Source organism: Tachysurus vachellii, chromosome 5 (genome assembly GCF_030014155.1).
Source record: "Tachysurus vachellii isolate PV-2020 chromosome 5, HZAU_Pvac_v1, whole genome shotgun sequence".
Classification (NCBI taxonomy): Eukaryota; Metazoa; Chordata; class Actinopteri; order Siluriformes; family Bagridae; genus Tachysurus; species Tachysurus vachellii.
Window position 1 is genome coordinate 8,679,759 of NC_083464.1, and position 126,738 is coordinate 8,806,496.

The window sequence follows — 126,738 nt, forward strand, 5'->3', positions numbered from 1 at the left end:
TCCTCATCCGGTGGAGAAGACATGCATGGTAGGTTGATTAGCAACTCTGGAAAATTGTCCGTAGTGTGTGATTGCGTGAGTGAATGAGAGTGTGTGTGTGTGCCCTGCGATGGGTTGGCACTCCGTCCAGGGTGTATCCTGCCTTGATGCCCGATGACGCCTGAGATAGGCACAGGCTCCCCGTGACCCGAGATAGTTCGGATAAGCGGTAGAAAATGAATGAATGAAAGAATGATGATGCATGTGTATCATGGACAATCTGACAGATTGTATCAGTATACAAGTTGAACTGATTAGGCTTATGTGGGTTTTATATGTAACAATCATGTAAGAATTCGAATACTTGATCAAACTGAAAGACAATCACTTTCAGCTTGCAAATTTTTAGACAAGCTAGGCAAACAGACTGTTGGATTTATTAAACTAGTTTCTTATATAACAGGAGCTTTGCAAGCAGAAACAAAGGTGAGGTTAGAAAGTAACCTAAATAAAAAATTCTACATTCTACATTTCTTCTTCTACTACTATTACTACTGCTAATACTAATCCTAATAATAATAGTAAGAACAATTCATAATCCTGACAGTGTCAACCCATTCGTACTATGGACATGGAATTATTTTAGAGATGCCAAACAACCTACAGCACATGTCTTTGGACTGGGAATGAAACCAGAGTACCCAGAAGAAACCCCTGAAGCCTGGTTGTTACAATTCTTAATGTCGCGGCTCTTATATTTCTGTGGCCTTCAAACATCTCCACCACAGAAGCCAAGTCCAAGCAACCACCAGCACGAGCACAACATCAGTCATCAGATTTTTAATTATGTGCACGTGTTTCTTATTTTGTGTTTGTTACTTGCTCTTTGTAAGCACATTGTTTTCAGATCCTCTTTCCATTTCTGTGATCCATTATGTTACTAAGCTGTATTGTATTCACTGTGGCTTTCCATTTCCAGTTTGCCTCTGATTGCCCTGTTTGCTCCTGTTTGTCCTTGGCCTGTTTGTCTTGTGTTTTTGCCTGCTGTTTTAGATTACTGTTTGTAATCTCTTTTATGTTTACCTGTTCCAATACGTTTTATTATTTTTTTTTATCCCTAATTTTATGACAGATTTTGTTTTGTTTTGTGTGTGTGAGACTGTCTCCGCATTTTTACTAGTGCACACTTTTGTGACTGTTGATTTTTTTTTGCACGCCCTGTGACTTTTCTTTGTTAATAAAAACACCCTGCATTTGCATCCACGCCTTTGAGTCTCAGCACTTCGTGACTACAGGGAAAACATGCAAACTCTGTGCACAAAGGGAATCAAATTCTTAATCCTAGAGCTAACTGCTAATCCACTCTGTCCCCTATAATTCAATAAGTTTAAATAATTGCATCAACATTTTGGTCAAAAATTTTTTTTATATATGCCTTTTAGCCGAAATTAAACATTTTATCCCCATGCTACCTTAAAAATGCTTCAGTTCATACACAAACATAACTAGGTGGAGAAGCCACTAACTTATTTTTCTATAAATTGGCATTTAGCACAATACAAGATTACTGAAACTCAGTATTGCAGTCATTAGTAAAACCCAGCTACTTTTTATAAGCTAACCTGAGGCACGTCTTGGCAATTCTGCAAAATTCATTTTCCTTAGAAAAAAGAGAATAATTATAAGGCTATTATGAGGCTCATTGCCATCCTTTCTGACACTTGGATTTAAATGAGGGCAGTAATGCCTGGAGCCATGCTGCTTTAAGTGTTTTCCCCACTGAGGTCACGTTCATTATGCTAAAGTTCGACCGCAACAGCTTGGGCTTGACAAAACACTGAAACATCTTCCTCTCTCACTTTGTTGTTGAAAGTGCCTCTGTTTTGTGACCAACCTAACAAAAAACCTTTTGTGTATACTCACTTGTCGCCTTGGTTTCTGGCGTTACACCATCATAAAAGGCAACTTGTGAAGCTCTTTGTCTCCTGAGAAATATCATGTGTACCCCAGGTGTTGGAGGAGCTGTTTTCTGATCTAAATGGGTTTGTGGATGAGAGACACAGAATGGCAACGCTGCACTGCCACAAGGGTTGAGATGTAGGGTTGCCTTAAGATCTTTATGGCATGTTTATGTGTGAGACGTGTATTTCTCTGTCCTTCTGAGTCGTAGATCCTCTTATTAACCCTGACCTCTCTCTTTCTCTCTCTCTCTCTCTCTCTCTCTCTCTCTCTCTCTCTCTCTCTCTCTCTCTCTCTCTCTGTCTCTCTCTCTCCCCTTTCTCTCTCTTTCACTCAAAACCCCTCTGGCGTCTTTCTCACTTGGGTCTCTACCCAATTCTAGGTTGAACCTAGGTTGACAAATATATAAAATAAAACATAACCCAGTGTCCAGTACAGTCCATTAATTGGCACTATTTTGAGTGATTTTGGGTTTAGCTCAGGAAAAATGTTCATCTCAAGGTCAGAACAGAAGAAGAGCAATAATTCACCATGTACTTGTGCTGCATTAGATGCTGGATTATTGTATGCTGCCAAGTCAAAGCCTGATAAGTCTGTCATTTACTCCCACTCACGGAAAAGCAATGCAATTACATTTTCTGCACATTTTCTTTTTAATATACTCTCTCACCAAACTGATTATATGTGTCGACTTTGTAGATTTGTGGATTTAATGGGCTCAGTAGCAAAAGGAACATGATTGCAGGCTGGGGGTCAATGAAAAACAACTTGCCCCATAATTTCGTTTTAACTATTTGGCAGAAATTGGCTTTTGCAATGAGGCAGAATACTGATGGTGTTCGCTTTTAATGTTCACAGTAATGGTGTAAAAACTAAAAGAAATGCTGATATCTAATGAGAAAGTGCAATTACTAAAGTGTGAGATAGATAGATAGATAGATAGATAGATAGATAGATAGATAGATAGATAGATAGATAGATAGATAGATAGAGTTGTGAGTCAATATACAGATGCTATGCTATTCATTAATTTTATTTTGATTTTTTGATTTTTTTATAGTTAACTTCAGTGTTTTATTATTGTCAAATTAATGTAAATGCATTTTGATGCCTGTAGAAACGTGTTGCTTCTATACTTGGGTGAAATTCATTTACATGAATTTGCTTTATCCTAAGCAGAGTGGTGATGGATCTGTATTACAGACCTTAAGCTACCAGATAACCCAAATGCCTATTCTACATTTTTGATGTAACCCACCTTCTTAAACAAACAAGCTACAGTGCCAAATTTTATAAATCCATCCATAAATCTATCAATCTATCCTATACAGATTATCATACACAGGGTTGCAAGGAAGTCTATCCCAGGAGACAATTGAAACAAGATATGGGACATATTGGAGAGAGTACCAACCCATCACGAGTCACAATTGCACACACACTCATTGACATACTACGGACAATATAGAGATATCAGTCAGCCTACAATGCATGTCTTTGGACTGGAAGAGGAAACCAGAATACCCAAAGAAAACCTGGAAGCACTGTTAGAACATGTAATCTCTGCACACACAGGGTGGATGCAGGCACCAAAGCCCTCCCAGGATTTTATACATTTTTAATTATGTGCATCACTTTGGTCAACACAACACATTTAATTGTGCTTCTTTTTTTTTTCTTACTCACTCAGTCAGTCATTCCAATAATAATTAATGGGGTGCTGCTCCAATGTCTCCAACAACCTTCTGCTGAAAAAGAAAAAAGCTTAGCCAATATCCAGCAAGTCATAAATCTACATTTATAAGAGCATGTGAGGCATTATTAATTACCACATATGTACTATGTGCACTAGACCATGTCCAGGCACATTCTGCTTAGCAATCACTGAACAGCCATAAAATAAACAGTGAAAATGGGATCTTGTTAAGGAAAGACTACAAGTTCTCTGACTTTATACAACAACAGAAACCCATAGTGAATTGAGGAAGATAAATCCAACAATAATTAGGACTTATTTTTCATACTGTCCCCGAGTGATTGTTTAGACAAGCACTCGGGAATAAACAAATGTTGCTATAATTAACAAGTTCTGTAATACTAGTTATTCTTTTCTAGTTCTTCTTTAGGCTGGGTTGAGGTTTTTTTATTTATGTTGGCTTGAGTTAAGATGTCTGTGTTAAAGAATATACAGTAAAACAAAGAAATCTATCTGTCTAGCCAAAATAGTTCTTTATTTGGTCATCTTTAGTAACCATTTTGCTGGGTCACTGTGGTGGTGCGAGGTCAAACTGGGTGTGAGGTTGGAATCCACTCTGGATGAGTCCATCACAAGGCACCATGCATACACATATTCATAAAAAGTGGCATTTTAATGCAGCAAATTTACCTACTGGTGTGTTTTGGGTGGACGGATGTAGAAGGAAACCAGAGAACCCTGAGGAAACCTATATGGACACAGGGAGAACATGCGAAGCTTCACAATAACCTGAGCTCAGGACCCTGGAGCTGTAAGGAAGCAAAACTATCATACAACCATAAATCCTTTTTTTTTTTTTTTTTTTTTATGAAAGTGTTCTTAGCTTAAAAAAGACAGCATTGTACACTAGACACTGGTGACAACACAGCATTTGATTGGAGATGTGCTTTAAATGGAGGCAGTAAATCTAGAGTAAATATTGCTCAAGTGGTTAAGCTGCCGGGTTGTTGATTGGAAGATTGGGGTTCAAAGCCCACCATTGTTAAGCTGCTGCTGTTGGGCCCCTAAGCAAGGCCCTTACCCCTTCATTGCTCCTGATGTGCTGTATCAAGGCTGGCCCTATGCTTTGACCCCAACTTTTAAAGTTAGGATATGTGAAGAAAGAAATTCACTGTAATGTAAATGTAACAAAAATAACAGCTACTATTCTATATATGCCATATCCTACCCTAGTTGCCCCATATGTACATTCCTATAGAGTTTCTTCTTTCAGAAAATCGCAATGTGTTGAGAACGTCTCTGAGTTTGAGAGGATGTGTGAATATTTGTTTGCTGCATGTGTGGCATTTTGTGGACTCCTAGGAGGATTCTTCTTGCTCTGGTGAACTTTTGAACCATCCCTGAGAGGGGAAAAGGGTAAATGCAAACCTCACAACACACACAGAAACACACACATACACAATAGGGCTGTTTGTTAAGAGCACTTAAAGCTCACATTTGCATGTAACTGCCATTCAGGTGTGCTATGTCTCTTTTTAAGCTCTCACTTTAAAGCAAATAGTGTTGAGTGAAAATGTATTCCCATTTGAAATCCTGTGCTAGGAAGTAAAATTAAACTATACATCTGGGTCTACAAAAAGGATCCCAATAAACCTGTGGCAGCCCACATATTTTAAATCTAGCTCTTCAATGATGTCAAATGAATCACTAATTAGAGAGCATTCGTTGCCATTGATTCTATTGTTGTGCACATTATAACGTGTTTGATTATCGCCTTAGCCTTGGTTATCACGCATAGTTGCTACACAGTGGTCTTTTGGGTGTTAGTGGGGAATGTACCTCCTGATTTTAGATGCTGCCCTGAGGTCAATATCTTTGATGAAACCCCAGGGTCAACAACCAGTGTAATAAAAAGAGGCCTTACCATAGAAAGCTAAAAAACTTCACAGAAAGGACATAATTTATCTCACATAAATCAAAAAATCTCTTAGAAGAAGGTGAATGGGTCAAACTCAGTGGCGATGACCATAGCATAATGACATCATAAATGCTCAGAGATTTTTGGTGACCAGTTTTAGTTGTTGTCTTTTGGGCTTCTTCAAAGATGTTGGCCTGAGAGCTGCATCAAAGATCTGCTGTAGATATACAATGGGCCGTTTCTAATAAGCTTCACTTTTTTATTGACACAAATAGCTCAAAAATAACTGAAAGTAATATATGGTAAGACTTTATTTGTATAATCCAATGTAGAAAATACAGGCAGTTAAAAAAAAACCCAAAGATTTTTATTTTTAGAATAAAAAAAAAATCATCATTTAGTCTGTCAACTAATTTTAAACACTGACCGGTTCATGTTGATGTTTAGTAGATAGGTTATGCTTACTCTATAAATTATCAGCTTCTTTAACTTAATTTGGATGTTCCAGGTTATTTTATTGAAGTTCCTGAGCTGTATACGTACTATATATTCAAGTATTAAGTCATCCATTCACAAATTCAGTTTCTATAGAATTTTTGATGTATTTAATATTTAAAGTTAAAAAAAGTTGTTGAGAATCTTCTAGATGTTTGCTTCATGATGGTCTATAGGTTTCTATATGGTTTGAAGTGTATCTTTGGCCACGTTCACACTGGAGGTAAAAGTGGCCCAAATCCTATTTTTTTGGGGTCAAGTGACCAGGTCAGACTTCTTCAGGAGTAGTGTGAACACTCAAATCTGGCCCAGATCTGATTTTTTTCAAACCAGATCTGGGCCACTTCCATATGTGGTCCTGAATCAGACCCAAATCTGATTTTTTCCAATGTGGCCGCAGTGTGAACAGCCAAGGCGGATTTGATGCGACTTTTACGTCAATCTACATCGACATTCGTTACAATTATGCACCATCGAAAACTTTTTTTTTTTTCCTTTTTGCGCCGGCGAAAACGTGACACAAACGTGACTGGTAACGTGTGTGTTAAGAGTGTTATATAAAGTGGTTACGTGAACCAGCTCATAATGCTTGCATTGAATACATCACATTATAGCATTACATGATATGTTTGCTTGCACCAGATGATACAATACTTCCTCCGTAACCTCGCCAACTTTTTAGCGCAACGGCCTGCTGCGTGTGACGTCATTGTTATTGTTCGTTTGCGCATGCGGGTCAGTTCGAAACAGCAAACAGTTCACACTGGTATCTGATATAGGCCACATTTTAAAAGGTAATGTGAACAGCCAAACAAAAAAATCAGATCTGAGCAAAATATCCGAATTGAGCATTAAGACTTGCAGTGTGAACGCGGCTTTAGTTAACCTTAATTTAAGGCCAACAAAGTATCCTTATACAATGGGCTTCTTTTATACTCATACCCAGATGTAGTGAAAAAAAAGTAAACAGTAAACAGTGTGTTCAGTCATAAAGTGGCATAGTGGAAGAATTAACATAATATGGAAGGTGTTTTTATTATCCTTGATGAACGTAAAGGAAGATGCTCTGGCCGAGACTTTGGGTTATTAACCGAACAATATGTTAATTCTGCAGTATGGTTTCTTTGTTATAGTTTTTTCCCCACATTTTTATTTACGTCAGTAAAAGTCTAAGCCACATACTATTTTATGCTATATATGGTTCCATATACACTCTATGTATGCGTCCTGTAGACACTATACATTCATTTAATACTTTGTGTCAGCATCACCAGATCATGTATACGAATAGTATTTAGAAGAAGAAAAAACTAATGTTAAATTTTAAGCAATTGATACATCAATATATTGCTAATTTCTACCAGGTTATAACTAATATTTTTTGTTTGCAATGAAATGCCATTCAATGGGTAGATTAATTAAACAGTAATCTTTGGTTGGTGTTCAGATTAAAATGTTTATTTGACTTGAAAGATCTTTTCAAGAGAAGGTTATTGCAAAAAAAGTCTTTTAAATACAACATTTTTCAGCAATGGAAAAATTGCAATTTCATTTTGGATTACTGCATAGATTAGAAATCCATTCTTATCCGTAAAGGGCCGGTGTAGGTGAAGGTTTTAAATCAATCCATACAGTATTCACACCTGATTCTATTGATTCAACTGTTTAATAAGTTGATCTTTGCTTTCAATTAACGATCAGGTGTCACTTCTGCTTGGTTGTAATGAAAACCTGCATCCACAATGGCCATTTCTGGATAAGATTGGACACTGCTAGCATAGACGTTACGTAGAAATGTGATTTGAATTGGGTTGTTGTTTTTTGTTGTTGGTTGTGTTCATTGTTCTCTGTGTGTTGCTCTCTGTGTGTCCTCGGGTTGGGTTTCCTCTGGGTTCTTCAGTTTCCTCCTGCCTCCTGAAAACATGCTGTTACGGTGAATCATATCTTTGGATAGGCTCTGAATCTACCATGACCCAGAGGGTGTGCCTGATGATAGGTAGTGTATACATTTCCAGTAAGATTTATAAAAAAAATAAATAAAAAAAAACATTGTTATGGATATGCTTCCAACATCGCAGGAAGGCCCTTCTCAGTATATTTGTTTTTGTGCTTAATGAAGCCTTCTTTAAGGTTGCTAAATTTGAGATAATGCGATTAGATGTGAGTGGTCGCGTGTGGACATAAACGCTGAGATAAGCATATTTTTTGTTGAGGTTTGGCTTTGTTTTATTACTGCAGTCTAAGAGTAGACATATTACAAATGCAATTTATCCCCCAAAAAAAAAAAAAAATAAATAAACAAATAAATAAATAAATAAATAAATAAATAAATAAATAAAGGAATAAAGGAATAAAGGAATAAAGGAAAAAGGAAAGATTGACCTTAGAAAATTGATAATTTCTACCTGTCCTTATTACATATACTATCCATGAGCTATTTTATTGTTTTCCAAAAAGATCAACTACCCAAAGGATGCATTTTTTTAAGCAAGAAAATGATTATTCTGCATTAAGAGAGTACAAGAGAGAGTAAAGCTGATGCCTTGCTGAAGATAAGTTATATCTATAAATGTTCAAGATTAAAAGGAAAATTGGAAAGAAAAGAACATGGGGTGAGCGTTTCCTTCTAATGGCATTGCCATGGAGACTGTAATTATTGTGCTACATTTTCACAGATGTGTGGATGGCTTGAATAAGTGTAGTGACGCTATGGAAGCACGTCAGCGAATATTTAAGCCCTCGGCGCCAGTAAACATGCGCCTGCCATGTAGCGAGCATCCCGCTGAGCACTGTCTCCCTCTCTGTGTTGCCTTGGAAACCAGGAAGGAACAGAATGCCCCTGAATGTGTGCCAGAGCAGCTGATAGGCCACACTACCTACCAGTGAGTCATGTGACCTTGCATATTAGAGCATGCATACTACACATATAGTGACACATATGTGGGATGTTGTATACCCTGAGGACTTGTTGTTTCAGCTCACAGTTAGCAGGTAGGTGTTGAAATAAAGGAGTTCGTTTTCTCAGTAATAAGGCCTACAAGAATTGGATTCAGTCTGAAGTAGTAGTTTACAAGAGCCATGAGTCATTATTTGTGTCCAGGGATGCATTTAGAGCCCCAGTGAAAAGTGCTGATATAGGCACACAAGCTTAAAAAAAAAAAAAAAACATTTACTCTATGTCCAAAACTAGACTGTACTCACTAGGTAGTGCACTAATTAGGGAATCATTGTTTAAATCAAATCTGAAAGCATAGTATAAACCATCCGTGTCAATTCTAAAATCCCACAATGCATTGCAGTAGTATCCAAAACACATAGACTAGAAGAACAAGATCATCCATAATGTACTACGAGCCCTGGGAGAGTTATTGTAGTCTTAATCCTCAGCCCGGTTAGTGCTTTAGGATGTGTGATACTGTATGTGAGGGTTAAATCGTGTCAGGATATGCTGTTAGTGGAAAATAATCAACACTGATTACACAAACCCAGTGCAAAGCAAAGTTAATGTTATCTCCTAAAAGTTGATGGTTTTCCTATAACATCAAATCAAACCAGAATTCTTGTAATCCTCTTACAGCACAGCAGTCTGCTGGTGCTAACATCTTTATTCATACAATGCTAACATCTTATTTATTTTATTTGATTTTATTGATTTATCGCTTTTATTCATTTATAGCAACATTCGGTCCTTTAATGAACTATTTAACAATTATAAACAGTTGTTCCGCCCTGCGATGGGTTGGCACTCCGTCCAGGGTGTATCCTGCCATTGATGCCCAATGACGCCTGAGACGCACTGGCTCCCCGTGACCCGAGGTAGTTCGGATAAGCGGTAGAAGATGAATGAATGAATGAAAACAGTTGTTCCTTCACAAGGATTTTTTTCTTTTCTCTTTTATAGGTTGAGACAGAAAAAATGCAGCTTATCATGATTGTTTTCATCCTAAAGACTTTATCATGCCAAATAACTAACTGTTTCAAAGTGCTGATACTGGAGATGATTTCCATAAATGCTAAATAAAAGTCTCTTCACACAAAATGTCACCATATCAACAATTACACACATTATTTAATCTACCTATGTGGTGCGACCATCATACATGTTTCTGTGTATAGTAAGTTGTTACTTAACCACATATCTATTATGTATTATTCACACACAAACCTGTGATTTGCCTTGCAGCATAAAGTCCTGTCTGAATTAATTAATGAGCGCTTTCTGACCAGAGAAACCCACAGAGCAGTATTATATACTTAAGCAAAGTTGAACTGTTTTGAATGTTTTGTAAACTTTTCATTTGGACAGCAGTTGAGCCACGGATTCAACCTTTATTCATTTAAAAGCATCTTTCATATTGAAACCCATAACAGTTATTAAAATGACGTCGTATGCACAACATGTCTGCGTCGAGCAGCATATAATCAGCCACTTTGTTTGAGCTGTTATTACTTCCGAGCAGACGCTGAAGCAGCATCCAGTTTACTAATGCTGAATGTCGTACGAGAGACACTCCTTTCCACTAAAGGCATATTCGTCCTGTCAGACGCTGCTATTGTGCCAGAGAATGCTGAAGTCTGGCTTTCTTTAATTGACAGGTTGAAAGCTGCTCCTGCCCTTGTGTCCTTAATCACTCCACCGTCACTAATTAGCCATTTCTCCTCACTGCCAATTAAGCGTGTCTAAAGGGAGCAAGCAGATAAATCATCTGGTACGGACCCCACGTGTCTTCTGCATTTACAGAGTCTTTCACGGCCTGGGACCTGTTTCTGTCTTCGTTCTTTTCCACCAATTAAACACTGATCAAAGTATTTCTTCATCTGAAATGACAAGAACAGAGGAGTAAAAGCAAAATTGAGGTTTAATATAAACAATAAATAAATGTAGAAGAAGATAAATTAGTAAATTAGCTGGATTGATGTGGTCTTCAAAAGAAATTAACATGTCTATTAATGCAATATGTTCAAATTTTAATCGCATTTTAAGACAAATATTTGGGACTAGAAATCAGATATTGACCCAGAAATTTGACAGACAAAAAACACAAGTTTTATTATCATTTTCCAAAGTCATCACGACACAATTTTACTCAGCTCTCATGAAATAGAGTAGTTCCTAAATCTATATTTTGCTGCAGTAAAGCCAATTTATTCTAATGACCTACAATGAAAATAAAGTGATTAAAATCACTTAAACTTTAAAAAATGTCCTTTAAGCCACTCTATCATAAGTCTATGTGGGATAAACAATGTCAGGACAATTGCATGTGACTGTAACATGGTGTAATCAGTTCCTTAGAAAGCATCTAGAATTCAGTCCATACTTCTTCTTCTTCTTTTTCTTCTAAGCCCCCCAAAAAAAAAAAAAAAAAAATTGTTTTTTAATAATATAAAGAGGAACAAATGTCAAATGTTACAATTTCATCATTTTGTCACAAGCTTTAGGAGATTTCCAGAATGATATGACAAAAGGATGTACATAGAGTTCTTAAAGAAACACACTGGGCAAAAATATTCAGATATCATGTTGAAAAACTAAAAGTTATGGCATTTGGCCCACACCCTTATCCATAGTCACTTACATTTATACAGCTGAGCTATTGAAGGTTAGGGCCCTTGCTCGGGCCCAAGAGTGGCAGCTCTTTGGCCTTGGGATTCAAACTCACAACCTTCCAATCAACAGCTTAACCACAGAGCTACCACTTTCCCAATTTAGTGATTCAGGAGTCCCTAAAGTGAGACTTCTAAGGTGAATATTAGAAAAAAAACAGATATTAAGATTCCAGAAGGAAGCTAGTTAGCCACTGTTATGGGGATAACTTTTTTATTGCAGTGCATGATGGTTATTATGGTTGCAGGGCAGTGATTAGTTAACACCCTGTATATTATGTCTATAACACCCAACCTGTATATCTTATCCATAAGCATATTCATCTATATATTATCCTGTTCACACTGTAAATTCTGTACTCATACTGTAAATACTGTACATCTTGTCCTTGCTGCTTATTGCACTTCTGGTTAGACCCCAAACAGCATTTTATTGCCTTGTACTTGTACATGTGGAATGACAATAAAGTTGAATCCAATCTAATCTAATCTAATCTAATGACATGTTATGCTGTTATAGGAAAGTAATTAACAACAGGATGGTTATACAAAAACAATCTAGTTCAGGGGAGTAACAGCAGTCCTCATCATGTTCAGCCATATCACACCAACCCATTATGGATTATTTTCACATAACTGCATAGTCTTTTGTAAATTATTCCCCTTTATGTGTGACCTAGGAAAAACAGATCTGGCATCTTTAATTTTGACAGTTAAATTGTCCCTTGTTGAAGTATTACATAACATTTTACTACATTAACCAACTCATGAATGATTTGTTAGTGAGAGACATTTGAGAGATTCGTTCTGTACAAGAGATTTCCAGACCTGAATAGATTGAATAAGTGTGTTATTAAATAGCATGATAGCCTACACATAGACACAGTTGTATAGCTTCAATAGTAAAAAAAAAGCTGGCCTTCAATCCTTGCTGACATCTCAACCTTTGATTTGTTTAAAGAGTGAATAGTTCTGTACAGTAGATCAAACTCCAACACAAAGTTACGGACAGTTCTGGTAATACTGACACTTTTAACTGATGCATTGCTTAATTATTTGTGTAAACGCAAAATAACCGTTATGATGGACCTTACAGATATAGCTGTGTAAACGTTCAGTGTATATCTGTTGAACCAACATCCCACACTTTAACCACCAACATACACACACACACACACACACACACAGACACACACACGCACACACACACACAGTAATAAAAGCTCTTACATGTGCTTGTAGTACGTGAAGCACATCCTTAAACGTGAGCTGTCAATGTTCCCTCATGCTCTGTTTATCAGGATTAGATGAAAGCAACCTCTGGAGGACCTTTAAAATAATCCAGAGAGCTCTTTATGATTAGCTTTAATCAAGCAGACCAAAGGAAAAAAAAAACATAAAGAGTTCGCACTCCTTTAACTTCTGCTCTCCTCGAACTCTTTTTACACCACAGCTATTGTTAGCAGCACTCTTATCTTTTGGTAAAATGATATGATTGTGCGAATTCCTTGGACATTTTATGAGCTCTTTCATGTACACGCTTTCTTGATAGGCTTTCAAGATAGACGACCGCAAACATGATTCATCTTCTGTTGTGGCAGAATTTCCATCTTTGGCCAAAGTATGATCAGAATGATCAAAGAGACAAGTTTCTGCATACTCAAATAATAATGTCTTTAAGTGCCAGATGTGAGAAGAGGATTAATTTGCAATGTCAAAGGTTTTTTATTTGTTAGCATGAGATTTTGAGATTTGATGATAAAGCTAATACACACAAACACACACACATATATACAGTATATATGTATTTGTGTGTTTCTATTAAAACTATTAGGGTTGAGCATTATATCATGAGGCATCATTGATGGCATAATAAGAATGATGCTGAGAAAACTAAACGACATATTTAAAGGAAGCTTTTTAAGTGTTTCAATTCCATAATGTTCTGCTGGATTCATGCCCTGTTTCCTCTACATAACAAACAGTTAAACAAAAACTTTACTGCTGGTGTCAGTGGTTTAAGCTTTGAGCTACAGATCAGAAGGACCTGTGTTCAAATCCCAGAAATATAAAGCAGCTACAATTGCATTATTTTCAACTGTATCCTAACCCAATCGTATGTCACTTTGGATTTAAAGTATCAGAGAATTAATTGTAATGAAGAAAAAAATCATGGATGTGTTGTCTACCTTTTGCCAATGATTAAAAAGTATCTGCTTAATTATTTACACCCTAAAGTCATTGTGGAGTGAACAGCATGGCTTTCATTCTGTATCATCCTCCGGCATGACTGTTACAGACTGCATGGATGTACATTCTGTTCTAAAAGGAAATCAACCTTCTCTGGTTATATGAATGAAAAAAAAATTGACGTAAATGCCAAATTTCATTTATTTTTGAAAGACAAGGGATTTTAGCCCTGCCCCACCAAGGAGTTGTACATCTGAAAAACGCAAAAGATGATTAGCAAGGAAAACTGCTGTCTCTTTCTCTGAAATAAAACACAGGTCTCATCCATCACTTATTTTTCTCATTTTCAAGGAGACACAAAACGTCGCCTATCTTGCTGCGTCTATAATAAGAAGCAATGGCTTCTTTTATGAGGTAATGTTTAGCAGTGCAGCTTCACAGCATGCCAGACCAACACCACAGAACCTTCATGCTAGGTGCTGACAAACCTTAAGAATCTCTCGCCTGCTCTTTTATCTGTCCCTTTGGAAGATAATTACCGAGAGCCGAACCGGTAGGAGGCCAATCTGTGGGAAAGCTCAATCTGAAAGATGAAAAGAGAGTATATGTGTGCCTGAAAGAGAAAAGACGTGCAGAGTGAATTGTCTGAATTAATACTGCCTATAATAGCGTTCAAGTGGGTCTGTGTGTGTGTGTGTATCTGTTAGTTCATCTATAATGTATCAAGAGAGGTTCAGGCAAGATATCACTTCTCTGTCCTATTCCCTTTCTTGCTTTGTCTTTCTCTTTACTTCTCATACGTCTCTCTATCTTGCCTACACAATCCATCTACTGGGCCAACACACATCTGAGATGGATAGATAGTGTAAGAGGGGTGTGGACGAAGAAAAAGTACCAGACGTGGTGAGAGATGAAGAAAGCAAGGCTGCAGCTGTTCAAATATTGATCGCTCTCCTTTGTGCTGGGGCTGTGGCTCGCAGTCAGATGCCCAGGATCCCGTCAAGATGAGTGGAGGCCAAAAGGCCACTGAGCTCAGCTGCATAGAGCTGCTTCATCATGATGCACTATTTAAAGAGCCTGGCATACTCATATACACATGCACACACAAACAAAATTTACATACACAGTTTGTCCATTGAGAGGTAAAAGTCTAGTCAAATGAGGAGCCTGGGGCAGTAAGCGTCCTCGTTTTTCAGAATCCTTCATACAAGTTTAGTACACCTGTATAGCTTACATCTAATGTGTTGTGTTTTAATTAGCGGGAAGTTCCCTAATTTAGCTAGGCAGTATTTAGTTAGTATTTAGAAGCTAATGTTTTTTTAAGTAATTAAGAAATAGTTTTAACTCATTGATATTAAAGTTTCTGCAATGATTCTCTATACATATGTAGTGTTTTGGGGGGCACAGTGGCTTAGTGGTTAGCACCTCACACCTCCAGGGTTGGGGGTTCGATTCCCGCCTCTGCCTTGTGTGTGTGGAGTTTGCATGTTCTCCCCGTGCCTCGGGGGTTTCCTCCGGGTACTCCGGTTTCCCCCCCGGTCCAAAGACATGCATGGTAGGTTGATTGGCATCTCTGGAAAATTGTCCCTAGTGTGTGATTGCGTGAGTGAATGAGAGTGTGTGTGTGCCCTGCGATGGGTTGGCACTCCGTCCAGGGTGTATCCTGCCTTGATGCCCAATGACGCCTGAGATAGGCACAGGCTCCCCGTGACCCAAGGTAGTTCGGATAAGCGGTAGAAAATGAATGAATGAATGTAGTGTTTTCATGTAAATGTTGGTGATAAACATGGCATTACCCCTCATGTGGCTTATTGATACTGTATAATACCTGCTGCACCATGATTTAATCCTGTATATAGCGTATGCTAAAGTTATATTGTGTTGTGGGGTTTTTCCACAGAGTGATGTATAGTATAGTATAGTATAGTATAGTATAGTATAGCATAGTATAGCATAGTATAGCATAGTATAGTATAGCATAGCATAGCATAGTATAGTATAGCATAGTATAGTATAGTATAGCATAGTATAGTATAGTATAGTATAGTATAGTATAGTATAGTATAGTATAGCATAGTATAGTATAGTATAGTATAGCATAGCATAGCATAGTATAGTATAGTATAGTATAGTATAGTATAGCATAGTATAGCATAGTATAGCATAGTATAGTATAGCATAGCATAGCATAGCATAGCATAGTATAGCATAGCATAGCATAGTATAGTATAGTATAGCATAGTTGTTATTTTTTTTGTTCTCTTGGGTTTTTTTTTTTTTTGTTTCTTGTTACCTTTTGGAAATTTAAACTCCCTATATACATTATTACACTACTGTTATACTTAAATCATTAAATCCTCAATTTATTTATTGTATTGTGTTGATCAGGAGGTTATCCTGATCCTATTTTTTATAATCTTTACAACACAAATTGTGTATTATAGAGTGTGTAGTATAGTATGTCTAGGGTAGTATATTGTACTATAGTAAGTATATTTTAGTATAGTTTAGTATAATCTGTATAGTGTAGTTTAGTATAGTGGTTATTTTTTAAGTTATGGTCCTGCTCTTGTTTTTGTTGTTTCATGTTGGTAATATATACAGTACCTATTATTACAGTACTGTTAGACTTAAAAAAGACAAATCAACATACAAAAACCTCTAAATCTTGGGTTTATGTCTGTACTGATCAGGAGGTTATAGTATTGTATAGTTGTTATTTCTTAAGTTAAGGTCCTCCTCTTGTTTCTTGTTGGTTTTCAAATTAATGTAAGCAAATTTAAGCATTAATAATTAATAATTACTATATTATTACAGTACTGTTAGACAAAATCAACAGACAAAAACCTTTAAATCTTAGGTTTATGTCTGTATTGAGCAGGAGGTTATCCTGATCCTATTTAAACAATCTTTACAACAAACAACAAACACATTCACACAGAGAACAAATGTGTGCTGGTCATAATACAGAATCAGACATCTGCATATTATATTTATTTGTGCAAGAAAGCAGAAGGAAGAAGGCTCCTCATGTGCCTTACACAGGCGCCGTGTCTAATAGCTAACAAGCTTAAAATCCTTCAATGATGGACGGTAAAAGAACTGTTTCCTTTTAGTCCCATAAAAAAGTGAAAGATACAGCATAAAATCTGTATGAATAATTTCTGAGTCTAAACTGCTTGTTTTCCAGTCATAACATATATTTTTTTCCTGATCAGGTAATAACAATGTTCAAAATAGCTTCTAAACTTAGAGGCTTGCTTTGCTGAGTATGGCTGAAACACATCTAAGGATCTGACGCAAACTCTTAAGCTCAAATATTGAAAGGTAAAATTATTTGGCCATGTTTCTACCATCTCTAGACAATTCTGCAGCTATACAATGAATCTTAAATAGAATGTAATTCTCTTTTAATGATAATTTAATGATAATTGACAATTCGGTCAGATTTCAAAAGTGTCAGGTCTTTCTTTAAGATAAAGCTTATATATTAGAGCGAAGTGATGAAGCCTTAGCATCCTGGATTAAAATTAAATTCTGGCATTTTGAACAATGTAACACAAATGTTTTTGTGGCTATTGTGTATTATTCATGCTACACATCCTATCTACACACTACACGCACAAAGTCCGGTCCCACACCACAGCCGCAGGTGTGCATGCTTAATAACCCTTTTCCACATGCCTCAGCGGTATCCTTGATGACGGGTGGCAGTGAGCATTTGGCTTTGAATCACCCTGTCTGTGTCCTCCCCGGTCTGCCAGCGGCCCAGACGGCCCACAGAGGCTGTGAGTGGCACCAGGTCCCTCACCTCTGCACCCTGGACCTCCGCCTGACCATCTGCTGCCTCTGCTGCAGCTGCCAATCACTGAAGATGGAAAAAACTAGCGCTAGCCTTCACTTGGGACCTAAAGCACAAGTCATCCAGCTCAACAGCCATCTTTCCCACCTCTTCCTCATGACCTCTGCTACAATGACACTAATATGCTAATTGCTAAAGTGATTTCTTGGTCTACTGCATAGACTCTACACCTAGCATGCTAAAAAAAAATCGAGAGATGTCTTTGTGTATATTTTCTTTATTTCTAAAGTTGTGAGTTAATTCTGAAACAAAGGATATGAAAGTGTTGACTTGACTGATAACCATTTTTTAAGTCATTTAGAAAACCAATAGTACAAAGCATCAATTCTTTCTCCAAACAGACAGATAGCTTTTTAATGTGGTATTTTCTTGGTTTTACATTCCATTAGTCCCATCCACCGCTAATGGCTACGATCTTGGCTCGATTTTCCCTGAGATCACCAGTACTTCAAGGAGGTATGAAGCTTGGCTCTTTCAACTTACACAATTGCTCATCAGGGAGAGATGAAGTATGTGGAACATGGAATATGATGTTTCTCTAATTCGGTGAAGCTGTGACATCAATATGACACAAGTGCTAAAAAAGTCAATGGTCCATTTTCCAAAGCAACACAAGACAAACCTTTGTGCTAAATTAAGTTACTGACAAATGTCCATTTCTTACATGGGTCATGTTACACAAAACCCAGAGACTCAAATCAGGTGCATTATCCATGGCTTCTTGAAGTGTGGGTGGCCTTGACACAACAGGGGAATGTCATTTTTTACAGTCATGGCACTGTTTGATATGAAAACGACATGAAAAATATCTCATGATGATGCATGACCTCTCACAAACCAGAATTTCCGTCTGCTCCAATCCACAGATGTTCTCTCTCAGCCATCACTCACTTTTTTCTTGCTCTCTCTCTCTCTCTCTCTCTCTCTCTCTCTCTCTCTTTCTCTCAGAATAATCAAATCCCTGCTTGGCTAAACATTATGGAATGGATTTAACTACACAATGGCTACTAGCATTCTCAGGAAATCTGTAATGAATCAGCTGCATTTAGAAATGTCTCAGAACAAGCATATCAACTTGTATAATCTTCTAGCCCTAGTCCAAGTTAGCAAACTAAAAAACATGGCCTAAAAAAGAATATTTAAGCATTGGTTTGACTGAGGCCGCTGTAGGAGGATAGGCTTAGGACAATTGTGTATCCAATCAAATCTCTTTTGGTAGAGTATGTACTGTTATTTATCCACACACACTGGACAAATGTTATCCTTAAACTCTTTGTTCTTTTATTCGCAATGAAAACCTCTGTTGCTACGCACTCAGTTTGTCATGGATGCTCTTTATTTTTCTGCCGTTCTAAACATTTACAGTGCAGTTCTTCATCGGCAGAGATAACAAGAGGAAACATAAGCAGTAAGATAAATGTCACAACACTTCCTATTCTCTTCTCGGTGCACAGATAAGGCTGGCCACAGATGAAAGCGTCGGCTGAAATAAAACAGAGGCAACCGCATTTGTTCTGATCACGATAGCATCTCTGTAGCACATACAGCTGAGATACAGTGGATGGATAGAGTTGCGTTCACATGAATGTAAATTCCAATGCAGAGCTTCACACTTCAAAAGCGTAAGTGTAAGAGCAAATAATAGCACTGTGTTTGTGTTGTAAAAAGCTTGGCTGCATTTGGATCAGTCTGCTTCCAGGATCAAATTGGCATATGTTTTCTTTCTCTGGAACAAAGCAGACTGATCTAATAAAACTTAGTTATTAATGTTTTCAAGCAGTAAACAGTTTAAACAAGCTTTAAGACATTATGCATATTATGTATCACAATGCGTAAAGAATACAATTGTGCTGTTATAGGAAAATAATCAATGAATGTCAGGGACTGACATGATGCCGAGTTACTGTTCAGTTCAATTGCATTCAATTTGTATAACACTTTTAACAAACTTTGTACATTTTGCCAGTTTAAAATAGAACAGCTATAAACTTTAATTCCCACACCAACCACTGTTTGTATCTCAATGGAAAGGTCATAAGACAAAATAAAAGACACAAAACACTTGTCATGTTCCAGAAAAGCTGGAACGTTCCCTTACTTGAAGATTTTCTTGGAGATTTTCCCTTACTTGGAGACTCCTTTAATCCGTAAAAAGTTAAATAGTCGTATTCTTACCAAACGCTTCATCATATCATCGTTTCTACATCTTTCTTTGTTATATAAAGCTTTCAATTGTCTATGAGTAGTATAAATATTATGTGACACAAACGTTCTTGTGCAGGTTAGAAACAATAATGTCTTCAAATGAGCACTTTAATATGAACTATTACTATATTAATAGTCTCAATTAGAGATGACATTACTGTAAAAGCTGCTCAATAAATCAACAACGTCTGAACAAACAGAATGGAGACTTCAACAGTTATGTGCTATAAATACAGTTAATTTCCTGTACTGATATTTTGGAAGACCTAGAGTCTGTCTTTGATGTTCAGTGATTTGAAATCTGTCCACAGTTTAGAAGATGTGGCAGATGAAACAAAGCTTTGTGATCGATTTCACCAGCAGTTCTTGGAAGGTGCTGGAAAACGCCAAGAGTGTTCTTACAGCAGGAAACAATCTGTGGTGATTTATTGCTCTTTTAATATTGGCTTTCAGCCCTATTGCACTGCAATACTAAGAGCTAAACAGTGTTGGATAACAGTTCCCCCACATTCCTTTCCTTAAAAAGGGGAAGAAAAAAAATCGAAAGTGATTTTTGAAGCATATTCTTGAGGAGCTTGACTCCTACAGTACATCCTGCAGAATTTATGTTAGAAAGGATCTAGAGTCTGGCTGCCAGATGGTTATCTTATCCAAAATGATTTGTGCCCCGTGCGAACTTATTAAGCATAGTGATGGTTTTTATAAAAATTAAAAAAAATGCTAGACATGGAGGGCCAAAAGTAAAAACAAATTAAAGATAACTGTGTTTGTTTAGGGAGCAATTATTTTAACCAAAGCGAGTGACATTCATAGTAAATTGCTGGAAAGGAATCTTGTAGATGTCTAGTATACACAGACTGCACTAATTAATGTTTGCCTTTTGAAGGAACAAATGTGATATAGTGCTCACCTCCCACCTGGAGCTTTTTGTCTCACTTAGAAGACGGTGTTGGTGACTAAAAGCTGAAGTGATATTTCATCACCATGACTTTTCTTTAAAGATAATAGCAGCTGTATAGACATTTGTTCAGCCAACATAGGAACGAATTATTATTATTATTATTATTAGTAGTAGTAGTAGTAGTAGTAGTAGTAGTAGTAGTAGTAGTAGTAGTAGTATTATTACACTTATTTTAGTTTACATTATTACCATCTAACATTTTTGAACAACTTTTGGAGCAAATTTCCACCAACAGATATTTTTAATAGTAATTTTGTATGAGCTTAACATTTTAGATTCTCCTCAATATTTAGCGCTTGTAAAACCATGTTCAGTAACTGTTTAAACATCTTTGTGTGTTTGATTTTTGGACTTGTGGTGCTCAAGAAAATAGACTACAATAGCACATCTACTCCTAATTTACAGTAAACTTGGCTTGCTTGAATGTGACTCCCAGCAACACACAAGATAATAAGATAACATCTATCTTCATAGTTACAGCAATATTCATAATAAACATTTGTAAATTAAAATTATGACCTCTATTCTGGGAATTTCAGCATCAACTCATCATGTCTTTTAAATGAATGAATGAATCAACGAGTGAATCAATGAATGAATGAATGCATCAATCAATCAATCAATCAATCAATCAATCAATCAATCAATCAATCAATCAATCAATCAATATGTGAACCAATCCATCTGTTTATCTATCTATCTGTATGCCTATATCTATAATCTACCATTTTTCTTGTGATGACTGATCAAATTATTCATCAAATTATTCATTCATTCATTCATCTTCTACCACTTATCCGAACTACCTCGGGTCACGGGGAGCCTGTGCCTATCTCAGGCGTCATCAGGCATCAAGGCAGGATTCATCAAATTAATCATCTTTTAAAAACAACACTTAAAGTAAAAAACTAAACTCACATGAGTCAAAGTTTCTGTAAACGGTACTTAAAATGCTTAAAGATGATCAATTGTTAAATGCAAATGCAAAGTCGTGGTCAATTTCATGACCAGATGAACTGCAACTGCATCACATTATGGGGAAATTATACCACATACCATGTATAGTTCTAAAAACTACTTTCCTGAACTGAACGCTTTCAAGAACTGAGGTTGAGGAGCATGGCAGGCACTTTGAAAGCCATTATCCATAAACACTGAATTGATTAGGCTTCTGTCCATGTTTTACGGCACCTAGCTATCCGAAAGTATGCTCAAGGGCTGATATTTGTACACCGTGTGAGCTCATCACACACAGCTAGCTAGCTTTTAGACATCTTTAAGCACATGAAGAAAGTCTAGACAAGATTCAAACTAAATTATAAGAAAAAACATTTCTTGTTGTTTGGATACAACATAAAGGGCCGATTTAGCAATTAATGGGTTTCTTCTTCCCTAAAAGTCTGTGGTAATGTTGGAACCATTAAAGCTTTTGTCTTATTGCTTAGCGATTTAAGAATTATTTGGTGTTGAGACTTACTTTAAATTGCATCATGTGGCTTAGTGGCTTAGTGGAAAAGTGGAACACATATAAAAAAGAAATTAAATGAAGATAGTTGGACTATAAAAAACAAGCTTTCAAATTGGTCCACAATAATACATGTCATGCAGTGAAATGCTTTTTACAACCGTTTTATAAAAACAGGGTAAAAAAAAAAAAAAAAAAAAAAAAAGCTTAAATTTAAAATAAAATGCAATAAAATAAAACAAAATAAAATTAGTTGGGGGGGGGGGGGCACGGTGGCTTAGTGGTTAGCACGTTCGCCTCACACCTCAAGGGTTGGGGGTTCGATTCCCGCCTCCGCCTTGTGTGTGGAGTTTGCATCTTTGGAAAATTGTCCATTGCTAATTGTCCAGTGTGTGATTGCGTGAGTGAATGAGAGTGTGTGTGTGCCCTGCAATGGGTTGGCACTCCGTCCAGGGTGTATCCTGCCTTGATGCCCAATGACACCTGAGATAGGCACAGGCTCCCCGTGACCCGAGGTAGTTCGGATAAGCGGTAGAAAATTAATGAATGAAATAAAATTAGTTGGAAAAAACAAAGGAAAATAAATAGACAATATATAAAAAATGTAATGTTTGAATACAATACAATGATTGATGATAAGAATATGGTGAAATGTTGATATGGTCATATGACAGTACATTTACATTAATCATGTGTTTGTTATTCTTCTGGATCTACCTCGTCAGGCCTGATGCTCAACCTCCGGTAGGAGTCTCGTCGCCTGGTGTGCACTCTGCTGTGGATTGATCCGCATGGATCAGTCATGCCTTCTTTGAACCAGTCAGCTGTAAGGTCAGGTCTTCATCAGTGAAAAATTGAACACTTTGGCAGGAAGAAATGAAAGTTGGGTCTGTGGTGAACTTGGAATTTGCACTGACCTGTTAGGTTCCTCAGGAGCTCTTGGTTGCTTAATTCCACTCAACTACAAATTGTTGTAGAAAGGACATTATTTACATTTACATTATTTCCTGTTAAGTGTCACCCAAATGAGGATGAGTTTCCCTTATGTACCTGGTTCCTCTCAACGTTTCTTCCTCATATCATCTCGTTTCCTTGTCACAGTCACCTCAGGCTTGCTCATTAGGGATAGATGTTAGCTATAAATTTGAGGAAATTAGAGGTAACTTTAAAAGTTGTATTCATTTGTCATTTAGCAGACACCCTTATACAGAGTGACTTACAACTTTTATTTCCATTTATACAACTGAGCAATTGAGGGCCTTTGTCAGGGCCTTGCTCAGGGGCCTGCAGTGGCAGCTTGGTGGACCTGGGATTCGAACTCATGAACTTCCGATCAGAAGCTTACACCTTAACCACCAGGCTACCACATCCCACATGTTCTATTTCTATGTTTCTGTAAAGCTGCTTTGAGAAGGTCAGTTATTAAAACTTGTCTTTACACCAATTACAAATCAAAGTTTGACATGAAACACCACATAGTTACGTAGTTGAAAAATGTGAAATATTGCCTTAAACGTCTGATTGCTAAAGATGAATTGTACACATCTTTTTTTTTGTCTATTTGTCATTATTTAGCTGCAGTGCCTTCTGATTGGTTTTCACAGACCACCACACATTTTCTAAACCGGACTAAATTTAGTCCGATACATTTTTTCTGGAACTCCGGTTATCAGCTGTGGTCTTGTTTTAAGTTAAATCTTCCCTTTAGGTGATCTCTAAAGTCTGTTTGATCCTAAGTAGGACATGATGTGTGTAGAACTCAAATGAACTGTGTATGTGAGAGTATGTGCTATTCATCATCCTCAGACAGGAGGCAGTTCAGATCCTCCCACTGGATGAGGCATTATCATCCATTCATCATCCTGCAATCCTTTAACAGTCGTGTGACAATCAGGCATGACTCAGGATGAACCGTGTGTCACTACGGTGTCTCACTCAACGAAACCGTGAGAAATCACTGTGAGCACTACAATCGTTGCTGTGGTAACTGAACCAAATCCTTGACTCCTACACCGGGTATGTGCATGTGTGCTGTGATTTGATAAATGAATCGAAAACTGTGACTTTATTTACATGCAGTATTTCACAGGGTTCTGTTGACTCTTATTTGGAAACACAAACTGTCTAGATTCATTAAAACCGCATTGGGACGTTAGCTGTAATTGTATAAATTAGATGTTGTGATTGTTGCTGCAGTATAAACAGTCAAGCTCGTTCACTGCATATTCAAATAATATTGACCTTGACTGTGTGATTTGCGGCTCATCCAATGTTTGCCTTACAGCGATGTGTGAAGTGTAAAAAGCTTAATTTGTTTGCATTGATGAGAACTGTATCTTGATATTATGTATGATAACTCCTGACCCTTTCTCACACCTTTCTTTATTTGTGCACTATGAACAGGTTTCATTACTACTGCTCAGTATGTAAATATGCCAGCTCTCTAGGTGGAGTGTAGGAGGCTGTCACCATCTTATTTTTGGAATCGGATATCATCATTCAAGATGTTTTTTTAAGGTTATTCGATGACGTATCCTGCGGCCTGCAACTTTCTCCTGAACGTTATGTCAGACTGATGCAAACAGCGTTCCTGAAGCACTCATGCTGATCGATTTCATCCAGTTGTGTTCCAGTTGCACTGTGTGGAAATGCAATCTAATTGTGTTTGGGTATCTAATATCATGCAAGTTAATGTAAGGCAGATTGAAATAGTGTATATTGTGTTTATAACTACTGGCTATGTTATTTAATTTTTAATATTGTTGGTTTTGGTTGGTATTTTGTTGTAAATTTTGGCTAAAATATTCATTCATCCGTCTCGCAATTTTCTTATCAATTCTTCTTCTTGTTAAGGGTTGTGTAGTGTCACATGTTTAGACCTTAAGACTAAATGTATTGCAGCTTTTATTGGTCGAGAACGCAGGAGAGGGCGTCTGACTTACATGTAAAACAACCAATCACAGTTTTGTTCAGCGTCATGTTTAGGGGAGTGAAAATATAAAGTTGATATCCCTACAAAAACAGATGTCACCAGGCATGAACTTCATATAATTTGGAAAAGACAGCATGTCACAGTGCTCAGTGTCATGTTAAACACGTCAGCTTCCTTCTTTCATGAGGGAAGTAGGGCATCATGACAGCTTTGTTTCTTGGCCAAACTTTAAAATGATTGATGCACATGTCTCCTGGAAAACCTGAACAATCCAACCAATCAGATGTCTGAATTGTTTCCAAGTTTGTCTTTCATATGGATCTGATATTCAGGTAACAGTTATAAACAGGTTTAACAGAATAAACCTTTAATGGGATGCCAGTGCATATACAGTACATTCACACCTAGGAACAATGTAAAGTCACCAATGTACTTACCTACAGAGAACACTGCACAAGCATTAAACTGTACTCAGGATGGAATGGGTCCCTGGAGCTATAAGGTGATAATGCTAACTGCTGCACTTTTATCACCAAATCAACTACAGTCCTCTAAAAGCCTAGAGTTCAGAGTCTAATTTATTTGAAATACAGATTTTAAATCATTTTTATTCAAGTGCTGGAAAGATAACAAGGTCCTAACGTACAGTCTATGACAGCAGACTGTAGTTACTCTATTTTCTAGTACATATAAAATGACTGACAAGGTTGTTTACAACTGCAGTGACAGTACTGGAGTACTAAAGCTGAATGGCTCAGTGGTACAACATATCCCACAATGCTGAGCTGTCTGGGTGGAGTTTTGTATTGTTCTTCTCATGTGCAGGTTGGACTCCCGCCTTTGTAAAACATGCCTTTATGTGTACTAGTAACAATAAATGTATGTGAGAGTGTGTTTGTGTGTGTGTGTGTGTGAGTGTGTGAAATGCACTAGGCAGAATTATTCCTAATACCTCATACTCTGTGTTCTCCACATCCCTGACCAGCATAAAACAGTTCTGGCAGATGATTGAATGAAAGACATCCAGGCAATAGTCTTTGTTTCAAATAGAATTTGGTCCCATGTGTCTTCCTGTCAACTTTGCAATTAAAACACTGATATGAGGATTAAAATAATGCCATAAAAATGTGATAATATTGTGACGTCCAGACTGAATCATCCGAGTTCATCCTCCTCTCTTTAGAGGATGGCCTTATGATTCCTGATTCACTGACTTGCTGAAGATGCAGCTCCTCTGAAATCAGCCTTCTTTGATTCGCCTCCACGTCTGAATAGCAAACAGGGGAAAAAAAAGGGGAGAGGAGTCTTTTTCGTTCTCTTTGTTTTTGCTGTGTTCTCTCTCTGCATTTTAAGATCCAGGCACAGCATTTTCCATGCCTGATCACAATGAACCCTAAACAGATAAAGTGCCTTCACTTTTGCTAGAATTGTGTAGCACATTATGTGCTGTTACATACAATTATCTCATTTGTATATCTCATTTGTGTGCGGGCAAGTGTGAGCATGTGTGTGTGTGTGTATTGCTGTAACTATGGAGGAACACAGAACAGCTCTACATGGCTGTTGAACTGAATTGTCCCTCATAATTCTCATGCAAAAGTGAACGACTGCTCGTCGGTCGAGAGCCACATTATGACAGTGCTTAACAAAACTCACATTAATACCTGCCGGAGATGGCTAATTAGCCCCAGCGAGGAGAGCTGTTTGATGTAAAGAGATATGAAATAAATGTTTCGTTTATATGGAATATTATTGCACCATAGGAAGCATCTAACCAAACATGTCACAATGATGAGCCTCCAAGCCTCTGTACAGAGTCCAGGAACTCTCAGGATTGAATTACAGATGAAGAGATGTGCAAATAGGAAGTGACTGCTTGGCTCGGCTTTAAGAAACACGCTAAACAAAGTGCAGCTCAAAAACTTTTCAAGCACTTTGTTCAACATTCTGTGCCAAAAAAACATCAGATAACACACAATACTCATACAGATCCTTATCAGTCTGAGAGAGTTTACTGGATTTCAGATGAATTAAATTTGAACGCTTCAACTAGCAAACCCAACCTTTTTCCCCCCAAAAGAAACATTACTAGTTCTGCAAACACACTGACTTTCACATGCACATTTTCATCAATCTGAATAATTTCATTCCAGTTGCTGCTTTTAAATGAACTGTTTAAATATGGCCTAAAACGTAGCAACCTGAGTTGAATCTGTATTTGCTTTTCTCTTAATCCAAAGCAAATTTATGCACATGCAAAAGGAAGCATTTCCTGCTGATGTTGCCATAGCAACAAGAAGCTTGTTGAGAGTGTTAGAGCAGGTGTCCTTAAACTTTTGTGGTCTTTACTATAAAATAAATTACAATGACCCTCTCGGTACATGTTTATTATATGAACATCATTTAAAATATTATTATGTATTATTTTACATTATGTAAAAAAAAATAGATTCTGAAGAAGCCGCACTCATTAATAGCCTGAGAGTTAGCTGTCTAGTGAGCTTACAATGATTTGTTTATTCCGGTGAAATTGGTTTCCGCTCTTATTTGTCATTTTTATCTGGTAAGCTTTTAGAAAGTTTTATAATGAAAATGTTTTGCAAAGTGAGATGATGATGATGAGGATGTAACTCTAGTGCTGTAACTCTACTGTTTCAGTGAGACTGTTGCTAGAAGGGGATTTTTATGAGGAAACAGTGAAAAATCCTTGTGCGGTTATATTAACTGTGCATTTGTGAATCAAACGTGTGGATCAGAACTAAGTGTTGTATATAAGAGAACCAATACATGTTGAGACATGTTGTAATTGGGGGTGTTAATTGAGTGATAACGGCATCCAACTTTCCTGTTGTTTATTATTTTCCTAGAACAGCATGCACCATTATGTTTTATTCCCTATTTAATGATTCTAATTAAAACAAGAAAGCATCACATTGTTAGATGGAATGCATCTTATGACGTGTAAGTTTTATAAAATATATCAAAAACATTTGTTTCCTCACAGGACCGGTTCATGGTCAAATACCCATTTTTCTATTATATAAAAAAGATTAAATGGTTTAAATGATGATTATTCTCTTTAAGGGATCAGTGTAGGTTCAGTGTAGACACATTTCACTCACACACACACACACACACACACACACACACACATTATATAACAATTTGAGTGAAATGAATCTAGACTACAATTACACTAATTTATTAAAAAGAATAAACAGCATTTAAACCATCTGCAGAACATAAGAAATATAGTACAAAAAGTTTAAAAAGATACAAATATTAATATTATACAAAAGTTCAAGATTAATATTAGACTTATATTTAAATGTGATTTATCCCCAATGAACAAGTCTGAGGTGACTGTGGTGAAGGAAGACTCCCTTAGATGGAAGAGGAAGAAACCTTGAGAGGAACCAGACTCAAAAGTGAACCTCAAAAGTGATCCTCATTTGGGTGACACTGGAGGGTGTGATTATAACCTGTTATAAACACCAGAGAGTGTTATTATGAATAATGTCCTTTCCACAGTCAGATACAGTCCGGAAATAGTGTATTGATTGTGAGGTTGTTGTCCTCAAAGAACACACACACACACATATATATATATATATATATATATATATATATATATATATATATATATATATATATATATATATATATAGTTTTACAAGTATATATGTATTTTTTCAATGTATTAGTAGTCTGATTAATTAATTGATTATTAGGCTGCATGTAAACATACCACTACTTTGTTAAGTATCCAGGACTAAAATCACATTCATGTATCTCAGTTGTGTACCAACACACTGTAGATATATTTTTTTCAAAATTTATGAATTTAGTTTAAAATCTTTTGCTAGTTTTCTCAATCCAAGATATTCACAGAAATCCAAGAGGAGTTGCTCAGTTTATAATTAGCCTGAACTTTTTATGAGATGGTCCTGGCACAGCTTAAAGAGGCCAGACACCATGGGAAGGGCAGGAAGCTCTGAGCAGAGGAACAGGAGACCACTGAGGCTAATCACTATGAGGAGCTGCAGACTCTGTGCTTGTGGCTGTTTACGGCTGATAACTGTGCAGCGTGAAACACTTCGGGGCATCGTTGAACATCCTTAACATCCCTCTTCACCGCATTGATTTTCATAAGTGCACAACACTGATCACTCAGATCACACCTCTTGTGATTGAAGAGGAAAAAAGAGAAAATGATGGAAAACTGCAAAAGAGATAATGATCAATTGCCTTCAGGCAAAAAAGCTATATTTTGAAAACATTACTATTAATGACAGCCATTTACATCATATATATATAAATTCGTCATTTTTGTCATGTTTTATTTTCACATTTACCCCAAGTATGTTTTATCTTGTAAATTACATTTTAAAGACAATTGATGCTTCCTGAAGTCAGATTTTTTTCAATGGTAGAACCTCAACATGTCTTCTATGCTAACTATTCAATCCAATATAATTTGTGTAGCTCTAAATGTTTAACAATGGACTTGGAGATTTCTCGCCGACAGAGACCACACGAGTGGATGACACGAGAGAGAAACCTTGAAAGGAACGATTCAAAAAGGAACCACATCCTAACAATTATGCACTTAATGGTTGTTATTAACGCATGAACTCATAAGATTCAAGTCGTAGTTAAGATTAGCTCTTCATTAGTGTTAAGTGCATGCTTTATAATGAAGCATTAATGTTTAATTGTGAATGATCATATTACCGTCTTGTGAAGTTGTGACACAATTTTCATTTTCTGTGATTTATGTTACTATCAAATAGTTTATCATAGCTAATACTGCTCACTCAGTGTGAAGTAAAAAATAATTTAACTAAAATTCAGATGCATTTAAATGCCACTTTTTTCAATAATTAAAGTTATTGCCGTTATAATATTGCCGTATAGAATGCGTTAGCAGTATGTGTCATTTTTTTTGCTTTTGTAAATAAAGGGTTATCTGCTCCATGTCTTGGAAGCGCAAACAGCTATAGTTCTGTCCGGTTTGTAGCAGCGTGTTAGTAGCAGAGCTTCTACAGGTTTGCAGCAGCGTGTTTCATATTCTCAGCAGATTACAGCACTGAGTGGAGACAGGTGTATTCTTTTAGTGTGTGCGGGTGTGTGCAGGTGTGTGTGCTCAATTGCTCACAGTTCAACCATGACAAAGAGAGATGCAGTCTATGTGAGGTTTGTGAGGATCTGAAGGAAATGTTTTTAAAAAGAATCCAAGAAGAACAAAAAAATTAAATCCCATTTAGTCTCATTTTAAACCCAATGTGGGTTTTTCTGCAGACAGTGAGGCAAAAAACAACAACCACTTTCTGATCATCATTGCCCACGTTAATCTGTCAAAAGACTGTCTTTCCCCAAGAGCAGGAGAGAGATGATTCCAAAACAAATGAGGCCCCAACTGAAGATACAAGTACATTTGCATGGAAGACAGTTAGAGATTAAGAATTTTAATAATCTGCAGAAGCGAACGACAATTCATGACTAATACCACAACAGAAAATTCTGGACCCCTGGGGTGAAGAATGATTATCTTCATCACAGCACACACAGTCACAAAGAGAAAGAGAGACAGAAAGAGGGAATAGAAGAAAAAAGAAGGAGTCTAGGATTGGGAGTGTTTAAACTTGCATAAAAATGTATACTTAATTTTGATAGAGTGAGAAAACGGAGAACAAATCATAAAGATATTTTGCGAGCAGGAACTAAGATAAAAGGCAGTCAAGAATGAAGTCAGTGTTCGCATGAAGCATAATTGAGAGAGAGAGAGAGAGAGAGAGAGAGAGAGAGAGAGAGAGAGACGAGGGAGGAGACTGAGTTATATACAGTAATCAAGCGTGCATTTCTCACCACAAGACATTTCCTGCAGGATTCAGCAGATGTGTCCCATTCAAAATTGTACATCACATTACACACGCAAATGTTATGCTTCCACAAGATTCATGATGGTCGTTTTTCTCTCTCTCTCTCTCTCTCTCTCTCTCTCTCTCTCTCTCTCTCTCTCTCTCTCTATCTCTCACTCTTTTCCCTCTCTCCCGCTCTCCTCCTCTCTCCATATTTCAAGCATGCTTAGCTTTGAGAAGTGACTGAGTGTTAAATATGTAGTGCTGCACTCTAGAGCATCGCCACTTAACACTTTTTACTGTCCAGAAGTGAAGAAGAAGAAGAAGAGAATTAAGAAGAGTGCGTGGGAAGATGAGAGATCAGTTGTTTGTAGTCTGTGAGAAATTTTATTCAACATACCTGAACGTTCACTCTGTATAATGTACACCAGAGTTTACTTTGATATTCATTCATTCATTCATCTTCTACCGCTTATCCGAACTACCTCGGGTCATGATATTCATATTACACTGAAATATTAGTAATGTGCTTAGAGATCCCGGTGCTAATTTGTTAGTCGGTGCTATATTGTGAAGAATGTAGCAATGCGTTGATGTCACAGTTCTATGTCAATCACAACGGTGTATATCATGAGAAATGACTCAAACCTAAGTGATAAAGGTGAGAAGAAGAAGCCTTTATTTTGTCACATATACATTACAGCATAGTGAAATTCTTTCATCACATATCCCAACTTTGGAGGCTGGGGTCAGAGCATTGCATCAGCCATGATACAGCAGCGCTGGAGCACAAAGGGTTAAGGGCCTTGATCAGGGGCCCAACAGTGGTAGCTTGGCAGTGCTGTGGCTTGAACCCTGAACCTCTAATCCACAACCCAGAGCCTTAACCGCTTAAGCCACCATTGCCCTGAGGGTTCAGCATTATCTCCTAAAAACCTAAAAACAACTCTCATTATTATCACAACACAATATCATATTAATGAGAAATCAATCTTAGAACCAGTTAAGATGTTGGTGCAAATGTTGTACTCAGTTTCCCAGAATGCAACACAGGTATACACTGAGACACCAGAGACTCGTCTCAGCTAGTCAGCGATCCGCAAGAAGACAACGTGATCAAGCATTAGCATGAAAGTTGCAACAGTTGGAAACTGCTGTTTTCAAGCAGATTGTACACATGTTAAGGAGAGAGCTAAAGCCCACCTGCTGCATCATTCTCTTTAGGTAGAGATGAGGCAAGGGTTAAATATTGCTGTCACCAACATCAGCAGGCATTGTGGGTAATGTTAAAGATGTCTTGAGCAACACATTGAACAGTTGAACAGTGTAATAAACCTTGGATATCACTGAAGATGATATCACTGAAGAGGATGAAGACATCTTACCTATAAAGATTAATACACTTTAATCGTCATTAAGCGTGGATTGTTTCATTAATACCAGCATGAATGCAAAATGACATGAGAATAAGAAAGAAGGAATGACCAGAAAAAAAGAGGTGGAGAAACTACATGGACAGTAAAGTAAAAGAGTTTGATCTGAGAACAGAAGGGATGCAATGGAATGTGAGTGAGGAAAGAAATGTGTAATAGAGAGAGCACTGGTGGAGGAAACCAAGTGGAAAATGCATGGACTTCAAACAGCATCATGGCTGTGTGTGTGTGTGTGCGTGTGTGTGTGTGTGTGTGTGTGTGTCATTTCCATGCCTGTTTCGCACATAAACAAAACGCGACCGTGACTGCGAGGAGTATATGAAGTGCCGTCTCGCTACAGATCATTAGAGCATAATGGTGCTGCAGTAGAAGCTCGAGCTCTCCTGCACACTGCTGATAGATGGTTGTTGCTGCATGCACTACATTACAACACCATTGTTTATGTATGTGTGTGTGTTTGTGCGTGTGTGTGTATCAGTGAAAACAATGGGAAACAAATTGACCCAATCATGAAGTTGCTGGCGGCATGTCATTTGTGTTGCAAGAGCTCATGGGAATGCTTGAAGTGATGAGTGCCCGCTCTCTCATCCTTCTCTCTCTCTCTCTCTCTCTCTCTCTCTCTCTCTCTCTCTCTCTCTCTCTCTCTCTTTCTCTCACACACACACGCACCCACGCACGCACTGCATGAGGGCACTGATTCATCACTCTCTCTGGCAGCGGGGGGTTCTTGCAATGCCAGCAGTGTTGCTCAGAAGGTTCCAGTTCTGTGAAATGGAGGTCAAGACATAGGAGCAGACTCTCAGGAAGGAGCAATCATACAGGAAGAGCTGCATATAGGCTACCATTAGACAGATCAATGCCTTATATTTTACAGGGCACTCAAACCACTGACATTTTCTATAGTTCACTATAACTGGACATTATAGATCACAGTGTACGATTTCCCACCCTTACATTCATGCTGGGTTTGATTAAAGGATTACTCCAGTTTTTTTTTTTAGTTGTTTTTTTTTCTTTTTTTTTTTTTTATGATCGCTCTCTGTTGCACATGAACTGTATGTGTAATTACCAAGATAAGAATTGCACATTAAATTAAACATGTTTACTCATTTATTATAGAAATCTGAAGATTTTCTTCAGAAATCTGAAGTCACATGACCTTAACAAGCGAGTCATCTCTTCGAGCTTTTTACACACATCATGTTATATATAATACACCCGGTTACGTTTTGTACATATTTCACATATATCGGCTTTTCACATGTAATGTATGTAAGGTTTACACGTCATTTCTTCATTATGATGAATTTCTGAACATTTTGAACTTATTTTGGTTTTATTTTCACACGGATCCAATATGAGCGAAATAATGGGTCTGGTAGCAAAGGGAAAAAAGAAACAATCCTGTAATAAATGGAAAAAACTAGAATAGATTTTTTTGGGGGGAAGGAACTGAAATTATTCAGATATAAAGAAACTTGATTGTTCACATTTTAGTTATTTTTCCTGTACGTTTTAAAAACTTGCTCTAAAAAAATGCACGGTTATCAGTTAAAGTTTTGGAAAGCTGAAAAAAGTTTTAAACTTTAAAAAGTTTGCTAAAAGCACATTTTTTATTAAACTGTTGCATAATGTATTGACTGTTGAAATGAGTTTAAAGTAAACAGTATTTCTGATATCTTATCAGAAATACTTATATATATATCTCATATATCTTATATCTTCATATATAAGAACATCTTATATATATCTTCATATATAAGAAAATGTCAAAAGATCTCCTTCTTCTTAAAGGTTTTCTGTACCACTTATCCTACAGAGGGCCACAGAGTGCTCGGAGTCTATCGCCGGGGACAAGGCGTGGGACACCCTGTACCGGGAACAATCACATGCGCATTCATACACAGTACAGTTTTGAAATGCCATTCAGCCAACAAAGCATGTCTTTGTACTGGGGAGGAAACCAAAGTACCTGGAGAAAACCCCTGAAGCACAGGAAGAACATGAAGAACAAGTCCACCTACAGTACACAGAGCAGAGGTGGGAACCCAAATCAACAACCACAAACATACTAACCAATAAGCCACCGTGCCCCCTCACATGTAGGCTTAATTAACTGTTGACTTGAATCAGGTGTGTTAAATGAGGCAGAATAGTAAACCCTATCATACTGTGACCCTTCAACACTGACAACAAACACTATTATGATGTAAATGAAGTAAAACCTGTTTATTTAACTTTAGCAATAGCAATTGTCTTCCATAAACACTTCACATGTGATCCATCTCAGCCGGACACACTCTGAGGTCTATAAAGCATCTCGATTTTCTCACGCCGCCTGCCACTATAAAGCTCTGCATGCAGGGCCGCTCTATTAGTGACCTGAGGGGATTTCCCCAGTACTCACTTAACCATTAACCGGCGAGTGAGTGTGTGGTGTGGGATACGTCACGACATGTTTACGAGACCCTGATAGTGTCTGTATGTCTGCGGTCTGCTCACAGAAGCCAGGTTTGGCCTTTAAGTGCCTGCGTAGACAGATAAGAGCAGACCCACGGCACGAAGGCAGAGCGGGAATGACCAGTGTAAACAAACGCTAATCAGTCAGCATTGCTAATTCAGTCCTGGGCAGATAGTGGAACATTTATCGCACGCTGGATTTAAACACACAGCTCTGCCTGATTTGGCTTATCGAAGTTTAAAAGCAACTTTGATGAAGTTTCAGGCCAGCCTGAGATTTTATGTTAATAGCTCCGTGATTGCTCTGATTCCTGTGGATTTTGTCCACAAATAGTGTGCTCTATTTTTCAGCTGACTCTGAAGCATTTATGTGTATGTTTACACGTAAACCAGATGAATGTAAGAAGCAGTATGCAGCATTCATGCTACCAGGAATATTAGAGTCTTTTCCAAGTGTAAAAAGTAAACAACATCAGTTCTGCTTGCTCGTGTATTTAATCTCACTGGTCTTAAACTCAATATACATCCTCAAAACAGTTTCCCTCATCTTTCTGCTTTGAAAACATATTTGAACTTCAATCTCATTCTCTAGTCTTTTAAAATCTTGAACAATATGATGTAAAATAAATTCACAGTGTAATCGCAAATACTCCCAAATACAGAAGTGCTAGCAATCATTTTCACAACTTAACGCTGTATTTAACTAACTCTAATCGCACTTTAATCAGAATTCAGTGTATACGTAAAGGTTTTTGAGGTCTTTGTTACTTGATAGAATCTTAATTCTGATTGGTCTGATGTAGTTGTGATCACAAGTCAAATCCCAGGGTCTTATAAAAATCTTATAGGTCTTAACAGCTTATTCATAGAGACTTGCATGGCAGATGCTCTACATAATCAGAATAAACATATATGCACTTATTACAATGATATGCTGACATTTGTAGTAAGGAGATGTTTATTAAAAATTTATGAAAGGAATCTCCAGTATGGTGTAATTATCATTTACTATAATCAATATTTGGTAAATTGCTGTGATAAAAAAGAAATGTTTTGTGGTTGTAATAGTAACTCAACTCCATTTCTATAACTCCTGTCTCTGAGGATTTTCTCTTTCTGTACATTTCATCATGTTTTATTCTTTATTTGTTAACCAACAGTTAAAAGAAGCTGAAGTGAGTGACTTTTGAGAAGAAAAAAAAATTATGAGTTAAAAAGCAAGAACTTTTCCCAGAGAGATCTTATGAGATATTGTGTCCATTTTGCCTCTAGTGACCTTGGACTTTAATATATTTTATATATCTTTGTCCCAGTTTAAATATTTGAAAAGCAGATACCACAGTCCTCAATTTCCTAGAAGTTGATAGATAAATAAGGATTATATTTATTTGACTTGGTGCTTTTTCCTGCTAGAACAGACAGCACACAGTGGCGCTTTATTACAGTTCAAGGGAGAGCTTAATTTAAAATCTGTTTGCTGAACCAAAGTGATTATTCCACTGTGTTAATTAAATTGAATAAGATATCAGGTTATTATGTAGCTTTCACTGTACAGGGGAGAATCCAAATAAGAAAACAGTGTGTTGAAAGACAATAAAGTTACTCAAAGCTCTTATTAAACAAAGTCCAGCTGTTATATTGTCTACCAAATAACTGTCACATCTACACTTTATTTGTCTACGGTAAAGTTTTATTCTTTTTTACTATAGACCAGTCCGTGCCAACAAAGCTTTCCACATCTCCACCCCGGATCTTTCCTCTGTATCAGTGTCTTTCAGCAGATTCCACCTTATCAGACCCCCCCCACAGTGACTCAGACTAGATCAGATCCCTCAGCTCACAAGCATACTCAACACACAGAAGCACAACACACACTCACTCATTAAGCCGACAGGAACGAAGCCGTTTACAACGCAGACAGACAGGCAGACAGACAAGAATGTTCACAGACACTAACACTCATGAGATCATACACACTCACATTCCAGCTTTATCTGAGAAGATATTCCAATAACACTGTGTGTAATGATGAATGTAGTGTCTAGCAAAGCAAATCATTTGAAGTAACAGAGCAGCTTTGGGAGGTAAGCAAGTGTTAAATGTCCAGCTGTAGCAAATTTCCTACATATGGGATCTGCCAGTCGGGCTGAGACTTGTTTCTAACACTTCTGGGTGATTTTTTAACATGCATCAAAAAATATGTCAGCACAGGGTAAACTCAGTGTAAGCTGTTAAAAATCATGTCAGTTAGATGAAACTGAAAGGAAAGTCTAGCAAGACTATTTCTCACTCAATTAACAAATGCGTCTATATACCAATAAACAGCCACAGTTTTGTTTTACATCCAATTTTCATGTTTTGGAAATCAGTCCAAACTGTGAAGAATGAAGGAACGGTAATTAAGAAGAACGTGGGATTGAACAGTTGAACGTTCAGCGTCTCTGCTTTATTGTATTTCCAAACAAACCTTGGCCGACGTTATAGTTGGAACGATTGCCAGGAATGAAAACCTGACATTCATTTGAGGGTGAAAAAGAACTGACTGAAGAGTTGACTTGCTTTGTCTGGACATTCCTATGAAACAAAGAACAGCTGGTATCACACTGTATATTTCAGGAGACATTGTTTTGTATCCTTATAATTCCAGCCCTGCATGCTTTTCTAAATTTATTTGCATTCCATCTCTTCAAAAGATGGAAAAACATTTTCATCTTTACCAGACACATGTGCAAGCAAGGGTTCTTTTCAATATGGGTCAATATTTGTATGGTGGTATTTATTTCGGAAACACCTTAAGCTCTCCAAATTATAGTATCAGCACAACATTTTTTCATCTTATTCATTTATTTGTAGTTGAGATTAATAATAATCCAGGATATGATAATAAGGGGTTAAATCCAAACCGTGTAGCTTTCTGAAGGTTTGTTAAGATAGTCACTATGCACTTCTATGTTCCACTGAGCTCCCACTGTAGATTAAAGCAGCTCTACCTGTGCAGTTTAATATAGTTTCCTTTGAGAGCTAAATCTAGCTTCCTCTGTGCTCTGAGACATCCATTACTTCAATTATTCAAGCCTTACTAATCCAGTCAGACCGCCACTTTCAGCTCGAACTCGCTTCCCAGAAATACATATCTCAGAAATACTGACATGTCATAAACGTTCTGTTCGCAAATGACATGGTTTATAAAGGGCAAGAAGGCAAATTATCATTATGGTTCAAAAATGCTAAATAAGAAAATAATCTTACAGAACACTTCATTCATGTTATTAAAAGTTACAGACATTTTTGGAAAGAGAAATCAGTTCACGCGGAGGGCCTGCCATACAAGCCCCAGTGTTAATATAAACAATGCAGCCAGGACTATAGTTAGATTTACTGTTTACAAAAATTTAAGTTTAAAATTACTCAAGATATCTGACCAATCAGAATTGAACAGTGTTGTAGTCTATGTTACACAGCAAATCATCATTAGATTTGATTCTGACAAATAATTAAAATGAAAGGAAAAGGAAATCTGTCATTAAAAAAAAAAACACACTGTAAAAATGAATTGTTAAGCAAAAATGCAGTTAGACTTTTGAGATGTTCTTCACAGTAACAATATTTGTTTAGCCAAACTAAATTTGTTGTTCATGCAATGATGATTGTCTTATTTTGCTTTTTTATTTTACAATTGAGGATTAAGGGATTTGAACTCAAGATCCAGCACCATGACCACTCAGATCATGTCAGTGCAATTTACACTTTAAATCGCCTAAAGAACAAAAAACAGAAACAATAACCATCATAAATGTAAATTTAAAATAAATAAATAAATAAATAAATAAATAAAACAACCGTTTTTATCCGATATACCATATAATAAACAGTAAGCAAATTATAAGTGTTTTATCCAAAATTGCAATGAAATGTAAATGAACAATTTAAACGTACACGTAGAAAACACAAATAATTGTCTAAATTAACTTCAAATGTTTTTAAAACAAATCATAGACAAACAGGTTTAATCTAGACGACCCACTCTATAAACATTAAAAACAAAACAAAACCGTGGTGCTTTGTGTCTTGACAAATTCAAAACAAAATTTAAAATCTTTTTAATTTAAAACATTTAAACAACTGAAAACATTGGTTGAATACTAAACCAACAATGCTTTGTTTTTAAATGAAATGACATGCAAAGTGTATTCACAACCCAGATTTGATATTTAAACTGTACTTTTTTGTCTTTATTTGTGACACAACATTGTTTAACTTCTAACAGTTTGTTTTTAAGGAAAAGCACACTTTGGGTGTATCCAAACCCAAGCTCCATGAACACATTCTGATCGCTATTAAAAGTGTACTTGAGATATTCAGAACAGAAAAAGTTGAGTACACAGAGAAGGCCAAATAGGTGTGCCAGAGCAGTAGAGGGATCTGAAAGAAAAACATCTCCTCCATTACAACAGTAATGTTTGGGTGTTATCTTCAAAACATAGAGAATCCCCATTCACTGGTGCGCTTTTCATGGCTTGTGCAAAATATTTGCATGTGCAAAATATTTAAACATCAGTGTTACTGTTTCAACTTGAAAATGTTCATCCAGAAAACTCTGTAAAAGATGAATACCGTTATTCACAGTTCCTTGTATATGTGACTCAATAGGTACAGTAGTCTGGACAGCCTTTTTTTCACAGTGCAGCATAAAAAAAATAAATAAATAAAAATCCAAAATAAAAAGCAGCACTTGCTTCAACAGCTGATCTTGCAACTTTTTGATTTTAATCTAAAATATGACCTCATGCTGCTGATCCTGCTCCTGGTCCTCCTCTTCGTAGAATTCAGCTCTGCTATCCTGTCTAGTTGTTTTATTTCAATCCTGTCAGGCCACAGATAAGACACATCTAGTCTCTGGAAGCCTGACAGTAACAAAAGACGTCTGTCAGATGGCTCCTGGGCCAGGCATAGGCAGTGGCAGGCGAAAATGTTATGAAGATAAGGTGTCACAGCGAATGAACATGATGCTTGGACTGTCCTACCAGCTTCAAGCTTGGCAGCTTGTTTTCACTTGATCAGTGCCAAGAAATCCCTGAGCGAATTGTTTTCAGGAATTGTTTTTGGTAGGGGACAAATCCAAATGACATTTGGCTTCTTTTTTGGTCTCAGTACCATAGAAATCAAGCAATGTCTACCATCCAAATGTCATTTTTTGTAGGTTTGGTTGGAGAGACAGAGAGAGAGAGAGAGAGAGAGAGAGAGAGAGAGAGAGAGAGAGAGACAGAGAGACAGAGAGAGAGATTGCAATCCTCAGCGCCAAAGAAAGCTTGAAGTATAGAAGCTACATTTCTGTGTTATTTACAAAAAATTCTAACTATTATGATATTTCCATTTCCCAGAAACAATGGGAGTTTCAATAACTTCAGTTGTTAACGCCTATGGCAACTTTATACTCTCATAACATCACAGTTGGCAGCATCTTCTTTTTAACAGCAGACAAAAATTGGTCTGCAACAATTGGTCTGCAACACCAATTGTCTGTCTCCGGCCATATTTTACAATCCTTCTCAGTTCTACACAAATAACCTTGTATGAGCTCTGTGATGTTCCAGCACTTCTTTTCATGTTTTTGTAACTATTCAAAAAAAATAATGTGGAAAAATGTCTCCTTGTTCCAGTCTCACAAAACATGGAGCTTTTTCAGAAGGCAAATAAGTAAAATACAGTATGTGCTACTCTATGGAAGGTAAATAAAGGAATGAAAGGGGGGGAAACAGCTCTTCTCACCATGTTCAACACAGAAGACCAGGTTTCTGGAGATAAAGTTTCAGCTTGTGAGAGTGTGCGGTTGATGCTGTCTAGGTTTGCACCTCAATTCTGTTTAGCACCCATGAAATTGCAGTAGCTGCTAGAAATAAGGAGAAACTGACAGCTTTTTTTAAGCCTGGCCAGTTCTAAGCCCAGGTATAAGCCTAGGTGTGGTGAGAAATAAACAAAGAAATAAAATGCAAATAAAAAAATAATTAATTCAAATAAAGCTCCAACATACATTTGTCATTTGGCAGATGTCCTTATCCAGAGTGACTTATGTTTAACTCATTTATACAGCTGAGCAATGGAAGATTAGGGGCCTGGCTCAGGGGTGGCAGATTGGTGGCCCTGGGATTTGAACTCATGACCATGAACCACTTAGCTACCACTTCCCCAGAAACATTTTTAGCCTAGTCATTTTTGTAAAGATCCAGTTACTTTAATTTCTAGCTTTCAAAAGACAGGATAAGCAATATGGCCAATCTTTTTAAGCATTCTGTTTCATTGTTAATTTATTGTTAGTGAGTAAATAAAATTCTAAATCTATACTGTCTGTGACATCTCGGCCTTCCTGAGCTAAGGTCTCTATCCCAGAGATTAGAGACCAATTAGCTGACTTAAGCTAAATAATTGCCTCAAATGCATGTAATTGGATAAACAGAGACTCTGTTCCAAACAGTCTTGTTTATAGCTAACATTTAAAGTTTTTATTTTAAGTGCTTGGTTCCGTCTACCGAGATACGTCTGGACCATGGTCCACCAGCTGATGACCCCTGATATAAAGCATAAATCCAAAACATATTTTTTGTATTTCCTCTTCAAATTCATCATTGGTTTTCCCTAGCAGACATAGCTGCATCCATCTTTCTTATCCTCAGCTTATCAGGCATATGTGAGACATACATTATGATGCATTTTTTCTGCTACATGAAATGATAACACTGATGCCAATGTGTCACTATCAGGCACTGCATGATGCGTAATCGATAACAGCCACATTCACAAGGGTCAGTCTGTGGCCTGAGAGCTAATGACAAACCGGGAGACAGATTAAGTGTCTCTAACATCCGCACACGCCAAATCGGGAATGACGTACACAGCATCATCCAAATAAGATTTTCTTGCTTGCTGGCATTTAAGCAGTCTGTTTTGATGTGATGTGACATTGATCGTGAATGTGTTCTGTTCACAAGATGAATTTGGCTCAACCGTGAACAATCACTCAAACACAAAAACACACCAGCCTGATAAACCAGACAGAGACGTATTACTGTACAAGAGAATTACAGACAAGACAAATGGGGTCAACAGGGGTCAGCTACATCATTGTGTCAGTCAGCAGTCATGAGCTCTTATCCAGTGATGTTTCTCCAGCACTGCAATACACTTTTCTACACCTTTATTGTTTAGCTGATACCTCAGTAGCTTTTGCTTCACTACTATAAAGCTCTGAGACTCACAGAGACATCAAGATCATTTCCATTTTCCACATGGGTCTTGTTTGATACACACAGAGGACCTCCTCCTAATCTGCTCAGCCTCTGTCCTTCTAAATGAAGTGAACGTAGAAGCTAGAGAAAGGCCAATATTAAGAACTGTTATTTTTAAGTGGAAAAGCATCACAATTTGACCTTTACCCAGTTGTCTGTCCTCTCTAGACAATCCTCTAAGCTCTCTGTAATGGTCCAATACTGTCCACAAGGGAAGTCAAACGAGGCCATGGAATTGCACACAGTGGACGCAAGTACTTTAAGAACTCAACTCCTCTGACATTACACCATGCTAGCCTTAAAACAACAAGCACCTACACCACAGGCCTCAGAGATAATACCAGCATGTGTGAGGCAGCAGGCAGGAGGAGGGAGTACTCTCTCAGGACGTACCAGGGTGTTGGCTTCTCTGATAACCTGTGTGTGTGTGTGTGTGTGTGTGTATCCTCAATGAGCTCATGCAGTATTTGTCTTTATTTGTCTTGGTGAACGGTTTGATTTCTCAGAGGACCGCCCCCATACGCACTTATACCGAGCTGTTGTGGTATTTTTCCTTTTGACTCTTATTTTATTATTATTATTACTATTTACTGTTGTGGAACCTGGCAGCACTGAAATGTCCAGCTGAGGAAGAGCCATGTGTATCGTATGCTCTACCTCCTCCAAAATTCCTCCATCACATAATCCAAATATTTAATCAATGCTCTTTTTATTAGTAAAAAGTCTGAGGCATAGAGAGAGACGGATGCGGTTGTGGATTCATAGGTAACATAAATGTCGACTTAGATTAAAATTCATTCAATCACTCATTCTTGGTTCACGGCGTATCTGGAGCCAATCCAGGAGACACTTCAGTTCATCAGGATACAGACTGTAATCAAAAAAGCATTTAAAACCCAAAAATGCATCTAGTCTGTCTACTTTCTCTGTTGAGTTTCCTGTTGGTTCTACAGTAAAATACTCAATTTCAGTCTCTGTTGCTTTGCCCGTGTTGTAACGGCCACTGTATCAAAAGTTTTATTTTCCACGATACCATTTTTCCCACACAAATCATTTGAATGGCTTTAAATGCTTAACTCCACCGGATCAATTAATGGAGGTGATGAAACATTTACCAAGGAGGCATAAAAGATTTTTTTTCTGTTTAAAATATATTAAAATTTTCTTCACATATTTGATTCAGAGAACGTTATATATGAGTTGGTTTTGGATAAACAGACTTAAACGACCCTGAAACAAACTTAGATTAATTATTAGCAGAATACATGCTACCAGCTACCATGTTAATAATGAACAATGACAGGACTGTTATTACAACTTAAGGGTTTGGCTTCTGTTATTTAAAAGTAATAGGTTAGGTTTAGGTTTGGAAGGGTAGGATAAGGTGGAGTATTTCATTAAATGTGTAATTATTGTTTTTATGTAATTAATTGTAATTATTATTAATTAGTATGCATATGTGTTATTATTCTTATTTTTATTATTATTAATATTATTATTAATCTTATTATTAATCTTATTATTAATCATGTTATTATTATTATTATTATTATTATTATTATTATTATTATTATTATTATTATTATTATTATTATTGTTATTATATCAATTCAACAATTACATATACATGAGCACTTCTGAAAAATATCATGAACAGAGAACTATAAAAATAGTAATTTCTAAAACCTCTAAAATCTCTTGATCAAAATGAGGATAGATTTCTTAGAGATTGTGTGAGATTGTTTGTAAGAGTGTGTTTGGTCATGGAAATACCTTGTAATACAACAAAGGAAACCGTGACTTAACTACTGTACCCACCTTAACTACTGTTCTCTCGGTTACATGTAAATGACCCTACAACCCTAAAACATTAACCTACAGTGAAACCACAGTCATGAGACCCTGGTATATGGCTAGCTTTAACACAAAAGGAAGATATCTGATATCATTTTAAACCACTACACACACACATACACACGCACACACACACAAACACACAAACACACACACACACACACATAAAAAGATTGATACGTATGACCCCTTTCTGCCTTGCCCTCAGACAGGGTCAGAGTCTCGTCGTGCAGGAATTCCCTCTCACCATAATCTGTTCATCTTTACTAGCTTAGGGGTCACTTTTTCTACCTCTTGTGTTTGGATTAATGACAGAGGTGGTAAATTACTCCAGAACCCTCTTGCTTGCTGGACACTGGGCTTGAGGGAAGCAGAAGAAACACAACTGCCACCTGTTACAGTAATTATTAGCTAAACAATGCCTGAAGGAGGTGTTTGTGTGTGTGTGTGTGTGTGTGTGTGTGTGTGTGTGTGTGTGTGTGTGTGTGTGTGTGTGTGTGTGTGTGTTCGTGAGGTGTCAAATGCGGTATCCGGTTTCCTGCTCAGGTTTTTCAGCTTCCTCCTTGGAGTGCTTGGATTCCAGTCTCACTTCCTTTTACTACCAAGAAATGACTGCAGCAATGTTTCTCATTCCTCCTCACATGGTACAGATCAAAAAAACATGTCCTCTGGTTTGCTTACTAGCTGGATGTAGCCACTAGGGAAATTTTCAAAGGCTGGAGTTTAGAAAGTGAATTTTCTCAGCGAACAACAAAACATAAAAGGCATCCACGGTGGCAGATTAAGCAGACGCTTCTCTGCCACAGCAGCAATCTCAATTGACCTACATACCATTTCTCCCAGACATCCGCCTGCCTTTAGAGCTTCTTATTTCTGTTGTTTATAAATATTTCCTTACAACAGTCTCTCTGACCTGCATGTTAGAGATTTATAGAATAATCGATGAAACGGCTTAGAAATAGAAATATAATCAGCGACTGAATGGTGTGATGTGATCTGATGCAAAGCAGAGGAACTGTTACTGGCAGAAAAAATAAATAATTTACCACTAACCATGCATCTTGTAGTGATTTATATCTCTTTGTGCCTCACTGCACTTTCCCAGAGGTTACCATGTGCAGTGTATTAATGACCGACATCTTCTACATTTAACCATTGATAATTACAGTCAGTGTTGTGCCAAGCCGTGATCACTTAAGTTACAGTATCTATAAACAGGTGACCCTTCACCAGCTTCTCTTTTTTTCTCTCTCGTGAAGTACCAAAAATTCCACAGCTTGTCATGTTAACGACAAACTGGAAAGTCCAAAGTCAGAAAGACTCTTCCATAGCGGAAACTACTGACCTTTAAAGCGCTGACACTGGAGACTATATCCATAAATATTAAATAAACATCTCCATACAGGAAGCTTTCTTTGTTAAACAAATCGTTTTTCAAATCCATTTTTAGTGCATGTAGGCCAACCTTACGACTCTCTGTGAGTCAGTTGTTACTACAGTCATGATAAGTTATTAGAACAAGCATGTGAATGTGATTTCCTTTCCAGGCTGCGCTTCTATCCGAGCCGATGTTACAGGAAATTCATCAGCACCTTCTGACCAATCACATTTGAGAATTTTGACACATGTCACATGTCATAAACATGTTACAAAACAGTATTTTACTGTAAGTATTAATCACCGTACTTTACCTGTTGCTGACAGGGTCACTAAATTAAACCCCCATGATCTCATGGTTTCTTTTGTGTTGTTTTCTTTTTTTCATGAGGACACTGAGGATAATGACTAATTTGAAGTGAAAAGGTCAGGACTGTAGCAGTTTTATTTTGAATCCCATTTCTCCCTCTATCTCAGTCTTTCCCTCTCACAAATACACAAATACATATACACACATACTTCATCATTAATTCACAAGCCTGCATCAGCTGCACCCCCCTCTTCAGAGTCGGTCTCCATATCTCCTCAGGTTATGCATATTTATATATGCACAGGCTCCGCTTCAGCACATGTCATGGTGGTGAATGTTTCTCTTTCTAATGAACGTGTTGTCGTCTTTCTGTTTCTCTTCCTCCCTCGTTCTGCTAGCATATCTGCTAGAATAAGGGAAGCTCCTGAAAATTCACTGTTGTTTGCACACATGTCAAAATTGCAGTGGCAATATTCCAAACAATGATGCTAATAATGCTAAGCTAATTCCTTTCCGCGCTTTCATGGTTTTCCTTTCCAGAAATTATTTTTTTCTGTCTTGATCTGCTACAGTGTTCAGAGGAGTTCTTTAGAGAATAATTACAGACAGCTTCAAGAAGTGATAATGAAAATAATGAATGTTAAGTTTGATGAAAATGCAGGGTTTTGTTCAAAGAAATTGCATATATGGAGAAGTGGAGAAGTGTAAAAGCCAGTCAGAGCATGAAATGGAACCAAAGACTTCTTGATTTCCTTCCATTTTTAGTATAAATAAGGAAGTGAGATTCCAGTTTTCTCCTGATCGTGGTCATTTTTCGGCAACTTCTTCACCTGTCTTTTATTTTATTACTCTTTTAGTGCATTTAGTTTCATTCAAATTATTCTGTAGTCATGCTTGTTAAAATGGGAAGCATGGAAGGGAGCCAGGGACCCCACAAATTTTTATAAGATTTTATTACGCTGGTGGAAATCACAACCCACTATTATCAAAGTGATTAGACTTTATAGAGTTATAAAACTTTATAGTTAAATGTAAGTCTATAAATATAGTAACATGCCTCTAATGACATCAGCAGTTCAATGGTTCAGGAATAAAATGCTATATTTCTCCAATAAAATAACACTAAAAATAACACTAAACATATTTGAATAACAAACATAATATTTGAATATCTGTGAATAACCTGTGTTATTTTTTACAATTAAAGATACACAATGGTAAGATCCTATTCATGGTGTGTAATACAGGTGGGGGTTTTTTGGGCCTAACCATCATATTTATCATATTTATATCATTTGACCTCACCAGAAAGAAAGTAAAGACAACACAGGGAAATACTTTAAAAATGGACTTTTATTAGTAAACACCAGCATATTTTTGTCCATCTGTATCAAAGAGATCATAAATTACTTTTCATACACCCCTACAGTGGACTGTACTTTTCTTACCTGTTGATGCTGCCTCAAGATTCACTTAATTATAAAATATTCATTTATTAAATAGCTACATATTCATGAAAAAAAGATTTTGTGAATTAGCTAACTAACTTGCTAACTAACGGACTTGTCATTTAAATAAACATTTAAATGTTAAATGAATATATTTGATAAACTGATTGACTTTGTGCCAGGTAATTTGCGTTTAATTGTATACAGTGCTGCTTGAATATATTACCCTGGTAATTTACTAATATTAATTCATTAACTCCTTAAAATCCAAGAAATCACATTAGGGCCAGATTAGGTACCTCTATCCTTTTAGTTCCCTTACAGGTGCAGAACAGTATGAATTTAGATGAATTGCTAAGGGATAACAAATAAAATATTGCTCTGTTATAGGAAAACATTCGACAGTGTAGCAGTGTAAAGCAGTTTCTCATGATGTTGACACACAGATTTCCTCTTTTCCTCAATTCCCAGTATACCACAGTAATTAGCCAACAATTATAATGATCTATTAATTAAAGAATGACATGTCAGACATCCAAAATGGTATAGCAGCTGTAAACAGCTGTTCCATGATCATCCATTATTTTTTTTCTCTCTTTTGTTTTAAATTGCAAAAACTTGTAGATGTCATATTTCAGAGAAACTTCAAATCATGAACTCCTCCACACTGAGGACTTTCCATAGAAGGAAGAACTTTATAGCTTTATGCCTGATGTTTAGAAAATGTCAACGTCTTCCAAGAATGTTAGATTAAAAATCTTTAATTAAAAATCAGAGAAAACGTCTCTACCAAATGAGTAAGTTCCCATGTTTTAATGCGATTTTGCTACATTTAACATTTACAGCATTTTGAGCGACACTGGCATCCAGAGCAACTTACAAGTATACAATTAAGCAGTTAAGAGTTAAGGGCCTTGTTCAAGGGCCCAGCAGTGGAGGTCCTGGGATTTGAACTCTGTTTAGAAGTCCACTGTCTTAGGCATTGAGCTAACGCTTCCAACCTTATGTGGTGCGTCCACTAAACGAGTCACTTTGTAAGTTGCAACTGGTAGAATTATTAGAGTGAGAGCATTAATATTAACCTGTCATTTACATTATAGTCAACACTATTGTCAGAGCTGTTGTTATAGCCAAAATAATCAACAAATCAGGTTTGAGAATTCAACAGCTCTGTAGAATATGTGAATGTTAAGCTGTGAGTTTAAGAGGCTAGCATTTCTTGCCAGCTAGTTAGTGTGTAAACATTACAGCTGTGCCTATTGCCATATTGCTGCCAATAAAACGAGTACTTCCTTATACACTGTCATCAGAAAACATAATGAGAATGAGAACTGAATCCTCTGCCACCAGGCAGGGCTGAGGTTACTAAATCATGCCAGGATTTAAGAGGAGGAATTTAGATGGAGACTTTGTGTTTATTGGAACACACAAGCCAACCTTTAGATTTTTGCTTTTTCCATAGCACATGCCAGTCACATGGATTAGTTTTTTCATGATGTCATTTAAACCAAAATGTGCATGAATATTAGAAGTTTTTGATGTTAATTGCTATTTTATTAGCCATGATGGTTCACAGTCACAAAAATACATAAAACAGGTTTGTCATCTCAATTCAGCTTTGGCAGTGACATTAGCTCACAACTGGCATCCAGTACTCTCTCATTTAAAAGCTCTGAACATATGATGTTTACTCACTCACTGTGGACATCAGGACAATTTCAAAATATGCAACTATGCAAGGGTTTAAGAAATGTTTTCTGTAAGATTTGTATAAAATGTCTTAAATGCATTAACATTAACATGGCTTGCTTTTTCAGTGCTAACTTTGTGACATCAAAGTGAAATTAACAAAATGTGCAGGGCAGCTTTCAGGGGCAGCAACTGCTTTTGTTCATTCCAGAGGAATGTATTAAAGATTACTCAAGATATGCAGGAAGAAATCCTGTAAATGGGCTCTGCATTGTTGCTGCGCAATTGCCATGATTTCAGATATAGCTACTGTAGACCTTGTGAAATTACTCAGTCCCATTGTTCCAGGCTTCTATTCCTCTCAAGAGACATCACTTCACTTAAAGTCACTGATGGAAAAGCCTACACCAGACTCACTCTCTCTCTCTCTCTCTCTCTCTCTCTCTCTCTCTCTCTCTCTCTCTCTCTCATTCTCTCTCTCTCTCAGACACACACACATACTGTACACACACACACACACACACTTCCCATGCTATTTGTAAAATGAGTGTAATTACCCATAGCGATTGGTCATAAACGAATGTGTCCTTTTGTTCCTGAAACATTACATTACTGGGTTAAGATGGCAATTCTTAAATTGAAGTGCTCTTTCCAATCACATCATTGTATGTAGTGGGATTGGATTGTCATTTCTGTAAAGTCTGAGTTTTATCTCCATTGCTCTGTTATCACTCATGATTTATAGGGTCATGTTTTCACCCCTTTGAGTGCATTTTCATTCTCTAAAAGGTGCAACATCTGCCAAGCAACTGAAAACAGGCCTTTTAACAGAAAGCACAATAGAAGTAGATTAGATGGTCCAGATGAGTCGTTGTAATGAACGTACATTGACTGCTGACTGCTGACTAAAGCATACGTGTTTCCTTCATGCAGAAAAACAAAGGTCAGTGACCTGGGTTGAACAGCACCACATGGGAAAAGAGAACAGAAAACCCAGAGGTCAGGCACCTCCATGAATCATCAACCACAAACCACAACTATATATTTTTTTTTATTATTATTTTTTATTAATTTTCTTGTATTTTATTGACAGAATTTCATTTACTGAAGAAAACATTTCTCAGAATTTTTAGGAACATTTGGCATGAAATTGTATAATATTATACTACTTACAGATTATTATTAAAATATTTTCCCATTGGTACACACATGCTGGCATTTCAGCCCCTTCTGTAATTCTACATAGTAACCATCCAATATATAACTTAAATTATACTAATAAGCTGATAATTAAACATCATTATTATGCAATTAAGGGAGCAGTGCAAAAAAACATTGTATCACAACATGGAAGGAAATTTGCTTGGCTTGCACTCAACAGTAACCCTGTGGCAATGAGGGCATTTAAACGTACAAGCCTCTAGTCACTGAAACTCAAACGCTAAGTGGTTCAAACCCTCTTTTTAGTGTTTTTTTATTCGGGTCATGTTAAATTTAAATCACCATTGTGGCCTACAAGATATTTAGACCAAATCCCTCATGTATTGTGACATGTAGAGCAAATATTAAGCCAATATATTAATGACATTGTACTGTATGGCTTTTAATTTCACGCCAAGGAACAATTTAGATATTCTGCAAATTCAGCTATGTCCTATATGTAATTAGGTGGTGAATTTGGCTTATTCTGCTTTTGCCCATAGAAACAACTTTATTCTTGTCACTGTCAGGCAACCCTTATCTTTTTTACCTTTTACATGTTCTCTCATCTGGAAATGTGAATATTTACTTTTAAGAAATTGCATAACTGGACCTAATGACTGTTTAAATGTGTAGCTTTAAAATTACACACTATGTGCATAATATAATATCTAGGCAGATAAACATATCTTTTAAAGGTAAAAGATATACACACTAAAGGTATACACTTGAATGTACTACCAAAGAGGCAAGAACTGATACAGTTTAGTACTCTTTATGTCTGAGATTGCATCCCCTTGTCCATCCAAACAATGCATTAACAGTGTATCAATACAAAAAAAAAAAAAAAAAAAGCAATATGACAGACTTGAAAAAATAGCAATTGAAATCAGTGCAGGAAACATTACATCACCCCCCTCTCTACTCTCTACCTTACAGGCTAGAGCAGCGCGCGTTCCCGCGCTCGTGCCCGCGCTGGTGCTCCTACCGCTGAACTGCTGATAAACCCAGGCGCACTACTGCACCTCACTCCATGTCTTTCATATGGCATGTTTCCTTCATTTTACCTCCAACCTGTAATCTAAACATAATTCGAGTTTTTCACCGCGCTGAATCAGGTGCGTAAGATAGATGCAGGTTGGGCTAAACCATAGAGAACAATCACAGCACTGCAGGAGGAGGTTTGGAATGTCTCTGCACTGCACAATAGTAGCACACTGAGACATAATAGTACTGCACAATAAGCCATGGGTAATCAGTATGTCGAGCCTGTAGAAGTGTTTTTTGCATTGATATGCATTGTGGGGTCTACGGAGTCTTGGGCATTGCGGGGTGCAAGGAAAGCGCACAGTAAAGCTTACTATTCTTTAACTTTCCTTTCTCTGAGCCTCTAAGAGCTTAATCAAGTCTGCAGAGAGTGCGAGTGTAGGACTGATGGGATTTCCTTACTGCATGTGACTAAAGATCTTGTCTGAATCGATTTGTCAATCACAACTCATTGTTTGACCGTTGACAAATATTGGGCAGACAGTTGGCAAATACGTGTCTGAACGCTGAGTAGTCCTTAATTACACTCCTGCCCCTGGTCTGTCTGATCTACTCCATGACGATGTGGCAGCTGTCAGCCGGGGAGTTGGGTTTGTTGTTGGAAACGCGCCTGGTGCTCATCAGTGTGCATCTTCATGCAAATAAGGGTTAGAGGAAGACACCGTTTAGGCGTTTAGGTCAGCTTACCTGTGTGGACTACAACTGGCAACTCATGAAAATTCATTTCAACGTTTCCTTTTTTTTTTTTTTTTTTTTTGCATAGCACTTTTAGAATTCCACCGCTAGCTATAACGATTGGTTTCATTAGTTAGTTATTTTCTAACACATAAAAAATCACTGAGCGTATATGAGTTCTAGCCTTTGGCCAAATAATTTTTTCATCCAGAAGTTAGTGCATTTTAAAAATACTTCCTTACAACCCAATACATTCTGGCTAAATATGTCCAAGTATTAATGCGCAACCCAAACATTCCGGGGCTGCGTCCCAAACAGATTCATTCAGTACACGTCATTTCTACCAATGAAACTGTGTGTTTACTGGAAGTAATAAAACACGATGAGGCGTGGTGGTACAGAAAAATAATCAATACCAGGGTGGGACTAAAAGTTACCAATCCAACGTTGATCGTTTTAAAATAACAGCACACCCTGAAACAGCACTAACAATGGTGTATTCATTAAAGAATAATGTGCACATTTTCCCCACAAACAACCATTCCTTACCAGACTATTTATTACCATATACAATAATTCTGCTTGGACTTGTTCTAAGAAATTCCCTTTCTAAGATGATCAACAGAAACAACACTTAATGTAGTACACAGAGTCGAGTGCATTGCGACAGCTGGCTTTAAAATGGACTTGTATACAATTGCATTTTTCTGCCCTAAGTAGGTGAAAGCATTAATGTGCCACCATCTACTCCAGTCCTGCATCCCTCCAGAAACCTCCAGAATCTTCACACACCACAAAAACTGCACATCATGGCTAACAACATAACATTTACTTATAATCAGGAAACTGAAAATTGATTTCAATTTTAGAATTAAATTTTAAAGAATATTCAATTTTAAAGGTCAGAATATTATATACACATTATATTCAGACAACCTGCTATACAAACAGCTCTTGAGTATGTAGTAGCCTACTTGTAGAGAAACTAACATTGTAAATCTAACACTTGGCAAACGGAAACTACAGATCACAAAGCCATAACTTGTTAAACACTGTTTTAAATCCAGTCTATACATTTTGCTCCTAAATTGTGTTGTTTGCTTTTTGACAATTTAGCAAAACAAACCAAATTGGTGGCCTGTTTTACTGATTGAACAGGCTGCAAGTGCAGAATGCAAAAAGTGTTGAGCTTTTCAGACTTGTGTCATACACAGCTGCCATTTGAGATGGAGATCAGAAATGTAGTGTGTAGCAGAGGCTTGTAGAAGATAGAGCTCAAAACCAATCTATTTCTAACAGTGATGGCAGTTCCACAGTTTGTCTCAGTTGCATCATGACTATGTTATTGTTACTTCATGACATTTGTATTTTAAAGTTCTATCTGGGTGTTTTGAGATTTGGGACATCAAAGGTTTGACATTCTAGTTGCCAAACCCTGAAATACTGAAATTGACATTTACAGCTCAACAAGGCTTACATTTTAAGGTTACTTCACACTTACATTATTGCAATTCTGAGATATTTATAAAGTGCATGTTATGAACAATAGACAAACAGATAGAGATTTGTGAGTCTAGATATAAAAAAATATTGTTTGGAAATGCTTGTTAAATAATAATAATAATAATAATAATAATAATAATAATAATAATAATAATAATAATAATAATAAATAGTGTTTGGAGATGTTTGTTTAATAATAATAATATTACCAGGAGGCCAAAATATTCCCAGCAGTGGAGCTGTAGATAATTACATTTTTAACAAAACTGGGTGCAACACTAGTACAAAATATTTACAGCACATTGAGCACAACCTGGGTGCTATGTAATGTTCATAGAAAAAAGGTCAGTCTAGAACCTTTAATGGTTTTCAGGTTGTTCTTACAGGACTGTTCCTTATTGTTCCTAAGTGTTTCCCTATTTAAAAGGTGTCCAACATTTGAACCATGTTAGGAAGCTTACTAAACTATTTTTACCTGAACTACAGCAAAAGCATCTTGTGAACATGCTAACTTCATTTCCCTTAAGTATTCTACAATGTATAAGTATTTGAATGTGGTGAATATTTCATGTAGAACCAACTTTCCTGTGGATCAAGAATAATTCTATATAAACTGCTATAGTAAGTAGTTTTGGGGATTAGGTCACAGTTGTGTCCAAAACCCATAAGCAACTAGATTTTGTATTAAATAGAAGGCTGTGTGAACAGATTACGCCACCTCTGGTAATTATGATTATGGTCACCTGTGGTGGTTTAGGTTACTCGATTGGCACGTTATGAGTAGGATTAGGATATAGCCAGTGTCTCATCTCTCTCAGCCTATAACACTATGTTTGTGTGTTGGACTCAGTTACAGAGACATGAGAAGCTTATAAACACCGACTCCCAGTCGGACACAAATCTGCTGAATGTGGTGTTTACGGATTGTTGGTGAGGATGGGAGCGCTTCCCTGGGATTTGGCTACCACGATCACAGGAGCATACTTATGGGGTTTTTAAGGATAAAACAAAGGCAAGTTGTTATTGATTTATTGGCAATTAATAGCCTGTCGGTTAATACCGGGTAATTAGGAATGACAACGGTTTGGCGTGAGCGACTTGACTGTGAATGGACGCGTGCTCGTGTAGATCCACTGTTTCCTATTTGTAGTTAGTGCCCTAGCTCTTCTAGTGCTCTTCCTGCCAGCAGATTGCTGACACCACAACGACATAACAAGGCGGGATGCGTACTGTATGTATGTTGTTCGTCTCCTCTTTACACAGTTGTTATTTTAAGAGCATCCATCCAGAGGAGTCGGTGTATCTAGGGCTTTTGCGCTTTTCTATAAATATCATTGCCTCTTTGCGTAAATGCCAAATAGATCAATAGAAATGCGCACGACACAAAAAATACACGGACTTGTGGCTCGCATAGCCTACCTTAGAAAAGTTAAAATGGGAAAAATGATGTTGTTCACTCTTTCTATTTACATAGTAAAATGAAAACATGTACCTCGGTTTAACCTGGAACTACTGAGCAGATCTGACATGTAGAAGGATATTATGAGCCACCGAACAATTCCTGAAATGAATCTAATAATATAGGATTCCTAGCATTACTTTGTTATGAATGTGGTGAAATCTCTTTCCTATTCTATTCGTACTCCATACTGATGTGAAGCGAAGACGTTCAGAGTCTTATATAGTCCGTATACACACACACACACACACACACACACACACACAGAGAGAGAGAGAGAGAGAGAGAGAGAGAGAGAGAGAGAGAGAGAGAGAGATGGGAGGGGGTCCATAAGGGTGGGCTTTGCATATTTCTAATGAAACCAATGAGAATGCCCAGATCCGCGCAGCCGGGCGAGGGCAGAAGAAAAGCGACTGCAGTTTAGGAGGGGTGTGAGTGTGTTATTGTATGTGTGTGTCTTGTGTGCATATGTGTGTGTGTGTATCGCTCGGCTTTAAGACGCTGTCATGGCAGTGCAGTGTGCCAGATGTGTGTGTCACTAGCTCGCCTCTGGTCAGATAGTTAGGACTCGTTGTACAGCGCGGAGGCTCTCATATCGCCTGGTGGCTTTCGAACCGAAATCCACGGGCAGACCAACGTCGTCTGCGCACGCACCTTTCTCTTAACGGAGGATTACGCTCATCATTGGAGACAAGAGTGATCGCTGTGTGTTTGCTGTGCTTGTTGAACAGGCTCCGTGTCTCCCTGCTGAAGGAAATGGCGAGTCGGGAGAGGGAGAGAGGCGCGCGCCGGCTCCACAGCGCAGGAAACCGGAGCTGAACACACGCGCGCGGGCGCCCTGTAGCTTCTCGACCCGCTTCTCCAGCTGATTATTATTATTTTTTTAAATTCTGTTTCCTTCTATCAAAACGACGCTCCAGGGAGCGGATTTTACCACAGAGGATTCTTCTTACCTTCAAAAGTTGTTGTTGTTTTTTTTTTTTTTTTGTATTTTTTTATTTAAAAAATAACTAACCACAAGGACGCGAGGATGCATGTTGGATTAGCGCTGATCCTCTTAACGGGAATCTTTGTGAAAGCAAGAGCTCTCGAACCTGGTAAGTGACAGCCGATGATGTGTGTTTATTTATGTGCAGTGTTGGTTTAGGGAGGATTTGAAGGGATTAGACTATGAAAACTGCGGGATGTTTGTGGGATCTGGGCTGCTCACCTGTCCGATATACTGCCTAACTTTAAACATTACTATCCTAAAATACGATCATCTTAATCCATGTTTTTCCTTAAATAGCGCGCACAAATTCGACTATAATAAGATATTGCCTAAAATGTTGAACATTTAAATAGGCTGTTATCAGCTTTAAACCTCAAGATCAGCTTGAAATGGTCACTTTTAGGCATGATAATGTAATTCATCTCCAATTCAATGTGATTAGTGTATTTCTTTGAACAATAGACATCGTCACAAGGCAGCATTACAGCAGTTTTGCTTTAAAAAAAAAAAGACTCATGATCAGTTTTAAGCTGATCTTTAAACATGATCCCATTTAAGCGCGTGCTTTTCTCCTTCCCTGAACATTTACTTGCAGTATATATTTCTTTCTCCAAACAGACTCAGTATCTCAGACTCGGACTTTTCTTCTTGTGGTTGTTGCTGTTGTAAAAACTGGTGATAAGTCTTAGTAATAATCGCTTATTAGAAGCTTATTTAAACAGAAGCATATTCAAATAAACCAATTCCCCTCATTTGGGGGGATTATTTGATGTATTTCTGTCTTGACTGAAAAGTCCCAGATAATAGGCTGTAGGATCCTGCTAGTTCCTCTTCAGCTTGACAAAACTCCTGTTAGCTCATTTTATTCTGAAGTGGGAAAGAAAAGCTAAATAGACATTTAATATGCTTTTACGGGAAAGTTATTCAGACTAATAATAATAATAATAATAATAATAATAATAATAATAAAAAGAAGAAGAGGAAGAAGAATAAGAATTGTAATAATAATAATAATAATAATAATATTAATAATAATAATAGAGTTCTTTATATAATTTCAAGCATCTGTTGAATATCACTTTTTATTTTAAAAAAGAAGCTTAAAATGATTATAGTCTGATCAGATCATAGAGATATGTTAAGTTTGGGATGTAGGTATTTTGTCTGTGCGCTTCTTTACAATATCATGTGACTCAGTTTAGCAAATGTTTTTGAAAATCATCTTTGGCCTTTAAAGTGTTTTTCCTTCATCCAATCCAATAAAAAACGCCGGATTTAGAAGAAATAAATTGGATTAAATTGTTGTGTTAAACGTCAGCATGATCTGCGCCTCTTAAACTGAGGGCACAATTGTTAGAAAGACGCGTACCAAAAGTACTGCTTTATATGCGCTTTCTTTCTTTCTTTCTTTTCTTTCTTTCTTTTTTTCTGTCTTTCTTTCTTTCTTTCTTTCTTTCTTTCTTTCTTTCTTTCTTTCTTTCTTTCTTTTACTGTTGCATCCTTTGCATTAACTGCTGCAGCTGGTTTCATTTTTATATTTCTGTTATTCCCCAAGTATATTGTGCCGACTCCTTGCCTTGTGTTTAAGGTGCAGACCAATGTGGGGAAAACATTCGGATCACCAGTGCCAACTACCTGACCTCCCCGGGATACCCGGCCTCATACGTGCCGTCGCAGAGATGTGTGTGGGTGATCTCAGCTCCAGCACCGCACCAGCGCATCCTCATCAACTTCAACCCGCACTTCGACCTGGAGGACCGCGAGTGCAAGTAAGTATCTGTTTGTGTGTGTGAGAGCGCGCGCGCGTGTGTGTGTGTGTGTGTGTGTGTGTGAGAGAGAGAGAGAGAGAGAGAGAGAGAGGGAGAGAGCGAGAGATTGTGCAGTGAATGGGCGCCACCTAGCGGCAGGTCAAGCACACGGGTCCCCGGGTTGCTCTACACTCTAAAGCGTTTCCTGGCTTATTGATTTTGGCTGCTGTGTGTTCAGCAGATGAGTGGTTCATATTAGTTTTGGATGGATTTAATGTTGTCGATATGTGATGAAGTCTCGGATAAGTGCTTTTACTCTGCTCTTATACAAGTTCAATTATTATTTGCAGCTATGAAATGCTGTTTGTTTTGTTGAGCAATTTAGCAAAAAAAAAAAAAAAAAAAAAAAACATTGCATTATAAAACTATCTTTCAAACAACTGCAATTGCATCTTGATTAAGTGGTTGTGTGATTGGAGAGAACTATCATTAATGTGAGAGTTACAGTATAGTCCTCTGAGGCACACCACTCTGTCACTCTCTAAATCTCGCTTTCTCTCACTCTCTTCTTTGCTTCCTTTGTTTGCCCCGGAGGCTGGAGAGTGGCATTTGAGGGCTGTCACCATGTGCTTGTCTCTGTTGCGCCGTCCTCTCCACCCATATAGTCTTCCACCTTGAGCCTTTTGTGTCCACAGAAAACCTTGTATTAATGGCAACCCTTTTCAGGATCTTTACTTTTTTACAGCCCAAAATCTACAGAGATTTACAGCTTCTGATGACCCAGGGTTGTCTGCACAAAAGGGGATCGTTTCTTCTTTTGGGTCGGTTTTCCCTACCCAGAGATTTTAAATGGGACATGTGGTAAGGAGACAATGCAACCCTAAGCTGCCTAATGAAATTATCCAGGAATGAGTTTCCTCTGTTTAAATATGCTGAGTTAAAAAGCAGTGCTGGAGGCAGTAAGCGGAAAAATACATTCAGTCCTCAGTTTGGAAAAGATTTCAGACAGATGCCTCAAGCTTTTCCATGCAGTTTTCTATAAAGCATTACTGATATTCATGCTTGGTCAAATTTGCAACTTGTATACATTTTTGCCTAATAGTGTTGTGCGTTAATTTGTTTGTTGCTCCTACATTTGCATGTGGATGTTGTAGGTATTGTTATACATGGCCTTTCACCAAGCGGCCTGATTATATTTGGAGCAAAGCCAGTGTGGATTTTACTCATTTGATCAGTCACGGCTTGTAAACCGCAGTATTAATGCATATTCTGACAGCTAACTTGGAACGGCGTCTGTGAAATCTAATCAGCTCACAGCAGGTTCGCCAAGAAAATGTTTCCCTTTGTTTTGAAGAAGGTATGAACATCTTGACTATTCTATTACACCTTTTACCATTCTCAAACCATCTGTGGTCTTACATTTAATTTGCAATTCAAGGCCAAAGTTTCATCGGGTTACAGTTCCGCTTCACTCTCTCTCCTCTTAAGTAGAAAGTGAACAGTGAATTATCTACTATTCCCACTTATGAGAGCCACAGATGGAGACATATATTTTTTTTCACTAATATGATTTAGAGTATAGATGAGCATCTGCTTGGTGGGTCTGGTGTCTGCAGATTAGGGATTGTTTTCTTGACTTCTGCTTTCAGCTGAACACACATTAAGAGGCCTCGCATGACAGAAACCGATGATGTCCAAAATGGACTTCTTATCAGATGGAAGCTATAGAGTGAGCCACTGCGGTGATGTAATTAGGAACATATGGAACACACATGTTCCTCATGTTCCTGGACATGTTCATTATCAACAAGGCAAAGAAGAGATAGACAGACAGCGATACAAAAAAAGTCATTGATTGTCACACATGATGTGTGAAAGACAAAGTGTGTGAAAGAAAGAACGGGAGTGCAATCCATCAACAGATAGGCACTTAAGTGGTTTACAAAGGATGGGCCTTTCTTTTACCATGTTTGTATTTCTCGTCTTTTTTAAGGAGTTGTACACTTATGAAGTTTGAGGAGAAAGCTGACCCGTAAAGGCAAATATTTGAACTGTAGTCTTTTCTCAGCGGTGAGCTGCCTCCCACATGCCTGCCTGAGTGAGCAGGCTTCCTCTTAGTCACCTCCAGGAGGTTTACATGTATTCAGACCTGACGGTTTTAAGCATTTCTACTGCAGAAGTCATGTGCGTGCGACCCTCCACTCCAGAAGGACGTGGTTTGAATGCAAAGTGTTCACTCGAACGCCCACAGGAGACGTGAGACAGCTTTGCTGGTTCTGTCAGACCGGGACCTTCAGCATCAGGCTGAGAAATAGCTCTTGGCACACACAGCAGGTCTATTAAAGCTGGTCGAGTGTCTCTGAGGCTTGTCTCTTGGCACGCTGCATGCTTCTAGCTTGTTTTTGTGTATGTTGTGTCAAAAACAGCATTCTGCAGGTACGTGACACATCATGAATCACTGATGCATGCAGATTTGCTGACCAGATGCAAACTTGACACATTCTGTTGGCACTTTCAGGCATCTGCCTTTAAGAAATGATGCGACACAATTAGAGAGAGAGAGATGAATGAAAGAACGGGAGAAAATCCGGGAGGAAAAGTAACATGCACAGAGCTTGTCTGAGAACACTGGATTTTTGTAACTGGCAGTATAGTGCCCTGTGTGTGTGTGTGTGTGTGTGTGTGTGTGTGTGTGTGTGTGTGTGGGTGTGGGTGGGTGTTGGGAGGGGGCGAGTAATATTCGGAGAATGCATGTGTAAGAACAGCCCATTGTTGGAGAAGTCATTAAACGTCTTCTGGCCTCTTAGTGTTTCTGAAGTTCTTGAGCCCCCCTGTCGCTCAGCAGAAACCTAACGCCTCGAAGTGCAGTCTTTCCTCTGTAGCAGGACCTCGGCTTCTGCACTGTCCCGCTGGTTCAGCCCACAGAACAGCAAACACCCCGCTGGCAAAGCAAACACACTCCACTCGGCTCGCACACAACACACATCCTGCCACTTGGCTGATGGAGAGGAGTCTGGGATACGACACGGCTTTGATTTACAGAGCTCTGGATAATGTAGGGAGATGAATTTGAATGAAACATAGGCCACAGGTTGCTGTAGGCTAAAAACCTCCCACTGTGTATGTGGAAGAAAAGCATATATGGTTTTGTTTATGCATGTGTAGAAAAGCTTTCTTCTGGCCGCTAATTCTCCAAGGCCTGTAAGCTTGCTTTGAATCTGTATGACGTGACCGAGACACCACATCAGAATCGAGTCTCATATCTTTGCCTGACCTTAAACTCCTTCTTACCTTGAGCATGAAGAAATGGACTTTCTTTTTCAATTTACTTACTTGTTTGTGTGCCTTCTTCCACACATGCCAAACATCACTATGTCACATACATAAATCTGGGCAATAAATCTCAAATCAGTATCAACTCTTTTATTTTTATATCTTTCATTTTAATTTACAGTAACATGTTAATTAGATAAAGTCCTTTTCCTCATTATATTTAAAAAAAAAAAAAAGGGACCCCCTTTATATTAAGCATGTATAATATGTGTGTAGTTACAGAAAATCTATACATTATTACTAGTAAGGATATCTGCACTGTAACAGATGGATTAGAGGAGTAATGTAAAGTATGTATTTACTGTCAGTTACAGATTGTTTGTTCATCAGAATTTTGGAAATGAAACTACACAAATTACAAATCGTCAAAATAGACTAGATATTAGATATAAGATATATAAATGATTTACAATCACACTATCCAGTGTTACCCAGATGTGGAGACGTTCCCTTTTGGGTGATTTTGTTAGTTTTGTATATATTGTACAGTATATATAAATATATATTGTAAGGTTTTTAATCCAAATTCATTTAGTTATGGGTATAGTTTATAGTAAGCTAGACAGGAATGGAACCAACATCTGTTAGCAGAACCACAGCAGAACTAAATATCATGTTACGTAGCGGGTAAGCCATCATATTGCCCGCTCTCACACATATAGAAATAAGATGATCACAAACACAGTAACCCACCACAACCCCTTACCTTAACCTCTGCAAATATCTTTTTATCTAAAAAAAAATTCATGTATATGTCCAGTAGCAGCAAATGAAGACAAGTAAATACAGATGAAAAACTGTACTAAGTCACTCCTCAGTTTGTATGTTTCCACCCTGTCATACCTGAGAGATATTGTACAGTCTAATGTCTAGGGACAAAGGAGTTCCTCAGTCTTGAAGTGGAGCATGATAGAGACAGCACTGATTTGTTCTCAATTTTAGCTTGATGTTTTTGATCAGATCGCTAACCATAATCTACCGTCCGCATAGAGTATATATGCATACCGATTCATGTATTTAAATCTTTACATATTGTAGATAATCTTATACAGGCCAGAATTTGCTTTTGCAACTCCCTTACACGATTTTGAAAGACATCTGGACAGTGTGCTCGTTCATCAGCGGTTGTCATGGCGTTAGAAATAAAGAAGACAGGAATGCAGTGTGCCTCTTTCATCCTGCGCTGACTGAGCTTTTTAAAAACAGGGAATGCTCTGACCTCGAGCCCGGCAGAGGAGGACTGGGCTGACAGCGATTGTTCCTGATACTTATAGCTCCCGTTAACAAGTGTAAGCTGCGTAGAGTATCAGAGAAGCTTTTGGAAGCTTGGGGATCAAACGTATTGTATTGAGTATTGTGCTGCGCTTGTTCCAGAGCAGCTGGCAGGACGAAGAGAGCAGCTTTTGCCTTGTTTAAGAGAACTGAAACAGGTGGAAGGTTTGAATGCAGCCTCCTGAAGAAGTGCCACAGTTGTTTGTTCCGTTAACGGTGAGTGCACAGCGTGAAGCTGAAGTGTTGGCTGGCTAAATTCGATTGTACGGGAGGGGGTGAAGGAGATTATTAGGTGTTGGATGTTTGGCAAGGAACTCGCTTAGCTATGTCTTTTTCGCAAGTGGTCCCAAATCAGATTTATTAAGGCACACACACAGACACACACACACACACACACATGCACACAACACACAGCTGAACAGGGGAAATCCACAAAAAAAATTCCAGTTCTGTTTTAGAGTCATGTGAAGTGAATAGGCCAGTTTTTCCTCTCTTCCTTTTCCCCCTGCCCTCCTTTTCTCCTTACATCTCTCCTCTCCAAGTAGGACAAAGTCCTCTGGTTAATGAGAAGGATTAAAGTGCACTCTGTGCGTGTGTGTGTGTGTTTCTGGACCGGGGGTATCTAGCAGCGAAGTGGTTCACCTTGGCTGCGTGTCGGAAGGACAGGCTGATTGAAAAGTGCTCTCTGTCTGCGACATCTGCCGTCCTCCCTGCTGCTCTGTCAGGCTTGATTCATGTGCGCCTCTCTCTCTCCCTCTTGCCATTTCACTGCTCAGCGTGAGCGGATCTGAGAGCAGAAAAGAGGAAGGAGAGATGGAGGTGCAGATAAGAAAGAGTGAAAAGTGGTAGATGGAATATTTAAGGAAACCCTCCAAGCGGGAGGGGCTGTGAATGTATGGGGGGAATAATATAAGAAAAGCCACAGCAGCAGAAAGGAGTGATGGATATTTGCATGAATATTAGAAATAAAGCCAATATTTCTTGTGTTATCTTCTTATAATCTCATCTTATCGTATCGCATCTTATCTTATCTTACCTTCAAGAGAGAGAAAAAAAGACTGTTATTTTCTTAGAGTGCGATGGAGATTAAAACGAGTGTGATGAATTCGTGAGCATGAAAAAATAACAGCCGTTCATAAAATATGATGTGAATCCACTTTCCTTTCCCAGCTCTTTTAAAACTCATAAATCTTCTTCTTGAAGTTATTTAAAGAATGTCTGAGCTTTAAAGGAGAGTTTTGGCCGAGGCCGCTCAGTTCTCTAAGCTTTCCAACAAGAACAAGCCGGACATTTCCTGTCCCAGGCTTTAGCCAGTCAAACTGAGCGATTCCTGTTGCTTATATGATTTCCAGTCCCACACTGGCTCCACAAAAAAAAAAAGCATTACAAATTTGCATGATTAAAAACAACACTCTAATCCCTCGGCTCAATCTGGACCTTCCTTGTTCTTCCTGCTTTTGAGATAACAAGGGATATCGATGTTCAACCTGTAATTTAATTCCATGTCCTGTTTAAGGAGCAGAGCCTCTGAGCTCATCTTGATAGCGCGCAGCTTTATTAGCAACAGGTTCTTCCTTCTGCTGTCCATCTCTATGCACGGAAATATATTTAGCCTAAAATATATTTGACTAAAATATATTTAGTCAAATATTTAGCTGGTCTCTCGACAAGGATGACTCTAGCCGAAAAATGAATGAGGTGTAATTACAACGCATGACGTGTCGGGTCATTGAAGCTGGCCAAATAGATCCAGAACGCCCTGGTGTTTAAAACCACTCCACCCTTGCACTGGCTCAGAGGGGCTCTATGTGTGAGACATTAATTGATGTTGCCCTATTGGAGAGCCATCACGGCATGTTTAGTTTGCTGTCATGATCGCAAATGACACTTTTGGTTTGATTGATGAGGTCCAGGTTGGGTAAAACCCAGCAATATAGTGCTCCCAGCCTAGCCAAGACTGATATTTGACATGTTTTGGCATGAGTTAGGTTCACACTGGTTCTGGAGACAAATCCAAGTAGTGGGTGTGTGTTTGTAGTGGAGAGACTTTCACCTCCTTTTCTCTACATAAGTGTGTTTTCACCTATTCTCCACTCTGGGCTGTCTATCTTCGTTTCCCCTCCCACGTTCAGCCGCTGACTCTGACACTCGTTGACAGACAGTGATAGATGTTTCTGGGGTCCATCTGATTGAATCTCTATAGAGGTTCTTTGCTCAGCTTTTGTAGGCACTTAATTTGCTCTTTTCTCAATCTTTTCTTTCAGCACTGATTCCTTTTTTCGTGGCTGTGAGCAAAGTGTGAAAATGTAGCCACACTGAAGTCAGTCCCAGGTGGGATGCTAGTATTCCCTTATCTCAGCCCTTCTTGTCTTTTTTTCCACTTCCTTTCTCTTCCCTGGTAGATCTGCCAGTCCAGCCGAGAAGGCTATGCTCATTAGCATTCGCTAAGCCTCCAAGTTGGCAGAGCCTATGAGGATTTTCAAATACGGAGGTCAGTTTGCCCTCCAAACTTTGGCACCATCCTTGGCACCAGCACGTTGTTCAAATGGCACATATATATACACACACATTCACACGCTGAGCAGAACACACCAGTTGCAGCGGATAGGAGGCGGCTCTTGGCACCTGACTCACACAATACCATTAAAAGTCTGGATGAATTCCTCATTACAGATGAAAATGGAGAGGGAGAGAAGAATAACACAGAGAAAAGGAAAACGCCATCATTTGTGTTACTGGACACTGAAACAAACTTTGGGGAGTTTAGATGTTAAAATGCCTCTTTGTTCTCTCTTCCTCCCTTGGTGTGAAACATCCAAACACCTAAAGGAAAGGTTGTGAGTTTAGGTTTTAGGTTTTTTTAAAGGCTTTTTGGTTTTATACAATTGAGAGTGGGTTAGGGTTAGGGTTAAGGTTAGGTAGAGATTTATTTCATTACAGCCGGAATATTTTACCTCTGTGTGTGTGTGTGTGTGTGTGTGTGTATGTGTGCCTTCTGGTCATAATGTTTGGTATTGAAGCTCCCAAGTTGGCTAAACTTGAATAAATCTCAATTATAAATTTAATTAAAATATCATAAAAAAAAACCTACAAAAATAAATGAATCCAGACACTTGTGGCACTTTAACACGTGGGAAGGTTTTTTATTGTTTGTTACACAGTCCCCCTTAATTTGAGCCATGAATCTATTGCCCGTGTTTGTGTGTGTGTGTGTGTGTGTGTGTGTGTGTGTGTGTTTGTGCATATGTCTGTCACTAAGCCCAGGGCCTCGGATTAGGCCTGACACTATCCTGTGCTTGTGAGTTATGATGCTGACCCGGTCAAAGTCACAAAGTCAGTACGCTGCCCTGTCCACCCTCGCTGAATGAATGAACCCCCAGGAGGGGTGTGGATAGAGGGATGACGGAGGGGTCACGATGAAAGAAGAGACGTCCAAGTATACGTCTGTTAATTGAATAAGTGCCAGTGTGGTTTAAACCCTTACACCACCCTCTCTCTCTCTCTCTCTCTCTCCCTCCCTCCCTCCCACCCTCTCTCCCTCAGTCAACCATTCTGTATAGAGTAAAAGGAAGTGAAAGAGTGAGTGAATTAATGAGTGAAAGCAAACATGAAAAGGAACTGGATGCCAAAACAGAACACCCATAGCCTTAGGGCTATTCCTACTTTTTATTCATTAACCAAACACACATCATAGTGCACCCTCTTTCTCTTTCTCTCATGTTCTCTTTCGCTATCTTGCCCTTTCTTCCCACCCTGACTCTTACCTCTGGTTGACCTTCTCTGTTCCTCACTGTTATTATTTGCTCCACTGCTCAGACCTGAGTATGTAGGAATGTACAGTGAACAAATGGATGTTAGGATGTTGTTATTTACTTATTTCTTTATGGGACCTCCGTCCCTGGATGTTACACATGGCACACATGAACATCCATAGTTTTGACCTGAATTCTGTTGCTTTTTTTAGTCAGTGGGTCGTTTGTTTTATCTGAAAAAGCCTTTATCTGAGCCTCATGAATTTCGTTAGCATAATATTGCTATTTACAGTGCCTTTAAAAATATTAACCCCCCTCAAAGGATTCCACATATTGCAATGTTACAACATTTTAATAAAAAGGACTTAATTTTCATTGTATGTCATGAATCAAAACAAAAAAGCCAAGAATACTGAAGTAGGGCAAAAATACCAGTAGAGTTTGAAAATTATTTGAAAAGTCTTTGTGGGTGCATAAGTGTTGGCACTTGGTATGAAACCCCCAAATTTGTTCCAGTGGCACTAGAAGTCACATGATTAGAAGAATGGAGTCTAACTGTGTCTAATTAAAGGCCCCACAGTTAGTTAGAGAACATAACAAAACAAACATGAAGCTTCATGAAGACCTAGAAGCTAGTAAAAAATCTGGGGCAATGTTCTGGAAAATGATCAATCAGGCTTTGGGTCTAAACTTGAACATCCCTTGAAGCACAATTAAACCCATGATTAAAAATAGAAATGTTGAAGGGGGTGAATACTGCAAAGTATATTTTAATGCAACGCACAATAGATGTAGGACTTAATGATCCCAATTAACCAGGTAATTCTTGCCATTTTAGATTGGTTTCTTTCATGAATTCTTTAAATTAGTTCAACAACTATTTACACATTGTATTTATCTGTTCCTTAATGACAATTACTTTTCGAATAGGTTTCATATAAATAAGCAGCACAAGCTCACGGCAAGTCCAGATCAGATTGGTTGAAAGGTTCGATAGACTGAGCTCAGATATCGATTTAGTATCAAAAAGGTAAAAAAAAATCTGGTGGGATAGGTACATGCTTATAGTATTATAGGTCTCAGTGTATTTTAGATACTTGAAACATCATCTAATGAGCTGCTGGATGGTCAGGATGACCTGTCTGTCCTTTACTGACTCATTCTTTCTCTGCATCAGTCTCCCTCTGTGTATATGTCTCCACCGACATGCTTTGATAGCAGGTCCTGACCACACACAAGCTGGCTTGAGCAGGAGCAGTGTGTGTTCAGCCTGGGGCTGGGGACTGCTATGGAGAAGGTCCTACCACTGTATCATCTGCATTTCCTGTTCCTAATGGTTTTTACGTTAGTCTTTAATGCTATAACAACAGCATCGTTCAGAGCTCTGTGTTTGGCCTGGATGGTGGTATTGCTCTTCTATTAGGCGTCACGGTGGGCTAAATGGTGTGTGTCCTTACACGAATGGCCAGAGGAGTAACTGAAGCTATTTAAAGATGTATTTCCTTGTTTGTTTTTTTTTCTATACTCCTGTTGTACTAGAGCATATTGTTTTTTTATGAATATACAATGTCTATATAGTTTGTTGTCTAAATCATTTCAGAGCATTAAGTCATTTTGTAGTCATTTTAAATATGCCAGTATATAATATACAGTAAAGTGAAATGACGAACACTTTAACTTCCAGTCGACATCCACTCAGCTAACTGAGTAACAATGAAGTTATAGAGTTATAAATATTTCTAATGATGACTGTAATATATTTAGAAGAACATGTTGTGACATACAGTAATATATAGCGACCTCAATATCTCATCATATTATCCAGCCCTAGTGTGCTAAAAACCTGACACAGAATTCTCACAACTCTGTTTTAATGAAAAATGGTGTCATAACTAGAACAGTTCAACTCTAACTCTGGATATATTACCTTAATTATCCTTAAAAATACCAATCTTAATTCAATAATGTTGTATAAATGGGTGCTTTGGCATTATGGCAGTTTGTAACACAGAGTTATGCTGAGGTTGGATTACCCAGGTTAAGACTGTAGCTAATCTCGTCCCGTTTCTCATCATATCCTGCCTGTAAGTGACAGATTGATGTTTATCCTGTTCTGCTCACCATGTGTTAAAGAGGTAGATGTAGGGACTTCCTTGAGCTCTCACAGCTGTGTGTGGCCATCAGCAAAGTCGCTTGAATTGACGTGATAACTCGGCTCTGTGCACATTCAATAAAAATTTATTTTCTTTTAATTGTAAATGTGCAACCGTTTTTACCCTTCAGCAGGGCTCTAATGAATGGTTTAGGCTCTTTTTAAAGGCATAAAAGTGAGATTTAATGGCAAATGAGCATATTTTATGGTTCAATATTCCATCTGTGATTGTTAGAAAGCATTACAATGTAGAGTTTTGTATTACAGCAAAGAACACAGACTGGGTTGGAAATACATAACTTGACCTCAGAGTACAGTGCACAATCCCCTTTAATGATTTATTGTAATAAACCTCTGTATTTAATCGTAGATGTTATATGAGTACATTAGGACTGGTTGAACTCAAACTACCCTCTTTCAGTGACCACACTCATACAAGCTTTCACAAACAGAGAGCGCGTTGTGGCTCCGTCACATGACAGAACGAGTGAAACCCCTCCAGCAAATCTGTCTCTATTTATCTCTATATCTATCTGTCTCTTCTGCTTTGTCTTCTCAGTCATTGCTTAAGAAAAGGTCCTTCTGTGCAGTATTTAGATTCATAATTAGCTGTTAATACTTTAACTTCATTAATATGATTGTTGCAAATCTGAGAATCACTGCAAAGTGTAATTAGGTAGGTAATGAAAGCGGGCATGCTGAATCCATCAGTGCTAATCATAATTGCTGTTTATGAAAGCATGGGGTGCAGTGTGCTGTGCTGCGCCTGAAAAAAATCAACTCGGCTTTAAAAATACGTTTCGGGCTGGAAAAGCCATGGGGCCTCTGTGCAGCTGTGCCTTTTGACTGGGTGATATTAAAGTTACATGGCTGTGATAAGCATGGAACCACTTTAAGTATCTCCACCCCTCTTTAGCAAGCACACACTCTCTCCACCAGCCACTTTACGCTTTCCACTCGGTTTAGAAAATCGGAAAAGCGGTTAATCCGTCAGGCGATATATTCTTGCTCGTAGAGTGAAACATCAGAGGGCATTAAAATGCAGCTGGTCTGCATCAGGAGCTTAAATGAGCGAATGGCGTGCCACTGATTGCAGAGGACACCTTCGAACTTTTCAAACGCAGGTCGAGCCGGTCATCGGTGTGCCCTCTGCGATGGCAGATAGAGATGACTGAAGTTAATCACTCTGCCGTGCATCAGCCTGCCCAGCTGTGGTGAAGATGTCTCATCACTCCACTCCCTGTTCATCACAGTGACACAGTGACAGGCAGCTGTGAGGCCCTTATTGAGCTAAGCACAGCTCGGGTGTTTTAGAGCCTTTGGACAGATTGGTCAGAAGGTGTTGATTAATCTTCTATAAGATCACCTTTGACAGTCATTCTAATACCTTATTCTTGTTTCTATAGCAACATCGCATTTCTAGGGGCTTGTATGGATTAAGGTTTATGATTATTATACTTTAATCTGAGTAGCTGTCAGTAAGACAGGAAAAGCTTCAGAAATGAGTACGTTCTGGTTTGTCTATTACATGACTAGCTGCATTTTGTTTTAATTACTTCAGGAGAGAAATTAGAGAGGCTAGTAAAGGAACAGCTGTGTATTGTTAATAAGAATAGGAACGAATGACATAAAGGTCGTTAATAACTAAATCATATAAGGCTTTTGGTATAAGTGGAATAATACACTTCGGGACATGATGCTACAGGAAAATAAGCCGATTTAAGGTTATAACACCTTCGATTTTTAGCAAATTGTGATTTATTTACTACAGTGATCTGCATGCCTTTCCATCTACTGTCAGGAGGATCGCCATGTCCAATATATCAGACAACTCAAGATAAAATTAGACTTTTTTTACAAGTAGACATGAGGGTTTGATCAAGGACTTGTGCAGTAGCTGGACAGTGTGGATCTAAAGCAGACGTCTGCTCCCGGCCTTTCCAAAGGAAAAAATGGGGGGAAAAGCGAGGATATAATTGAAAGATCTTTTGCCAGCATTTCAAAGCTAACCCTTGACTTCTCAAGGTTTGTTCCAACTGGCAATTTTTTTCACATTATATCCAGTACAGCCAAGCCTCACAGTCCTTTGCTGTCTGTCAAGTATTGCTTCGTGACATTCTGAACTCATAATAGATGCTTAAGGCATAATGTTTAGCATAAGTGTACGCTTCTTGACAGCTCAACACCAGAGAGTTGGACTGAAAGATTGTTTCAATAAGGTCACATTACACCTGACCCCCATCAATGGAAATGGGTTAAGTGATCTGTAGCGTTGCGTAAGCCAGGAAATTGCCGTCGGTGTAATCATATTTCACGTCTTTGCTTGTATTATCGGGTTTGAATGGCAGTGTTGGGGCTGAGACGGTCTCTCCCTCGCCCCGGGTCTGTGTTATATTGTTAGCCTGTGGTTTATTGTGTCTTCCCAAGGCGAATGTGAGCCAAAGCTAATGTTCTCATTTAACACTTCTGGATTGCCTGCTCTTCAGACCAACCGTCTGGCTAATACATTGCAGGGCGCTGAAGCGAAGGTCATGGTGTATTAGATTCATCCCTTTTCTATTAATTTCCATGCCTATTTTCACAACTAGCATAGTCAAAGGAAGTGCCATAGCTTGGGGCAGAGGAGGTGGGCTTGTTGGGAGGATTGGTGGTTAGGGTTTTTCATGGGATTTAGGCTTGAACCCCCACGGAAATATTTTAAATGTTTATCAATGGATGGCTAACATGAAATAGATACAGCACAGCTGATTATATATTTTACATATTACAATATATAAGTATTTTATTAGATAATATCAGTTCAGATAATTTTGAATGCACCGTAAAGATAGATAGATAGATAGATAGATAGATAGATAGATAGATAGATAGATAGATAGATAGAAACCAGAGGGTATTTCACAATGATTATTCACATAATGATGTTTATACATTTATGATGTATAATAAAGTTCTATATTTGTTACAGGATTAACCAATCAGAATGTTGCATTTTCCTGCTTTTGGTTTGAAAGCCACACACTCAGCTAGCTACACACTCAACATAGCAAAATGGAAGGGGTGAAAAAAGAGAAAAAAGAACCATAGAGCTATTTTCATGAGATTAAACATCGATTTTGGCCATTTGATAGCATATTATCTTTTATCATTTGCACTCTGTATTATCTCATTTGCCATTAAACTATGATTACGGTATTTTCTGGCAATGTTAATGGCAAAGTAATGTAAATGGCAAAGTAATATGGTTGATAGGAGATCGAATTAAATGCTTGAGCATGTAAACTTATCAACAAAAATCGTACAAATCACATTGTGATATTTTGTCTCATTCCTATTTAAAATGAATTCCTGGACACACTGCTGGTTAGAGGATATGTGTGAAGTGTTATGCACCGTGTGTGTGTGTTTGTTCATGTCAGAGCAGCAGACGGTCTGATGGAGGTCTACACTGACAACCCTGAGACAAATGGATATCAGTTTAAGGGCAAAGCTGTTGTCTAAATGGACGAAGGGAAAAAACAAGAGAGAAAAGCATTAAAAGCAGCATGTCTGCTGTGTCCTCTGGGTGAGGAAGCTGAAACAAGCAGAAAGCATACCGGGCCAAGAGAGAGAAACAGATTTGGGACCAGGGGCAGGTGCACTGGTGTGCTGTCTAGGCTGAAAGATCGCACCACTCTGTTTTGATGAGATTGCTTGGCTCTTTTTCTGCTGGCCCCAGGGAGCGATTCCTTCTTATAAAACAGGCCTCGTTACTTGCTTTTACTCAGTAAACGCCTTACACACGTCATGCAGAAGCTCCTGTACAGACCTAGACCCCTACAGGTGTGTGGATATATATTAGCCAGATCCGTTTCATGTGCTGAACTCCGTTTATCAGGAGAAAGTAACTCTTATGCTGTAAATGGACCTGCGAACAATCCCATAATGCTTCCCAGATGATCGGTGTCATAACACTTTGAACTGAGTGCAGCCTGCAGAACAGCTGAGAATGCAGGAGGGCGGACGTACCAGCTCTGTTCGCACACATTCATGAAAACGAAAAAAGAAGAAGAAAGGAAAAAGAAAAGCAGACACAGGAATGTGTTTGGAATGTTGCTAAAACACTTATCATAAAATCCTCATCAGCAGCAAAAGCCCAGAGGCAACATATCCATCTGCATCTCATTATAGCTGAATCCCAGCTCAGCTTTACAAGGTCCATGTGTGAAGGCAGTTCATGATGTGCTTCAGAATTCACTAAAGGTGCTAGATTTTGATGGTGGTGCGACGATTTAGCATGCAGGCAGTAGGAGTGAGCGGTGAGACTTAAAGCGGTATGCGTCCTCATGTGTCAGTGGTAGTCATGCCACTTTGGCTGATTATTTGGATCGTTGTGTAAGAAAATAGCTTTCTTTTGGCACGATATATGGAGGTCGTACCGACTGATCTGCTGTGAAGTGCATGACGGCATTAATTTTGTGGATGCTCAGCAGTATGTGGTATGAGTGCTTGGGGACTTCGTTTGTAGTGTGTGTGTGTGTGTGTTTATTTCTGTGCATTTGTTTGGGGATGAGGTTGTGCTACAGGGGAATCTCAGAAAGCGTGGAGGGAGAATTATTCGATGAAGCAGAGGAATGAGAACGGAAAAGACAGGCCTGAACGAGATTGATGCTCTCCATCTCGTGCCTGCAGCGCCACCGCCACTGATGGAGATTTTCCTCACGCTCCAGCACAGAGAAACCGGATCAATTTGCCCCACAACCCGCCACCCCCCAGATCAATCTGCCCCGTCATTCCAGCTGTCCAAGGCAGCGTTGTGGATTTTGGATAGTTTGAGGAAGAGCAATCAGTAAACAATCATCCTTGCTGATGCACCAAGCCAAACAATCCACCGTGTTCAACTCGGAGTACAAAATCTTAAGATAATCAGCACATATAGATGATAACAAATGATGATGGAGATGATATATGTGTTTATAATGACTTCTGTTGTCTTGAAGGATTCGTTACATGATGCCCAGTGGGTTTTAATTTTATTTCTCTTCATAACTTGGAACAAAAAGTCTTTAGAAGAGTGATGCAACACACAATACAGTAGCAATGTACACACAGTAGAAACACTTCAGAAAAGCCCTGTGTGTGTGTGTGTGTGTGTGAGAGAGAGAGAAAGAGAGAGGGAGAGAGAGAGAGAGAGAGAGAGAGAGAGAGAGAGAGAGAGTGTGTAACTGTGTTTTATATATAAGAGTCTGTGAATTGCAGTGTTTTTGTTGTAGAGTGTTCAGTAGACTGTGATCCAAAGGACGGAATGAATGTGTGTGTGGGTGTATGTGTCTGTGTTTGTGTGTGAGTGTGTGTGAGAGAGAGAGCGAGAGAGAGACATTTGACTCATATACAGTAGGACCATTTGTCTAGTGTATCAGGGTGTGATGCGGTGGTACAGACTGTAGACTGTTATAGGAGTGCTGCTGTCTGTTCTGACTGATGCACTGCTCTGGGTCTGCTATCAGAGCATCCAGGCACACACACACACGCACACACACACACACACAGGGGTGAAGTCATCGCTACATTAGCCATCACCCCAGGGGAGCCAATTTCACAATTTCAGAGAGCTGCACACTTCTCATATTCTCAGTTCACACACACACACACACACACACACACACACACACACACACCCCTACAAAGCAAAAAAAGGCCATTCAAACATCACATGTAGTCTCAGTGTGGACAGTGTCACCTATATGTAAGAATATTTTTACATTTTACACATTTAATTCAAGCACTGTTTATTTTTATGCATGTTTGGACATGATTCAGCTGACACATTTATTTTAAGGATTGTGATATCTGTGTGTGTGTGTGTGTGTGTGTGTGTGTGTATGTGTGTGTGTGTGTGTGTGTGTGCATGTGTGTTTAATGAGCTCAGAGACATCACAAAGTCTAAAAGTGGAATGTATCACACCTAAAGCCCCAGTGGTTCCTCGCTCCTCCTTCTGTTAGCGGTTAAAGGCATCACAGGTGATTAAATGTCATGGAAACCAGAACGTGCTGTCAGCTGTATCAAACCAAGCTACCATCCTTTTATAAAAAAAAAAAAAAAAAAAAAAGGAATATTACTGTGGAAAAAAGCGTTGTCCTAAAACAAAACTGGAGCACTGGAAGACAGAAATGGAGTATCGTCTCACAGTGTTGTATCCGTTCCAGTCTCACTTTGCTGCCTCTGACAGGACCACCCTCGCTTTCTCGTGTTGTGTTACTGACACAAGATCCCTGAGTGTGAGTTTGTGTTTCTGTCTGCCTTTTGTGTAGACACATGCGTCTGTGTGTAACAGACTTCCGAACTGTTGCTGACTCAATTAGGCGGTTTCTCACATCAATAGCTGTAGGGCTAAAATTCCATTTCAGACTGGTGTCTGTGCGTGTGTTTGTATGTGTGTGTGTGTGTGTGTGTGTGTGTGTGTGTGTGTGTGTGTGTGCCCAGAATCCAAGGAAAAGGAGGAACATCTATTACAATAAACACTTTGGTCTTCAAATCCATTTGCCACCAAAAATATTGGCACCCACTGTATATTGTACAAACTGTATTCATTTATTTAGAATATCATTTCTCATATATTCCACATGGAGAGAAAATTTTGTTACAAAGACATTAGTTAGTTCCTCATCATGTACAAGAAGAAAATTTGAAACCTTATGTGTAATATTTATATGACACAGTGAAGTTTGCCCTTTCTGTTTGATGGTTGCCAATAATTCAGTTCTGGAGATTGCTTCGTTCTTGTTAAGACCTAAAAAAGATGTTCAGACATCATATAATTATGTTTAATCGTGCTAGCTTTTTTTCAGTCCCAGTAGCACACACAAGCATACACACACACACACACACACACACTCACAAACAAAGAAGTTCTGGGAGGTTTGGCATAGAGCAGCTGTGTGCATTGTTTAGAGAGTAGAGAATGCTTTCTGTAACTCCTGATCCTGCTGTAGTGGATTAGCTATAAATTAGTGCCAAAAGATTGATATAGTTGTCAGCATTGTTAAGCTCAGCAGTTCAGTAGTTTAGATTGGGAGAGTCGGCAGCTGCAGCTTTAGTCATCCTTTGTGTTTGTGTGTGAGTGTGTGTGCGCGTGTGTGCCCGTGTGTGCGTGTGTGTGCGTGTGTGTGTGTTTCCTGTACTTAGCTATAATAGTGGGACTCTAGGTGTGGTGACTATCTGATCAGTGATTAAGCTCTAATAGAATTCCTGTTGTTTACACATCTTTAAAAAGACTTCTTGTTTACCACGACACAACAAATAGCAAAAACCACACTGTTAAAGTGGATAAATAAAAAAAAATTCAATGCTGTCGAATTCTCAGGAGCCCAAACAGGAGTGTTAGCTCTAATTTAAGTTTCCATAATATAAACGTAACCTTAAACGGATAAGATGTATGACGTTCTCGAAATATGCTGGCCAGCATCATGTATATAATAGTAAATAAAATCTGATTGGACAGAAATGTTTGCTAGCTAATCTGATTTGAGTAAGTTTCTAATTTGTTTTTATTAAAAGCTAGAAAGCCAAGATCTCAAGACATTAAATAAATTTGTTTTGTCTTTTCGTTGAGTGCTAGACTGAGTTAAACGCAACTGTGATTCATTCAGTCATTAGTCTTCAGTAAGCGGTTTATTACGTTTAGTGTCACTGAGGATCCGGAGCCTGTCCCAGGAATGCTGGTCATGAGATGGGAATCTATCACTGGATCCATTTCAGTGTAATTGTAAATGTGTAATAAAATTACAGAAGAAATAATGTCTTTTTCCTTTCTGCTTTTTTTCTCTCTTTCTCTCTCGCTGTAGATACGACTATGTAGAAGTGAGGGATGGCATGGATGAGAGCGGTCAGCTGGTGGGCAAGTACTGTGGGAAAATCGCTCCTTCTCCTGTAGTGTCCTCCGGTAACCAACTCTTCATCAAGTTTGTGTCAGACTATGAGACACACGGCGCTGGCTTCTCCATCCGTTACGAGATTTTCAAATCAGGTAAGTCAGACATCAACAAATTGTCTTCGGTTTATTTTCTGTCCATCATGTATGACTCTGGGACTATACAGCTATTTGGGTGCACGCTCTGTTATCTTGCTTTGTGCTCTTGAGGAATTTGTCCCTGGCTTCTATTTTATCAATGGATGAGTCACAGCAGACAAGTCGAGTGAGGCCCATATAAGGAGGAGAGCAAGAGAAGGAAGACTTTCTCCTCTTCCTGGTTCCAGTGCCTGAGGAGATCAGATCAGATGATAGTTCTGTGAACATTACAAGTTCCTTCCTTTAGCAGAATCATATCTTTCCCTGCAGTGTCCTGGTCAATTATTTGGTGCTTGTATGGCCTCACAAAAACATGAAGTGACACACACACATGAACACACACAATGGATGACTTATCAGATGAAATTTCCTGTTGTTCAGGCCAGGTTCCTGTGTTTAAAGGACAAGTAGGCGCAAAGTCTACGTGTGTGTGTTTGTGTGTGTGTGTGTGTGTGTGTGTGTGTGTGAGTGCTGTGAGACTGACCCTAGTGAGGTACAGCAGATGCCACTTTCATTAATTAACCTCACTTGCTGCTCTAAGGCCTTTTCATTTGACCTCATGATAAGATTGATGCTATATCCGGGTTTCTTTTAATCTCTATAGTGAGTGTGTGAGCTTTAGTGTGCATGTGTGGAGCAGCTGGTGAAAGCTGCTTTTTTTTTGTTCAATTACAAAGAGAGCACCACCCACCTGTACACATACACACCTTCGAACCTATCGAATAGTGGACAAGATAACTCACGATAGATAAAAGACTCAATGTCAGACTGAATACTAACATTCTAACTTATTAAACTAAACATTTTTACTGTATATCATTTTTGAAATGATATGAAATATGCTGGAGTTTGCATGTTCTCCCCGTGCCTTGGGGGTTTCCTCCGGGTACTCCGGTTTCCTCCCCCGGTCCAAAGACATGCATGGTAGGTTGATTGGCATCTGGAAAATTGTCCCTAGTGTGTGATTGCGTGAGTGAATGAGAGTGTGTGTGTGTGCCCTGCGATGGGTTGGTACTCCGGGTGGGTTGTATCCTGCCTTGATGCCCGATGACGCCTGAGATAGGCACAGGCTCCCCGTGACCCGAGGTAGTTCGGATAAGCGGTAGAAGATGAATGAATGATGAATGAATGAAATATGCTTTCATTTTTTTGTATCATTTACATTCATTTTGAATGTGTCAGAAGAGCATCACAGACATTTTAACAGATTTATGAAGCCAAAAATCTAAAAAAGTGCTAAAGGTCGTAGCTTTAGACTGACTGTTTTAATATTTTTCCACATTCAGTAAACTGGCTCTGGCTCCTTACCTGACATCATTTTTGCAGGAAAATATTTTAGGATTTGAAAGCATTAGCTTAGATTTTAGTGAAATACTACATATGGTTGCTTTCACACACACACACACACACACACACACACACACACACACACACACACACACACACACACACACACACATATATGTTATGGTTATTTTCTATTTTTCCAGGTCCAAATAAAAATGTGGTCATTTCAGCTTTTTTTTCAGCACTTAGTTTGTTTAATTATTTATCATAAAGCATATTCCTGAGTAATTACTATGAATTATTTAGTAACTAAAGGTATGCAGCTGTGAGAGACAGTAAGCTGTGAGAAGTCTAGATGCGCTGACAGGTCGTGAGAATTTAAAGGTTTATGATTGAGTGAAATTTAACCTAAATTATTGAAGACTGACTGATATTATGTGTAATGTCACTGAATCACTTTCATCCCATGAAACACTTCAGTAATCAGCAGCTTTACCTAATATGTCGTTTTACTCAGCACTGTGGTCAGCATGATGGGTGAAACAGATGTGTGAATTAACTTTGAATAAACTACACTGTCGTTTTTCCCACGGAGAAAAGTTTCAGTGCAACAAAATGTGTTTCAACTAACGGAATGGAGTATAAATCAAAAATGTTTTCAAATTGTCTGGCTACTTTAAACCTTGGCTATTCGCCAGTGCTAACGTTGTTGTAATCATAGTCTTCTGGAGTGATAATTACTAGCACAGTAGTTAAAAAGATAATAATAATGACTGGTATAATAACTATAATAATAGAAACATATATCTCTAACATAATGTCAGAAAAATACAATTTTCCTGTCAGCACTAGCAGTAACTTTACAACTTTCCCACACTTTACTGAGTTGTGATAAAAGTAAATCTGTGCAATTTGGCTAGTATGTGTGTGTATGTAGAGGTGGGGGTGTGCAAACTTTTGTGCAGTATTTTGTTCTACAAGCCTGTTTTCTTAGCTTATCAGTTCTTGTTTGTGCTGTTGCTCCTGAGTGGATGAAGAATGGTGTTCCACTTGGAGACAACAGTGTTTTGCTCCGTTGCTACTGTCTATGTTGTGAGCGGTACGTGGTGTTCAGCTAAAAAAATCAATTTGTATGAATCTCAAGAGGATGAGAGAGGCACCGTAGAAATAAGATAAGGGCCAAAGTAAGAGTGTGGGAGGGAGAAATGGAGCAACATTCAGTCACTTTAGACATGTAATGAAAGAAGAAAAGCAAGGGCAAGGGATTAAGGAGAAACAGAATAGCAAACATCGGATAGATAGTATTAACAGAAAAGCGTCAGGTATAATACTGTGCATATGTGATGCTGTGTGTATGTGTGTGTGTTTGTGTGTGTTTGAAAGTGCTAGCAGGTGTGTGTGCTTTCTAATGAGGCAGAAACTTCCCAAATACAGTGATTACTGCAAACTGTTTTTAAATACTTTCCAAAATTTGGAGAACTGACCAGTCCAAAGTCAGAGATTCTTGTCTCTCTATTCACACAAAGCACCCATTAAAGGCTCGGTCACACATGTTTGCGGTCTCACTAGGATCCTTAATGTGATAGAAAATCTTAATTATTTGCAAAACAATCATTACTGTATGTTAATATGGAAAAAAGACAGGGAGAACGAAAAGGTCAGTTAGGTGGGACGTGGAAGTAAGAGGTGGATTGGAGATGTGCAGATTAAGAAATAAAGTAAAAAGACTGAAAAAATAATCATCCTAAGCATGGCTTAAACTTAAAGGAAATGGGGACAGAAATCAGTTATAGAGCAACAAGGAAATAGATACAACGTAAGGTTTAGGCTTGATAGGTTGCGAAAATGGTTCAAGACCACACAATACACTTTGATGTTTGATTAATACGTTAATGTTAAGTATATCCCAATGTTATGCTAACGACATGAAATCATTGGCTTAGCCTAGCTGTAGCTAAAGCTTACACACAAAGAGATTTTTATTGAAGGAACACGATGCATGTTGCCCTCAACACCTCACCTCACCTTACTTCACCTCCACCCATACCCAACACTTCTGCAGAGAGAGAGATAGGTAAAAATGTTTACAATCTTCTAACCTCGTGTATATTCAAACTTGCTCTGCACATTAATTTATTTCTTTCACTCTCTGGTGTGTAATATGGGACAGATGCTTTGCAAAACCACCAAATTCCTCCCCTAGGTTTGACACCCCACCCCCCACCCCCACCCCTACCCCAAGACACACACACACACGCACGCACCATACACACACACATACACACACTCTCACATACAACCAAAATGGCTAATAGGTTCTTTTTGGAATCCTTTGCTTATGCATCAAATCAAAAAAAAGGTAGGCTCTGTACTTATCTTGTCATCCCGTCTTCTGCAAGCATCTCCAGAAAGTACCCCGGGGTAGAAAAGAAACATACGCTTGCAATTGACAGCTCTGCAATTTTCAGAACCACATAAAGCCTGGCAAAGCCGGCAAAGAGCCCAGCTCCGCTTGACTGTTAACATGCTTTTGGCTAGCAGGGAGTGGCACGAGGATTAATGCATGGATAGATGGATGGATGAATGGATGGATGCAGTGATGGCTGGGTGTGATAGTACAGTATGTGGGAGAGCTAAATTCTGATGTATATATCAATACACACAAACAATTAGGGTTGACAATTCTTAAAATGTCTCAACAATGACAGTAAACATTACATTTACAGCATTTGGCAGATAGCCTTTATCCAGAGCAACTTACATTTTATACATCTAAGTAGGTGAGGACTAAGGGCCTTGCTCAGGGGCCCAATTGTGGCAGCTTGCTAGACCTGTGATTTGAACTTGCAACCTGCAATTGGTAGACCTTAACAACTAAGCCAACACATCCCCCAGTAAAGGGTAAAGATTTACCCATTCTGCTGTCACAACCGGGAATGGAAGGAGACAGACCCGTACGCAGGATAGCTTCAAATGAAGGGGGTTTAATAAATAAATAAGACATAGACAAAATGACGATAACTAAAACAATACAACTGACGACATTTAACAGAGACTAGACATGGCGAGGGGTAAGCGTAACTAATGATTCCTTAAATATAAAAGACAATGATGCGTAACTAATGGCTCACTTAAATATAAAAGACAATGATGACACAATGAGGAGCAGGTGTGGTGACAGGGAGGAGCAGACGAAGGCGGGGCAGACATGTGACGAGGAACGACAACAATAGCACATGGCCAAAAGTCCAGGCTGAATCATGACATCTGCCCAACCAAACACTCTCAAGTGTATGAATCTCCAGTCTGGGCTAAAAGAAAGAAATTAACCCAATCACTGCTTCTTCCTACGATTCTGTGTGTATTTTGCCCTTTACCTCTATTAATTTTTATGGAAGACCATGTGAGGCAGGTTCAACCCTGCTACCACATTTATACTAGCCATCCTTGGATGGATGGATGGATTGGTTGAAAGAATGAAGAATGGACTGCTCACTATGCGGTACTGAAACGCAGCTTGATCTAACCTCGGATTTGATTTAGCTGTTTATCATTCTTGTGCTATCTCAGTGGTTTTATGATGGCACCTGTGTCAACACCACTGACTGACTATACTGTGTGGGTGTGTGTATGTGGAGGGTAGTTTACTGATCATACCCAGTCTGTTCAGTTTTTACGTGCTCCAGGGGCCAGTGGTATAGGTCACATCTGGCAGGGCAGCTCTGCCATTCCCCGTCACCCCAAATGCCACCGTTACCGTCTTCCAAACCTCACGCACACATACCAGAATCCAAAAAGCAAACACTCTGAATGTGTTCCCAGTCTCCCTTTATTCTCAAGGGGCACCATCAGCAAGACTGACTAAATGTTGTGTCAGCAACTTAATCTGTGTGAGCATTGTGTTAATTGTGTAGCACTGTGTTAATGTTTGCGAAAGATTGTACAAATTCTATTTTGATAATTCACTTATTCCCATTAACCTTGGACTGTTTGGCCACATGGAATAAAGGTAAATGTGTGTGTGTGATTGTGTGTGTGTGTGTGTGTGTGTGTGTGTGTGTGTGTGTGTGTGTGTGTGTGTGTGTGTGTGTGTGTGTGTGTGAGTGTAGTTAATTATCCACCTCAGACATATGGAACATAAACATTGATGATTACTTCACTCCGTAAGCATTTGTGCCATTTCATCGCTGCATCACTGTTATGATAATTTGGCTTTCTATAGCACTTTGAACTATGGTATCACTCGTTAATACACATGCTACACCTTTCACTCTCATAGCTCTAGGGCGCAATTTAAAGCAGATGCCATTCCCATGGTTAAAAAAAATGACATCCCTTGTAAAACTGAAATCAGCCGTTATAGGTTTTGTGTTGTTTTATGATAGCACTTAAGATGTCTATTATCATTAACCTTCAGACAACAAAGCAAACATTGTAGTATGAGATAATAATCTTTATTGAACCTAAAGTAATTTCTTGACTCTTGAAGGAAATTCATTAAACTTACTAAAACAGCATACTTATTATATTGCATTACTAAGCTATACAAAATCACAGAGGGCTTAATAGAACTAAGATTAGTGTGTAACTATCACTAATGGTAATGATTTGAGTAGTGTAATAGATGAAGGCCAAAGGAGAACAAAAAGAGGAAAAAGAAGCAAGCTGCCTGTCCTTATGTTGATGCACTTACACAGCAAAGACTCGGTAGCAGTCCCAGCATTAAAACAATTAGAGCTAGTTTAGATGCTGGAGCAAAAAGTTTAGACTATGCTATACTCAGGTTATCATGTATCATCTCTACTCTTGTCATTCCTACAGACCATGACTGCAAATAAAGTTTACATGCAACAGGAAGTGTGTGGAGCAGTTTACTACAGTGATAGCTGAAGCATCATGGATCAAAAAGTGACACAACCCATAACACAGTAGTTAACTAGCGCTCTGGTAATCACTCTGGTATGCGAGTGTGATGTAGTGCGGGTTGCGGCTCATTTGCTTTCTGTAAATGAGCCACAGCCAGCTAACCAGCTAACCAGCTAGTTTCTCATTATGAGAGAAACCAGCTAGTTTAAACCAGTTTAAACCGGTTTGACCAGCTCACCAGCTAGTTTCTCATCATGGAGTCTGTGAAGATGTTAAGAGGCTTTTAAGCTTTATTTTTGTGTGAAATGGCTATTTAGTGCAATTTAATGATACTTAGGAAAACCTAAGCTAAGTAATAAGTTTACTATTAACTAGTGTGTTGTTTGGTTTCCTTTACAATCTGACTATTGAATATAAAATTTTGTGCTGTACATCAAACAAATTTTAGACCCAACTGCTCTGCTCTGCAAAAACAACATTAAGAATTGTATACTCAGGGCATAGGTCCTACTCGCTAACTTTGGCCTGCAAACAATCTTTTTTTAACAAGCCCTACTTGTGGCCAGTAAAATCAACTAAACAAATTCCTCAGAGATGGAAGCCTGTAGCCATCATGCCACCAAGAACATATGATCCTGTAAGGACAATGCAGTAAAATAATCCTTACAAGTGTTAGCCATTAACATTGGAATTAGCACTTATCTGCCGTGAATCCACTTAACGTTTCTTATTTCACTGGCAACCAGCTTCACTTTTTACATCCTCCCATAAATTCAAGTGTTTGCGTAAATCCTGGCCATGCTTGTTTTTCTGTGTACTTTTAAAAGGTGGGAAAAGAAGGAAAAACTGCCTGTGTGAAAAAGAAAGAGCGAAAGGAAGATGATGGGACATGCATGCCTGGGCAGGTCTCACAAAGCTTTATTTGTTTCGCTCAGTTTTACAAGCTGAGTTCCTTCTTTTTTTGTTATTTTACCCCTCCACCAGTCACCTCTACTGTCTTGTAAAGCTTGTCCCGACTGTTGGCAAACAAATGCGACAGGAAACCGAACTATAAGAATGGACTTATAGTTAAATAAATGTTTAGCAATATTTGTACTTAAAAATTGCATGACCTTGTCTCTTTACACATATTGTATTCCTAAAAACAGTGCGACTTTATAAAACCAGACGTGAATCTGAGCTTAAGCATTGGTTAGTGGATTTCAGTCACACTTGATCTCGACGCACTCACATATAGACTAAATTCTCAGATTTGCTATCTTAATCTCTTTCAAAGCTCCTTTCAGCACACAAACATAAAGTCTTCTAGTATCTCCAGCTGTGACCCCAGTGTGTCCCCTAGTGTTCAGTGCCTGAACAAAATGGAAGAGAAGAAAAAAGGAATGGGGTGATAACATCCAATTACTGCCCAGAGAGAGAGAAATGAGGCAACTCTGCAGAGAGAGTAAGAGAGAGAGAGAAAGAGAGAGAGAGAGCATGAGAGAGAAAGAGAGAGAGAGAGAGAGAGAGAGAGAGAGAGAGAGAGAGAGAGAGGCAAAAGCAAAGATTGATCTGGTGCAGAGGGAAGACATATTAGAGAAGTGCTCTTATCTTAACAGCTTTCCCTTTGACACGGCAAGCAGTTGCCCTTTTCTTTTTGATTGCCAGCAGTCACCATCAAGAGGTCAATGGGGATTTCTAGCTGTATACCTTGGACATTAATGTAAATCCACTCCATTTGTGTTGTGGTGTATTTTGCTCTCTGAAAGAGACACTACAAACCTTGACATGAATCAGTTCAACCCTAACATACCACCAAGTCCAGCTCTCGACTGTCTCGGTTTCCCCTTTCTAAACAGTTAATGTAGCGTGAATAGAGGTAAAAGGAGACCACAATGCCAAGGCTCCTTATGAAGCTTTATGTTTTTAAAATGTTTTACTGAAAATGTCTTTTGAAGCCAAAATAAAGAAGCGGAAACATTGTCACACTGCAGGCCACAGGGGTTAAGGCCATAACTGTAATATCCTGCTGTTTCAAGCTCAACTTTCAGCAGGGCACTAAATGTCAACTCACTTTAGACTCAAGTTCTGGCACCAGCCATTTGTTTTCGAGGAAGAAAAAACACAGCTAAAAGTGGGGCAGGGAGCTGATGGCGAGGTGCGACTGTAAGAGCCCATAGACACAAAGCTACACACACAGGAGCCACTCTTTCACATCCTCTTAGGCAGCCTGAGATTGACTTTTACAGTACCTTGATATTACACTTGTGTCAGCTTGAGGTGGAATTTTATTTTAGTTGCTTTAGCGTAGCTTGTTTTGCATTTCAGTTAAAAAAAAAACAAACAATGTAAACATTTTTAATTATTTTACTATGGTGTAATCACACCATACTTTTCACCTTGTCATCTTAGATCATAGCTCATGATTTATATGACTTTAAGAAGTAATGTTTGTAAAGATAAACAGTAATAAGTGTGTTGAAAGATTGTTCAATGAGCATGCTGTGAATAAGAGTGCTGGGATAAGTACAGGAAAGTCTTTATGAATATAACAGCAGTTCTTGGGTATAAATGTACAGTATCAATTTAAGGGCACATGGAGGACATGGTGGCCAAGATTTCCTTTTCTCAACTGCAGTAGATTTGCCATAATATGCACCGCTCACCTAATACATATTATTCTTACACTTAACTCTGGTTATTAAAGTAAAGGTTGTGGTAGATTGAAGGAATAAATTAGATTCAACTATCAGTCACTGTTGCAGACGAAATCTCACTCAATTTCGAAGGTTTAATTTAACGTTTTATTTGTAAACTTCTTAGACTGTTTCCTGTTCCATTTTATATGATGTCTATCACTTTAGTCAGTGGAAGTTAGAGTGTGTGTTGGTTTACTGTATATCCTGCTTTTCGCTCTGTCTAGACAGTCTGGTCAGAATTTTTATTTCCATTTTCCAAAGTGCTTTGCACTGCTGGATCTCCTCCACCTTGAGAAGAACCACAGAGCTGCCATGCTATTAGGAGTGGCAGTAAAATGGTATAAGAAGTGATGCTGTCAGCTCTACATTATCGAGCACTGAGACTATATTTCTGTACTTGTGTCACTAGTTGTGTGCTTTGTTAAAATATACTGCGTTAATCTGGTGGCTGTGATGTAAACCTAACACGATGATGTGAGGTACGTGTGAACTTCAGTGACAACCCGCACTGGCAGAAAACTGGGCCTCTAGAGGTGTTTGAGTAAATGTTATGACATGCTGATATAAAAAAGTGTGTAAGCGTGTATGTAGAAGGCTTTAATTTTCTCCTCTCATATGTTAGACAGGCTTGTAATGATGTTGTCTGGGGGGGTCTGGATTTTGAGTGGGGGGGTTGTTTGGGGGCACTGCCTTGGAACGCAATCTAACTGCCTTGTTTATTTTACAGCTCCCCGAGTCCCATGTTGCTGATTGAAGCCTTTCCCTAATCGCTCGGTTCATGCACACACATATATACACTTACACACAGTGTGCCCCCAGATAATATGCTAGAAAGCACAAGTCTATAATGAGCCATAATCGTTTCCCTTCTCATAAAATTCTGTTTGGCTTTAATTGTTTTTTCTTTGGATTTAGAAATTCAATCTCATATGAAAACATAAATCATTATGCTCCATGCCCATTTCACCCCAAGGCCTGGACGTGCATGGTGGCCCCTCATCCATACATCATAAACAGTGTAGTCATAGAGCTAAACAATATGGACCACCACGTATTTACGCTGCTGTTTACCCAACCCTGGGCTCTTTTTGTTTTGTGTGAACAATACAGCACTAAAACTAATCTTTTCTCTTTCTTCTTTCACCTCCTTTCACTCCCCAACCCTGCAATCATCTCCCTTTTAGGTCCAGAATGCTCGAGAAACTTCACCTCTAAGAGTGGATACATCAAGTCACCTGGCTTCCCAGAGAAGTATCCCAATAACCTGGACTGCACATTTATGATCTTCGCCCCAAAAATGTCTGAAATTATCCTGGAGTTTGAGAGCTTTGAGCTGGAACCTGACACCCAGCCAACCACAGGGGTCTTCTGTCGTTATGACCGTGTGGAGATCTGGGATGGATTCCCTGGAGGTAGGAAACTTGAAATCTATTGTTTCTGTGTTTGGTTCAAGCATCTTGACCGAGGTGAAGCAGAAATGCTCAAATAACATTATATCTGTTTTGATCAAATAACGTCACAAACTGAGATACAGACAATCTCACACTCTTTGCCTTACTTTGAGTAACTATTTGCCCTAGTTGTTGTCCCTGCACATAACACTGCCTCTCTGTCCTCTCTTAATGTGTTTTTGGGCTGGTTCTAACAAACACAACAGAGATATTGTAGTCTCTGTCTCAAACATTTGGCTAGAGGTCAGCAGGGAGAGCTTGTCCTTGCAAATATGCACATTTTATCAGCGTGTCTAGATCATATCGCTCATGAACAATGCACTGTGATTGATCTCTTGGGAGAATGGAAGGAAACTCTGGCCTCAAGCTGATGACGTAAAGCAAAGGCCCTCTAAGCTGGGCTCCAGACCATGTCCCACACACACAAACACTACTTCCACGCATATATAGTCCATATTTAACTTCACAGACATTTTAGGATAATTTTTCCCCTGTGGATACATTTATTTTGAGAGCAGATGCATGATCCTTGTCATGTATCCTGCATCTAAGGCACTTGATGAATATAGGCCATTTTCTTCAGCTGTAATGGAGTCAGTAGAGTGGCTGCTTGAGTGCACATAAGCAAGGAATCATGTAATGATCTCTGTGTGTGTGTGTGTGTGTGTGTGTGTGTGTGTGTGTGTGTGTGTGTGTGTGTGCTTTCACAAAGATTCCATTCTTTTATTCTATGAAAGATTTCATGAAAAGGTTCACTCCTAATAGTTTGCTCATAAAATAAAATCACATTCACAGTTCTGGGGGCTGTGTTCGGTGTCTGGTGCCTCTGATCTGTGAAAACTCCCGCAAGGTAGAACAAGCAAACTGGCATCCAAACTAGGAGCGAAAACTGCAAAATACCTGTAGGCTTGTTCCAGATTTCACTTTATTATCACTTTTTATTTTTAGAGGTGTAGAAGCTGATGGAAAGGTGGCACATCCGATTAGAAAACGAGTAAGCTCTTAAACCTAAACAATCAGGCATGTCAGCATGGATATTCACTTCATTTTTCAGCATTAAACATTACCGTTTTATTTGGTCTAACGGACTAAACTATGCTTTGCCATTTGCTAACACAGTACTACAGATACAGCTTACAGACACCAAGCCAAAATAGATACAGATCAATCCATTGAACCGATATTGACAGCAATCAATAATTAAATCTGTACTGACGGAGTCTGTTTAATGGCTGATTAATTTTGCAGTAAAATGGATGCCTGGCTACATAAGGTATGAAAACCCCTGCCACAGAGGTCCGGTTAGCAATAAATGGCAAATGTAATTACAGAAATTAGAGCAAGCAAGAGAATTTTCTTCCCAAATTTACCATCACATCTGGGAAAATGTTGCTATTTAAGTATTCATATGAAGGCTCATCAAATACATCCTAGCTAAATCATTAACCTCAGTCATAAGCTAGTTTATGCTTGGTGACCACACTTGCCAGTTGCCTAGCAACAGTTCTCTATATGCACCTAAATACTGCGTGTTTTAAAGTCGAAAGGACCAAATTTTCACATTATATCCAGAACATTAACATTTTTTACATTTCAGTACAAAAACAAGTACATTTGCAGCAGTACAAAAAAAAAAACAAGAAAAATGGCACTAGGAGGTCCTGCTAGTGTCCCGTGTGTGTTCTGTTGGATAGAACAAAGTTTATAGGCAAAGCTGAACACACTGGCCTTTGGCTGCTACTTGTCTGCCGAACTCAGACGGCCGCTGCATTACCTGTGGAGCCGCATCGATCGATAGTGCATTAGGGTGGAAAGCACGAGATGAAACTCCGGAGGGAGAAAGCCATCCTGGATTCCACAGTTACTCTTAAAGCAGCATGTGCCTGGCAGAGAGAATTATTCTCAACTGTAAAACATAACACAGTGCAGTAATATTAAGATATAAAATTTTAGACTCAAAATAAGCTAATGACATACGTTGATCATTCACACACGCACACACACAGGCAGTCACACGCACACATGCTTGCACCTCTTGGGTTGTGTTGTAGTAATAATTTCTAAGAAGTCATGGTAAGATTAATCTCTATAGTCCTCAAAAGAAATCACACACACACACACACACACACACACACACACAACTGACAGCTTTTTCTTTCATCTCTGAAAGTGTGTGTGTGTGTAGCATGTGCTCAGCGATGCAAGAGTCTGTCACTCGCCTCAGATCACAGCGCTGCTAATCAGAGATAAGAGTCAGAGAGGGAGAGAGAATAAAGAAAAAACAAGAAAGGGTTAATGGGGACAGACAACCTGGCTACCTAGCTAACCCTCTTTTTCTAATTATACTGTTCTTTTTTATCAGTCTCTCCATCTCTGTCCTCCACTTAAATCTCTTTTAACTACTTTTTTTTGTACCCCAACCCCCTCTTTTTTTCTTAAATAAGACTAACACATTGACTCTGCTCAGTCTAACATGTCTCTGGACCTCCGTTTACAGCTGTCCTTTCATGCCGGTTTGTTTATCTTATGCCTCTCTTCTTTTTTTGAGAGAGGTTTGGGAAGTTACTGGGCTGTGACCAGCATAGCCCCAGGACCAATTCAGGCTCAGCTTTAACAAAGAGCCCAGGAATTTATGACAGTGAAGACGTTTTTGCACCTTGTGATCACCAACACTTTTCTGTTTTAGCCTTTATATTATGGTGACAAAGGGGTGCAGGAAGTTCGCAGTTCAATTTCTTCCGTCTGAGCAGGAAGTGCCTTAAGTATTAGAGTGTCCTTCAGCTGTTATAGAGTGGCCTTTGCGATACAAATCCCTGACTGAATTATCTGACACTATTATTTACACGGATCCTCAGCCTTCAACAATAAATGTTTCACTCTTTCTTTATTTATTAGACTAGCGTGTGCTTCTAGCTAAATGAACCTTTATAAAAGGTTAGAACTTGACTAAACCACCCACACTTGTTCCATTTTCTCTCTGCAGTTGGCCCGTACATTGGCCGCTATTGTGGGCAGAAATCTCCGGGCCGAATTATCTCCTACACCGGAATATTGGCATTGACAATCAACACGGACAGCGCTATCGCTAAGGAAGGCTTCTCTGCTAACTTCACTGTAGTGGAGAGAACTGTACCTGAGGGTGAGTAACCACGACCCAGACTAGTATGTAGTTTCTCATCATCAGTGTAGTTTTATTTATACATCTTTTCATTTATATATATATATATATATATATATATATATATATATATATATATATATATATATATATATATATATAAAACACACTGAATATTATATATATTCACACACTTCACAAAAACACACACTCATAAACAAAATGTCAGCATTGCTTTTCGCATCCTGAAGAAACATCATCTATACCGTACTGTGCACATGTAGCACATAGCAATGATGTACAAGCAATATATATGAGGAATTAGTGTGCGCTTTACACACACACACACACACATACAGATAACGATGAGGCTTCAGAGGAAGTTATTAAATGCTCAGCTGCGGCACTCTTTCATTAAGTGAATGTGTAAGAAGTCATGGCCCATCTCCCCTGTTTTATGAAGCCTGTCTTAGACACACACACACATGCCTACATATTACCGCACAGCTCCCTACGACAATTTTTACTCTTCCACCCAGAGAATTCACCTCCTCACACCATTTGAAGAGATCCTCTGACTAAATAATTTATTGTAATTTCCGAACATACCACCAACATTTACACCAACATGGTGCTTTCATAAATCATACATCTTTTTCCCATCATTACATCTTATATATTTCCAGTTATGATTTCTCAAGCTTTAATAAATCCCTCTTTAGTAAATAAGCTACTATGGCTACATTATTATAAGTAGAATTAGATGTGCATATTTTAATCACTTATTTAGATTTCTGATTAATGGGACTGAAGCAGCGGCTTTGTCTTCACTGCTTGTTTTCAACCCTTGCTGGGGAACTATTTCTGTGTCTGCCGAACTGGAGCTGTGAGACACAGACACAAGCTATCAATTATTTATCACCTCCATAAATTTGCATTCCACGGGCCTCCTCCTCTCCTCGGTGCCTGAGCAGGGTGCTGCAGAGGACGTGCTCACGTAGTGGAGGAAATGGCTGTGGGTTAAATGTTCATATGTGAGAGACAGAGAAATGTAACGGGTTTATATGCTCAATGGGGGATTTATTTCATAGTAATTTACATGCTTATGTGCTTATTCCATCCTAAATAATATATATTTTATAAATGTTATAGTAGAACTATAAAATAGAGAATGTGTGTATGTATTAGCGCAAACATTAACAGTACTCAAACCCTGTGCAACCTTAACTCTCTTCACCATACCTATTAATTGTGAATAGTTTCTAATTGCACATTTTTTATGATGAAAAATCAGCAATTACACTCAACAAAGAACCCCGTAAACTCACAGGGAAATTGATTTTTTGTTAAACATTGACCTTTTTTTTTTACACATTGCCTTTATTACAGTTTTGCTGAAAGTCTGGTCAAAAAAAATCTAACGTTTGAACATTATTGTAACTATAGTGTAATGCAATCCTGGCTTTATGACAGGGATGATTTTTTTTAAGAGACAGGAAGAGAGAGTGTAGAGGGGGAGTTGATATCTTCTATGTGTGTGTGTGTGTGTGTGCTTGGTGTGAGATGAGAATACAGAGATGCAGTGTGTGAACAGTCAGTGTGCACGGCCCAAACTACTGTCTATCAGATAACACAGATGCTCTGTCCATCTGTTAGAAGTACCCAGACCAGAGTCTCTGAGCTATGGCATGTGTGTGTGTGTGTGTGTGTGTGTGTGTGTATGTGTTGGGTGGGTGTGCATGGATTGCGAATGCTGGTTTAGCTGCATAGTTAGGCAATGCGAAAATGTACCCACACTGCATTAATGTATGTATGTGTGTGTGTGTGTGTGTGTGTGTGGTGTGTGTGTGTCTGGGCTTTTGATCTGGGCAATTAACTGTAGTGTTAATTAGTGATAATAAGTGCATCATCGTGCATATGTATGCAGACTAGTAAATTAGCCTCATCTCTCAGCTCCTTCTTTTCCCCCCCCTGTCTTCAGTCTCTGAGTGTCTGGATAGTGACCCTCCAGGGTCAGGGGTTGAACTCTGACTGACCTTTTTGTCCCTAGCCACCAAGCCGGCATGCCTTTAGTCGATTGCCCCACAACAACACAAACAAAATGTGATGCCCACAATCTGGGTGGCAGGGCAATCAGAGTGATATATGGTCCTTTCCATGGCTCCCCATTCCAGCAGCATAAGCCTAAACAAACAGGTTTAATGTTTGCCAGATACACAACGTGCCAAGAGGGAAAATTTTCCGACCAGGTGCAGTCGTTCTTCATGTTCTCCATAACTCCTCTTCTTCCTTCAAGCTTAAACCTGAAAGTTTTATGAACAACATTTTATGTGTTAATGTAGTACACTCCTAGATTGCATCCATTAAAAAAAGAAGAAAGAGAAAGAGCTTGTGTGTTATTTTGGTCACCAGAGATGGAAAGTGCTGCATGAGTGAGTGGCTCGCTCCCTAGAGGACGGCTGTGCTTTGAGGTCACACTGGGTTTTTGCTTTATTCCGAACTCATCTCTAACTTTTCTTTCTCTGTCCCTATCACTTTCAGACTTTGACTGCATGGAGCCATTGGGTGTCGAGTCCGGCGAGATTCCCTCAGAGCAGATTGAGGCTTCGTCGGAGTATAATCCCAGCTGGTCTGCACAGCGTTCCAGACTCAATAACTACGAAAATGGCTGGACACCAATGGAAGACTCCAACAAAGAGTGGATTCAGGTAACTTAGGATAACCATTTATACAGTAACCAACATTTCTTCTTTTATTAAAACCAAATTGAAAGCATTTCTCCTTGAGAAAAATATCTGCCAATGTCTTTTACGATTTTTAATTTTTCATGTTCAGGTAGATTGTAGAGTTTCATATCTTCATGCTTATATTGTTTGAGTTATTTCTGTGCTAAGCCTGTACCAGATTTCAAGATTTTGCCATTACTTATTGAAGGTCATTTTTTGTTAGAATAGACTTTTGTTGACTTCAAACCCTTAAAGCCGCTGAATCCTTGAAGGCCACATGAATCCCAGGCATGAAACACACCATCTGCTTGGGTCTAAATTCAGTATGGATTCGATCTAGAACAGGACGATCTGTACAGGAATGGATCTTTAAGATTTCAGGGTAGATACTTTTTTCAGTTTTACTGTAACTTATGTCCTGGATGCATCATCAAAACCTCCACTTATTTATTTTACAGTCTTCACTTCGCTGGAAAGTTTTAGGCCTCGTTTCTCGAGGGAATAATATCCGAGTCGGCCCTCAGTCAAAAATTTGGTGGGGGAGGTCTACAAACAGTCCATAAAAGATTTTTTTCTTACTGCTATCAAAATATTGTCCTGGAGGCCCTGTCTTTAAATGTGCAGACTAATTGAATCAATTTAAGGAGCAGACTGGAGGAACCACTGTGTTTTAGGCTGCTTTTGATTCAGGAAGAGGCTCTCGACTGCTTCCTATGAGTTTTGTCCTGAGGCCACCATGTTAAGAAGGGAAATTCCTTCATGTGATATAAGGAGAGAAAGAAAAAGAGAAAAAGAGCCTCTAGGGTATAATGTAAAGACCAGACAAGAAGAGGACTGTCTGTAGTCCTTCTGTTTCCATCTATTCTCTCATTCCTATCACTAGCTGTCCATCTCCCAGGTTCTTCCCCTATTAAAAATGTCTGCCTTGAAAGAGTCCGCAGCCTTGTGGTTTATTGGATCATTTCAATATGGCATTGATTGGGTTTTTAGCCTTACAAAATGGACTACACTTTAGACTACTGTTCTACTAAGATGTTGTCTGAAAGACAATCAATAATTGACTCTGCTTGTTTTAAAGACCACAACTAAGAAGTCTAAAATATTGGTTCGAGTACAGCAGCTGGTTTGCAGTGTTATGCTAAAAATTAGACTTTCAAATCTGTAGTCACCAAGATATGGAATATGTCTAACTGCAGAAGAGATCTGAAATGTCAAACAATTTATTCTCTACATTGGCTGTAAATGGGTTTCATTAAAGCATAGCAGTGAGAGAAAAATAGAGGCAAAAAAAAATGGTTGCCTTCTTCAATCAGCGTCTCGGTTCCACACCGTTTCACACTTGCCATTTCATATTTTATCTAGTGTAATTAAGCAGCCCTCTCTACTTACTGGAACTTGTTTAGTCATTTCAGATTTTAATGAAATTCTAAATGGACTGTCTCCCGCCGAGTACGAGAGGCAAAATCCAGCAGCCGCTTCAAATCCTCTGAAGAGTATTGATTAGAAGGGGTACGTTTTGGCAGGAAAATTTCAGGCAAATCAAACGTATTCTGTTTCAAGCCCTGATCTGATATTCCCATGCTACTCCCTCTTGGCCAATCAGATGTCAAAGTTTAGCCCCGTGCATCTGTTTCCAAGGGAACAAAGCAGGAGGACTGCTGAGAATGAGTGAGGTTGAGTGATTTATAATTTAAAGAAACCCCCCTCTCTTTTTCTGTCTCTTTTCAACCTGCACTCATGAAGTGGTTTAATTATAAGCCTTATTAAGGGAGACGAATTTTTCATTACGCCTTCATTAAGCTTGCTGGTGAGCCACAACAACAGTCTCTCGCCCTCTAATGGTACAATCCACAAGGCTTGCACAAATTACCCACTCCTCCCTACTTCACATCTCCTCACTTATATCAGCGGTTCATTGTTTATTTCATTCATTCTCCCCAAGGCTAGTTGCAGCATATTCCTATATTAGAATTCTTACATCCATGTTTTTTCACTATGTGAACCTTATAACAGAGGTTTCTACATGCCGCACTCCCAAAACATAGATTTCTCTACCAAAACGGCTGTGTTTCTGATTTTAATAGGAAGTTTTTGCAAAAGCGTGACAGAGGCCAAGGAGCCACCTGCATCTGTATAGCACATTAAGATTCTCCAAAGGGAAAGTTTGTTTTTTTTAGAGTTTTTGACACACTACATCCCGAAAACCAAAGAACCATTTTACAAAGCTCCGGGAAAGACAATTTGAGAAAAGTTCCCTCGAGAATGCCGAGTAATGAGAAATTGGTTTTGTCAAGCAGCAAATATTCCTGCTGGACCAAAGACCTGAGTGCCGGTGCAAAAGCAGTCTGAGATCTTAAGTCTGACTAGTTCAATCTGACAGTCTCCATTGATCAAAGTGGAAGCATGAATAATGCATTTTATCTGGGAAAAAGTCAACTGTCAATACTTGAAAGCTTCTATGGTGCCTAGCTCCTAATGGTTGGATAGAGGTTTCACAGAGTGAATAGCTTGTTTTGTTCCATTAATCAAAACCTTTTAACAATCCATGTCTATATCTCTATATTAGCATATACAAGCTAGCCTTTTGAATACATGGCAAATCATTTGTGTACATGATACCCATCTGCTGTCAAGAGTGATTTGATCAGAGGAGATGTCAGAAGGCATATTTGTTGCAAAATGAGAAGCGCTCAACTCCGCAGACTGATTAAAGGTTACAGCTACTGGTAGAAATAAATGAGCAGTTGTATTACTGTCTGTTCTTTAATCATCTGTTAGATGTTTCCAAATTAAATAGAATACTCAAAGCGATAATCCAAATATAACAACATAAATCCATGTATGATGTCAACATAAAGTTTCTAGTGTTAATGTAACTGCTGTCTAAAAATGAAAAGAAATATACTGTATGTATATATTTTTAAGTAGACATTATTCTTTGACCAAGCTATTTTCAAAGTTATACTGGAGAATGTTTGGTTATCAGAAACAAATCAGTAAGAGGGTAGTGCACGGAAAAGAATCAAGCCCCCTGTTTTGACATAGGCTTCTCATATTCTACTGGAGTAGATTGCTAACCGGGGCACAGTTATCAGCAGGAAGCCAGCACTGCTTGATTGATGGAACTGAGCAGAGAAAGTGCCAGGTCCAGAGATGGAAACGATGACTTGAGTGACCCTTCTACCCAGCCATTATGCCATCATTCTGAGTCCTGGACTTATTTTGCTTAAATAAAGAACCACATTCCAGAAAAGGCTTCTGAAACAGGCACTAATTACAGACTTCCCTCGAAGAAAACATTTTGCACAGGCCGTTGAGCACTCGTTTATCTCGAAACGGCTCAAGAGAAAGGGAGGGCGCAGAGTGTGAGCCGTTGTAACGGTCCCAGCCGACCGTATCCTGTTTTTCTTTCCTTCTGTCCAAATGTGCTTCGAGTTAGCTGCAGTCAGTCGAGCGCTGCTATGTCCATTCTCCATTGTTTTGCTTAGCGTTTTCACTCATCAATTAAAGCTGTTTCTATTTTGAGCCAGGAGCTGTCCTTATGCCAGCTCATGAGTAATTACACAATGTGCTTGTAATTAACATATGAATCTCTGATGATGATGCCTGTGGTGCTGGTGTCAGAGTGAGTCACCCTGCTAGCACCACACCTGTGCTAGTCATATCCTGTTACAATTACAGAGGTAGCTAATGTGGTGTTGTAGTGATTATTTATCATACTGGTAACAAATTAACATAACATTGACAATAAGGTTCCATAATAGCCTAGTGACAATTCAAGCCCAAATCATAAACAAATGTAGTAGCTCTCTAAAATGAATAATGAAGTATTTACCAGTTGGCTACACATACTAAGAATCAGTTTTAGTGTGAAACCCAGAACCTTTTGGTACTAAAACCTACAGTATAGGGGAATCATTTTATTTTATTTTTTATTAAAGGCAGCAATGAATAAGATAAACCTCTAATAATAAATTAAGAGCAATTGTCTTTTATGAAAATGTTAACGGCCAGCAGTCAGGATGTTACTGTATCATTGTACGATACTTAAACAAGTTGAAACAAGTTGGTTAGAGTCGTTAAATCAAATTAGAGGTTGCAGGAGCTTTTAGGTATCAAGGTGACAGGTTTACAAGCAGATGTCTGTAGATAATTCCAATGATATCAATAATACAAGAAGTTTTGCACTATTCATACCAAGAGCTGCCAGAATTTGCAGTGATTCATCTATTGTGCTTGGGTACTGAAGCAAGTAAGATCTGAGCACTAACCCTGTAATAGTGTTCAGTGAGCCAAAAGACGTTACTCAGAAAAATATGTTGCCTAAACATCACAAATATTAACGGATGGGTTCATATTTCAGCTAATCACTAGGAATAACAAATCGGCAAACCTCAGAGTGTGGATACTACCCGTTGAAACACACTTTTCTGGAAAGTGAAGATCATTATTATTAGTATTCTTTTTTCATTCTCATGCCACAAGTGTGCATAACATCTAGCCTATTATCGTTCCTCATCGTGTCAGAAATAGATGATCATCTCACAGGAAAATATGTATAATTCAACACCATTAAATAGAGGCACAAGGGTGCTAAAAATAACACAGGCTAATTCTGGCAGGTAGACTCAATGATGAATGGAATTGCCTATTGGTCTTGCAGTGCACACTAATACAATTTTCATGAAAATGCTAATTAATTCTACCTGTAGTTAATGGAATTTTAGAGAAGTCGCCCATGACAGCCAGGTGGTAATGGGTGAAGCGAGAGAATAAGAAGCATGCCTTGATGAATGGACTGATCTCTGGCCCATGGTAGCTGCCAGGCCAGGTTTGTGGTTGTTTTGCTGAAGAATTTTCTTGCCCTGCCCTTCAGTTCTTCTCCGCTCTTGTCTGACCCCTGCCACATGGTATTTGTATTGGTGACATATGAAAATATGGTGAGAATCTGTGATTGTACAGATCAGCTATGCTGGTTATTTTTTATCTTTTGATAGTAGAAAATAATGAAACCAAGGCAGAGGAAACTGAAACAGAAAATCACAATATAATTTATACATTTAGATTACATTCATACAAGCTGCTTGTTTTCCACTACATCATTTTTAAAAAGCTTCCTAGTGAATGAAACTCTTTACCACAAGCCTTATTAGCAGAGAAATAACAGTTGGAATGACCTTTGAAGCATCATAGCTCTTTAAATTCTCCAGATTAAACCATCATTGCAGACGTGACCTGCAAGACCAGAAAGACTTGCCACACACTCTAATGCCACCCACTCTCCATGGAGAAGGAGTAATGAGTGTGTGGTGGGGTCATGACGAAAGTTTAATAAGTGTAAGACAGGGTTAAGGGAGGATTACAGCATGTTCGTCTTATCCACCACCAAGAGAGTAGTCTTATCAAACACGGACACAACCCCTCCGCACCTCACACACCCCCAATGTGGTGAAAACACTCTCCTTGTTAATCTAATTGCACACTAGGCTTAACTGGCAGCCTACAAAGCAAAACCCAGGCTAATTCTGTTCCCACTTTTTGGCTTTTATTTAGCAGTTTAATGACTGCAGTCTCTGTTATTCCGCTTGTTGGAAGCAGATGTAGCTTTTAAGCACTCATTCTGTGCCAGATTGAGTCCTTGCATCTTAGATAATGTACTCAGGATGGAAAATGAACTTATGATTCGAGATCGTAGCCGATACAGTATAAACCATATAAAGCTAGCTTTCTAGACACAAATTAATCCTGAGTTAGCCTTGGATATGCAAAGATAAACTGATCCACAATCAGGCAGTTTTATATTGAGAAGATGACAAGATGTGGCAAAAGGACATTTCCAGTCAATTTGATTATGAGAAGTTGCCTGCGGTCATGCATGCCCTCTTATTAGATAATTAACAAGCAAAAAAACAGGATCTTTTCCCACAGAACAGTCATGGAAACACTATAAATCATACGTAAGGTCATAAGCACATTTGAGGATTCACTCTTAGTGGAGGCAAGGCATTGTAGAGTTTTTTTTATTATTTGATTTTAACACATATTCTGGATTTAATTAGAGGTTGTGTGATATAATAGTACACTCAAACCGTAGATTGTGTTAGCTTGCCTGACTGTTGATTGGCATTGCTCCAGCTTTCTGTCTTACTTAAGTGCCTCATATCTGAACAAAGAAAATAGAGAATGGTGAAAATAGGTGCAAGTTGACAGTTGAAACTGCACAATTCTCAGTGGAGAACTCGCACACATCGGTTATGCGAGTTCTCCAAGCGTCCAACTCGCACACTACGGTTACAGCCGCTAGCAATTCTGAGTCCTGCCCATAAATCCTTTCTGTTTTACAAAACACACTTTCACAGATGATTGATGCTTTTACTCAAAGGCAGTCTGAAATGTTTGACCTGGCGTTTCCCAGCTGTAGACTGAGAGCGCATGTCCAGATATAGAGGCAAACTAGTGTGGTGTTCTCTATGAAAAAATCAGGGTCAGGGAAATGCACAATGCATGCTCCTTTCCATTTAAGGTACTTTTGGAAAACTTCCTGCACATTCATGTCACCATCTGGGAAGTGGCGTGTTAGTTAATTAGGTCTGTTCAGCTGTGCTAATGCTGCTCTCTGTATAGCCATGGCACACAATTTGACGTTGGAAAATCTCTTGCAGATTTTGCATCTGTTCAGAGTCATTGGTCAGAAATGACAATGGATAAGTTAGTTAGGGCTTAACTGGCCCTTTGTAAGAAAATTGTATGCAATGTAATGTATATGTGACAATAATAAAGGCTTCTATTCTGTTCTATTCTATGCTCTAAACCAGAGGAATATATTCAAATAGGTTTATGCAACAGAAGAAATCTGAGATTTTATTGAAAACTGGTTGCACTCTGAGACAGCAGAAAAAGCAGATCCGGTTCAATTTCTTTCAATTTACATTATACCCTCTGAAATGAGGCATAAAAAAGAGAACTAGACGGTCTGTGTGCATTTTCATCTGTTTTTGTTCTTAGGCTGGATGTCTTGGAAGTTACAGTAGAATGAGTGTTTAATATGAAATGAAAGCCATGTCAAGAAAAACAGCCAGCAATGTTCTGCTTAAACCCAGCCAGGATTTTAATGTGCAGTGACCATGGCTGTTGTGTGGAAACTAAAGCACCTCCACCAGGCTTATGTTTGAAACAGGTTTTGAAATGTACTGGAAGCTTTTGGTGTTAATTCTGAAACCAAAAATGTGATTATTTTAATGGTTGACGTCTCTTGGATCACTGATTCAGATTATATTGCATGGTTTTCACACATTCGGATTGCTGTATGTAGTGCTGTGCCACAAAATAGGCTCAGTGGCAAATTATTAGAGGATAACAATCTAGTAGCCAGAATTGTAGCATATTCTCACAAGTTAAATATCAGGCTACTGAAAATATAAGAATATAAATGAAGACTGATACTGAAATATACCTGTAATAGCTTGTGAGTTGAAACAGAGGTTATCTTCAAATTGAGATTATCTTTATTTTTAAAACAGCAGCAGTTACACTTAAGTTTGACCATCTTATATATATATATACTGTATATATGCTGTTAAATATGTTCAAATGCTCAACTTCTTGGTCTGATGTGACCTTAATGTCCCAATGATGTAATATGATGAAAGCAAAGGTCCATGGTTGCATCATTTTCCTATTCATTTAACAAAGCTCTATCTTACACTACTGTAAGTTTGCTTTTTTTTTTGCCCTAATTTGTCCATGTACAGTTAATTCTATATAAAACATATGTCATATCAATAATGTTATTTGGGTGGAGGTAAATCACCACAGAGTCAAGAAGAAAGTTTAATTCCCTTGAACAGACACAGCCAAGAACAGAAACTGCAAAAATCAATCCCTTTTATAAGCACCGGGTCAGAGGGTCATGTATAGCGTAGCCCATCTGTGCTGAGAGGCAGCGAGACAGGACAGGGAAGAAGGGATGTGTTTTTCAAAGATATATGTGGGACATACTGTACGGCAATATCGTAAATCACATGCATACAAGAGTTTGCCTGTGTCACCATATTAACAGACATGCTCTTGCTTGGTCTGTCTTAAATCTGAAAAACTGCAAAGTCTGCAAAACTAGACGTTGGCTAACAACACACATACACACACTTAGTCTCTTCTAGTATTTTCAATCTCTTCGAGTAATCTATAGACTCTCTCTCTCTCTCTCTCTCTCTCTCTCTCTCTCTCTCTCTCTCTCTCTTTCTTTCTTCTCACTAGATTCCCCCATAATGATAATAGAGCTCATGATTCATTTATGAAGCGTTCATCTTTTCATACAGCACACATCTGAAAATCTCTCCTCTTTTATGCATTTTTACTGCTTTAGTCACTTAGCCAGACAAGTACCATATCTCCCAGTTATCCAATAAGCTCCTGTGTCTTATCACAGGAAATTAAATCGTCACCACCGCCACCCATTATTACACTCAGTTTCATTAAATCAATCATACCTTCTAGGTCCCTTACGTGGTTATGAATGCGTCACACGTTAAATATGTCTTACAGCAGTCTTCATCTATATTATCGTGATGTTAACTGTACAGCTTTTTTTTACTCAGGTTGATCTGGGTTTCCTGCGTTTCGTCTCAGCCATCGGGACTCAGGGCGCTATCTCTCAGGAGACCAATAAAAAGTACTTTGTGAAGTCCTACAAAGTGGACGTGAGCTCCAACGGGGAAGACTGGATCACACTGAAGGAAGGATCCAAACAAAAGGTAATAACATTTTATTGACAATTAATGTTATTGTTATTATACCATAGTGGGATGTGGTAGCCTAGTAGTTAAGGTGTTTTCTTACTGATTGGAAGATCATGAGTTTGAATCTCGGGTCCACCAAGCTGCCACTGATGGGCCCCTGAGCAAGGCCCTTAATGCTCAGTTGTATAAAATGCCACAAAAATATGTCACTCTGTATACGGGTGTCTGCCAAATGCCCTAAATGTAGCCCTTTTGAATTCTTGATTCTGATTGGTCAGTAGGAGTTGATTTATTTTAAAATAACAGCAGCTGTGACTACAGTTAAAACAAAGTTTTTATTAATGCTCTCTTTTTAGTACAGTGTTTTCAGTGTTAGTGCTTTGCCACAGTCTGAGGTTAATTTCTGTTACTCTGTAACATGACAAGCTGTAGTGTTTTTTTTTCCCTTATTAACTTCAAAAGAGAGAAAAAGACAGGCTGGTGAAGCTGTTTAGAGCAAACCACAGCATTTAACATAGCTATAAACAGATAAAAGTATAGTGATTTGTTGTTAAAGTAGAAAAAAAATGTAATTGTTGCCAAATTGCTGTGGTGTAAGAGGAATAAAACACTTGCTGTTATAAATATGTTGTTATTAGATAAATCTATCAGAAAATTAGATGTGAAGATAGCATCCATCTTGGATTAACATTTGGTTTAATCCTATTAAAAACAGACCTTTTCATTTTACATTGATAGTTTCCATTCCTGTTCGGATTATCCATGATTCGTCAGAATAATTTTAAAACAAATATTAAATTCTTGTTATTTTGTCAAAATACAATGAATTTTATTCATTTTAAGTCACTATGTACTTGTGAGCATCATCCTGCAACATGTGTAGTAAATTTTTATCAGTTCCACCCAATTCACTCATGTTATTAAGCAAAGCTCAGAAATGTGTCAGTCTACAAAATAATTGCTTTTGAGTACGTTTCACCCACTTTAACCAGGAGAGTTCAGATTTTTGGCTTTATTTGCTGCACAAAAAAAATTGCTATACAAAATGTGCATCCGAAATTATAAATTTATAAATCATTCTGATGACTTTTGCACATCTCTTCCGCAGCCTGGTATAGTTATTAATTCAGAGCAGACTTCAGTGTATCATTTTATGCCTATGTGTAAGAGTCAGTGCCAACAGAGGACTCGTCTGTTGAAGTATCCATGACGTATCCGTCTCCATAAAGACCACCATGCTCACTTGCGTCTCTCAGACTCCGTTATTCCCTCAGCCTGGAATGTTAACGCTTTCTGAGACTGAATGAATTTACAAGCACAGTAAAAGAAAACATGAAAAAGAACTCCAAAACAACCACAGTAGCCAGACAGACTGAGGGAGGTTTTTTTTATTTAGAGTTTTTTTTTTCCTTTTTGTGAGTGTTGAATGATGTCAACATTTGTGGTGAGGATTTCATCACTTAACAATGAAACCAAGACAACAAAGGAGTTAATAAACTTAGGCTTTTGGATGGAAGTACGGAGGGAAAGAGTTTGTGTGTTTGTGCTCCTCTACTCTGTATTAGGACTCTCTGGTCAAACAGATATCAGGTGAAGGTGTGGATCTTTCATTCGCCTTTTGCCTTTAATTAAGTTAGAAATGTTTAAATAATAGAAGTGGGTTGCTAGTGTGTGTGTGCGTGTGTGTGTGTGTGTCTGTGTGTTTGTGTGTGATGTGCGTGATGTGTATTGTTGTGTGTAATCCCTAAGGCCCAATATATTTCCTGACTCCCATTAAAATCACAGTTTCCTTTTTATAAAGCCTTCACTCTATCCTCTCTCTCTCTCTCTCTCTCTCTCTCTCTCTCTCTCTCTCTCTCTCTCTCTCTCTCTCTCTCTCTCTCTCTCTCTCTCTCTCTGGATGTTCTAAAGTGCTTTAGTGAGAAAGGGGCCCATTTACAGACCGCTGAGGTTGCAGTTTGCCCCTGTGGTTGCCGCTCGCTCTCCGAAAAAGGCTTTTAATAGTTAGTGCAGTCGGATGGAGCTTCGGCATGACATTTAAAGAGAAACCCTTGTGTTGTTCTCCGCCTCACACACATTTGACAAGCTGCACCCAGAGACTTGAGATAGCAGCGAGAATAGAGAATAGTGGCAGAGAATTGACTAGATGTACTACGGTCTCACTGCTTCAGACATTTTTAAATACATCTAAGCACATTAGCATATAAGTGGATTGATTAAACGGTTCTGTGTGCACGAGGATTGGATCATGCAGCCAAATCTCCTTTTATCTCATATCAAATCACAACCAAACAACAACATGCTGAAAGGTCAGAAGCACTCGAGTCTCTATGACAAGGTTGCATCAATGCACTCAGGGTCTTATCCATTTTTAAAGTTCACCGATGTTTCATTTTGCCGGCGGAATAGAATAAACTTTTCACACATTTTTAATCAGTATAAACAAATTAATTCTTTTATTGCTGCAAGTCTGTTATTAAATGAGACTTTCAGTGTGAAATGCTTTTACCTCTGTAATGATAACATTACACAGAATTTTAGTTGTTGAAGATAACACCTTCAAATTTGGGAAACAGAAATAGCTTTGATATCACTATTTATTTTGAAGATATATAATATATAGAGATATAAACATTTGTGTGAAAAAAATGAACCATTTTTTTCTTTTGGATCTTTTCTATGCAAATATTGCCCCTTGTAATCTAGATAAAAACAGGTATATTAATAAAAAAAAAAAAAACTACTAATTCTTAGATTAAGGCACATTTCTGTGCTCCTGAGTAGATTCAGTGAGTTGAGATTTAGAAGTGTGTAATGTTTTGAAAGAGGAAAAACAAGAGTTTTTCTTCCAAACCCTTTTCTATTCATCTGGCATGTAGGATTTCCCTCGCTTGCTGAACACACTTTAGCTGTCAGTTTAAACTAGATCTGGGAGACATAACGATATCTGACAAAGCCACTAAATGAGCTGTACTTAGCACAGTGACCACATGGACAGAACCATAATTGGACAGGGTTTGAACTTCCAGTGTGGCGTTTGAACCACTGACGGGTAGAACAAAGCCTCCCTGTGTATCTCTTCACTGCCAGTGTTGCTGGAATCTGAATTCATAACCAGCACTAAATTATACAATTTGTATTGTGTAAATTTAACTATTGTTGATACTTTTATCGAAGCTGCAAATGTCTTTTTTGTGCAGTCTCTTTTTCTTTCTTTGCCTCCCAGCAGCCAATCAGAGCAAAACAGGGGGATAGAAATGATTGAATTTATAAGCTAGGAAAACCTGTAAAAACAGAACGCAGCATTTAAATCACTTAATAAAACAAATTAGCTTTACACTTACTGAACCTCTTGTTCCTGTTTAAGTTATCAGTATATTTGTATTTAATATGTTTAATTTCGGGGGGCACGGTGGCTTAGTGGTTAGCACGTTCGCCTCACACCTCCAGGGTCAGGGTTCGATTCCTGCCTCCACCTTGTGTGTGTGGAGTTTGCATGTTCTTACATGTTTCCTCCGGGTACTCCCTCAGTCCAAAGACATGCATGGTAGGTTGATTGGCATCTCTGGAAAATTGTCCCTAGTGTGTGATTGCGTGAGTGAATGAGTGTGTGTGTGTGTGTGCCCTGCGATGGGTTGGCACTCCGTCCAGGGTGTATCCTGCCTTGATGCCCAATGACGCCTGAGATAGGCACAGGCTCCCCGTGACCCGAGGTAGTTTGGATAAGCGGTAGAAGATGAATGAATGTTTAATTTCATTTTAAATGCTCACTTGGACAAAAGCATAAACACCCTTCACTACTAGTATACATTTGGCAGATGCACTTATCCAAAGCAACTTAAATTTAATTGTATTTTATACAATTGAGCATTTGAGGGTTAAGGGCCTTGCTCAGGGGCCCAACAGAGGCAGCTTGAAGGACCTGGGATTCAAACTCAACCTTCTGATCAGTATTATAACACAATAAGATACCAATCCCTAGTATTGGAAGTTATATGATGTATTTAAAAATTTCTGAGATAGTTAGACTTCAGCGATCCAGAAAAAACACTTTCTGTGGTTTAGGAAATGGTTTGCATGAACGAGACTCCCAAGTTTCTTACATTTTTATTTGCTTTGTTTTGTATCATATAATTAGGACTTTGAGATTATTGTATTTTGCACCAATGTTTATTGCAATTATTATATTTTACTGCATCATCTTTAAGTGCTAAATATATAATCCAGTCCAGTTGCTATATTACAGAATAGACAGCTACAGCAGCTCCAAGCTTTTGGGTACTGTCCATGATGAAGCCTCTCCAGAAAGTGTGTTAATAATTAATGTGGGATTTGTTGCTTCTCTGGCAGGTTTTCCTCGGCAACACCAACCCTACAGATGTCGTGAAGACCTTGCTGCCCAAACCCACGCTAACACGCTTCGTCCGGATTCGACCCTACATGTGGGAGACGGGAATTGCTCTGCGCTTCGAAGTGTACGGCTGTAAGATCTCAGGTGGGTTTCAGGGTTATTCAACATTGCCCAAATCTCAAACCCTATCGATTTTCCTCAGTTTAAGCAGCTTAGATTTGTGAAACCTATTCTTTAGATGTAGCAATTTAATTGGATTTGCGTTACAAGACAGAAGCCATGCTTGGTGTATACACTCCTCTAAAGGTCTATAAATCTCTCATCCACACTGTTTACATTTCTTGTACATTCCTGAAATGATTGAAGAGAAGTGTTTATTCGTTGTACTGAAAGATTTGTGCAAGAGTGTGCAGATTTTCTTTTTTAACCGGAGGATGTTTTGGTTGCTTCTGCATTATAGATGAGTTCTCATGTGCTAAAGAGGATTACGTATTCTAAACTCTTACGTTTGGATGTTCTTTATTTAAAATGAGTGGCATTCTCAAATCATTAGCCTTTGAACCTAATAACCCTCCTCAGAGATACAGTTTTTCCACCAGACACTCTCACACACACATGTTACATTCTTATTATATATGCATGGCTCCTCAGTCACCAATCGCACAGTCCCAGCTGGCTCGGCTCTCATTTGCATGCTCATCTTCATGGTTTGGCATGGCTCCACCCTCAGCAGGGTTTTGATTATAAAGCCTTTCGTGTCATGAGCGCCTCCCTGCTGAGACGACGTGTGTGTGTGTACTATCTATCTAATATACATTCTACATTAAGTGCCTCTATTTTTATCCTCTGTTCACTCCTGGGCAAATTTAGTATTGGTTGTATGTGTGTGTGTGTGTTTACTCGGTTTGATGAAATGCCAAGCCCAGCTGTGGCAGCCATGTTTAGGCTGGATAAGCACACCACATTTTAAACACATCACAGGACCTCAAGCTTCTTCATGACATCATTAGGGTGCTGCGGGTTCTCTCTGATGATGCGGCCATCTCGGACAGCTGGGCGTTCACAAACCATTAAAAAAAAATGGAAAAAAATCTCTTAAAATATAGAGTGCATACTATATAGCATGTCTGATATATTAATTAATAGCATGCCTTTAAACTGAATTCCTGTTGAATTTTTAAAAAAAAAAATATTTACAACTAATATCTTTTTGTCAGACAGAGAAGTAGACTTTGAAAAAAAATAGCATAGTAAAATTTTAACTTCAACAGATATTTCTATAGATAAAAATGTAGATATACTGTATAATGTATATACACTTACAGCTATTTCTCAAATGCACATGGATAATGTACAGTATATATATATGGCAAACATTTAGCCATACGACTACAAAAATCTAACAATGCTAAGAAATATTCACCACCAAACAGCTGTTTTATTTTATTTGTATTATCTACACTTATCATTAACAAGCTCAACGTTATGATTCTTTTATGTGTAAAAAGTACTTTAATTTTTAACGCACGTCTAAAAGAAACTCTATTAATGTGTCTGCAGGAAAGGGATTCATTCATTGCAATGAGTCAGGGTGTCTGTGGATCCATAAAATGTCCAAATACAAAATAATTTAAACATTCAAAATAAAAATAAAAAGAGTAAAAATATATATTTACTTTCATTTTACACTGATATTATACAGTATGGCAGTGAAAACATTTGAACTTTCAGTTCCCCTCTGGTGAAATTTTTACTAGTTTCAGTACACGAATACATTGTACAATAATCCAGTTTAATTCAATTCTATTCCTACATTCATTCAATCATTCATTCATTTAGAAATTTGAAGTTCGCTTATCCGAACTACCTCGGGTCACGGGGAGCCTGTGCCTATCTCAGGCGTCATCGGGCATCAAGGCAGGATACACCCTGGACAGAGTGCCAACCCATCGCAGGGCACACACACTCTCATTCAATTCTATTTAGTTCAATTCAATTTATTTGTATGGCACTTTTAACAGTTTCACATTATCTCAAACAGCTTTATAGAAGAACAATTTAGAAACAGAATAAAAATATAGTTTAAAGTTTGAAATTAAGATACTATTTATCTCTAACATCTATCCCTAATGAGAGAGCTAGAGGCAACGTGGCAAGGAAAAACTTCCTGAGACGATATGAGGAAGAAACCTTGAGATGAACCAGGCTCTGAAGGGAACCTCGTCCTCATTTGGGTGACACTGGCTAGTAAATAATGTAAAATCCACCCATGCAAAGTTGATGGCCCTGCACAGGAAAGGTAAAGCAAGGATAAAATCCAAGCAGGGATATCACAGTGTATAACACCAGATTGATTTGTCTTAAAGTGCAGGAGCAGACTGTGGTGTGCTGATGAGCATGTTCAGTAGATGTCATGTAAAGCAGGCGTTCCACATCCACACAGCCCTTAATAAACTTCCTCTGTTTGTAAATAAGGCAATCTGTGCGTGCCACCACTCGCTCCACACACCCACGGTTTGTCAAGAACTTCCCAAAATGCACGTCTAAAAGAAACTCCATTAATGTGTCTGCAAGAATGGGATTCAAATGGGAGTCAGGGTGTCTGTGGATCCATAAAATGTCCAAATTATTTTTAATTGATCTGAGTAGTCCAAATTACAAATGTGAACATGTCTAAAAAGTGCCTTAAAGACAAATTGGAATTTATATTTTTTAAACTACATTTTTTAAACTACATTTTAAACTACACTGGATAATAAAATGGAAAACAAATTTGGTGCAAACTTTAATAGTTTAACTGTAGGATAAAATGATTCTCCCCTTAGGAAACAATGGTGGATATATTGAACAAGTTCTATAAATAAAAGCTTTTGTTTTTCAGTGTTTTTGAAATATTTTGTATTGTTATTATTTTGTACGATATTATTTATATTTTTCTCTGATGCGGGACTAATGGCTCATATTATGGCTCACGATACATTACCGTTTCTATAGCAATTTACAAAGTTACAGTGAAACAAAGCAACTTGCGGTTATGAAATCCAGGATTAGATTTTAATCTTGAACCCGTGAACATATTCTGAAATGAAATTCCAACATAAAATGCTAATTCCTACCACTATCATTGAGCATTTTGTTTTTTTTGCTTTCTGAAGCTCACAGTGGAGCACATCTGAAAATCGCAGGGAAGAGTGTTTATCTGTTCCAGAGCTGCACAGGCAGCATTGGTATTTCACACTGCATTAAGTCCATCTGTGACACATCTCAGAGTGTTTTTGATGCCTTCCTGATTCACAGGAACTAAACTGATTTTAGATTCTAATGTTGTGGCAGGTCATGAATTTAAAAAGAATTTTTTCCCCTTTTTTTAAAGACTGGCTTTAAAGAGTGGCTTATGTAGTTATTGATGCATAGAGAGCTCATGTAACTCGAAATGTACATCACAAATACACCAAGAATAGTATAAAAGTACTCACTTTATATTCCATACATTGTGCCAATATTGTGAACGTAACATTCACCTTCTCCCGTGGATGATAACGCATGGATACCTTACCACAAGACTCACCTGTACATTTGTAGATCATGTCGCCTCGATCCTGTTGACTTTTCCTAAGAACCGCTATTCTATGCTAATTTTTCCAATTTTTCACACTGAACATCCCCTTTTCTGAACATCACACTTGCTTTCACTCACTTCAACAACATCCGTACACTGAATGTTTACTAATCAAAAGATTAGTCCTATTCCTCTCTCATGTCGGATATCTGCATCCAGATATCTACTTTGTGACGATGACTATAATTAAAAATCATGAATTGAGCTTTTCAAGAACTATGGAGGGAGAAAGGTTTAGAAACACGAAGACAGATTACATACCACATGAAGGTGCTATAGTGTTAAAAACAGAAGAAAAAAGAGAACAAGCCAAGTGGGAGTGGGAGAATATCAAAGACAAAAGAAAGGGGTCGAAGGAGGGGGAGAGAAACTTGGTGCATGAAAACTAGAATCTCAGATGTGAAAGGTAGAAGCGCCCGAGGAGAGGAGAGTTTTAATTAGATACCTGGAGACAAACACCGCAGGCGGGTGAGTTAATATGCAAGAGGTCAGAAAAGAGAGACAGAGAAGTGGGGAGGATGGAGGAAAGAGAAAAGAAGTGGTGGGGTGGAGTGCTTATCTGTGCATACTGTTTCTTCATTTTCTCTAGGGTGCTGTCTCTTTGCTCTCTTTCTCATGTTTCTGTCTCTCCAGATGCCTGTCTGTGCTCCATCCAAGATTTTTTCTCTCTCTAAAGCTCACTAAGACAGCTGTAGACAGCCAATAATGCATTCTATCTCCATGGTTCATCTGTCTGCATTTCATCATCAGAACATTGTTGTGCCTCCAGTTTTGCTTCTAATTGTTTCTCACATTCTTCTTCATCTCAATACCCATGTACAGAATACCCATGTTCAGGCATGCTTGGAATGGTCTCGGGCCTGATCACCGATGAGCAGATCACAGCTTCCTCACACACGGACCGCAGTTGGGTGCCGGAGAACGCTCGTTTACTGACCAGCCGCTCAGGATGGACTCTACTGCCCCAACCTCAATCATACATGGACGAATGGCTCCAGGTGGACCTGGGTCAGGAGAAACTTGTGCGTGGACTGATCATCCAGGGAGGGAAGCACCGTGAGAACAAGGTCTTTATGAAGAAGTTCCGTCTGGCCTACAGCAACAACAGCTCTGACTGGAAGATGGTGATGGAAGCCAACAGCAACAAACCCAAGGTAAGAAGAAAAGCTAAAAGAAAAACATATCTTGGTTATTATTATTGTATTCTGATGATGAATATTTGAAAATTTTATTTAATGAAATGCCCAAACTCACAATTATCATATAAGATCACAATTATCTTGTAAGATCTTATAATGTACAGTATTACTCCTGTAATATATAATCATTGTGAGTATAGCCAGGTGTTAGTGCTGTAAAAACACTCACTGCTTCATCTATTACAAGAATAGTCATGCTAAAATCTTTTTTCTTTTCTTTTCTTTTCTTTTCTTTTCTTTTCTTTTCTTCAAAAACTATCCATTTTATTTTCACTTCATCACTTTTCTTCCTGCCATAAACATATGAGGACGTTGTAAAGTTTTATTGCAAGACAGTTCTTTTCCATACAGAAAAGGCTCATCAAGGAGTGCAGTTTTTTAAACAGTAGTTGCTAAATTATTGGCACCCCAGTGTAATGTCTGCAGACGCTTTGAGATTATCCCATGCAGTACATTTTAGTCTCCTTAAAAATTCTAATTATTCACGTGAACTGGCCTTTTCAGTTCAGACCACTGATTCCATAGGGTTTGAATCTCAGTATTCAAAATACAAAAAATACATTATGGTACATTGACTTAAATTACCTTCAACCCTTCCTTCTGTTCCATTCACTGTTCGTGTAGACCTTTGCAGAAAATGCATTGCAGTTCTGATAAGAAGGATGGATGGGGGGGGGGGGGGATTTGCTGCAACTGACTATAAATGTGTTAATGCCTCATTGGTATGCATTGTGCATGCAGTTCAGCCACGCTGCCCTCAGGAAGAGCGAAGAGAAGAAACACCTCATGCCTGTCAGAATACACCAGCAGACATCTAGCACAGGGGCTTCTGTAGCTGATTTAAAAGTCCTAGTTATACAGTACCTCCTTTCTATTCTCTCTCATCCTCTATTCTGTCCTCCTACCCGAGCTTGAAGGAGACAGGAAAAGTTAACAGTGAAGCCCATTAATTCTCTTTCATGCCGTTACTGTTGTAGACCTTTCTCATTACCGGAGCATGCGTCTCTCCTTCTCTTTAATTCTCTCCCTCTGGTTTTCCTTCTCCTGTGGTATTCCACTGCGGAGAAGGAGTCTGTTGAAACCGAAGTGAAAGGCAATGGGAGATTTCTCTAAGCGAAGCACCCTGCTGCATTGGTAGCTAGCAAGCTCTTGCTTTAATGTTCCCTTCAGATGTCAATCACTGGCTGGATTAAGGCTTTTGGTTGTTATTCACAGTTCTGTTCCACTGCTTCCTCTTTTCACAGTGATAAAGAAAGTGCTTGAACTGTATGGCTGAATTCACACATATAATCTATTAATGACTATATTGTGCTTTTTCCTTCTGTCCTTGTGCAGCTTTTCGAGGGAAATTTGAACTACGATACACCAGTATTGAGGACAGTGGAGCCCATCTTGACACGCTTTATAAGAGTTTATCCAGACAGAGGTACACCAGTAGGCATGGGGCTGAGACTAGAGCTGCTGGGCTGTGAGTTTAAAGGTAGGTCTACATACAGTATACTCTCTCTCTTTTTTTCTCTCTCTCTCTCTCTCTCTCTCTCTCTCATTTTGTAGTTGTCTATGATACTCTCTTATTTTCCTTCATAATGTCGTACTTTCTATCAACAAATCACTAGTAAACTAAAGGGATAAAAACTAAACTAAAGGGATTTATAAAGAAATAAAAACAGCTGAAAATCACACTGTGTGGTCCCTCGTCAAACAGGAATAAATACAGATGCTGCTTGGCTGAACTTGATAGGTTAAACATGAAGCCCCAGGGTTCAGCTTTCTTCAGGATTTGTGCAGTTGTGCCACACATGCACCATCAAAGGGTTTCTTTTGCCTAAATAAGCATCAGTGTATAGACCTCTCTAATGACAGGGACCCTCTGAAGAGCAAAGAGGATATACAGTCCATCCTCTGCAAATCTCATCCTTATGTTTTACAAGAAAACTCCACCTAGGAGGACATGAAACATGTTTATGTTGAAATATATACAGTATAACATGTTTAGTTGCTGTATTTGTTATTCCCATGACCATGCACTAGTGACAACGGTCAACAAAATATAGAGAAATTATTTTTCCCGTTTTTCCATTTCTTTGTCATTTCAATGTCGTTTTATTGACAAATCCACTGTAGAAGAAAGGGAGGCAGCAAATGGTAGTCCCAGAATGCAATGCAGCTGTACAAGGACGTTACTTTGAGATACAGCAGAGACTCTACCTTGACAATGTTGTGGTGTTAGCGTGAATGTTGAAGCTTTGAATACTGGTAGGTCTGAGCAAAGTCTACATATGAGGAAGTGAGGAAGCTGGACAATCAGCATTACTAAAGCGCTGCTGCATTGTTATCTTTTGGTAGAGTTGGAGCAAAAGCTAATTTTCAGTGAAAACAGTTGAACAGTATTACCAGTAATGTAAGTATTAGCCGAAGTGAAAATGCAAAGGAGCAAAGACCTAATAGTCAACTCAGAATATCATTACAATATAACAAATCTTAGATGCCACTCAAGATTCCAGGATAATCAATAATAATAAAAAGATTTTTCATTTGCAAAGAATTAAGGGTATATACAAATCTGTCCTTGTACTTATCTGCTCTTAGCCTTCAAGTTTCTCCCCTTTATTTCTGTTACTCTACACTTTTTCCCTTTCGCTTTTTGAGCTCATTTAGGTTTGTTAGGAGAACATTCTCTGTTGAAACAGCATTAAGTGGATTTACATATTGGCTCACTTAGAATCACTGAAGCTGGCTTATGTAAGCTACGGAATCCCACTGTGAGCTTTAGCTGGATGATAGCTTATTTTCACTGGCAAAGCCAATACACACGCTCACGCACCACACACACATACGGACAATTCACAACAGTTTATATATGCTCACTCATTCTCTCTGAGTCTCAGACACATGGTGAGATTATAACATATGAAATATACACACATGGGTGCTATATGTACCTGTAAAAATAACAACGGGGTGCTAGAATGTATCCAAAGTGGTTAGATTGATGTGCTTAAATATTATACAAAACTCTGTGATTATATGCAACTGTAATATAATATAATACATACAAAATTCCATGCACCACTTTTAGTCAACTTTTAAATCTAAAGAAATAAAAAGAAACTCCTCACTGCCTTGTCGCTTCATGTAAAAGGCATTTATTTTACCAGTTTTTTTGGGGTGTTTTGAATGCTTCCTTAGTTACACCCTATGTAGTGAACACATGTAGTGAGCATATATAGCAAATAGGAAGTCATTAAGCAGTTGAAAGACCGTTTTAATATATGAAAGTTTTACACACTGAAATGTAAAAATCTATCTACATACTGCATCAGCAGTAGAAAAACAAGCTTGCAGAACATACTGTAGCAGAAACGATTAATGTATGCAAAAAAGGCCATAGTTCCAGTGACTCCACTGACTAATTTATGTAGCTTTTATAGGTTCATAGTGTCTGATTAGTCTTCCATAGGGACTGATTAGTGAAGTGACTACATGTTAAAAGAAAGTTGCTAATGAAAATGGCATTTAAAGATGATTCGGCAGAGAAGTATGAGTCCTTCACATATTATAGTGGTGTGTGGATTACAGTATGCAGTTCAAAATCTTCGCTCAGTTTGTTGCTCCTCTCTACGCTCACTTCATGGTCTCTCACTCTCTCTATATAACTTGCTGAAAGCCTGGAAGGCTCAGGAGCCTCTCATTATAAGTTGTGAGTAAACGGAGGGAATCCGGCTGTGAGTATAAGCAGGCAGAGCCACAGGCAGCAGGACACACGTCTGACTAATGAGAGACCCGAGTATGCCTTACACTCACATGCAGATCGAGCCTTGGGTGGAGCTGCTCAGACTGCCAGGACCCACAGGAGCAGAGCCAAACCTCAGCACCCAGACACACGCCACACACTGGCGCATATGACACACACATGCACGCACAGCTCGGGAGAGGCTTCTGTTGTTGTTGCACTCAGTAGCTAGTGTATGATTTGTATCTTTCATCATGTCATGATTTTTCTTCATTTAATAATGTTTTTCTTTTTTTTTTCTTTAGCACCCACGGTGCCTCCCACTTTGCCCGTCCCTCCGACCACACCATCCGACGAGTGTGACGATGATGCCAACTGTCACAGTGGAACAGGTGATGACTACGAACATACAGGTGCTAACAGCAGAGCCTGCACCCTTCCTTACTGCACCTTTCAAACTAACTCTAAATATTATTAACCTTTGAAAACTACACCTATCTTTACTTGCACATTCTGGCTAAGCTAATTCCAAAAAGCATGTTGCCCTGTTCACATTTTCCTATGCACGCAGGGATTACTTGAGCATATTCATGGGTCATTGCTTCTATTATATCACCCATCCCTAATGGTAACTAACTCAGACTATCATCCCTAATGGTAAATTACATCATAACCTATAATTTTAGACACTTATATGTGATTTCAGTTGATTTTTAAATGAAATCTCTGCCCTTCTCAGCAGCTTCACAACGCTCTGTCAACGCATGTTAACATCTTTGTGCAGCCTAAGATATTAAAGGACGGCAGATTTCTTTGAAGTTACATTGCTAGCATTAAGCTAAAAATTACTTATCGACTTAAAGGTGCAGTCTGTAATATTGTCTGTTGTTTTCATTCATTTCAAGACAATGGAGCGGTCCAGATCTGTCTCATATTTTACATTACCTAGACCAGCGGTCTTGAATCTTATCCACAAAGGGCCGGTGTGGGTGCAGGTTTTCATTCCAACCAAGCAGAAGCCACACCAGAGTCTACTAAAAGCCAAGAACAACTGATTAAACAGATGGAATCAGGTGTGGCTTCTGCTTGGTTGGAATGAAAACCTGCACCCACACCGGCCCTTTGTGGATAAGACTGGAGACCGCTGACCTAGACCAATGACAAGCATGAAATTTCAATACTACACTGGAAATATGTTATTTCTAATATCACTAGAATCCAACCTGATGCATCTGTTTGTTTCAGGCTTCTGTGTAAATTTTCCAGCCTGTAACGTAGCCCCACACGTAAAGCACTGTGTGTTTTTGTCAAACTCATTGAGCAAACATAATTTCAAAAGATGGAGTATGGATGTTTGTGTGAAGAATAATGACTGTGAATGTTTTCACCATGATTGCAGAGGACTCTAAAATAACATACTGCTCCTTTAATCCTCTAATAGAAATTGACCAATTATGTGACTAACAATTTAAGCTATGCAAGTTGCTAATGTGTTGCTAAGGTGAATGTGAATTGGGTGCATATCGAGCTGTGTGTCTGAATTCACTTTGTCCCTGGCACAGGTGGCACTACTGTTCCTGAGACCACTACAGATATGAGCCCATTACCAGGTGAGACAGCTTAGCAGTTATATGGGCTTTCACTTTATTTGTTTCTGACCATCCATTACATGGTACAATTTTTCTTTCTTTTATCTTAAGTAACTGTAAGTAGACAGGAACATTTACGTTTACTGGATTTGGCAGACAAACTTATCCAGAGCGACTTACAAAAGTGCTTTTCTGAGTTGCATAATTGTTAATGAGTGCTGTTCTAATTCAGCTTGTTCAGCATTAACACAGATAAAACTGCGTGCTAATGGACAATAACTGAGTGGGAGGACAGAACAATCTAGCTCTCACTAATTAGGTTGTGTGTGTGTGTGTGTGTGTGTGTGTGTGTGTATCAGGTTGGTTGTTTTGATCAGATGTGGGTGGAACGTTTTTGTTTTTGGGGTGTTTTTTATTTATTTTATTTTTTTTTGGTTGGTTGGTTGGTTGTTGTCGTTGTTGTTGTTGAGACTAAATGTCCTCACAAATACCTGAAAGCTTTAACCCTGTAGGAATTCTTTTCTGGTCCCCACATAGAAAATATTTTCCCTATAAAACGAAGCACTGAAAGCATGTGTGTGGTCTGGATGTGTTAATATTGAACAGGTCTGTCTATTCCAATTTGAATGTGGTTTATTTGCAATGCGAAGGATTTAGAAAGTTCTGGTAAAACTTGTTTATGCCCAATGCCTTCCTGTGCCGCAGTCGAAATCCTCTCGAGATGGAAAAAGAGAAATAACTTTTAATTGGATAGCGGTATTTTTCGGGAACAGTGGCAGAAAGCCTTAGCTGTGGCTTTTAATGGAAAATTTTTTCCTCTTCACTGGGCAAATACTCTGCAGAAGCCACTCTGAATCCTCACGTTATTGCATTTCATACTGTCTAGAGAAAGGAAGGCAATGACATTGTTTGTCTTTTAACTGTCTATTTTTCTCTTGCCTGAATTTTACACTCCTCTGTTCTCTTGTCTTCCTGTCTTCTCTCCTGTCATACAGAAGAGTGTGCCCTGTATTAAACAGCCTCAATTTCACACCTTCTGCCTGTTTCATCAATATTATGCACATATAAATATCACTCACAAGATCTTGCATCTGCATAATCAGTGACAGCTTTCTGCATTATTTAAAGAATTTTTTTTTTAATAATCAGTTTAATTGTATTATTTTTGTCTCATTTCTAGCAGGGAATTCTACTGCCCCCTAATGGTGCATCTTTCAATACTGCAGAAAGCTGGCTGTTATTCAGTTGTATTAAAAGTTATGAGTAAATGAAATTACTAAAGAGTACTAAAGTAAACCTATAAATATAACTAAAGCAAATCAAAATCTGAACGGATGAAGTAAGGTTGTTATGGTAATTCTAATCAGCAGTGTTTGTGTGTTTGTAGCTTTCTTGTGGTTTGCGTGTGACTTTGGCTGGGCGAACAACCCCTCGTTCTGTGGCTGGACGTCTGAGGCCGGCAGCTATCGGTGGCAGATTCAGTCCAGTGGCACGCCCACACTAAATACAGGCCCCAACATGGACCACACAGGTAACACGCACTGACACTCACAATTAACAAAGAACGAAAAAATTTAGCTGAGAGTTTAGCAAAGATTTGAAATCATATTCCTTAAATTAAATCTTAGAAAGTTTCTTTTCCTCATCTTCTTATTACTTCTCCTCAGGTGGCTCTGGAAACTTCATCTACACCCTAGCAACTGGAGCACAAAAGAAAGAAGTGGCACAGCTTGTCAGTCCAGCAGTTTTGGGTCAGGAGTCAGATCTGTGCTTCTCCTTCTGGTATCACATGTTTGGCTCACACATTGGTACACTGCACATCAAGCAGCGTCATAAGAGCGGCAGTGAAACAGCAGATGTGCTTCTCTGGACCGTCAGCGGACATCAGGGCAACCGCTGGAGGGAGGCTCGTGTGCTGATCCCACATTCAAGCAAACCATTCCAGGTGTGTGTATAAGAGAGTGGATTAATCAACAGTAAAAATCATAACAGATCATATGTGTAAGAAATATGGTGCACACCGAGGCAGTTGTTTTGCACCAGTTAGCGAGACTATTAAGAGACTTCGACAGAAGTGCTGAAAAGCATCTCAAATGCTTTGTGTTAATCAGATGGTGATAGAAGGTGTAGTGGAAGGACAGAGCTTGGGAGACATTGCTGTGGACGACATTAAAATCTTGGAAATCAACACAGCGGACTGCAAAGGTGAGTCAGCCGTAAAGCTCACAAAAATCAGTAAGCAGCTTGCATGTTGATTTGTTCAGAGTTGAGCTTTAATGGTTTTCATTGAAGTGGCAAGATTGGAAGCATGTAGTACCTGTCAGTAAATATAACTTTATTCTGTTGTGTGTGTTTAGACCCAGATGTCCCTACAGAGCCCATGCTACCTGAAGACTTCAGTAAATTCCGTAAGTATCCTGTTTTAAAAATTATTATTATATTCATTTTTTAAAGTGTTATCTTTGAAAGTACAAAGAAGCTGCTGTAACATGCCACTTCCTCCGTTTATTGATACACACACTCACCAATTTTCAAGCCCTTTACATCGATAAGGTCTCGCAGGCATTTCATTTTCTCAAGTTGCTTTGTACTCATATACCCCATACCCCCAAATACTGTATACATCTGACTTATCTGCTTGTCTCCTACTCGTACTCACATTTCATTAGCAACTCACTTTTTGTTTATTTATTACTTTGCCCTATATGGAATGTCCATGCATGTAAAATAGAATTGACAGGAAGGGAAGTCTTGCCTGTTTGCGTTGACATTTCCTGTCTGGTGAATAAAGCAGTATTGTGCACAGATGCTCAGATACTGATTACAGAGTCTGGCACAGTCACAAATGCATTTATCATCTGTTTCAGATAGCTATCAAGATGTTTTACCCAAGATGTTTTCATCACAGAAATAACTTATAGCAGCTTTAATTATATTTTTTAATTTGATTTAATCAAAGTATGAGTTAATTCCCAGATCATTATCTCCAGTTGTCAGTTATTGCATCTCTACCAACGCAGTCTTGTTTGTCTGTAAATAATACTGTACCATTCATCTCCCTTTTCTAGCTGTGGACATCACCAACTTCCCGAAGATTGTCGAGAACAAAGAGATCAGTGGAACAGGAAACATGCTGAATACTCTGGATCCCATCCTGATTACCATCATCGCCATGAGCGCGCTGGGCGTCTTCTTAGGTGCCATCTGTGGAGTGGTGCTTTACTGCACCTGCTCACACGGCTCCATGGCCGACAGGAACTTATCCGCCCTGGAGAACTATAACTTTGAGCTGGTGGATGGTGTCAAGCTAAAGAAGGACAAGCTCAATTCACAGAACTCGTACTCAGAAGCATGAGGCACCAATCTATCAGAGGACACCTCTCCTTGGGGAGGCGGGCTTAAAAAAAAAAAAAAAACTGACGGCACTCTACCATTGGATGAGGATAAACCTCTGAGGTTCAGAGAACCAATGGGAGGAGAACTGGGACTGAGCCGTGCTTTTCTCAGGAGCTGCAGTGAACATAACCTACCAGTAGGGGACACTGTGTACAAAAAAATTAAATTTGAGGTTGAAGGACATGAAAAAACAAACAAACAAACAAAAAAGAATATGTACAGAGGATTTAGATGATTATTTTAATTTTTTTATTTTATTGTTTTTTATTATTTTTAGTTGCTCATTTTTACAATCGGATGCTGGTGTTGAGACCAATATATGAAAATGTTATACGTATTTATCTTTTTTTTCTGGAAGGAAAAAAAAAACATTTTTAATTTTTTTGTGTTTAAAGGAGATGTGTTAAAAAAATCCAAAATGAACCATGTCTGTTAACCCATAATGGGACACGTATCTGAGGGTGTGGTTCAGTCAGTGCCTTTGGTACATCTTTCTTGGCCTCATTTGTTGATTTGTAAAATTTTCTTTAATCCCCTTAGTTCTGGAACAAACAAAGACAAACACATACAAACGACGGAAGAAAAAAGGAAAAAATAACATGTTGGTCACATGACCCTGCAAACATGATCCCGTTTATTCATTGCGCTTTAATGTTGAGAGCCCACATATTGTACATACAGTAAGTTTTAATATATTTTAATGCCCTTTTAAAAGAAAATGAGTAAAAAGGACAAAAAAAGAAGCTGCAGTATCCCTTTTTTCTTTGGTGTTGTAAATACAATCGTCTGACTGTTTCGTGAAGGTGAAAACGTGTGCTTTTCCGTCATGTTTGGTTACTTTATCCCATTTCCCAGAAATGCAGCTAATGTGTTAAACGCTGATGGTTCACACACATGAACACATATACAAACACACACACAGACACTCTCTCCGCATTCTCCGACAAGTCACACGCTCCATTGATCGTCGATGAGGTTCCATAGTGCTTACACTTCACTAACATTTTACAGACATTTCCAATTTACATCTGTCCACATGTTTGTGCACATGTCAGCCACACGGGATCATTTGGACTTTAGATCTTAAGGCTAAAACAATCAGGTGTAACATGACTTCTTCTTTCTGTTTGCCATCATGTCAGAAAAGAACCAATCTTCAATATCACCATCATCTTCATCATCATCGCTTCGGCCATATCTCCTGCATTTAAAATCACCTTGAATGCACTTTGTCACCATCTGTCTTGCGTTAAACTGGGATGTGTTTAAGAATGGTGCTCTCAGTTTTGTGTTTGGTGAACCATCCTAGCACATCTCTCATCGCTAGCCTTGTTTTCTGAACTTCGCTCATCCTCCTCATCCTCGTTGATGTCACACATGGTTGATTGGTGTAACGATATCATCACATAAGCATGATATTTAATACAGGAATCATCACTTTGGCTCTTGCGTCTGTACCAAAGGACTGTTGCGTCAAATCACACAAGGTGCATCAAACAGAGCATGTGCATCAGCTCAGCTTTGTATATGGACTTAATAAAAAAAGAACAGCATATGAAGGACTGACTCAATATATAAAACATGTAATACTGGCTTGTCATTCAACATCATGCAATGATATAAAACCTAAGAGCTTCATATCACATGTAGTATAACCTAGCGCACTCCACCTCATTCCCTTTCTCTCTCACACACACACACACACCTAAACTGACTCATATTTTAAAGGTTTCTTGGTATGTTTCTGTGCTGTGCTGTGTTCTGTGACAAACACGTTCTCTATTCATTTATCTCCAGTAGTTTGCAATGCCATGACCCCGTTTCTCAATGCTACATGAGGGTTAGCTAAAGGCGGACTAGCTTCAGTAAGGTTTAATGAAGAAAGCATACTGTAGCATCAAGAAAAAAAGAATCTTGCACTGATAGATATATTTAAAGAGGTTTATGTGTTTATAGCATTCATTTGTAAAAAACAAAATCTTCATAAAAAAGGACAGTGTTCATTTTTTTATAGTTTCAGAATATGTAAATTAATTCTGAAAAATATGGTTATTGAGATGTTTTCATTATTGAAAAAGGTATACAAATTTCCTATAGTAAAGTTCCCATTTACCTGATTGATTATCTTTGGTTTTGTATTGTCATTCCAAATTTGTGCTAATTTGTTTTGTCTTATTATTTTATTTTATTTTTTTTTTACACAAGAAGAAGGGGAGAAACTTTTATTTTCAATACTGATTCTGTAATTGCTGTTGTAGGAAGAAGAACCTGAATAAAACAGCAAGGCCTTAAAAAAAGTCAATCAATGTTTTGTATTTCATCATTCTGCATTATGAATAGAAAATCACAAATGTCTAATGTCTCTCATCGACTTAGCTCAACGTACATTCCAAAGATTCAGATCCAATAAAGGTTTTCCTAAGACATTCTGGATACGGATGCTTTATTAATTTCTATAAATAATGTCTAAATATTGAACACTTCTATACACAGTAAGTAAAAACCTTAAGCACTCCAGTTCCTTATATTATATATCAGCAGTTTATGTGGTCTGACATGAATATGGAGCAAATATACATTTATTGGCAGGACACACAAAAACAGAGCCAAAAGTGTAAGCGAGTGAGTATGTGAGTGAGAGTGTTGGGGCAAAGACAGAGCCAAAATAAAAGTTTTAGAAAGGGAAGGATGCAGGCTATGAACAAACAGACTGTCCGATATCATTTGTATAGCGCTTTCAGCATCTGACATTGCCGCAAAGTAGCTTAAAAGAAACCCAGATGTGGATATACAGTAATGAGAGAGCCAGAGGCAACACTGGCAAAGAAAAACTCCCTGAAATGACATGAGGAAGAAATTATAAGAGGAACCAGACATAGAAGGAAATTCATCCTGTGTCTGTGACACTAGAGAGTAGGATCATAAACCATTACAGCGCACAAATTGTACTGTATAGGATGTTGAAAGGGTGGTCAGCATGACCATACTGTGAATAAGAGTACTTGAATGATGCTATGATACTATTTATAAACTCATTTGTATGCTACAATAACTGGTCACATGCAAAACATAATAATTACAGACATTTTCTATTAAGTATTGTTTACTCTTAAGTTCATTAAGCCCAGTAATAACCATTAGCACATAAGGTACTTTAAAGTAAATTAAAGAAAACATAATGAGATTAATGACAATGAATTGTGGAGATTATGAAGATACTTAAAAGGACAAGAGATTAAATATTGTGTAAACAGAAACATTTTTATTTCATATTTTGTTCACATAATTTGAAAATATTCTCCGAAGTTAATACTTCCCTTAAACACCAGAGGCCGCTCATGTTCACTTTTCTTTCACTTGCATCACCTGTAATTATTATCAGTATTATCACTCTTTTGTATATTTACATTTACATACAGGTCTGCATTGCATGTTCATAAATAAATAAAATAAAATAACAAAAATGAGCATCACTGATCTGCCTCACTTGATGAGGTGTGATTTATGAAGCTCACAGTGACTTGAACTGATTAATAATTATTAAACCAATTATTAAACCAATAATAAATTATTAAATTATTAAATAATTAAAAAACCTCTATCTACTTATTCCTGCTATAAAGCTGAAGAAAGAGGTGTAAAATAAAGTCCCTCATTAAATGTAGAGCTGTACAAAGTAGGACAGAGACATACTTTTGAGAAATTACTCAGGCAAAGAGCAGAGCATGCACATAAAATTCAGCATTAACAACAAACTGTCAAAAGAAGTCCCATCCATGCTTTGTTCATGCACCGGACCACTGTGACCCTGAGCAAAATAATGCAACTGCTAAAGATGAATGAGTAAAAAGTAATAAAAATAATGAGAAAATTAGAGCATGCAATTATAGACTTATAGAGCTCCAATTTGGCATTGTGCCACTTTGGCAAGTTTACATGTTTGCATTAGAAGTGCTGGAAAATGTGAAATACATAAACTGTAATGTCAAACAATTAAACAATTATGTCTAATTGCCTTTCATATAATAGATTTTTTACACACACACACACACACACACACACACACACACACACACACACACACACACACACACACACACATATATATATATATATATATATATATATATATATATACCGTATATATATATATATATATATATATATATATACGGTATATATAAAATTGTTCATTTACTTTGTTCAAAACTCCTCATTTAATTTTGTACTTAGCTGGGTTATAAAGCACATTTCTGTAAATATGCACTGAACAGAAATGCACTAAACAGGTAGAGAGAGAGAGAGAGAGAGAGAGAGAGAGAGAGAGAGAGAGAGAGAGAGAGAGAGAGAGAGAGAATACTATTAACATACACATAGCTTTATAAAAATCCTGACTGACTGATTCTTTTCCTGTCTCTGGGTGCAATTGGCCAAAGTTGTGAGAAAGGACCTGCCGCAAGGACACCAGCACTGATCTGTACATCAACAACAGCAATTGTATGTGTGACAGGTGCAAATGGAGAAAGAGGAACAACCCTAAGGAGTACTAGAGTACTGCGAGTGTGTACTTCGGCAGCTCCAACAAGACCTGTGGAGTGGTTAACTGCTTTCTCACACTATTTAGAGTAATGAAAAAAAACTGAGGATTTATCAGCACTGCAAGTGTTAATGCTATGTTCATTTTTTGCTAATATTCTTCTTCTATTCTATTCGTGTATATATATATATATATATATATATATATATATATATATATATATATATATATATATATATATATATACACGAATCTATGAACAAAAGTAGTTGTTTGCATCATATTGGCATTTCGGTAGTTGGTTCACCATCATGTTAATCTCTCTTTTTAGAAGATTCAGGGATAAGAGCTTTCAAATTACAGAATTACATTAAAGCTTTCACATTACAGAACTGGTAAGCCGAAAGTCCTCAGTCCTGAAGACTTTCATTTACTGGCAGTTAAAAAAGTGCTACTACATCATTCATTCATCTTCTACCGCTTATCCAAACTTCTCGGGTCACGGGGAGCCTGTGCCTATCTCAGGCGTCATCGGGCATCAAGGATACACCCTGGACGGAGTGCCAACCCATCGCAGGGCACACACACACACACTCTCATTCACTCACACAATCACACATTTTCCAGAGACGCCAATCAACCTACTATGCATGTCTTTGGACCGGGGGAGGAAACTGGAGCACCTGGAGGAAACCCCCGAGGCACGGGGAGAACATGCAAACTCCACACACACAAGGCGGAGGCAGGAATCGAACCCCGACCCTGGAGGTGTGAGGCAAACGTGCTAACCACTAAGCCACCGTGCTCCCCCTGTTCTGCATTAGAACAAGTGATGTTAAATCACAGGACTGTTTATAGGGTTACACTGTTACATGATATTAATCCACACCACAGGTTCCAGTGTTAAAGGAATTCTAACTAAACCACAGACTCTATACTCATTTTAATTTACAATGACATGCACTTGGTGGAGGAAGTTACACATCTTGAGATCTTTTTTGAGTAATAGTAAGAGTGAACAGATTAAGATTGACACCTCAGATCAGTGGCAGCAGCGGAATGGATAGAATAAAATTATAAATAAAGGCGATGGAAATTAATTATCACTAAATATTTAAATGAATGAATGAAGAATTTTGTGTGGTTCTTCACTTTGATTAAGGTGAAAGGTCAGCGCGACCTGCCTCAGCGTATACAATCTTTTCCACTAACACAATGCGACACAATACAACAAATATTGTTTTACAGTAACTTACTGTTACAGATATTTGGGACACTTCCCCACCAGACCAGCAGAGGGCAACGATGCAGATATGCAGATATAATGTAATTTTTTGTTTGTTTGTTTGTTTGTTTGTTTGTTTGTTTGTTTGTTTGTTTGTTTGTTTGTTTGTGTTTGTCCTGCATGTGTAATTGTTTTAATTCATGTGTGTCCCCCCCAAAAAAAATTCTTGTCATTGGTTGTTCCCGGATTGTTATGATTGTTTTCACTGTTTTCAAATCCATCCCAGATTTATACCATTAATTAAGCCCCATTGTTTCACCATGTCTTTGTCTTGCAGCTGATTTCATCACTGTGTGTTTATGCCACAGCCTGGATTTACTTTCTTTCTGTGCTTTGTTTCTTATAAATAAATTCTATTCTGCAAACACTTGCATCCACCTTCAGCCTTCTGTTATGACAGTTTTATAATGACTGCATCACTATACAAGTGCACATACCTTTAAAAAGTGCATTACAATCTGACAGTGGATGATTGAAATGTTTTTAAATGTAAAGTTTGAAACAATAAAATGTTTTTTATTGCATGCTGAATGAGGGTACAAGGCTTGATTAGTACATCCCATAGATACTTGAATTTAGAGGCTCTTTGTCATGTTACTCAATCCATTCCATTGTGGCAGAGAGCATTAGACAATACTGTGGCCAGGATTAAGTGTACTTGGTCTGCAATAATGTTTAGGAACTTTAAAATCCACCTGAATGGAATCACCCATATTGCTTATGCCTGAGCAGGTTGTGAAAATTAAGCTGAGAGATTTTATTTGATATTTTTATTGCCTTCCACACGACATTGTCAGTTCGTTTGGAGTATTTGGATGTTTTTTTGTTAATTGTGGCTTCATTCATTCTTTGGTCTGGAATGAAACCAGTAGAATTTCTCGATTTACTATCCATCTACTATTTATGTGAAACCAGCAAAACACAGACATATATGTGCTTCTTTAAAATGTTTTAACCCTGTAAGCTTCTCGCATGTACTGACAACTGTAACGCCAGTAGGGGGCGCCAAATAATAAAACAATGATTTCTGTTGGGACAAATGTCAATTTGGTAACACCGTGACTGATGGAAGACAGAATTATACTTAGAATATTTGCAAGTGAAAAATCTAATATGAACTAAAGAACTTTAGAGCTAAATGTATAATTACAAACTGACAACAAGAAAGATCATAAGAGAGCTAAGAGACTTCAAGAAAACAAAAGAGAATTATAAAGATGTGCACATTAAACATTAAAGTGGGTCCATTTGGTTGAACAGCAGGACTCTGCTAAATGTGCACTGATTCCTGTTTTGGACCATACACAGCAGCTGTAACCTTGAGCTCTTTTAGATTTATATATTCAGAATTTAAGATAATTATTTAAATATGTACAATTCATTTTTGTTTATTTTGCCTAATAATTAGAGCCAGAGAGCTTTTTGTCTGAAATGAAATGGAATTGACCAAAATGTAAGTAAATATTAATTATTGTTAGTTTGGGTGGTGTGTGTTCTCCTTGTGTTTCTGTGGGTTTCCTCTGGGCTCTCTAGGTTTCCTCCCAATGTTAAAACAAAATGAATCAAATAAACAAAAACACACCAATGGGTGGCTTGGCTGTGCTAAATTGCCCCTGTATATGAATGTCTGTATATTGTTCCCTACAATATACAGACAACCTATCCAGGGTAAATTCTGCCATACTGTGCCCAATTCTGCAACTTTATTAGGATAAAGCACAACTGAATGCAAGTGAGTGCATGAGTGAGTGAGTGAGTGAGCGAGTGAGTGAGTCAGTGAGTGAGCGAGTGAGATAGCGAGTGTGTGGGTGTGTGAGTGAGTGCATGAGTAAGTGAGTGAGTGAGTAAGTGAGTGAGTGAGCATGTGAGAGAGTGAGTGAGTGAGTATGTGAGAAAGTAAGTGAGTATGTGAGTATGTGAGAGAGTAAGTAAGTGAGTATGTGAGAGAGTGAGTGAGTGAGTGAGTGAGTCAGTGAGTATTTGAGGGAGTGAGTGAGTGAG

At 38.4% G+C, this 126,738-nt stretch overlaps 1 protein-coding gene across 2 annotated transcripts; it reads left to right on the forward strand.

Annotated features, from left to right (window-relative positions):
• Positions 1-55,263: 55,263 nt before the first annotated feature.
• nrp1a (neuropilin 1a) lies at positions 55,264-121,217 on the forward strand. 2 transcript variants are annotated; one of them, XM_060869632.1, is made up of 17 exons: positions 55,264-55,965; positions 57,448-57,628; positions 75,941-76,122; positions 86,180-86,407; positions 89,430-89,585; positions 92,106-92,272; positions 100,888-101,043; positions 105,379-105,523; positions 109,821-110,152; positions 111,533-111,677; positions 114,236-114,343; positions 115,493-115,540; positions 116,907-117,050; positions 117,187-117,464; positions 117,631-117,724; positions 117,877-117,927; positions 118,588-121,217. In XM_060869632.1, the coding sequence occupies exons 1-17, from the start codon at positions 55,899-55,901 to the stop codon at positions 118,872-118,874; spliced, it is 2,769 nt and encodes a 922-aa protein (XP_060725615.1). In that variant the 5' UTR covers positions 55,264-55,898; the 3' UTR covers positions 118,875-121,217. The 2 variants fall into 2 exon arrangements, with proteins under 2 accessions (XP_060725615.1, XP_060725616.1); XM_060869633.1 differs by having other exon boundaries at positions 114,236-114,322.
• The last annotated feature ends 5,521 nt before the right edge of the window (positions 121,218-126,738 follow it).

Excerpts from the sequence above, each read along its gene's own strand:
- nrp1a (XM_060869632.1), top strand. The coding sequence starts at position 55,899 with ATGCATGTTGGATTAGCGCTGATCCTCTTAACGGGAATCTTTGTGAAA. Across the intron at positions 55,966-57,447 it reads AGCAAGAGCTCTCGAACCTG|GTGCAGACCAATGTGGGGAA; the intron begins GTAAGTGACAGC and ends CTTGTGTTTAAG. Across the intron at positions 110,153-111,532 it reads CCAACAGCAACAAACCCAAG|CTTTTCGAGGGAAATTTGAA; the intron begins GTAAGAAGAAAA and ends GTCCTTGTGCAG.